At 42.8% G+C, this 144,179-nt stretch overlaps 1 pseudogene; it reads left to right on the top strand.

Annotated features, from left to right (window-relative positions):
• Positions 1-125,955: 125,955 nt before the first annotated feature.
• Positions 125,956-126,074, top strand: LOC133365750 (5S ribosomal RNA; annotated as a pseudogene).
• The last annotated feature ends 18,105 nt before the right edge of the window (positions 126,075-144,179 follow it).

Raw genomic sequence — 144,179 nt, 5'->3', positions numbered from 1 at the left:
AGCCATATGACAATGGAATCAATTACCTAGAAAGGTAGTGGGCTCTCCGACACTGGAGGCATTCAAGAGGCAGCTGGACAGCCATCTGTCGGGAATGCTTTGATTTGGATTCCTGCATTGTGCAGGGGGTTGGACTTGATGGCCTTACAGGCCCCTTACAACTCTATGATTCTATGTATGGATCTCGAGGCCACCAACCGAATATGGAAAATGCAGGTTTACAGTTAGACATGGATGGGCCCATATTTACCATATTTGTAACATAGTATTAATAGGAGCAACACAAAACTATAGAATTAATGAAATTCCTGTGGCCAGCTGTGGACTCTGATCTGTGAAAGCTTTGCCATAATAAATGTGTTGGTCTTTTAGGTGTCAGAAATCTCTTCATTGTTTTTGCTGCAACAGACAACATGGCCAGTCCTCTGGTAATGTTGCAATGATACGTTGCCCCACTAGCCTGAATAACCTGTGCTCCACCACTGTTTGCTGTGGAAAACATGTTTCCTATATAACATACATATTTGCTACATGTATATTATGTGTGCAGATGGAACATTGTGGTGATATTTAATACCCCTAGGGCGGTATCCAGTGAAGTGCTTCTGCTAGCACAAGGACTTTTGGCTGTGCAATGGAACTTCCCCTCCCTCTCCTCTCCTCATGAACCCCCTAAATCTGTTCCAGGGACTCCTCCAACCCTCCAGAGCAGATATGAAGAAGGCACAGGAGACATGTAGGGAGAGGAGGAAGTCCCATTGGGGAAGTGGAAATCCTTGAGCCAGCAGAAGCATTTAGTTAGATACTGCTCCTAAAGTGTGAATGTACAGATAGGATATATAAAAGTAGCCCTTAGCACATTGTGTGGGTTTTTCTCTACAGCATTGGTCCCTGGTTAATTTTCCTCTGTTTAATGTAGCAAACACCCAAAAATCTGACTCTCCAGTTTAAGCATACCTGAAAAAAGGTTACAGAAATAAAAACAATTATCTTACTCAATTGCCTTAACAACTTTAAAACTTCAGTGCAGGCGTATCTACAGCAATTTAAAAACAACCACTCATATGCACTTGCACACATATTTGAAGGGGAAAAAAACCTTCTTCAGTGTCTCAAATGCAGTAACATAGTTGTCTCACAAAAAAGGGCAAATTAAGGAAAAAAGCAAGGAAATGCACTTGTTTTCTAATAGAAAACACTGCTGTTTCTAAGGTCTTTAGAAGCCAGCAAACATCCCCAAATCATCACCTTAGCAGGCAACCTCAGAGAAAAACAGCAAAACTTGAACTATAAAAGAGGAAGAAAATCCAACTCCTCATTCAAACCTTACAGAACCAATATTTTTAATTTAAGAAACTTCTGCAGATATTTTTCTGAGTAGGAACTTCTCAACCTCTTGTTTAATTCTTTCAGCTTCCACAGACTGTGTATTTGATATTTTTCTCAAAATAACAAAAGCCTACTAATGGAGTATACTCATTCCTTTTCTTTAATTATTAAAAATATTACAAAGAGTTCCTTCCCATCTGCCTGAGGTTTCATATGGGGTAAGGGAAGAGGAAAGGCCCAAAGCTAATGCTGTAAGGTTGAGACCATTCCGATCAATAATAATAATAATAATAATAATAATAATAATAATAATAATAATAGGGATGTGGGGCAAATTTCAATTCAGTTCACATTTCAAGTTGAATCAGTCAAACTCACACTTTCCAAAACAATATGAGAACTGAAACACAGCCATCCTTCAAAATTTGCATTTATCTGAGTTTGCATTTCAGTTCTCTGACCAACCAATGTTTACAAAACTGCACATATTAGGGGGAACTGGGCATAAAAATGAATAACTTAGTGAAAACAACATACAAGAATGCATTATATTAGGACAAAGACAATAATGCTGGGAAAAACAGAAGGGAGTAGAAAAAGAGGAAGGCCAAACAAGAGGTGGATTGATTCCATAAAGGAAGCCACAGATCTGAACTTACAAAATCTGAGCAGGGTGGTTAAGGCACATAACAACAACAACAAGTCAAAATTACATGCAAAAATGTGTTTATTAGGAGAAATTTGCATTAAAATGCTGGAGAATTTTCATGAGGCTTTATTATTTTTTTAAAAAATCATAGATTGCTGCAGAAATGTGGAGAACTGAATTTGAGATTGGAAAAATGAGAAACCGAGAGAACCGAAATTGACTAATCTTCCCATCCCGAATAATAGTTCATGGATGGTTCGCATGGAAATCCAGAGCAAAATCCAGGGTCTCCATTGCTGTTAGTAAAAGAGCCCTCCTAAAAATGCTCTAAAAAATCACAGAATCAAGGGGCAGAAGTGGCAGCATTGCTACAGGTTCGGGCATATGTCATGTGTCTCACCAGCATGCAAGAAGCAGCAGCACTGAGTGGGGGGACGCTAATGTAGACTGTGTTCCCCCCAATGCTTTGATACATTTCTACTTATATAAAAAAGCAAAAGCATTAGCACTTTTTAATAACAGCTGGGACAGCGGGGGACACAGCTACTGTTATACTTGGACTTGTATCACCATAGGAAGATAGGACGCCTCCTTACACCAAGTCATCCTATTGGTTCATCTAGGTCAGTACTGTCTACACTGACTGGCCGTGGCACTCCAGGGTTTCAGACAGGGTACATTCCTAGCTCTACCTGCAGATGCCAGGGATTGAAACTGAGGCCTTCTGAATGCAAAGCAGATGCTCTACCACGGAGCTACAGCTCTTCCCTATTCATCAGACAGGAAGCTTCAAGCTGCGCATTACTGTATGCACTACAAAGAGTTGTAGCCAAGTATGACATCCCTATATCAAATTCACCTCCTCTCCCCATAACATTTAGGATCACTAAGCCGATACTAAAATATCATCATGCTCTATTTTTTCTTTATCCTGCTACACAGTGTTAACTGTTGCTACAGAATAACTTGCAGTTATTGGATTTACAAGTTTGTGTACAGAAATGCCACCTTCCAAATGGATACTGCAAACTTCATTTGTGATTTATTTCAGTAATATCAGTTCTTGTATCAGTCCTACCAGGTTTATCATTGAGAACTGTTTGGAATTCGGTACATTTCGATCCTGGCTTTCCTTCAAGTGAGGCAGATCAGGCTCTGAGAAAATGTGGCTGGCTCAGGGGGAGCCCGTCGTTCAACAGGGATTTGAGCTGAGATCCAACATTAGGCTACTGCCAGCACATAAAAATTATGTTTAAAAGTGCTTAAAAGTTTGCACGGGCTGTCCATAAGCTACCAAACAGGTTCAAGGTTCTTGTATAAATTTGCGAGGCCCCTAATAATTTTGGTCCAGGATAACCTGAGAACTGCCTGGTAACTGAGATCTTTGGGCTGTAGAAAGATTCCTGCAATCAACTGCTTTTAGAGGCCAATTGAAAAATTGGCTGTCCTAGCCATTCTAGAAATCCACTGAGCAAAGAATCTGATGGGTCTCCAGGAAATTGGTTCACATACACATTTCCATGCTTTTTAGTGCATTGCTTTCTGGAAAATCAAAGGCAAAATCAAAGAGAGGACACCAACAAGCAATGTTGCAATGTATCTAGAATGCCTTAAGGACAGCCTGACACCTTATGTCCCTGTCTGATCACTGAGGCTTTCAGGGGAGTCACTGTTAGTGGTCCCTCATGGCTTAGATGCACAGCTCGTATCCACCGGGAGCCATGCCGTCAATATAATGGCTCTAATTCTGTGGAACTCTCTGCTGGGTGAGACCAGAGAGGTCCCCTCCCTGTTAAACTTCCAGTGTTTGGTGAAGACTTTAAAAAAAAATCAGCAGGCATTTTGATCATTTTTTCCTCATTTTATGGTTAATTTTAGCTGATTTTATACACTTTGTAGCCCTACTGAAATACCTATTAGAAACTACAAGTCATAAGTGGAACATAAATGGTTGAAAACAATAACAACAACAACAATAATAAAAAATAAGCATTGCATTCACCACTCCAGCTTGTTTTGCTTATCCCAGGCAAATACCCTGTTTTGAGCAGCTGCAAAAATAAATAAATATTCACTTTAGAAATATGGGTGACCAGGGCAAAGGATCTGAGAGAAATGGAATGAGTCAGAGTGTTATTAGATTAACAACTGAATTGTCTGAGGAAAGATGGGACAACTTGCTAAAAATAAATCACGGCCATAACTTTTATAATAACAGTGTATACACACTTACTGTAAGCCATAATTTACAGTGTCTTGACTGTGCTGTATTCCCTTATCTTGTATATCTGCCACCTCATTCTTTAATGCTTCTTCAGATATATGGCCTGTGCAACTGGGGATTCAGGTTGTGATTTCTTTTTGTTTCTTTTAAAAAGGAGGGAACAAACAAACAAAGAAAAATGCCAGTCCAAATGCTCCCATTGACAGAATTGTTTTTAAAATGATAGATTATTCAGTAGGGGATTTTCAGATGAATGCAGTGTGGAATGGAGGGGAAAAAAAGCATGTTGCACAATGACTTTCCCCCAAAACATCTGTACCATTTGCCTTTGGCATAACTCTCAGTTTCCAACCCCAACTTCAACCAAGCTTAAGTATGTGTGACAACATTTCCTTCCCTGTAACTCTTGCTCTTTCCGTTGTCAAAGTTTTTCCTTTGTCAAAGCCAGAGCCAAAAGCAGAGCAGGAACAGGATCCCTGGGTTCTGGGGCTAGGGTATTTCTCAGGCAGAAGATAGTGTTCTGTTGACCGGGCAGAAAATGTAAGGCAAAGCGAGGGCGGTGGAGAACACTGAATTTCTCAGTTCACTTACAATATTCATCCAATGAAGTTGACTGTCAGCGTATTTAGTACAGATAACAGGAAGTACTTCTTAACCCATCACAGAATTAAATTATACATTTCCCGACCACAAGGTGTGGTGGGGATGCCCCCTGGCTTTTAAAAAGAGATTAGACAAATTCAGAGGGGTAATGATAGGTGTGTATGAAAGTGTGCATGATGATGGGGAGAAAGTGGATAGCGGAAAGTTTTTTCTCCCTCTCTCATAAAACTACAACTCATGGACGATCAATGAAACTGACTGTTGGGAGATTCAGGACCAACAAAAGAAAGTACTTCTTCACACAGTGCATAGTTAAACAATGGAATTCGCTCCCAGAAGAGGCAGTGATGGCCACCAATTTGGATGGCTTTATAGAAGAGGATTAGACAAATTTATGGAGGATAAGGCTAGCAATCGTTGCTAGCTATGATAGCTGTTTTCTACCTCATGTCAGAGGCAGTATACCAGCTGCTAAAATTTACAAGTGGGGAGAGTGCTGTTGCACTCTGGTCCTGCCTGAGGACTTCCAATAGACATCTGCTTGGCCACTGTGAGGACTGGATGCTGGATTAGACGGGGCTTTGGCCTGATCTACCATATCTTTTTTGATGGAGGACTAGTCAATCAATGGTTATTAGCTATCATGGCTATCTGGAACTTAGAATCATAGAATGATAGAGTTGGAAGGGGCCTATAAGGCTATCGAGTCCAACCCCATGCTCAATGCAGGAATACAAACTAAAGCATACCCAACAGGTGGCTGTCCAGCTGCCTCTTGAATGCCTCCAGTGTTGGAGAGCCCACCACCTCCCTAGGTAATTGGTTCCATTGTCATACCAATCGACCCGTTTGGAAGTTTTTCCTGATGTTCAGTTGAAATCTGGCTTCCTGTAACTTGAGCCCATTATTCCATGTCCTGCACTCTGGGATGATCAAGAAGAGATCCTGGTCCTCCTCTGTGTGTTTCAAGTACTTGAACAGTGCTATCATATCTCCCCCCCCCCAGTCTTCTCTTCTCAAGACTAAACATGCCCAGTTCTTTCAGTCTCTCCTCACAGGGCTTTGTTTCCAATCCCTTGATCATCCTCGTTGCCCTCCTCTGAACCCGTCCCAGTTTGTCTGCATCCTTCTTTAAGTGTGGTGTCCAGAACTGGACGCAGTACTCAAGATGAGGCCTAGCAAGTGCTGAATAGAGAGGAACCAATCCTTCATGCTATTTGTAAATTATATTTCTGTTAATGCAGCCTAAAATAGTATTTGCCTTTTTTGCAGCCATATCACACTGTTGGCTCATATTCAGCTTGTGATCAACAACAATCCCAAGATCCTTCTCATATGTCGTATTGCTGAGCCAAGTATTCCCCATCTTATAACTGTGCATTTGGTTTCTTTTTCCTAGATGTACAACTTTGCACTTGTCCGTGTTAAATTTCATTCTGTTGTTTTTATCCCAATGTTCCAGCTTATCAAGTTCCCTTTGAATTTTGTTTCTGTCTTCCAAGGTATTAGCTATCCCTGCCAATTTTGTATCATGTGCAAATGTGATAAGTATTCTCTGCACCTCCTCATTCAAGTCATTAATAAAAATGTTGAAGAGCACTGGGCCCAGGACTGAGCTCTGTGGTACCCTGCTTGTTACCTCTCCCCAGTTTGAGAAGGAACCACTGATAAGCACTCATTATGATTGTGTAACCAACTGTCGATCCACCTGATAGTTGTTCCATCCAGCCCACGTTTACCTAGCTTGCAAATCAGAATATCATGGGGCACTTTGTCAAAAGCTTTGCTAAAATCAAGATATATTATGTCCACAGCATCCCCACAGTCTACCAGGGAGGTTACCCGGTCAAAAAATGAGATAAGATTAGTCTGGCAGGATTTATTCTTGATAAATCCATGTTGACTTTTAGTAATCACTACATTGTGTTCAAGGTGCTTACAGACTGACTGCTTTATAATCTGCTCCAAAATTCTCCAAAGGTTCGATGTCAGGCTGACTGGTCTGTGGTTTCCAGGTTCCTCCTTTTTGCCCCTTTTAAAGATAGGGACAACATTAGCCCTCCTCCAGTTATCTGGCACTTTACCCATCCTCCAGGATTTTGCAAAGATAATAGATGGTGGTTCCAAGAGCTCTTTAGCCAGTTCCTTCAACACTCTGGGATGCAGTTCATCAGGCCCTGGAGATCTGAACATGTTCAAAGTGATTAGGTATTCCTTGACCATTTGTGTTTAGGAGCAGTATTCCAGTAAATACCAGTTGTTGTGGAGCAACAGCAGAGATTTTTCATTGCACTTATATATTGACTTCCTTTACACCCAGCCTTTACTGCAAGGAGGTCAACGTGATGTACATGGTTCTTCCCCGCTCTCCCACTTGTCCTTACAACACTCTATGAAGTAGACTAGACTGAGAGACCGTGACTGGTTCAAGGTCACCCCATAACCTTCATGGCTGAGTAGGGATTTGAACCCAGATCTCTCAGGTCATAGTACAACACCCTGGAAGGATATGTGGGAAGCAGGCTGCTGGATAAGGTAGACCTTTGACTGGATCCAGCAGAGCTCTTATATTCATAAGGCTAAGCATCTAGTTGGAAGAGCCAAACCTCAATGGGTAGAGCACATGTTGAAGATTCCAGGTTCAATCCCCAGCATTTCCAGGTAGGGATGGGAAAGTTCACTGTCCGAAACCCGGAAGCTGCTGCCAATCAGTTCAGTGAGTACTGAGCTGAATGGACCAATGGTCTGTATGAGACAGGTTCCTATGGAAGCACAAGCAAATCTTGGGTGATGGCTATTTGTATCAGACCAAGCAGTTGTCAAATGATGTCAAGCTTTCAGCTGCAGATAGGATATGAGACCATTCACTTGCACTTAATGGAGGTGTGCTCTTGGCCAAGGGGTTCCATGGAGAGAACTCCATGTACCACGGGTCTCTGAGTCTATTTCCTCCGCTCGAGCCTACCCCGCCTGCCAGTCTATTGTTTAAAAGAAGATGGTGCTCTTGACAAAATGTTCCAATAATGTTCCGAGATAAAGATAAAACCCACTGACACTGAAAAAGAGTGTAGAGCAAATGAAAGGCTCACTTTAACTCCAGCAATAGAGAAAACTAATCAGCATCTAATGCTGCGTTATGGAAACATCTCATGAAAGGCAAGTGAGGATGACAGCAAGGGGATGGATTCATGAATGGCTAATTGCCATAGATGCTGCAATGCTAAAAATACCACACTGTTAGAAATAATACTCTCTAGAATATTCTGACAGCAGTGGCAAAACAAACGGTAGATTCATGTTCAGTTGTGGGAGGGGGGAGAGATCCTCAAAAAGGGATAAATATTTAATCCATCCCAACACAATGATTTTCAATAAAGTTCTGTCATTTTTCTTCCCCATTTTTTCCTGTAGCCCCTCAACCACCCTCTCAGGGAGCATAGGATTTTCCATTAAAGATATCACAAGGCTGTTGGTTTTAGCAGCAACACACATCCATGGCTGCCCCTTGGATGGGCAGAGCAATCCAGGCCTCCAATCCACCATGCTGGAGGGAGATAGGATATGGCAGAGGATTTCCTCCACCAGATTGAATCAGCTCTGCAGGCAGGGTCTCAGTGGAGGTCCCCAGTACATTGCCTGGAAGCATGGGCAGCTGCAGACTACCACTGGATATCCCTGCCAGTGCTGGCCAGTATAAACACACCAAACAGGGTATTTGGGGGATGGAGTCAGATTTGGTCCAACTAAGGATCCAGTAAATTTGAGACAGTAATGTTACTGGTAATGAGTCCAGTCTGGGTCTTTCTGTTGCTCCAGCCTGGAGCTGGTGTGGTGAAAATCTTTGGTTTCACTCCCCCCTTTCCACCCCTGCCTAATGTGAGCAGCCAGGCTATGGGTGGAATGGTGGCTCTGCTGCTCAGTTCAGCCCTGCTGCTCCCTGCCAGGAGAGAAGATTGCAGTCTCAGTACTTAAGATGCCACAAGACTCCTTCCTGTTTTTTATGGAAACAATATAAAGATGTCCCAAACGTCGAAAGTTGTTGACAGTCTGAGTCGATCATCAGCATTTGCCAAGATGAATGCAAAGGGAAGCAAAGATTTTCTGCTGATCCCTAATCTCCTGATAATATTCTGTTTCACAAATGCCTTCCTTCTGTGAACCTGAAACACAGACTGTCACATTTCCCATTTATTATACAGCCAGCCTGGATTTTTCACATTCCGCAATGTTAAATTGAAAATACCCCCACATGCCATTCTGATGCTTCCCATAAGCTCTTTTCAAAACAAAACCTTACAAAACTTATAGTCCTAAACTCAGAAACGCTTGCTTAACAATCCTCTAAATTTTCATGGTGATACACAAAACAGTCAGAGAGAATAGAGAGTTCAAAGTCTAAAAAGATAGAGAAAAAAACCCAGAGCCGTTGTGGACTTTTTTCTGTCAGAGTTCTCATAATCTGTTGAAATTCATTAAAAATCAGCCATGTTCACAGAGTTACTGACCTTGCCCCATACTCTTGTAAGCCGCTTTGAGGGCCTTTGGCCGAAAGGCGGGGTATAAATAAACTTATAATAATAATAATAATAATAATAATAATACTCAGAACTTCATCTTCTGCAGTTTAAAAGTTAAAAAAATGCCTGGCTGATTTTTAATTAATTTAATAAATTTTGCATTGAACTGAATGACAATGTCAGGCATGCTCAGTAAGAACCAACTGTCAGTATTCTAAAAGCCAGACTCACAGCTGCTTGGCTTCACTAATCAGGGGGCCACACCCACACCAGACTTTGATTTCATGTGAGACAGTTGTGGCTTCCCCCAAAGAATGTAGTGTAGTTTGTGAAGGGTGCTGAGAGGAGACTCCTATTCCACTGACAGAGCTCCACCAGTCAGACTGGTTTAACAGTCAGCAGCTCTGACTGAAGCTCTGTGCAGGGAACAGGGCATCTCCTAGCAACTCACCATACGCTCAGAGGCACATGTTACCAAATGCTTCCAAGCTACACAGGAAGTGTATTGGACTGTGAAAGACCAACCCAAATTGTGTTTGCATTTTGACAAATTTGTAAGGCAGTCCAATATCTTAGAGAGAAGGTCAGGTCTCCTGCTCCCCTGGTGCATTCATTATAGCTACCCAATTTCCCTGCTTTTTAAAGTTTGGTAGAAATATCTGTGGGCTATAGGTACATTCTTAAACCACAAGGTTTTTTGCATATTAGTGAATAGTAGATGACACTAGGGATGGGATCCATTGGTCAGTGCAGATTAGAAAGCATTCCATCATCCTAACAGGCTGGTATCGGTTCAAGTTCATTCCTGGTCCACTAGCCACTGCTTTTACCAATCTGTTTTTGTCCCCTTGCAAAAAATATTGATATTAATATTTATAAGAAAATATAGGTAATTAAAGGGAAATGTGTGTGTTATGTGCCTTCAAGTCAATTTTGACTTATGGCAACCCTATGAATCAGTGACCTAAAATAGCATCTGTTATAAACCACCCTGTTCAGGTAAGTTCAGGTCTGTGGCTTCCTTTATGGAATCAATCCATCTCTTGTTTGGTCTTCCTCTTTTTCTACTCCCATCTGTTCTTCCCAGCATTATTTTCTTTTCTAGTGAATGATTATGTGACCAAAGTATGATAACCTAATTTTCATCATTTTAGCTTCTAGTGGTTTAATTTGTTCTAACACCCAATTATTTGTCTTTTTCACAGTCCATGGTATGCGCAAAGCTCTCCTCCACCACATTTCAAATGAGTTGATTTTTCTCTTTTCCAATTTTTCACGGTCCAACTTTCACATCCATACATAGAGATCAGGAATACCATGGTCTGAATGAGCCTGACTTTGGTATTCAGTAATACATCTTTGCATCTGAGGACCTTTTCTAGTTCTCTCATACTGCCCTCCCCAGTTCTAGCCTTCTTGACTATTGTCTCCATTTTGGTTAATGACTGCACCAAGGTATTGATAATCCTTGACAAATTCGATGCCCTCATTATCAACTTTGAAGTTACATAAATCTTCTGTTGTCATTACTTTAGTCTTCTTGATGTTCAGCTGTAGTCCTGCTTTTGTGCTTTCCTCTTTAACTTTCAACAGCATTCATTTCAAATCATTACTGGTTTCTGCTAATAGTATGGTATCATCTGCATATCTTAAATTATTAATATTTCTCCCTCCAGTTTTCACACCTTCATCTTGATCCAATCCTGCTTTCTGTATGATATGGGGTTGGACTTGATGGCTTTATAGGCCCCTTCCAACTCTACTATTCTATGATTCTGTGTTCTGTGTATAGATTAAACAAATAGGGTGATAAAATACACCCCTGTCTTACACCCTTTCCAATGGGGAACCAATCGGTTTCTCCATATTTTGTCCTTACAGTAGCCTCTTGTCCAGAGTATAGGTTGCGCATCAGGACAATCAGATGCGGTGGCACCCCCATTTCTTTTAAACATTCCATAGTTTTTCATGATCTACACAATCAAATGCTTTGCCTGTTCATCGCCGCTGCCGCCCCCTGCTTGCTTGGGCCTTGCGTTACTGCAGTGTTCGGTCTGTTGCTGGTTATTTGATGTGGAAGAGACTGTGCTGGTTGAGATGGGGTGTGTATAAATGTGTGAATGTGAAAATGGGGTGGTATTTATATTGATTTAGTTTAACTTATTAATCTAATTTAATTAATTTATAGTTTGCTATAGGGTATGGAGGTGGGTCTCCGGACTAATTGTTGTTCTAGGGTGGGTGGCTGTTGACTGACAGATAGGGATAGAGACATGTGCAAGTCAGGGAGTGAGGTGGGGGACCGTTATTGGAAGATTGGGCGGCAGGCGCTGGAAAGGTGCTGTTGGCAGACCACGCCAGAATAGGGGAACAGGGGATAGATGCATTATACCCATCCCCTGTTCCGGGTCGGCCCAAAACCAGACGAAAACTGGGGGAAGCAAGGTTCCTACCGACCTTCGACTGTTGTTATGTAATGCCAGGTCTGTGGCACAAAAAACTTCACACATCCATGATATGATCTTGGATGGGCGGGCAGACCTGGCATGTATTATGGAGACTTGGTTGGACGAGGCCTCTGCTCCCATCCTTGAGGCCATGTGTCCACCAGGTTTCCGTTATGCACAGCAGCCGAGGGTGGGAAGGCGGGGAGGGGGTGTGGCAGTCATCTATCGAGAGTCCTTGGTTTTTGCCAGACTCCCTCTTTATAGGACTCAATATGTTGATTGTGTGTACCGGAGGTTGGGCCCGAAGGGCAGTTTAGGGATCCTGCTAGTGTACCGCCCACCCCGCTGCACAGCAGACTCCCTGGCCGAGGTGCTGGAGGTGGTCTCGGGTGTACGGGCATTGTCCCCAGAATTGTTAGTGCTGGGTGACTTCAACGTGCATGCCGAGACCACTCTCACTGGAGCCCCTTGGGATTTCCTGGAAACCATGGCTTCCTGGGAACTGCACCTTAGTAATAGGGGGCCCACCCATGTAGCCAGTCATGCTCTCGAACTTGTGTTTGTCCTGGAAGAGGAGAGAAGTGGTCTGAAGTTGGGAGTGGTTTATTCCACCCCTGTGTCATGGTCAGATCACTACCTGGTAAACATGAACTTCTCAATGCCGCACCCCCTCCGCAGGGGTGAAGGACCTATTAGAATGGTCCGCCCCAGGCGCCTGATGGATCCGGATGGATTCCTAACTGCACTAGGGGAATTGGAACCTGCTGAAGGTCGCCCGGTCGAAACCCTGGTGAGGGAGTGGAATGATGGGATCACCAGGGCATTAGACCGGGTGGCTCTGAAACGTCCTCTCCCCCTGAATAGAACTCAGTTAGCACCGTGGTATACACCACGGTTGCGCTCTCTGAGACAGGAGGTGAGACGACTAGAACGCCGGTGGCGGAAATCCCGCTCCGAAGATGTCCGGACACAGGTTAGAGCAGCAGTAGCTGCCTACCAAGTGGCAATAAGGGCAGGAAAGAAGGCTTTCTTTGCTGCCTCTATTGCATCTGCGGAGTGCTATCCCAGGAGGCTGTTCCAGGTAGTTCGAAGTCTGGTCGGTCCAGTTACTCAGGAACCCTTGGAACAGTCAAAGGCCTCCTGTGACATATTGGCAAAGCACTTCGCCGATAAAATTGAACACTTACGGAGCTCGATCCCGTGCGCCGTGGATGCAGTAAATGAACCAGAGTTGGCCGGTTGCATGCCGGTAAGTTGGGATCGGTTTCGGCTTCTCCCTTCTGAGGATGTGGACAAGGTCCTTTCGACTGTGAAGACTACCACTTGCCTAACGGATCCTTGTCCATCGTGGCTCCTTATGAGCTGCAGAGAGAAACTGGGCATGGGGATTAAAGCGGTGGTAAATGCATCCTTGCAAGAGGGTGTGATGCCATCAGCCTTCAAGGAGGCAATTGTAAAGCCCATCTTAAAGAAGCCCTCCTTGGATCCCCAAGTCTTCAATAACTTTCGCCCAGTTTCGAACCTACCATTCTTGGGCAAGGTCATTGAGCGAGTGGTGGCCAATCAGTTGTCAGCACACTTGGATGAAACGGATTATTTGAATCCATACCAATCCGGTTTCAGGACTGGTCATGGAACGGAAACAGCCTTGGTCGCTCTGGTAGATGATATGAGGAGGGCATTAGATAGGGGAGAATTCACCTTTCTTGTCCTCCTCGATCTCTCAGCGGCTTTTGATACTGTCGACCACAGTATCCTTTTACATCGTCTGGAGGGACTGGGAATTGGAGGTACTGTATTGCAGTGGTTCCGTTCCTTTCTCTCCGACAGGTACCAACAGGTGACGTTGGGGGAGGAGGTTTCAGATCCTTGGCCTCTCAATTGTGGTGTGCCACAGGGCTCTATCCTCTCTCCCATGCTATTTAATATTTATATGAAGCTGCTGGGGACAATCATTAGGAGATTTGGGGTGCAGTGTCACCAATATGCGGATGACACTCAGCTCTATCTCTCGTTTAAATCACAGAGTTGGCTGTGGAGACTTTGTCCAAGTGCCTGGAATCCGTGAGTGGATGGATGAGAAGGAACAAGCTGAAGTTGAACCCCGACAAGACCGAGGTACTACTCGTGGGGGACAAGAGAAGGTTGGGAGATGTTGACCTGAAGTTCAACGGGGTGAGCCTACCCCTGAAGGACCAGGTCCGCAGCCTTGGGGTGGTACTTGATTCCAGGCTGTCCATGGAGGCTCAGATTTCGGCAGTGAGCCGGGCAGCCTGGTATAAACTACACCTCATACGAAGGCTGCAACCCTACCTTCCTGTTCATCAGCTCCCACTGGTGGTACATGCCCTGGTCACGTCTCGATTGGATTACTGTAATGTGCTCTACGTGGGGTTACCCTTGAAAACGGTCCGGAAATTACAACTTATACAAAACGCGGCGGCTCGGCTACTTACGAATAGTCGCCGCCGGGATCACATCACACCAGTGTTGTTTGATCTACACTGGCTTCCGGTTGTTTTCCGAGCCCAATTCAAGGTGTTGGTATTAACCTTTAAAGCCCTATACGGTTTCGGCCCAGTTTATCTCACGGAGCGCCTTCAACACCACCAATTATGCCGCCCGACAAGATCGGCCACACAGGGCCTTCTCTCAATCCCGCCAACAAAAACAGCTAGATTGGCGGGAACTAGAGAGAGGGCATTTTCAGTGGCAGCCCCCACCTTCTGGAACTCCCTCCCACAAGATCTACGGCACGCCTCTTCCCTAAATGTATTCCGTAAAGCCTTAAAGACCTGGCTCTTTCAACAGGCCTTTGGGACTTCCGGGAAGGGTTAACTGTTATGATTAAAATGCCTCTTACCCTGTATTAGTATTGCTTTTGCTGCTGTATTATTGTATTATTGTGTATTATTATACTGTGTTTCAATTGTTTACATGTACGTCGCCTAGAGTGGCCATTGGCCAGATAGGCAACACATAAATTAAATTTATTATTATTATTATTATTATTATTATTATTATTATTATTATTATTATTATTATTTGCTATAATCTATAAAGCACAGGGTGATTTCCTTCTGAAATTCTTTAGTCCGTTTCATTATCCAATGTACGTTTGCAATATGATCTCTTGTACCTCTTCCCTTTCTAAATCCAGCTTGGACATCTGGCATTTCTCGCTCCATATATGGTAAGAGCCTTTGTTGTAGAATCTTGAGCATTACTTTACTTGCATAGGATATTAAGGCAATGGTTTGATAATTACTGCATTCCCTGGGATCTCCTTTCTTTGGCATTGGGATGTATATTGAATGCTTCCAGTCTGTGGGCTATTGTTTTATTTTCCATATTTCTTGACAAAGTTTTATCAAAATTTGGACAGATTCAGTCTCGGTAACTTGTAGCAACTCTTTTGGTATGCCATCTATTCCTGGTGACTTGTTTCTTCCAAGTATTTTAAGATACTTAAAAGCAGCTTTAAGCAGCTTTCGCCTCACATTCTGAAATTTCTGGTTCTTTATCATACAGTTCCTCTGTGAATTAATCTGTCATCCTGGCATTTCTTTTATAGAGTTTTTCAGTGTATTGCTTCCATCTTCCTTTTATTTTATCTCGGTCAGTCAGTGTGTTCCCCTGTTGATTATTCAACATCCCTACTCCTGGTTTAAATTTCCCTGTAATTTCTCTAATCTTTTGGAATAGGGCTCTTGTTCTACCTTTTTTTATTCTTCTATTTCTATACAATAACTATTGTAATAGTTCTCTTGTCCCTATGTACTAGTCACTGTATAGTTGCATTTAAGGTTCTGACCATGTTTCTATCTCCTTTTGCTTTTGCTTTCCTTCTCTCTTTAACCATTTTAAGAGTTTCATCAATCATCCATTGGGATCTTTCTCTTCTTAATTAAATGTATTGTTTTTTTTTGCATTCTTCATTGATAATGTCTCTGACTTGAATCCATAGTTCTTCTGGGTTCTCTATCAACTACGTTTTAAGCCTCAAATCTGTTCCTTATTTGATCTTTATATTCTTTTGGGATGTTATTTAAATTGTATTTTGGCATTACAATTGCTTTGTTCTTCTTCTTTAGCTTTACTCTGATTTTCGATATTACCATTTCATGATCTGTACCACAGTCTGCTCCTGGTCTTATTTTCACAGAAAGTATGGAACTTCTCCATCTTCTGCTACCAATTATATAATTGATTTGATTCCTATATTGACCATTTGGTGATGTCCACCTGTACAGTCATCTTTTCGGCTGCTAAAAAAATATGTTTGCAAGAAACAAATTACTGGCTTCACAGAATTCAATAAGCCTTTCTCCTGCTTCATTTCTATCTCCGAAGCCCCATTTTCCCACAATTTCTAGTTCTTCTCTGTTCCCTGCTTTTGCATTCCAGTCCTCCATGATTATCAGCACATCTTGTTTTGGTGTGTGATCGATTTCTTCCTGTACTTCTGTGTAAAATCTCTCCAATTCCTCTTTTTCTGTGTTTGATGTTGAAGCATAGACTTGGATGATGGTTATGTTAATAGGAAATATTTATAATTTAAAAGGAAATATTGATATTTTGAAAGGAAATGTTGATGTTTTGAAAGGAAATGTCAACAAATGAAAGGATATATCAATATTTTAGAGGTGGGGTTTTTTTAATTAAAAAAATATATTTTCAAAAAGTGTCATGGAAAATCACTACATAAAAATCTAATCCACAAGTGTATAGAATATGCAAATTAATGGAAAATTTGATACCATATCCAAATTGGGTGCAATGAAACCACATCTCTAGTCAACACCTGGCTTCAGAGTGTTTTAGGTTTCCCATTGAAATCAGTAAGATACAGAAGTACTTGATTTTGATATGATAACGTCCACACAGATTGCTTATGGATTAAAATACTTAGAAATGCTATGCAAGATCTATTAAACCATTTCTTATTTTCTTTTCCTTTTTTTTAAAGAAGCCTATGTACCACATGAACCATAAATACGCTAGACAAGAAAAACCACCAGAATGTAAAGAATGCAACTATAGTTTGGATTAACCTGATGAAAGCCATATGAATGTCATATTATTCCAGGGCAAATGATTTGATGCTTCAAAGTCAATGTATATTTCATTTGAAAAACAACAGCAGAAGTAATGTGTTGAAATTAATTGATTTCTTCAAAATCTCTTAGATGAGAGTTTAACATCTAAATCACATCTCTATCACAACAACCTGCAAAACCTTCAAAAACAGTGGTGAAAATTAGGCCATTGTGCAGCCTGATAACAGTTGGTAGACTGGATTAGCACATCAGATCTACCACTGTAGATGTGTTCTGGTCCAATGCTGGATCCCACAAAGGTGAGGCAAGTCAAAGGCTGCAGGAGTACAGAAAGCTCAGAGTGAGCAACTTGCTCCAACAAAGGTTGGGAGCAGAGTAAGGCTAATTTCCCCCCTCAGTCTCCAGGCAACTTCCTCCAGGCTCCACCCCCTTGAGAAAACTTCAGAACCTTAAAGGGCCAACCCTCTGGCCTGAAGATGGGTTCTGTTCTGGCCTCTGTTCCACAGCTTCTATCCTGATGTGCTCCCTGGCTATCAGACTGGTGATATGCAGTGGGAGGCATCTGATTCTTCAGATTGGGGGAAAGGTGCCCATGAGGGTCCAGGCTCTGGTGGTCTAGGTAGTTCCTTTTGGACTCTTGGGTGCAAAGATCTCCCTATCTTCAGCAGTCAGCTCTGAGCCCTGATGCACCTCCCCATCTGGTGCTCCTCCAGCCTCTGACTCTGTGTGCAGATCACTGCTGGATACAGGGGTCAGCTACTGAGCTCCACAGGTGCCAATGACTTCTGGTGACTGAGCCCATCCAGCCAGGCATGCCCAATTTTACTTTACAATGGGTGTCTACAAGCCACTCACCATTTAAAATTTCCCACAACAGGGTACTGCAAGAAATTTACAGTGGTAGCAGTCTTGAGGCTGCACATTGCAAATTGTGCTGCTGCTGCTGCCCTACTGCCATTGCTATTGCTGCTGCCTGCTGGTAAGCCCATGGGGGGCATGGAACTCAAGAGCTCCACCAGGTGGCACTTTGCCAGGGGATCCTTTGAAAGTAGAACTGGTCCATCTATCATGGTCCAGCTGTAGCATGTACAAATATGAACTGATCCAAACAAACTAGTGAAGATTACAGTGCATTTTGAAGAAGAGGCCAATGGTGGTGTACAATCCATGATGAAGAAGAAGATTGTTTCAATTTATTACCTACCCTTTAACATTAATAAAAACAATATTAAAAGCAGTTTAAAACAAATTACAGTTAGAAGAATAGGATGGGTCCTTAAAATATATGTCTCAGATGTCAAAGGCCAAGACAAAGAGGCGGTTTTAAGCATATGATGGAAACTGCATAATGAACATACCAGATGCACCTCTATGGGGAAGGAATGCCACAAGTTAGAGAGAGAATGCCTTCTCCTGGGGCCCCCATCCCTCAAACTTCTGAGGGTGGTGGAACTACCAAGAAGGCCCCCTCTGCTGATCTTAACACCTGAGAGGGTCTGTAGGGAAGGAGACAGTCTCTCACATATTTGGAGCCTAGGTTAGCACCTGGAAATTGGCCTGAAAACAAATTGGCAACCAATGCAGTTGTTTTGACAAAGGGCCTTCTCTGTTGAAATGTCCAAGTCTATTGTGAGCCTTATTTCAGGTTGAACTTTTTCCCCTTGTTAGCTGGATTTCCATTTCCATCAGGCTTGACTCCCTGTGCTTAATGTCAAGGGCCTTCTATCTATCTCCCGTACGCATATGCTGTTAGAAGGAAAAAGCTAAAATTCACAGAGCTGTCAAGACACCCATTAAAATTGGGAGATGCTACTCCTCCAGCATCAGCATTGCAGAATTAAATCCCTGAGGCATTTGCTCTCTTAATTAGAAGCAAGGGATCAAAACAGTGTGAAGCAGTAGACCAAACTGCTTGGGAATGTGGAATAAAGCAACAATAAAAAGGACTACAGAAAGAGGAACTACAGAGATTCTGTGTTGCCTCCTCTGTTCTGTGACAGGATTAGCTGGTTAGATCAGTTGGTTAGAGCCTGGTGCTAATAATACCAAGGGTATTATAATAATACCACGGGTCAAGTGTATTTGGGGCAGAGCTGTAGCTCAGTGTTAGAGCATCTGATTTGCACGCAGAAGATCCCTGGTTCAATCCCTGGCATCTCCAGTTAGGGCTAGGAAAGATTCCATTTTCAACCTCAGACAGCTGCTGCCAGTCAGTCCGAACAACACTGACTCAGTATAAAGCAGCTCCATAAGATTTAGGAAAGTAAGGAGAAGAAATATGCTCAGCTAACACTCCCTCACTTTCATGTGTGGCACAGGCAAATGTGCTCATCTTCAGAAAACCTAACTTAAGTCCTAAGTTAGTTATGTCCATTAACTTTGGTGGGTCTGCTCTGAGTAGGGATGGGTGAGAAATTTGATCCAGTTCATATTTCAAGCTGAATCTATCAAATTCGCACTCAATGTGAGAGCCAAAACATGGCCATCACCTGAAATTTGCAGTTCTCCAAATTTTGCAATGCAGTTTGCCAACCAAACAATGTTTGCAAAACTGCATATATTAGGGGAAAGTATGCATAAAACGAATATGTGCATGAAAATAACAAAAATAACAAAAAATGAATTATGTTAGGAGAATGTGCTTGCAAAAAGGTATACATTAGTCAAAACTGCCTGCAAAAATGTGTTCATTAGGAGAAATATGCACCAAAACGCTGAAGAATTTTTATGAGGATTTTTTCTTTAAAAAATTGTGAATTGCTGCAGAAATGTGGGGAACTGAATTTGAGATTGGGAAAATGAGAAATTTCCAATTGAATAGAAACTGACAGATCTTTCCATCCCTAGCTCTGAGTAGAACTAGCACTGAATAGTACCCACTATATTTGCTCAGGTTTCAAGAAGACAGAGGGTTGCTGAAGCTCAGTTTTAATAACTTCTCTCTCCACCCTGTTGCTCAAATGATGCCCCACTCTCCACTTTTAGGTGGCTGTTGGACACAAGGCATTCCTCACCAGCAAATCCTCAAGATCAGACTGCTTTCAGTGCCAGCGATATTTAAGGAACATGATAGACAGAACTTAATTAACTATATCCATGAGTCACAGAACAAAGGCAACGGATACATTTTTATTTGATTTTTTTTCTTTTAAAAATGTAGACCTTATCTTTTGCTGCTTTATACCCGGTTCTAATTAAAAGTGGATTTGTGCTTCTTTTTTTAATACACCTGGAAAAACAGACTGGTTTCTGGGTAATTAATTGAAGTGCTAAGGTCAAAGTGTTCCAGCACTAGTGGTTGTATTATTAAGCAGATCTTGATTCTTGCTCTGTGCTATACCTTTATGACACTTCACAGAAATGCAGGCTTGGCAAATATCAAAAAGCTTTCATCAAGCCCATACGGCTTCAATGATTTTAAAAATGGATTGCACAAATTCATAAGCCTTTTGTGGGGGGGGGGCTTCTCTCTCATGTGATTACAACTGCATGTGAGAGGAAGAGTGAGGGTGCACTGGCTGGCTCTTCCCCCTCCATTGCATCAATGCTGATCCTGCCCCGTGCTGTCCGCACATTGAAGGGAGGAAGAGAAGGTCAGAAGCAGGGAGCCTGGTGTAGGCACATAGATTCCCCATGCAATCTAGAATTCTGTGCGATTAGGGTTCTGAATCACACAGATCCTACAAACACACAGCAGCATCCCCACTTCAAACCTTCCAGCCCATTGTGTAGATGTCACAGAGGGAAGGACCAGGCCAGTGAAGCCACGATGGTTGGGATGGAGTTGGGAAGCACAGCCCCACTCTCCCACCTTGTCATATTGTAACTGTGTGGGTGGAGAGGAATGGCGAAAAGGGTTTATAGAGGACCTCTCTTTCAATGGCTGTTATTCATCATGGCTGTATGGAAATCAATCTTTAGGCGACATCCATGCTATACATTTAAAGTGGCATTATATCATTTTAACAGTCACGGCTGCCACAAAGAACCCCAGAGTGGCTGAACAATCAATCCCTCTTCTTAGGGAACTCGGAGGGAATCCATGACTCTTAAAATGGCATCCTAGCGTTTTAAGCGTATGGTGCGTATGTGGCCTGAGATGCAATACACCACTAAATGCAACCTGTGCGGATAATCAATGGAAGAAGGCTACGGCCTTCCTGCTCGGTTTGTGGGCTCCCTGGAACCCTCTGGCTAGCCCACAGCTTGGAAAAGTTACTTTTTTTGAACTACAACTCCCATCAGCCCCAGCCAGCATGGCCACTGGATTGGGCTGATGGGAGTTGTAGTTCACAAAAAGTAACTTTCCCAAGCTCTGGGCTAGCCACAGTGATAAACAGGATCCTTTGGGTCTGATCTAGTAGGGCTTTTTTATTGTTCTGTTCCATTTTGTTGGGGAAAGGCCATAGCTTAATGGTACAGCACCCATTTTGCATGCAACAGTTGTTTCAAGATAGGGTTGGGAAAGACCTTATGCCAGAAACCCTGGAGATCTTATGGAGAGACAACAGTGAGCTAGATGGGCCAATGTCCTGTCTCAGTACAGGACAGCTTCCTATGTTCGTAAGGAGCTTGGCACTGCAAGACCAGATTGTCCACAGAAGCACACCTTGATTAAGCAGAACGCTGAGAAATTGGGAAAGGATGCATGCAGCAGTCATGGGAGATCCTTCATCCCACTGGCATTAGCTATCCCTTCCGTGATAATAAACAGATTTACTGCTACGTCAATCACATGTTTGCTGAGATGCTCAAAGATGATTGTTACAGATGGACTGACTCATTACTAGGTTCTATTTTTTACACCTTCTGAAAAGATGTAAAACTTCCTTTTTATATGAACACAGTTTACCTTAGGAGCACATTTCACATGATGCGCAGTTGTGTTATGTGTAACTTTGCTCCTCTGTGGTTGTCTTAATGAAAACCATCCAATAGGCAGGCTGCAACCTTGAGCAGAAGACCAGCCAATGGGAAGGAGGTGCTTAACCCTCTCTCTTTACCCCATCGTCCCTCTCAAAATCACCTCCAGTTAGGAAAAGCAGAGAAAATGTATTCAGTTTGCATTTAAAGGTGAATGCATGTAGTCTGCACTTTCCAAAACACTATGCGAAAAGGAACACAGCCATCCTTCAAAATTCACACTTCTCTGAATTTTACAATGCAGTTCTGCAGCCAAATAATGCGTACAAAAATGCACTTACAAGTGCAAAGTGTGCATAAAAATGCACATAATAGTGAACATAAAATGCAAAAAGGCATTACATTAGAGAAAGCAAAAATATGTATACTGGGCAAATTTGCATATAAACATTTAATTAATTTATTTATTACATTTATATCCCACCTCTCCTTGCAAGGAGCTCAAGGTGGTATATAAACATGGTCCTTCCCTCCTCCTGATTGTATCCTCACAACAATCATGTGAGGTAGGTTAGGCTGAGTGACAGTGACTGGTCCAAGGTCACCTGGCGAGCTTCGCTGCTGAGTTGATGTTGATGTATTTTCATGAGGACTTTTTTTTTTTAATGCAAACTGGTGTGGAAAACTGAACTGAAGACTGGGAAAATGAAAAACGGAGAGAAACTAAATATGACAAATTGCCCCTTACCTCCCCCCCCCAGCTGTTTTTCTCCCCATGGGAGAAAATATAAAATTGCCAATATATATTTTCTCCCCAATGGAGAGAAAAGCAGCTCTGTGATTTTTTTGGGGGGGAGGGGGAACCTGAGAGGACAGAGTTAAGCCACCACTCTCTGCCCTACCCCAACTAATATGCAGTTATTAGGGCTGTGCATGACCCCCAATCCAATTTGAGGCCCAAACCAGCACTCTGGAACAGACCCGATCCAACCTGGGATGACCTGGGACTGACTCAACCCAGATCCAGGCCCTGAACTTAACTGGAGGTCTTGCACAGTGCTTAATTAGGGCCGGAGTCTGGGGAGAAGGAGACACAGGCGGCCTACCAGTGTCTCCTTCTTCCCTCCCCTCCTGACCACAGGGGAAGAAGGAGACACAGCCACGCACACCCTAACGGCATGTTTAATTAGGGGTTAAAACCAGTGGTGGCAGCTGGCTCCGTGTCAGTGGGACAGAGGAAACTGCTCTGGATTTTTAGTCTGAACTTTCAAGGGGCTGTTCAAGGGGCTGAACCTGGAGAGGATTCCACTGCCCCATTGGCATGCAGCCAGCAAATGCCACTGGTTTTAACCCCTAATTAAACATGCAGTGGGGGGGGAAGAGAAAGACAAATGCAGCCTATCTGTGTCTTCTTCTCCCCCCTTCTCATCCCCCCTTGACTGCCCCACATTGCTCTGGGTAAACCCAACCAAGGGTGAGCAAGGGCTGCCTTAACCTGCTCTGGCTGAATCCTGGTTTAATCTTAATCAGTGTGGTTTGGCCCAGGACAGGGGATTTGGTCGGAGCGGTTGCACAGCCCTAGCTGTTCAGTCAAAACAAACTAAGTCTATTAGAATGATGGAAGGAATACAAACACAAGGTTAAAATTGAATATTGGCATAAATGCCCACATGTGTGAAATGTTTATTTGATCTGTTATAAATGTATTAAGGTGATTGACAAGTTAAGGCTATGTTTTTGGTACAACAGCTATAAGGATTTTTTGTGTATCTGATTTTAAGTTCGTATTGTCATAGTTACAAAAAATAAAAATAAAAAAGGGAAACCTACACACAGTTTTACAATGTGACCCTAACTCCTCCGCACAAACCAATAAGCATTTTCTTTCTTTCTTTCTTTCTTTCTGTCTGTCTGTCTGTCTGTCTGTCTGTCTGTCTTTGTTAGCTGGGATTATGTGTCAACCCTTTCTCAAAGCACGTCATGCAGGTGGAATTCCTGGTACACCCACTTCCTTATCCTCTCTGTGTTTCATCCCAGCCTGCCATCTCACGTATTGTTCTGCTATTGTAGCAAAGAAAGAGTGACACATTTTCAAACTCCACAGACCTTTCCGCTTCTCCAAAGATCAGCTTCTTATTGTAAACAGTGGTGCTGAGTCGCAGACACATATTTTCTCCCAAAAGGAAAAAAAAAAAAAGGGGGAGGGGGAGGACCCAAAATGCTTGAAAAATGTTTATTATAACAAAAGCCCAACGTGTTTCGGCTGCTCAGTAATTTGTCCTTCATCAGGGGATGAACTGGTCTAAAATATTATTTTCTAGCAAATCTGCTCAAAGTGATAAATGACTTCTGATTTCCTCAAGCATTTTGCATGTGCACCATTGTGTAATCTCTACGATAAACACCTGATGTGAAGAACATAAAAAGATCCTGCTGGGTCAGGTCAGTGCCCCATCAAGTCTAGCATCCTGTTCTCACAGTTGCCAACCAGATGCCTATGTGAAGCCTACAAGTGGGACCAGACTACAACAGCATTCTCCCCTCCTGCAGTTTTCAGCAACTGGTTTTCAGAAGCAGGATGCCTCTGATAGCTTTATCCTCCTTGGATTTGTCCAGTCCTCCCTTAAAGCCATCCAAATTGGTGGCCATCACTGCCTCTTGTGGGAGCGAATTCCATAGTTTAACTATGCTCTGCATGAAGAAATAATTTCTTTTGTCTGTCCTGAATCTTCCAACATTCAGCTTCATTGAATGTTCACGAGTTCTAGTGTTATGAGAGAAGGAGAAAAACTTTTCTCCATCCACTTTCTCTATACCATACATAATCTTATATGCTTCCATCATGTTGCCTCTTACTCAATTTTTCTCTAAACTAAAAAGCACCAAATGTGGCAACCTTTCCTCACAGGGGGATTGCTCCATCCCCTTGCCCTTTTCTGAAGCTTTTCTAAACTCTACAATATATTTTTTCAGGTAAGTCAACCAGAATTATGCGCAGCAGTCCAAGTGCAGTCACACCATAGATTTGTATAATGGCATTGTGGTTCCTTTCCTAATCATCCCTAGCATGGAATTCACCGTTGTTACAGCTGTGACACACTGGGTTGACACCTTCATAGATCTATCCACTGTGATCCAAGGTCTCATTCCTGGTCAGTCACCACCAGTTCAGACCCCATGTTAGAATTTCAAAGTCCTGTTGCATTTGAACAAATTCTTTAAAAACAAAATCCACTACAGACGGGTAATTCTGAACAAACACTATGGGGCATATTAACAGGTTGGAAATCAGGGGTGGAATGTGGTGTAATGAACTGTGCATGTTTTAATTTGGATTCTCATATTATCAAATGTTTCTAGTGTGAGGAATCAAAAGGACATATTTTGCAACCATTAACAAAGGGATTGCCAACACATTGCTTGTAGGCACCAACATGCCCACAAGTACCTCCTACGGTGCCCGCAAAAGGTCTCAGAAAATATCTGAACATGCATAGGATTCCATTGTCACTATTCCCAAGATCCTCAGTACTTAAAATTGCCATCTTTTGCTGCAGCCCAAGCTCAAGTCCAAATGTGTCTTGAACAAATGGCCTGGTGGTTTTCATGCTGTCTGTGTACCATCACTTAGCTATAGCCAAAGAAGGATATTCAAGAGACACCAGCCCCACCAGTCAAGGCAGCTTCTGTGCAGAACTAGGTCAAGAGCAGCAACCAGGTCCCAGGGCTGCCTGAACAATTAGGCGACTTGTGTTTGCTGGCTATAAAATGCCCAGCAGGCTGATTGAGAAAACCAGGAGACTCTCTGAAGTAGGCTTCAATTCTGTAGGGCAAGGGTGTGGGAACCTGTGTCCCTACAGATGTTGTTGGACACCCCCAAACTCCCATCAGCCCTAGGCAGAATGGCAATGGTCAGGGAAGATGGGAGTTGCAGTCTGGCAGCATATGGAGGACCACAGGTTCCCCACTCCAGCAGTAAGTAGAGGTGCAGTTGGAATGGAAATTGAAGGGAGTTCCAGTGCAGAAGCACTCAGTGGTATTTTAGCATTATTGATATTATTACATTTCTGTATTGTCTTTCCTCCAAGGAGCTGAGAGCAGCCTACAAGGTCCTTTCCTCCATTTATCCTCATGGCAATCCTGCGTGTTAGACGAGGTTGAGAAATGGTGACTGGTCTAATGACATCCAGTGAGTTTCTGGGTCAAATAGAAATATGAACATGGACTTCCCCAGTCATGCTCTGGCATGTACCCCACTGGCCCTTCCACAATGCAAAATATAGCATTTTCAGAATTTATTCCATTGCAGAATCTGCCCATCTGAAGAACAAACTGTTAGGCCATCTGGAATAAATCTTTCTTTAAAAATGCAAAAGCAAACCGCTAGCCTATCCCAAGACACACACCATTTTGTTACACATACAAACTTTACATATTACTTTGGGGCTTTGTTGTAGATTCACAGCTAGCATTGCTTGTGGTCTGTGAGTGTATTCTTTTCATTCCAGTAGCATTTCTTTCAGCTTTTCATTTTCATAGATAGCGTAAATGGCCCTGGGCAAACTTGCTTTTAAATAAAGTCTGAATCTTTCACTCTACATTGTGGAAAACCTGAAAATACTTGTTGGAATGTGATCTCTCCTACACAACGAAAATAGACTTGGATGTGCAAGTCATTATGCATATGACTTCTAGTTACCACCAAAATCAACCAAAGAGCTGGGTGTTCCCATGACAGGGAGGCAAAATATACAATATGAATCATATAACCAATGTGCTTCATTTACTTAAACCTTGACGATTTTCCCTGACAAGAAAAAGCTGCCATTAAATTTCAAACTCTTACACACCCGGGTTAGCCACCACCCACGAAACTGTTGCTAGGCATGTCTTTTTTTTAAAAAAAAAATAATAATTAACTGTTTGTTACACAGATAGTTTCTACGGAGAATTATTGCTGATGCCCTTTAATCAGTTAAGAATCCACATCATTACAGCCATTAATCAAATTTATGTATCCACTACCTTTCCATGATAAATTTGTGGAATGGCAGTTTACAACAAACAAAATAACAGGAATAATAAAAAAAAAAGCCAGTGCATAACAGATGAAGCATCTGTGTTTTAAACAAATGCAGCAACGGCTCATTTCATAACTACCATTCAATGCAATGAGAATTTATCCGATAAAAACATTTGGCTCGATCCTCAGGGTATAAGCATATATGGGGGGGACCCACAAAGACAGACAGAGGTGGGGTAAAATAAGGCCACAACTTTATTGATTATAGTCATAATTTGGGATGGAACAAATGTGTCAATTTTGGGTTTGCTCCATTTTTCACTTTTCCAGTCTTAAATTCAGTTCTGCACATTTCCACACCACTTTGCAATTAAAAAACAAACTCCTCATGAACATTCATCAGCATATTAGTGGAATTTCTTCTACTATATTCATTTCAATATGTATTTTTGCCTAATATACACATTTTTGCCAAGCAATTTCCCCTAACGTAATGCAGTTTTTTGGGTATGCTATTTTCATGAATATATGCATTTTTGGCACACTCCACCCCAGTGTTTGCATTTCTACATTTATTGCTTGGCTAGAGCAAAATTCACTGCAAAATTTGGAGAAGTGCAGATGTTGAGAGGCGGACGTGTTTCTGCATTGTTTTGGAAAGTGTGAATTGGGTAGGTTCACCTTTATGTGCAAACTAAACTGAATCAAATTTCTCTCCCATCCCCAGTCGTAATGGAGGTTGGTGTAACGTAGGGCTCAGGATCAGTAATGCAGTGGCCAATTCAGGAGTGCAGGGTCGCTTCATGATATTCACAGCCACACACCCTCCCTCTTTTTTTTATTTTGCTGCTGGGTTGAGAATGAGATCCTTGTTGATGCCTTCTTCCACAACAACACATATCCCTAAGAGCCAAACAGTATGAAAGGGGAGAGTGTTAGCTCTTAGGATGCTGGAGACATAGGGACCCTGCTGGGATCCTGCCCCCCCCAAATGGTCTAGGACACCCTGAGACCCCCAAATGACTACCCCCCTGCTCAAGGTCCTATTATCAGGCTGCCTGACAGCTGGCCAATGTCTCACCACCCTAGCTCACCATCTGGGAAGCAGAAGGGGTTGCTGGGCATCAGGGAGAGGCCCACTCTGGTGTGGATCACTCCAGTGTACTTCTGCGCACATCCTGGGTATGTGTTGGCCATCCTCAGCCCCCAACTTGGAGCTGAGGCCTTGGGGTGATCCCACCCAAGACTCCTTACACAGGGTCCCTCATTTAACTGTAGATTCTGCCCAGTGCTCCCTCCGCCACCAACACCTACAGTTATTACAAATCAAAGGAGGATTTGATTTAACAGAAATTATGCATGGCATTAGGAGGAAGGCACAAAGCTCATTGTGATCTGTTGCTGCAGTGAGTAACGTTCCCTCCCAGTCCTGTTAATCAGTGCCTGACGGTGTCCGCGACAGTAATGCTTTACACAAAGGCATGGTGAGTGAGAGAGCAATGAGGCTGAGCAGTGGCTTTGACTAGGGTTTATACGTAGAGCAAGCTGGAGGAGGAGAATTCTGACTCTGGTCCACTCCTGAGTAATGCCCCCTTCTCCTAGCAGGAGCCCATGATTTGCTCCCCTGGCTGGCCAATCTGAGGTCTAGCAGCACCAATCCAGGAGCTCAGGGGCTCCCTCCTACTTGCCACACCAAGTGGACAAGGAATCCTTCCATGAAGGCCGCAAGCAGAGATTTTGGCAACAACGATGGGAGCTGTAATCCAACATGCTGACTTCAGGTCACCGATTGAAACTGACTCGCAGTAGATACAAGATGGACACAGGGAAGTTCTATTTTTCTACCAAACATGTGGAGATATTCATCACTTGCCCAGAAAAGGATGTAACACATTCATGGAGAGTAGACCTTTTGATTGCTAATAGCCATGATACCTGAATAGAACATCCATATATAGAGACAGTCTATAACTAGTGTTTTGAAAACCAGATGGTGATGGTAACATGCAATCTCTCTATATAGAGGTGATATACTGCTGAATGCCAGATGCTGGGAACAAAGGTCATCACATTCATGCTCTGCTTGTAAGCACCCAGAGGCATCCAGTTAGTCATGTGGGGAGGAACATTGGGCCTAATGGAACCTTGGTCTGATGCAGAATGACAAATGGCCATAAGCAGGGGTAGAGCACCTGCTAGGGTGGCCATGTGCCCTACTTTACAGAAGACAGTCCTCTATCTGAAGGGCTGTCAGAGGATTGTCCTCTATTTGAAGACATCCTCTATTTGAGGGACTGTCCACTCCAAGTCTGGTTTAAAGATGAAGAACCATCAGAAGGAAGAACAGGGTCCTGGAAGTTGCTCAGACTGAGCAGAGGCCAGGGTCCCTGCTCACAGTTTTCCCCAGTGTGACATAGTGTATTGCATTTCTGTTTAAATTTAAAATTATAGTAATCATTTCCAAATCTGCATCTATACACAGAAAATAGCATATGCAATTTATGATGCATAAGCAGCCATCCTAACGCATGTTTTGCACACAGGAGGTCCCAGGTTCAGTCCTCAGCATATCCAGGCAGAGGTGGGAAAGATTCCTATTTGAAATCCTGGAGAGTTTCTGCTACTCAACAAAGTCAGTGCCCAGAAAGAAGGACCAGTGACCTGACTTGGTATAATTTATTTATTTATTTATTTATTTATTTATTTATTGGATTTATTAGTCGCCCATCTGGGAGGATATCCAACCACTCTGGGTGACATACAATCAAAAATATAAAATTACAATGAACAATAAAGATAAAGACATTAATACATTGAAATCATGTTCTCCATGGTGTTAACAGAGACCAAAGCTTCAGTATAAGTCTGTCTCCTGTCTGTCTAATCCATATGTGCATTTTGCTTTGGATAAGTGAAGCTGCCTCCTCTGCTGAAGTGAAAAGGAAAGACCTGGTGGCAAGGGGAAATTCATGGGTACCTCAGAGGCCCTGCACCTACAAGGGGTCACTAGTCTGCAGGGTGTCTGTGTGGTGATGGTGTTCTGTGTGATTTGCTTAGCTGTCCCCAGACTTGGCTGCTCATTCTCCTCTTCATGACTCAAATTTTACAGCTGCATGCATGTCTGCTCAGAAGAAGAAGAGTTCAATGGTCTAGTATGGATGGTTGATTTTTTTAGGTGGATACAACTTAGGGCTTTGTAATAGGCATGCTTTCTTAATAGCTGTCTGGTTACTTATTTTTCTAATACTGTCTTCCATTTATAAACTGCTCTTAGATTTCATGCATACATTATTTTTATTCTTATGTATCAGTTATTGCTGAGTTTGAATATTTGCGTAATTTCTGTGCACTAATTTCAATAAATCTGTCCCATGAACTTTATTTTTGGTCTAACTTTGCTCCCTTTCTGATTAGCACCACTAGCTCACTGGCACAAGCTCAATGGAACAAAATTTAAGAACTTATTTCCAAATGGGATAGACTCCCAGATGTGTGGAGGACTGCAGCAGAGGGGAGGACCACTTTCAGCCAGATGGCCAGATGCAAAAGTGGTCCCCCCCTGTCAGTCACCTGATGTCATGTGACATCATGAGCCAAAAGGGAACAATTAGGCACTCAGGGCTTAGAGTCATCATCAGTGGATCCAATCCCTGCCAAAAGCACCCATTTGGGACCAAATGTAAACAGTGCTGAAGACACGCCATGGCTGCAATGGGACAATCTGGACAGCTCTCTAAAGCTCCCAATTTTTCCATTGCAGTTGCAGCTTTACCTGTCTCACACCTGATGTCATCAGGAGTGGCCATCGTAGCAGGGTAGTGCTGCTAAGTTGCCCTTATGACATTAGCTTTGCAGCTACATCCCTGAACAGTATGGGGGCAAGGCAAAGTAGCTGTGAGGTCGGGGCTATGTGGCACATCCGTGCAGCCAATCTTGCGCACACACTGCCACGAGTTTGCCCCCACCACTGTCCTGCCCCCACATGGTCCAGGTAAGTGGCAGCAGTTTGGCTGCAAGGAGGATGGCTCAGTGGCACTGTCCCACCACACCAGCTGCTCCTGGACATCATATCAGCTGAGTGACTGGAAGTGGCAGCTGGTGGCTCAATGTCAGTGAGGCAGGGGAATAAACTCCAGGTATTAGTCTGAACTTTCAAGGATCTGTCCAAGGTGCTGAAACCCATTCCCAATGTAGGTTCAGCACACTGGACAGCTCCTTGAAATGTGGACTAAAACCTGGAGCAGATTTCAACACCCCCACTGACATGGAGTCACCAGCTGCCACTTCCGGTCACTGCCACTGGTGACAGGTTGGTGCAGCCTATTCAGCATGGCTTTGTGAGCCATATTGGGAGGCCTGGTGGTAGCCAAAGTTTCCTCACCACTAAACACCAGTCTAAAGGTTAAGTTTCTGAGTTGAATGGAGATGCATTTTGTTTCTAGTGCGCACACATGTAAATAGACGTAAGGCATCATATAATGTTCTGGTAACCTTGGAACTGCTCACTCCGATGATGAGATATGAGAATAAAGCAAACATGTCTTTCTACAATGTTTTTAACTAGAAAGTCAAAGACTGCTTTTAAATCGGTATACAACTGGGTGTTTGGTTCTCTTAATTTTGTTAGATGACTTATAGCCCACATGTTCTGTCTCAAGGTAGTTGACATAATTCAGTAAAACATTCATTTACCCCAAAGTCCAAAAATAATAAAATAGTAAAACTATCCCCCCCCCCGGCATTAACAAATCAGTAAAATTCCATAGTTTAGCTGTGTGCTGTGTGAAGACGTACTTTCTTATGTCTGTCTTGAATCTTCAACATTCAGTTTTATTGAATGGCCCTGGGTTCTAGTATTATGAGAGAGGGAGAAAAACCTCAATCTGTCCATTTCATGTAATCTTATCCACCTCTGTTATGTCCCTGCTGACTCAGCCTTTTCCTAAACAAACAAACAAACAAATAAGCCCCAAATGCTGTAAGCTTTCCTCATATGGAAGTTGCTGTAACCCCTTGATTTTTCTGGTTGCTCCTTTCTGCACCTTATCAACCTCTACAATGTCTCGTTTTTGTTTTTTGAGGTACAGAGTGTGGCTTTCACTTCCATAGCACAAACTATAATTTAGGCCATGGGTTCTCAAGCCAGTTCTGAGAAATTCAGCAGCAGAGGTTAATGCAGATCTTAATTGGAGAGCTTATTCACTTACACAGGTCAAAGAATTCACTGGGCTGTTTGTGTCTCTTCTCCTGGTTCCATCTGCTTATTGCTTTGCTCAGTGACTGCCAGTGAATTCTCAATGACCTTTTCCAGCTTCCTGAACAACAGTGAAACACCATTTGGAGGCTTTTGCTGGCCTCTGTAGTTAAACTCCAAGGATGGCTTGGTCCAGATGTTAAAATCTGAGTCACAGCATAATAAGCCTCTCACAGCCCTGATGTGAAATCGATAATTTCAGTGTGAAACTAATAACAGGGAGGGGAGGTCTCCTTCCCTTCAAATGCAAACTTCATTAGACTCAAATGATTCTTTTGTGCCTTCGGTATTGCTAATGCGAACAAACATAACTTAGTTGTTTATTTACAAGGTGGACAAAATATTCCGGATCTTTCGTACTTCTTCCTTAGCCAGCCAGAGAAGCCACCAAATAATTGGAACACCTCTAATAAAAAATATTTCCTCTTTCTGTCATGTCATTATGGAAAGAGGGGAGTTTTTTTTCTAGGTTTGACCAAGTCGCTTGGGCCTTTAATAGACAGCACAACCTTATACATATCTACTCAGAATTAAATACCCTTGAGTTCAGTGGTCTAGTTAGGACTGGTAGAAGGTTTGGGAGGATGCAATTTAGTATTATAGTGTTGAGGGCCTTCTGGCCAAAAGGCGGGGTACAAATAAATCTATAATAATAATAATAATAATAATAATAATACATGCTTTCTGTGCAGCTGTTTGGTTAGTTTTATTTGCCAATCACATATTGTTTTCCATTTCTAAATGGCTCCCTTATATTTTATCCACACATTCTTTTTATTCTTGTATATCAAATCAATATCAGTATCAGTCAATCAATCTGTCTATCTATTTACACACACAAACACACACACATCTGTTGTATTGCTATTGTAAGTGAAATCCATGGACAAAATGACGCTGCTGCTTGTAACTACAGAGTTGTTACCATTGCTTCTTGGGATCTGGACACAATATTTCCGTTGAGAGCAACACTAGAATTACATTAGCCTTTTTAGCTGACGTGTCACACTTGACTGATGAATACTGATAGTGCAGGCTGAAATGTGGGGCAACAGCTCAGGCTATTTTTCATTATTAACTGCAGAGCCAGAGTTTCAGGGTAATGGTGCCCAGTGTGTAACAGTAATAATATAAAGCCCTGTTTGGGCCTTAATAATTAAGAATAATATTATGAGCAGTGAAAATGTGTACCATGTGCCCCTTATTGGGTGTGGATGCAAAAACCAAAACACAGCCATCCTTCGAAAATTATGCCCCTGCAAATTTTGCAATGCAGTTCTCCAGCCCAATTATGTGTACAAAAAATGCATAAACTTAGGTAGAGTGTGCACATAAATGCATATATTATTGAAAATAACATACAAATGCTTTATGTTAGGGAAAATTCATAGTTTTGCAAAAATTGTGTATATTTGGCAACATTGCATACAAAAATATGTATATATTAGGAGAAGTTCGCAATAAAATGCTGCTGAATTTTCTTGAGGTCTTTTTAAAAAAAACAAAAAAAATTGCAGACTAGTGTGGAAATGTGGAGAACTGAACTTAAGACAGGAAAAATGAGAAACTAAGAGAAATTGAAACTGATAGTTTCGACCATTCCTAGTCCCAGGATATGGTCAGAAGGCGCTTGAGGCCATCACTTTGCTGAAGCTAAGCAATCTAGGTCTGGTCAGTGCCTTGATCGGTGATCACCTTGGGAATCTTATGCATGCTGCCCTGGGTGCCATGATGGAAAACAAGGTATAAGTGCAAGGAAATAAATAATTTGCAAACTTCCTAAGCATCACTGAATGCAAGCATGCAGCCAAGGAAGGTTTTCTTCCTTGTTCTCACTTATGTCTATAATCCATCATTTCCTCTCTCCCCCTCCCCACCCCACTCCCACCACCAACGTCCTCTAATTCAGTTACTACCGGGCTCAGCATGTCCATGAGGTCATAAAGATTCTCAGGAGAATGCATTCTGAATTTTAAAATTCTTTTCAAAAGAAAATGTATGCAGCAGAGATCAACATACACATTAAATACAAGGTCATGTCTCTAGGCCTCTGCTTCGCATGCACTATAACAATTCTGGCATGCTTTGCATTCCTGTCTACTCAGCTTTTCCATTCAGGGCACACACAAAGAGAGGCAGAATGCTGCCACCCTCCTGTGTTGTTTCTGCAGTGATGAGGGGCATCCATAAATACGCTCTTAACAAATCATGACTGGATGCAATCCCATCCTTTTATAACCAAGGGTTATGGGCCAAAATGGCTTTACTTCTGTCCTTGCCATCATCAGGAACTATTTATTTTATTTATTATTATTATTGATGTATTAGATTTATATCCCACCCTTCCTCCCAGTAGGAGCCCAAACAAATCCCATAGCAGAATGGAGATGAGTTGTTTTTCCCGTGTCTGTGACCATATCATGAAACTTGTTGTTGTATTTGGAATATATGGGGTTCAACTCCAACTTGTGGGTTGAGGCTGCATGGGGCTAAAGGCATAGCTAGAGAGGTGACCTTTTGGTTGCTAGGCTATACCTGTCCTTTGATCTCCTGCTGTCTCTTCCTTCCTGATAGACTGATATGCAAGGGATGTTGATCTCAGTTCCTTCCCTCCTTCCAGTCATTTTTCTTCTTCCTCGAGAGAGGAGCAGACATCTTTTCTTTGTCTCTCCTCTCAACCAGCATGAGGGCTAGCACTGGGACCAGTGCCAGCTGCTCCAACATAGCTAGTTAGCTAGATCTAGAACTCTTTCCTATCAAGCATGTACTTCCAGAATAAAGTAGTTATTTCTTATTTTAAAGCTTAAAGTCTCCGTCTGACTAATTTGCAGGGAAGGTAGAATCTTAGCAAAGATTCAAACACACACACATAAGCTCGCTCAATACTCTCCGTTCCGCTATGCAACTCTGCAGGGTCCTACAGGACATTGGGCCCAACGTCCTATAGTTGTAGCTGTTGTTGTAGACCTACATGAACCTGTCCTGACTCCAGGGTTGGAGGCAATATGTCTCTGAATACCAGTAACTGGAAACAGCAGGAAGGAAGAGTGCTGTTCTGCTCAAGTCCTGCTTGCAGGCTTCCCATAGGCATTTGGTTGGCCACTATGAACAGGGCACTGAAGTAGGTAGGCCTTTGGCCTGCTGCAGCAGGGCTCTTCTTATGTTCCTACCCAGCATTTAAAAAGAAGCTTTCAAATATTCAAAATGTGGCATATTATCTCCATAATCCTTATAGCTACCCTGTAGGGAAAGGACTATAGTTCAGTGGTTGAGAGCAAGCTTTGTATACAAACAGTCCCAGGTTCTATCCTTGGTATCTCCAGTTGAAAGATCAGCTGTTGGGTGGTGTGAAAGACCCTGGAGAGCTCTTTTCAGTCAGAGTAGATGGTATGGCGCTAGGTGGACAAATAGTTTGATGTGGTTCCTATTATACCCATATTACAGATGGGTGGATGCTGAGATGTAGGGTGATATTGCCTTGCCTAAAGACACCAAACATGTTCATGGTGGAGGTGAGATTTGATCCCAGGAGTTCCCACAGCACAGAATACTCTTCAGCTACTAAATTTTAACTATACCAGATCTCAGCAATTAAGTAAAGCAAATGAGATTTCAGCAATTGTCCTGGGGTGGGGGAATGGGCAGGATACTTCTGCCGAGTTAGAGTTACTAGATCTCTGTGATCAGCCCAGAGGTCCACCTTCAGGCCTCTGAACCAGCAACCCAAAGAACTGGGCCTGCTGCCCACCATCCATATCTACCATATCCCACCCTCCCTGCCTTCTTTTCCTTCTCCATTTCACACAGAGGTTGCCATGCTTTATTGGCATCCCCTGATTGACCTGGATGGAGAGGAGGAGACAGAGTCATGCAGCAGCCGCTATACCCTGCTTTGTGATATTGTAAAGGTAACTAATAGACGCCATAAGCGAAAGCTGGATGGGGCACGTGGGCTATGAAAAAGCACATGCGCAGAGACTGACAGTGAGTGGAAAATTACTAGCTACGCAGTTAGAATTGTTTGTGTAAAGGTTTAGCACACACACACTCACCAATGTATCCTTTCCTGTTGCCTGTAACCCTATAAAAGTACCACGCCCTGGTTGTTTGGTGCGCAGTTAGGAGGAGAAGTCCCCCTGTGCCATTGCTAGCAATAAAGCCATCTGTTGAACTGGACTTGGGCCTGTGACTCCATTTCTTTAGCGTAACATTTTGGCGCCCAACGTGGGACTCGAGAACAAGGGTATTTCCCTTTGTTCTACGTGGAGTCTCGACCAGGGATATTTCCCCCTCGACCTCCTTGGTTCCCGTGGTTTCCCGGATCGCTTCGCCATTCCGCCGGGAGCGTGCCTTCAGCAGTTGTTGATGCCTGGTCGGCCTGGGGAGGACGCCGGGGGACGGCGTTGAGCCAACGATAGTCCTTTTGGAAGTCCGGTCCAGATCGTTTTCTGTCCGGTACCGGAGGTTCATCTTGCCAGGCAAGTATGCTGGGTCTGCTCTTTAAACTGTCCTGTTTTTGCCAGCCGATCCCACTGGATCGAAGGGGGGTCTGATCCACCCCTGTTTCTGTTTCTCTGTCGGGAGGATTGGGAGGAGGGTTTCCTGTTGTGTGAGTGGTGAGTGTGCGATTGACCGCTTGATTCCCACGTCTGACCGTTGGATGCACAAGTCCTGGGACGCCCTTGGGTGTCTTGAAAGTCCGGGAGCCGTGGGCTTGCGGTGTATGTGAGATACCCAAACTTCAACAAGTCGACTCCCCCAATCCCTACAGTCGACTTGTGTCCTGTGCCCCCCCTCCCTTTCCTGTGTGTCGTCTGCTATCCACTATTCTGAATTGCCTGAGTTAGATCAGAGTTAGGTCAGGATGGGGGGAGGCTCTTCTACTCCCTTGGCCCTCATGGCTAAACATTTTTCTGAGGTTTTTGATCCAACTACGTGCAATCTAGAGGCCATGAAGACTAAGTGTTCCTGGGACTGGCCGGGACTCGGGCCCTTAGTGGACTGGCCCTCCGAGGGCACCTTCTATGGCCCTGCCATTTCTTGACTCTGGAACGTAGTTATAGTTGAAGGTAACCCTGGATGCCCCGAGGATATTCCGTATGTACAAGGATGGAAGACGGTGGCACATGACCCGCCACCCTGGGTGAAGAAATGGGTGGAAAATGCTGCCCTGATTATGCTGAACCAGGTTAAAAAGACCCCTCAAAAGGGCCCCAAAATGAGTCAGAAGATTAAGGGACAGCCCAATCTTTGTTATGCTGTTTCCAGGAAACAGAAAACAGCCGCAGAAAGCCAGGCCGAGAAATCAGAAGAACCTGTTTTAGTAACTCCAACCGAAGAGTTGCCCCCACTGTATGTGTGCCCCTGTCCCTCCTCGGCACCGTCAGCTCCGTCACCCCGTGTATCTGAGACTCCAGACAAGCCCTTGCACCTTCCATTACCCAGAGCAGAAAGCCAAGGAAGCCCTTTAGAGGAGGGCATCGAGAGCCTCCGAAGGTCTACCCGACTAATAGAAAAGGAGTTGGGAAAGTCCAGCCCCTTCGGACAGAGGAAGGCCAAGAATACAGATGAGGGGAACTCCGAAGGCTCTAAAATCTTGCCTGTTCGTACAGTTCCAGCTATGATTCCCTCTCCAGACACAATCGATCCCGGCAAGTTAGTCTATAAATCGGTCAATACTTATACGTATGTGCCTTTCAGTTCCTCTGATTTGCTTAACTGGAAAAATCATGGACCATCTTATGAGGAGGAACCGGAGAAATTTGTGGATATGGTTGAAGGCATAGTGTCAGCTCAGAACCCCACCTGGTCCGATATACAGCAGTTACAGGGATATTTGATGACTACGGAGCAACGAATGCAGATTCAGACTAACTTGGAGGAGGCTGCAGGCAAGATCGCCAAACGGGAGGGAGCGGGTGACGAAGATCGAGCAACATATATAGCCAGATATGCTCCAACTGTGGACCCTCACTGGGACCTTTCTAGTGGAGCGGACCGTATAGCCATGCGTCAGTATCAACAAGCCTTTATTGAAGCGGTGAAAAAGGGTCGGAAACGAATGATGAATAAGCAGAAAATACATGATGTAGTCCAAGAAAAAGATGAGAGTCCCGGAGCTTTCCTGGAACGCTTAACTAAGGCTTATCGGAGATATACCCCCATTGACCCTGAAGATGAGAAGAACCGGCAGACAGTGGCCCTGGCCTTTGTTTCTCAGTCAACGCCGGATATTAGAAAGAAATTGCAGAAGGCCGAGGGCTTTGAGGGAATGCCCCTCAGTCAGCTGAAAGCCTTAGCAGATAGAGTATTTCTTAATCGGGACATGGAAGAGAAGCGGGACCAGGTGAGACGTATGAAGGAGAAGGCTCATCTCATTGCGACGGCCATGAGACCCCAGGAGCCACAAGGGCAATTCTTTCACCCCCGCCACCCACTGGGCCGAAACCAATGTGCATACTGTAAAAAAGAAGGCCACTGGAAGAACGAGTGTCCGGAGAAGTTCCAGGGTGTGGGACGAGGAAGAGGGCAAGATAATAGACCCCCCAGGGGACAGGGCTGAGGGAGAGGACGTGGAAACCTGAATCCTCAGGCCCCTTCTTTTTGACCTTCACCGCTTCCCTCTGTGCCACCATCCCGTGCCTTGACTATTGAAGACCACTATGAGGAAGAGGACTGAGGAAGCCTACAGGGTATTCCGCCTCCCGACCCCGTACTGGAGATTACTGTGGGAGGCAGAAAAATTAAAGGATTACTGGATTCTGGGGCTCAGCGTTCAGTTCTCAACATTTTGCCAGATGAATTAGCCGTTAAAAGTAGGACCCGTATACCTGTTATAGGAGTGGGAGGGCGAGTCCTCCAGGCGCCTCAGTTCAAAGCAATAGGCACCAAGGTGGGCTCCTGTGAAGTGGAACATGAATTTATTCTAATTCCCTCCTGCCCCATTCCGTTAATTAGCCGGGACTTGCTCTGCAAGATCCAAGCTACCATGTCTTTCCACCCGGATGGCCGAGTCATGGCCACAGCCAAAGGACAACCCTTGTCATTGACTTGTCCCCTTCAAGAAGCCTGGCGACTGGCCCCAGCCATGGGATTATGTGCTCCAATAGTTGTTCAATCTTCTTCAACATCCCTGCGAGTTATCCAAGCTGTGCCCAAGGTATGGGCTGAAGACTATCCTGGGGTCTGGCTCGGTTTGCTGAGCCTCTTCAGATACAATTGAAAGAAAATTATACTGTAGTTAATCAGTCCCAGTATCCAATTCCAGCGGCCACGCGTATATCTATGCATGATTTGGGAAAGCTGGTTCAGCTTAAAATCCTAGTGCCAACTTCATCCGCTTGGAACACTCCTCTACTGCCAGTAGTAAAGCCTAACTCTGGGCCAACCCCCCTTTATCATCCAGTGCAAGACCTCCGGTTAGTCAATCAGCAAACCAAAGATATTGTAGCCGCAGTTGCTAATCCATATTCCCTGATAGGGTTGATACCTGGAGGAAGTCAGTGGTATTCTGTGATTGACCTGAAGGACGCCTTCTTCACTATCCCTCTGCACCCTGATTCTCAGGTTATCTTCGCTTTCACTTGGGAACACCCGTACACAGGCCGAAAGAGACAGTTCACATGGTCCCGGTTGCCACAAGGGTTCAAAAATTCTCCAACCCTCTTTGGCCAACAGTTGGTGAAGGACCTCCAAACCTTCCAAGAAAAGGTCGGCTTAGTCCTTCAATATGTAGATGACCTCCTTCTGCCCCGCCCGACCGAAGAAGAATGCCTTGCTGATACAATCGAATTACTTAGATGGCTCCAGAACTGCGGATATCGTGCTAGTAAGGCGAAGGCTCAAATCTGTAGCCAGGAAGTTAACTATTTGGGGTTTATAATCAAAAATGATACCTGTATTCTGGGAATGGGCAGAACTCAGGCAATTAACTGTTTACCCAGACCTGTCAACAAAAAGGAACTCCGAATTTTCCTGGGAATGGCTGGGTACTGTCGTATTTGGATTCTGGACTATGCTTCTATGGCCAAACCCCTATATGACTTGCTGACGGGTAAACTTCCAGAATCGTACCCCATAGACTGGGGAGGAAAAGAACTGCAGGCCTTAAAGCAATTGAAAAGAGCGTTGACTAGCCCCCCTGCTTTGGGATTACCAGACATCGCCAAACCCTTCCAACTTTTTGTGGATGAGAGAAAAGGAACTGCAGTGGGAGTTCTTACTCAACAAGTCGGAACCTGGAATCGACCAGTTGCATACCTTAGTAAAAACATGGATACCGTTAGTAGAGGATGGCCCGGTTGTCTCCGAAGCATAGCCGCCGCGTCACTGCTCCTGACTGAAGCTGTTAAGTTGACTTACGGCCAGACAATAGGAGTGACAGCATCTCATTCTATTCAATCTTTATTGGAAGTGCAAGGGCCAAAATGGATGACCAACTCCCGCTTAGTGAAGTACCGAGCCCAGCTATGTGAGAACCCTAACATAATTGTAAAAGACCGAACCACTCTGAATCCGGCTACCTTGATGCCCCTGCCGGGACAACTAACCCATTCCTGTGAGGAAATTATGTCTACTGTGCACTCCAGTTGACCGGACTTGAAGGATGTGCCGATTCCCGGAGGGATCGTGCTATTCACCGATGGAAGTAGCTCTGTCATCCAGGGTGTTCGACATGCAGGGTATGCAGTAGTCACAGAAGACCAAATTTTGATAGCTGAGCCGTTACCACCCGGCACGTCAGCCCAAAAGGCTGAGCTAAAAGCCCTAATTGAAGCATTGCGATGGGCTGAAGGGAAAAAGGTCACTATTTATACTGACTCCAAGTATGCCTTCCTAACTGTCCAAGTACACGGGGCTCTCTATCGGGAACAGGGATTCTTGACTGCTGAGGGCAAGGAAGTAGCTCATGCAACCGAAATTCGCCAGTTGCTGGAAGCCATCTGGAGGCCAACCCGGGTGGCTGTGATCCATTGTCGAGCACATACTGGAAAAACCAACCCAGTGGCCAGAGGAAATGCCAGAGCCGACAAAGCTGCCAAGGAGGCAGCTCTAAAATGCTTCCCGGAGGCCGACTATATTATGACAATTTCACTACCTCCGTTGATCCAGAAAAACCCCCCTTACACTCAGGAAGAAATCGAGGAAAGTCAGAAGCAAGATTATACCTGCCAACAAGGGTGGTATATCCTCTCGGATGGAAGAATATGGGTGCCCCAGAGGATTGCTAGAACTGCTGTTTTTCATATGCATAATCAATGTCATTTAGGTAAGGAGGCCCTTCGGCATCTGATTGAGAAAACTATGTATATTGACAGACTGGCCTCCCTGTGCACTGAAGCATCACGGCAATGTGTAATCTGTGCCCGAAGTAATCCACGGAGAGGCCCAGTCCCTGTACCAGGTCAGATCCTCCGAGGAACCCGCCCATTCTCTGTAATCCAGGTGAACTTTACACATATGCTGGCTGCTGGGGGTTACAAACTCCTTTTGGTGGCCGTATGCACCTTTTCCCGATGGGTTGAGGCCTGGCCAGTTAGATCGGAGGGATCTAAAGGAGTAGTAAAACATCTGCTCGAAGATATCATCCCGAGGTATGGGCTTCCCCGACAGATCAACAGTGATAACGGTGCAGCCTTTCAAGCGGAGGTGACTGAAAGACTTAGGAAAGCCTTGGGATTGGATTGGAAACTTCATTGTGCCTGGAGGCCTCAGAGTAGCGGGGCTGTCGAGTGCGCCAATCAAACCCTTAAATTACATCTCAGAAAGATGTGCGCAGAAACAAAGACCACATGGATCCAGATGTTACCTGTAGCCTTGTTACACATGAGATGCACACCTGGTGCTAATGGTCTTACCCCCTTTGAACTGGTTTATGGAAGACCCCCTCCCTTACCTGTGGCAGTAGAGACCTTAGCCCTCAGGGGAGAGATAAGCCTGAACCGCCTTTTAAAGGAATTGAATCAAACTGTTTTGGAAATAAGTCAATACACTGAACAGAGCCCCTTGGGACTCACTACTCCTGTCCACGGGTTCCGTCCCGGCAATTCAGTATGGGTCAAGAGTTATAAGGAAGAGGCTTTGGGAAAAACTTGGGAGGGCCCGTTTGTTGTCCTTCTAACTACTCCTACTGCCTTAAAGGTCAAAGGAAATCCCACGTGGATCCATTGGAGCCGTGCTAAACTAGCCTCTTCCGAAGGATGGACGGTTGTCAACCAGAGAGGGCTGAGGATGACCCTGAAAAGGGAAGCCACCACGCGGGACGCGACGGGAGAAGCCTCCTCGGGACCGGCAACCGAGAGAGCGAAATAACAGAGGGCGCTGCATCCCCTTCCAACCAGGATAGAGAAGTGGGACACCACCCGAAGATTCAGATGTGTCCAGCCTCAGCAAACATGCCCTGTTGTAAATTGTCTTATGTGATTATAATGTTCCAGTTTGGAATTATTCTGACCTTGTTACTGTTCCCTCCGTATTGTGAAGCGAGTACCAACTCTTCCTGTCGGGTCTGTATTAGAACTGTCAGGCACCAGATAAAGTTGAAAATACACTTGTATATCAAAGCAAATTTAGTTGCAAAGGAACACCTGTCAGTTGCCAGTTTCGCAATGTCACCTATTCAGCTTGCACCCAAGGAAATCAGACCACCTGTTATGACCCCAAAGAGTGTCCTGACCAGTGGTGGCTCCAAGTGAGGCAAGCTACTAGTAATGGTCGACTATTGTATTTTTATTTTTATTTTTTAAAAAACAAATCCTCATGAAAATTCTCCAGCGCTTTAGTGTGAATTTAATTTATCCTAACAAAATACATTTTTAACGGCAATTTTGACTAATGTACACATTTTTACAAACAATTTCTCACCATATAATACATTTTGTATGTTATTTTACGCATATATCGATGTTTATGCACACTTTCCTCTAGCATGTGCATTTTTGTAAACATTTTTCAACTGGAGAATTGCACTGCAAAATTCAAAGAAGTGAGAATTTCAAGGAATGGCTGTGTTTCGGTTCTCATGTTGCTTCTGAAAGTGCAGATTTGATTAATTCGGCTTCACATGTGGAGGAGAAGTGGATCTCCAGGTTGTGCTTTGATGAGTCCAGCAAAAGCAGCCCACAATTTGGGCAACAACTGTTGAGAGTGAGGCCATGGCCACACCATACATTTAAACACTATTATACAGCATTAAGCAGTCACAGCTTCCTCTAAAGAATCTTAGGAAATGTAGTTGTTAAGGGTGCTGAGAGTTATTAGGAGACCCCTATTGCCCTCACAGAGCAACAATTCCCAGAGTTCCCAGGAAACAGGGATGGGCTGTTAAATCACTCTGGGGGTTGTAGCTCTGTGAGAGCAATAGGGGTCTCCTATTCAGTATAAGGCAGCTTCCTTTGTTCCTGCACTTCTGATGAGACCCTGCCCTATTTTCCTTTTCCTTGCCTCACTACTCTCCACTGCTTTAAGCCATTTCTCCATAGCTAGGCTCCAATACTGGAAGTAGCTTCTCCACCAGTCTAAAAGCTAGGGATTACATCTTTCTCATGCATCTACAGGAAACACTCTGTCATTTTCATCGAGTATCTTCCAAGTAGTAAAGTTAGGAAGCTCTGCCGATCGTACGCAACACTGATGAGAATGCTTCCATTGGGATTTTAATTTTCTCTCCCCTTCCACACTGTTAAAACAGCTGAATTGCCAGGGAACTTCACTGACTTCTAAGACACTGAACACTTCCAGGCAACCTGTTTATGGAGCACGTATATTTCTGGGCGGGGCAGCAGCGTGGTGGACTACGTGCTGCTATCTCCTTCTCTAATCTCAAATATCACCACCTTTTCAGTTGGTGATAGGTTAGAAAGTGACCATCTCCCCTTAATACTAAATATCTCTGTTATGGGGGCCCGTAATTCTTTCACGAAATGTTTATATGAAAATTTAACACCGGGAAACGTTTATTATAAGAGAGTGCAGTGGTCCGATAGGACCAGGTCCAAGTTTGAGAAATTTTTATTTTCTCCAACGGCCCTAAACTCTAGAGATCAAATAATAAATTCGAACTCTAGTGCAGAGATCTTGTTAGAATATTCTAAGCTATCCTTTGCTTTGGAAAAGCTTCAAAAAAAAGCTAGTCGCCCTCACAGTCCAATAAACCAAAGGAAACCCAGCTGGTATGATAATGAATGTAAGGCCGCTAAATATGTACTAAGAGAAATTTATAATACCTATAGAGCAACAAACGCAAAAATTCTCCCTCCTGAATATTACTCAGTTAAAAGAACTTATAAAAAGCTAATTGCCCCCAAAAAAGACCAGGTACAACAAGAAAGTTGGAAGACTCTAATAAATGCTTCCCTAAACAACGATTCCAAACTTTTTTGGGCAATTGTTACCAATGCTTTAGGTTCTACAAACTTTCAGCAATGTAATATTCCAGCTGATACCTGGGTACATCATTTTTCCCTGCAGTTTGATAAATATAGTGTAAATTCCTATGGACTATCGCCTCAGGTCAGCTCAGATTCTTGTCCTGATTGGCCGCCGGTTGCCCAAGATGAAGTAATATGTCTAATTAAAAATCTAAAAAGCGGAAAAGCCCCTGGAATAGATACAATCTTACCAGAAATGCTCAAAACTAACATCCAATGGTGGGCTCCACTGCTCTCATCCTTTTTTACCCAGATAAATTCGACTGGGAAGATACCCTCATCCTGGCTTGAAGCGGTCATCATTCCCTTATTTAAAAAAGGAGATAAGGAAGATCCTGGAAACTATAGGCCCATCAGTCTTCTATCTGTAGTGGGCAAAGTATATGCATATTTCTTAAATGTCAAACTACAATCCTGGATAGAAGAAAAAAATATTCTGGGTCCTGAGCAAGCAGGTTTTCGACCAAATAGATCCACTATTGAACACTGTTTAATATTATGATTCCTGGCAGAAAAATACATGAGCAACAAAAATAGGGGACTTTTTGTTGCTTTTATGGACCTCAAGACTGCATTTGATTCAGTCCCAAGGAATCTTCTATGGGCCAAACTAAATGCGACCTCTATAGATAAGCGTCTTCTATTTCTAATCAGCCAGTTATACCATAGTACTTCTCTGAGGGTGAGATATGGGATAAATGGTGAATTGACCAGACCTATACCAGCACAAGTAGGAGTGCGGCAAGGTTGTGTTTTGGCCCCCTCCTTATTTAATCTTTTTTAAAATGATTTAAGCACAATTTGCTGCAATGAAAATTTTCATTCCCCAAAATTAGCAGGATTAAATTGTCCCCTTCTATTATATGCTGATGATACGGTTCTGATGTCTTTTTCGGAGATTGGCCTTAAATGCCTTCTCAGGGCCTTTATGTGCTATTGTGAAAATTTTTTTCTTGCTATTAATTTCCAAAAAGTCTAAAATAATGGTTTTCACCAAAAGAAAACTGACACACCATTGGAAAGTAAAAGATAAAACTTTTGAGCAAGTAAAAAAATTTAAATACCTAGGTATTTTATTCTGTTCCTCACTTTCATGGTCCCTTCATATACAGACTGCAATTCAATCAGCGCAAAACGTCTCCAGAGCTTCTATTAGATTTTATTATACTAAAGGAGGCTGTTACATCCCTGCTGCCATAAAAATCTTTAAAATTAAAATACTTTCACATCTTCTCTATGGAGTACCAATTTGGGTTACAGAATTCAATAAAAAAGTAGAAAGGGTTCTTTCGAGCTTTTTACGGGCCATTTTCGGTATGCCAAACTGTGTTTCCCCAGCTGGTCTCAGACTTGAGGCTGGAATAAACTCGATAGAACACACAGCCTGGCTACATGCCTTTAGATTTTGGATCAAGGTAACTTATTCCGGTCCTTCTTTAGGGTACCTCCACTTAATATGGAGAGACCCTTTTACAAGCTCATGGATCAAAACCTACAATAATAAGCTAAAATGTTTAGGCCTGTCCACAGAACTCTTATCATCCTGGGACTCTGAAAAGGCCAATTATATCATCAGCCAGAGAATAAGGGATCTTGATTATCAGTATTTATATTCTAAGGCAACTACATCCTGCTCCCCATTACATTTTGGGCTGAGGTTTTGTTCTTCATCTCAACTGTCATATTTAACAGAACTGACATTTCCCCATTATAGAATTTTGTTTTCTCGTGCGAGGTTTAATTGCTTATCCTCTGCTTATTTAACGGGCCGATACCTAGGAATTCCTATAGAACATCGTTATTGTGTCTGTAATTCAAATTCTCCTGAATCTTTATATCATGTTCTTTTACAATGTGAGCTATATAATGAACCTAGAACCAAATACATCTTGCCGCTTATTTTAAGGCATCAGGAAAGTTCCCCAGAAGGGGTAGTTCGGTTTCTTTTGTCAGATAAAAACAAAAATAATACTAAGTTAGTTGCTAAATTTCTTTATATTGCCCAAGCCTTACGGAAAAAACAGCTCTAATATCGATCAAATGTCCTTAACATCAAAACTGTGCTTTATCTTACATCTATATTGTCATTTTTAAAAATTATTCATAAAAACTGTTTTTATAAAAAGTATATTCCTGTATAAATGTTGTTTATGTATATCTATCAAGGATTTGTATTTTCATGTTTTGTTCGGGTCTATGACCGTAATAAAAGAAAAGAAAGAAAGAAAGAAAGCATTGGTCCTGATTTGTTTACAAAGGGATTAGACACTGCTGGGCATTTTTATGAGCATTCATTCTTTTTGGTTTGGGGGGAGGTTAGATGATGTTGCATGAAAGCAAGTGTTAGCCCACACTTTCCAGTGCATTTCCCCATCACTTTCCTTATTTTAAAAAGACCTCCCAATCAACCATAACTGCGTGACCTGAATTTGCTAATATGTGATTGAATCCCACCCAAAGATAGAGACTGTTTGAAAGTGTCCATTGACACTCTAGAGTTCCACAACTCCTTCATGCTTAACATTCCTTGCATGTACTATAGAAACCCTAAAATGTACGTATAAAAATAATAACTTTTTTGTTTCACTCATTGGGTGTTCTTTATATTGTGATTATGGTTATGATGATTATGATTATTTACTGTTATTTTAAAGATTTTAAAGCACAACTGCAAAGAAAATACTGTGAATGGAGGCAGAGATTTAGTACTTTAACCTTGAAAACAAATAAAGGAGGGAACAAATATTTCTCAAAGGCTCTGTGATGTGCACTATGACTTAATTTTTTAAAGAAAAGGCTCTGGATCCTTAAGAGAACATAGAAACAGTCACATGCATGCATATCATAGATATACATCCATGTTATTTTTTACGTCACATCCACACCACCCATTTAAAGCAGTCATATCATTTTAACAGTCATGGCTTCCCCCAAAGAATCTTGGGAGCTGTAATTTGTTACATGTGCTGAGAGTTGTTAGAAGATACCCCCCAAGCTACAATTCCCATTAAATGTATGGTGTGGATATGACCTTAATTGCCTTCTTAACTTAAGACTCTAAACCAGGAATGGGGAACCTGTAGCCCTCCATATGTTGTTGAAGTCCAGCTCCCATCAGCCCAAACCAGAAAAGAGATGATGGGTGCTATAGTCCAATAACTTCTAGAGGGTGACATCTTCAGATTTCCTCCTCATTCCATTTCACACCATCTTTGGAACATTTGAGTTTGGAACCATCTTTACATTGAGGTTGTTTGTATGCATCCAAAGCCCGAGAGTATTTTCTTAATGGGTGGAGACAGAACAGGCCGGGCGAATATAATACAGCGGAAGGTATTGCTCATGCAGGTAGGAAACTCCTTATCTGTACCTTTTGTATATTTGCTTAGCTCTATGTATTCCTCTTGCATCTCATTTTGGTTTATTTTATTTTCCCACCTCTCCCTTCACACCTGCATCCTTGCCATTTTTATCATTATATAGTAGCTAATGATGATGATGATTAATTTATTATAAGTATGACCAAATATTGACTATAGCTAAGGTGTTATCAAGATTTATTGACTAAGGAGCCAGTATTTGCTGTGGGCGAACCATACATCTTGTTAGTCACCAAGTCAGGGAAAAGGTCAATAGATGCCAGGTTTCTCTCTGTACATGCTGTCAGCTTTGGTCAGCAAAAGTTTTGCTCCGCCACTGACATATCATATGTTCTTGGTCATGTGATCGAGCCAAATGCCCTAAATCATAAAGCAGTGAATATATATATATATATGAATTCATATACATATACTGTATTGTTATGAGGAATCAAATATTTGGAATTTTTAATATTTGATTCATCTCAGTGAACCAGAGTTTGAAAAGGCCTGCAACAGCAAAGATTCCTGGGAGACAGCCCCTCTGTGACCTCTGAGTACATATCTTGCAATGTCTGAAGTTATAGACTTCCTGACTCATGGAAATTTGGGATTTGTCACCCAGTAAGAATAGGCGCTCCTTTCAAACAAAGGAAATGTTTATGATCATCTAGGCCATCAGGAGGAAACAGAATAGCTCCTTTCAAACTAGGAGGTGTTGTGCATTTCTAAGCCTTTGCAGAAGACAGGATAAACTCCTGTCAAACAAAGAAACTGTTTTACACAAGGATTATGATAATCTTAACCTTGAGGAATCATCAGGAATCTACAGCAGGGAGATCACACCTATCATCCGGGAATTTATCAGGAAATGAGTGGGTTCCCACCTTCCTTATCACATTGACTTTTGGTTTACTTTGGGGTCAGTTTAGTTAGGAAAAGGTATAAAACATGAGGAGTGTGAAGGGGAGTGCAGTTCATCTTCTGGGGGGCTGCAACAACCGCTTTTCTTATCAACGCACGCTAGCATCTTTGGGACAATTTCAGAGCTATGGATTTGGGTGAGAACTTTCAAATCTGGCGCTGGTTACAAAGGGTGGAGCTTTTGCTCATTGGGCTAGATACGAAAGTCTCTCTCTCTCAGCTTTAGGCTTGCAGCAACTCTCCAGGAAAGGTATATACAACTATCTGGGCCTTTTTCTTTCCTTTTTTCTGTGGGTGAGCTTAATGTGAAAGTGTTTATAGGGCTAGTCTCTTTGCTTTAGTCTATCCAGTGTTGCTGAATGAATGAATGAATGAATAATAGTTAGAAAACTACTCATTGTTAACTGCAATTGTATACTGCAATATTTTTTTCCTTGTTCCTTCTCTTAATAAAACCACTATTTTACTTTCAGTGTATGTGTTATTGGGTTAAGGGTAAAATTATACATGCTCTGGGGGTGACGTGCGGCTAACTCCAGCAAAAAGATCCTGCTGCTCTCTTTTGGGGACTTGGGTTTCTAGTGAGCTACGCTCATGAGGGAGTTCAAGGTCCTGTCGTAACAGTATGAAAAGCAATGCCATTAACCAGGCATTTCTATGTGCAGAATAAGTTTTCAGTTGCTACTGCCTTTCAAGATTTGTAACCTTAAGATTTGTAACCTTGTTGTTTTGTGAGTTTAGGTGTAATTGATATAGACGTTAAAAGGCATGAAACAGGAGTTTAACCCTAGATAGGAGTGGAAGGATCTGTCAATTTTCATTCTCTAGATTCTCATTTTTCCAATCTTAAATTTGGTTCTCCATATTTCTGCAGCAATTTGGTATTATTATTATTTTTAAATCCTCATGCATTTTAGTGCAAATTTCCCATAATAAGCACATTCTGGTATGCAGTTTTCACTCATGTACACATTTTTGCAAGCAATTTGCCACCACACCAAAGACTCGTGACACCGCAATGGAATAATGTTATATTTATTAAAATATAACAAATATTAAACTTCAACCAATTACATCCAAATATCCAAACTGAACTTACTTCGGGCAGGTGAGGAAAAACCTGACTGAAAGGGAGTATTCCCCCCAGTCCCCTGGGCATGTCAGTCTCAATGGACTGTGACTTCCCAGCCAAGGATGTGGGAAAACATGTCCCTCCTTGCTAGGAGAGCCAAGTATGTGTTTCCAACCTCCGCAGCCTGGCCCCACTGTACGGGTGTTCACCATTCTGTGCAAGCTGGTCCCACAAGGACACACCCAGATCCCCACCAGTCATTCAGCACTGGTAGTTCCCTAGAGAGTGCCTTGTAACAACATGCCTCCTTCTCCTACTTTTTCCACACCTTCCTCACCTGCCCGAATTCCATGCCAGCCATTAGCTAAACATCCACAACCCCCCCCCAAAAGTCAATCGAATCAACCCAGTAGTATGGAGTAGGCAAAAACAAAGGGATTCTGAAATCAAAATCCCTAAAAAAAAAAAATCCTACTCAGCCCCAACTGGCAACTAGTAAAGCCCATACTGACAAGGGAGGGGGGTGGGTGCCGCAAGGCAAAAAGAGGCAACATTTAGAGGGAGGAGTGGGCTTTCAAACCCACTCCTGCCTCGCATCCTATTGTTCAGTAAACCCCAGCTGACCATCTATAGAAACCCCAAAAAAGTTCCCAAGCCTTCTAGAAGTTGGGTGGCAGCAAACATGCCCCCGCTTCAGGCGGGAATGCCATTCTCTTTATATAGTGCATTTCTGTATGTTATTTTCACCAATATATTCATTTTTATGCACCCTTTCCCTTAATATATGCAGTTTTGCAAACATTGCTTCGTTAGAAAACTGCATTGCAAAATTTCGATAAGTACGAAGTTTGAAGGATGGCTGTGTTTCGGTACTCATATTGTTTCAGAGAGTGCACATTTGATAGATTCAACTTTAAATGTGAACTGAATTGGATTTCTCTCCCATTCCTAACTCTAGATTGACCACTTGTGAGGAATGATTTGTAAAAAATGTGGTGAGTTAAGAATGCTTGTAGATCCATTAAGGCATGGGGGTTATGGCCCTCCAAATGTTTTTGGATACAGCTCCTAGCCAGCATGGCTAATGGTGAGGGATGATGGGAGTCATAGTCCAGCAACATCTGGAGAGGAACACAGGTCCCCCACCCTTACTTTTACTGATCACATAAAGTGTTTCTGCTGTTCTGGCTGCCAGTCTCCACTGAGCAACAGCTGGCCGGAGCTCTATGTCTCTGATTTTCTTCTTCCCTTCCAGCTGTTATTGGCGTGTTAGTGTGCTTTGTGGGGTTAGCCTGAAGTAACAGGAGCAATGAGCAAAAGACAGTGGTACCTATCTCCCAAGCCTGCTGCCCCATCAAGCCTCTGAGCAAGCTGATAACTAGCTTTTGCATCTGCCACCTTGATTACTGTAGCCAATGTGGTATAGTGGTTAAAGTGTTGGACTACAACCTGGGAGACTGGGGTTTGAATCCTCACATAGCCATGAAGCTCACTGGGTGACCTTGGGCTAGTCACTGCCTCTCAGCCTCAGAGGAAGGCAATGGTAAGCCCCCTCTGAATTCTGCTTACCATGAAAACCCTATTTGTAGGGTCGCCATAAGTCGGAATCGACTTGAAGGTAGCTCATTCATTCATTCATTCATATAACTGCTATTGTCTTATTCATTTTATTTATTTATTTATTACATTTATATCCTGCCCTTCCTCCCAGAAGAAGCCCAGGGTGGCAAAGAAAAAACACTAAAAGCACTTTAAAACTTTATTTATTTATTTCCTTTTTATCCCGCCCTTCCTCCCAGTAGGAGCCCAGGGTGGCATCCTAAAAATGAAAGACTTTAAAACATATTAAAACAAAACATCTTAAAATAATCTTTAATAGAACAACTTTCAAAACATCTAAAAAAGCAATTCCAGAACCGACTCATACTGGGGTAATGTGTCTACTTAAGAGGTTTGTTGAAAGAGGAAGGTCTTCAGTAGGGGCTGAAAAGATAGCAGAGATGGCACCTGCCTAATATTCAAAGGGAGGGAATTCCACAGGGTAGGAGCTGCCACACTAAAGGTCCGTTTCCTATATTGTGCAGAATGGACCTCCTGATAAGATGGTATCTGCAGGAGGGCCTCATCTGCAAAGCGCAGTGATCGACTGGGTATATAAGGGGTAAGGCAATCTTGCAGGTATCCTGGTCACAAGCTGCATAGGGCTTTGGACACCAAAACTAGAACATTGAACATGGCCCAGTATTTGAATGTTTATCCTTTTATTGAGATTGCACTGTATGATTTAACTCTTTATTAATTGTATCTTAATTTTGTTTATTTTTTATTTTATTCTGGTCTTTTGACTGTAATAAATTGAACGGTTGATTGAAAACATTTCTGATTATTTTTAATGGAGAATAAGGCATTCCAATGTTCACAATCGCTATTTCAAATGTATGTATGTTTTATGCTACTGTCTGGATTGTGCTCCAGGAAGAAGCCCCTCTGTTGCCCCTCACTCCAGACTACTGTCTAAATGACTTGGCCACACACACTCAATAGTAGTAAAAGTTCCATTTTTCCAAAGACAATAATATAAGACAGGCTGCCTCCTTTATTATGCATTTAAATAATATCCCCATGCCAACCCACTCACTGTACTACATGTGGGAACATAGCAAGCTGCCTTATACTGAATCAGATCATTGGTCCATTTGTCCCAATATTGTCTACACTGGCTGGCAGCAGCTCTCCAGGGTCATGGTAAAAAGAACTGGAACCAAAGAAACCTCTTATAACTGCCTTAAATAACTACAATGTACAAACACTTTATGTTGAATCATAAAACAAGTTACAGGCAAACACACACTTGTTACAGAAATATAGAAAACGGAACAGAAACAATGTACATGATTACTTACTCATAAAAACCAAATATATGCATTGTCAAATCTCAACACAGAAAACAATTGCAATTGAAGGAATGTGCGGCTCTCCAGGGTTACGGGCAAGGGACTTTTCCAACTCTACCTAGAGATGCCAGGGATTCAGTCTGGGACCTTCTGCATATAAACCAGATGCTCTACTTCTGAACTTCAGCCTTTAGGCAGTAGTAGCTCAGAACAGTGCAACCTTGTATGTTACAAACTTATTTTGCCCAGCAAGCCAGGAAGCTAATTTTAAATGTATACTGTGTGTTGTTATTTTCCTATACAGATGAGATAGAAAGTGTTAGGTAGGGTACATAACATTTTCCCACTGTCTTCCCAGTCTTTACGGTGCAGATCAGAAGGGCTGTTATCAGAGGCAGTATGCTCAAGGTGGCAGACGACAAGTGATAAACACTAAAAAATGAAATGGACTGCCTTCAAGTTGATTCCGACTTATGGCGACCCTATGAATAGGGTTTTCATGAGGCTGAGAGGCAGTGACTGGCCCAAGGTCACCCAGTGAGCTTCATGGCTGTGTGGGGATTCGAATCCTGGTCTCCCAGGTTGTAGTCCAACACTCAAACCACTACACCACACTGGCTCTCGATAAACACTAAAAACATCTTTAAAACAAAACTTCTTCTTAAAAATCTAAAAAAAACCCCACAATTCCAGTACAGATGCAGACCGGGATGAAGGTCTCTACTTAAAAGGCTTGGTGGAAGAGGAAAGTCTTCAGTAGGCTCTGAAAAGAACATAGAGATTGTGCCTGACTAATAGTTAAGGGGAGTGAATTCAGTAGGATAGATGCCGCCACACCACTGCAATATGTTGTATAGAATGGACCCCTTGATGAAATGGTATCTGCAGGAGGCCCTCACCTGCAGAGTACCATGATCACCTTGGTATATAAAGGGTGAGACGATCTTTCAGATATCCTTATCCCAAGCTGTATAAGGCTGTTGCCACTCAGAATAGATAATTTTGTGCTTGATGAACCTGGTGTGAGGTAGCAAATTTCCAGTGAAGGTGCAAATTCAACTTTTTGCAGATTGTTCTTACAGGCTGAGTTGCTCAAATATGATCTTAGTTTGCACAGTTTTGTGATCAGCCCTGCGGAAGGCTGCCATTTGTTGTGGCCTAACTGGTGCTTTTTTATAGACTCCCTGCACTTGCAATTCCAGGACCAAGAAGACAATCAAGCATCTTGTGGGCTTAGGGATGGAGGAGAAATTCACTTCAGTTCACATTTAAAGTTGAATTTTTCAAATTTGCACTTTCCGAAACAATATGAGAACCAAAACACAGCCTTCCTTCAAAATTTGCACTTTGCTGAATTTTGTGATGCAAACCAACCAAGTAATGTTTACAAAAAAGGCATGTATTAGGGGGAAGTGTGCACAAACTGAATATATTAGTGAAAATAACATGGAAAAATGCATTATATTCAGATATATTGCTTGCAAAGATGTGTACATTAGTCAAAACTGCATATGGAAATAAATTTATTAGGACAAATTTGCACCAAAATGCTGAAGAACTTTCATGAGGCTTTTTTTTTAAAAAAATGGCAAATTGCAGAAGTGTGGAGAACCAAATTTAAGATTAGAAAGATGAGAAAGGAGGGAACCGAAATTGACAGAAACTGAGGGAACCGAAATTGACAGATCGTGCTATCCCTAGGTGGGCTGCACTTGGTTTGTGAGAGGTTCGCAAATTCTTCAGGCCTGGCGTAGGCAGCTCTTCTCTCACACCTGTTAATCTCAGCCCTCTCCTTCTGCTCCTTGTGCACATCAGGCTCCTCCTGGCGAATCTTTCAACAGACGGTTTGCAAGTGCAACAGATGCTTTGGAAGAAGCCTTTCATTGTTAGGCCTGGATTGTTGTTGTTTTAAAAGCATTTTGTAGGCAATTAAGAACTGTACTTCAGCAGGCACTTAAAACTGAGCATTAGAAGATTGACGAGATCAAATAGAGAAGGCAAAGTGCACACTGCAGTCTCTAATTAAAATCAATGCAGAAGTATTGTGAGAGCTCCGTGTGGAGGGTTTTTTGTTACCTTACAATAAAGATGTCAGTTTCTCTCTCTCTAGAAAAAAGATGCTTTAAAAGGGGGCTAATTATTTCCTCATTTCTATAGTACTTTTTTTCAGAGCACTACATTCTCTGTAATTACTGCCTTCACCCTGAAAACAGGGAGAGACAAACAGAGATTGATTTAGCCAAGGTCACTAAGGCTCTAACCCTATACACCAGGTGTGGTAAACCTGTGGCCCTCCAGATGTTGCTGGACTACAACTCCCATTATCCCTGGCCATGGGCCATGGGCCATGCTGGCTAGGGCTGATGGGAAGTGTAGGTCAGCAACATCCGGAGGGCCAAAAGTTCCCCGCACCTGCTATACACCAAGAGTGGGGGACCTGATCACCACCAGGAACAAGGCCTTGAAGGAGAACAGATGGAGAGGCACTGACCTAAAAGACTCAAGGAGGTTGGTGCAGGCTTTGCAGGCCCCTAGGTAAACTCCAGAAAGGAAAATGATGATACATTGCCGAGGGAAGGAGGGCAGCTGCCTATACTGAAACTATGATCATCAGATGCGAGCCTATTGAAGCACTCGAAGGGTAACCAAAGCAAGTCCGACAAAGCGAGGTGTTAGCTGACAGTCCCATCTCCAGAGCTCTACGAAGACCCTGTCGGGCTAGTTGTAATGTGGCTCGTGAAGAGCCGTGGAAGAGCCGTGGAAGCATACGGTCAGAGAAGGCGGACCATGTAGCTTGGTAGATGTGATTTGTTGACGGTCTTGTAGGCACCAGCATGGTATCAGCACACTTCTGTGATAGACCTGTGCATGTTAGCTGTGTCCCCTCTAATGCCAGGATTTGCTATTAATAGGACAAGCCGATTGGCGAATCACGGTCGGCGCGGCCAGGGGGGAACTCTGAGAATTGTAACTTTGTGAGGGGAATGGGTCTCCTAACAACGCTCAGCACCCTTAACAAACTAGAGTTCCCAGAATTCTTTTCGGGAAGCCAGGCCTGTTTAAAGTGGTATATTACTTTAAATGTATAGCACAGACAGGGCCTTGCAGAGGTCACTCCAATCATTTTTATTGACGAGCACAAACATATTTATAAACACAAGAAGAGCAGAGCCTACAGCAGCCTTTTTCCCATCCCTTTCTTTTTATTGTACCATGTAATAAATCATTTAACTCTAATCCTTCTAATAGGCTCCAATCATCCTGCCTCCCTCTCTCCCTCCCTCCCTCCCTGGGAACAGAAATAGCAGGGAGTATTTTCTTAGGATAATTTCCCAGTTGTTTTATTAGTTGAGAAGGAAACTGGAGCAAGACCCAGCCTTTTTATGTTAATGGATTTGATGCATTAAGCAAAGAGGTCTGAGATGAACCCAGTGCCTTTTTTAATGTCCTGACATGGACCTCACAAAGGAGGGGAACATCCCCCCATCCTTCCTCTTTTCAGAACAATAGAATTGTAAGGCATTCTTTCTTAGCCAGTGTGACTTCCACAGTTGACTTTCAGTGGCTGGAACTAACACATGCACCACCATGGGATGAGAATGACTCCTGAGGTCATAGAATGGACTGTACCATGTCAGATTGAAGCTGGGCCGGGAGGGGTAACTTTTTTGAATGCTCCCTGAGGGTTGTGCTAGGGCCCAACTATTTACAGGTTCGAGGTGAACAGATTGTGTAACAGAAATTCTGTTCGAGTTATACCAGCTGCCTGTATGATTCTGAGCCCAATTCAAAAAGCTTGTCTTGACCTGTAAAGCACTTTATGGCTCAGGACTCCAATATCTTCTGGAATGCCTCTCACAATATGAACCTACCTGAGGCTCTTTTCCAGGTCCCTCTTCCGAGAAAGACTCTGAGGGTGACTGACATGGGAGAGGGCCTTTTCAGTTATGGCACCCCATCTGTGGAATGCGATCCCCAGTGAGGTCCTCCTGGTGCCTTCCTTGATCTTTTTGGCACCAGGAAAAGACTTTCCCCAGGCCTTTGATGGATTGAGTTGATTTTGTTTTATTGTTAGTGTGCTGCCAAAGCTTCCTGAAGCTGTTTTTTTAAATGTATCTTAATGAATTGTAGGTTTTATATGATTTTTCCTCTTCCCCAGTCGTATAATGTATGTTTTTAAATGTAAGTTGCCTGGAGGCCTTTTAGTTAACAAGCAGCTAATGTCAATAAATAAATAAATAATATTCTTTCTGATATGCCAGTATTTGTTTATTGCTGAGAGCTCTTTGTGGGAGGAGCAGTCAAGAAGGGTGTCTTCATCTGCAGTCTGAAATGGTATGACTCACTCTGCCATCTTAGGATTCTGTTGCATTGTTCTGTGTCCTGTGTAAGCCAAGCTTGTGTAAATGTGTGGGATGCCCCATGTAGGGATTCAGAATGAGAGCTGGGCTGAAGTTTCTCAGCAGACTTTTTTTTCCCCTGAGAAAACTTCTGAGAGTTTTCTTTGTCTCACTCCCCATGCCACCCCACCTCAAAAAAGGCTACCTTGCAGAATTTTCTCTGACTATTCTTCACTGTTCAATTGTGGTAGCTTCCATGTCACTCACTCACTCACTCACACACACACACACCCCGCCCTGGAACAATTCCCCACCCCTGAGCTAAATGCTGGGAAATTGAAGACAGACAAAAGGTACTTCTTCACACAGTGCAAAGCTGAGCTATGAAATTCACTTCCATAAGATATACAAATGGCCACCAAATTGGATGGCTTTAACAGAGCATCAGACAAATTCATGGAGAATAAGGCTATCAAGGGTTACAAGTGATGATGGTTACATACTACCTTCAGGAACAAAGACACAAAGTCTCCAGATCCCAGTTTCTGGGGATGATGAGTTTCTGGGGATCATGAATGGGACAGGCTATCGTGCTCAAGGTCCTGCTCGCAGGCTTCCCATGGACCACTGTGAGAACAGGTCTGTGGATTAGATGGGCCTTTGGTCTGATCCAGCAAGGTTTTTCTTATCTTCTTGCATTCTCTTCTTGACCTGGTTGCCAGGCCTTCTTCTCGATCCTCCTTCTGGATGTGGTAACACATGTCCAAGTCTATTTCTCCTTCTCACGTTTCCACTCTTCTATCGTACCTCATGGACTGGTGTCACTCCCATTACAGGTCTGAGAGGTACACACATAGTTTCTTGCTACAACACTACTGGACATATTCCCAGTGGAGACTGGTGGCTCTCATGTCAGCGGGGCAGTGAATCCGCTCCAAGTTTTAGTCCAAACTTTCAAAGAGCTATCCAAGGTACACTGGAGTGGATACATTGCCCCGCTGACATGGGAAACACCAGACTTCACTGCTTATTCCTCACTTCTGGGTCAACCGGGGTTGCTAATTTCTTGTCTCTGCAGGGCTTGTGCCCAGGGAAAATGCACACTTCTCTCATTTGCCAATGTTATGTCAAAATGAGTGGGTAGGAGATGCTTTCAGAAGTATTTTACAATATCCATTCATGTGTGTGTTAGTGTTCAAAGTATTTACAGTATGCATTCCTGTGTGTATTATTAGTAATCATTTATTACAGTAACAAAGCCAGAACTGTTAAATATATAATACCCTTTTTTCAGACTCTTAACCATCCATAATAAAGACATTGCTGTGGCTTGTCTCTCTTATTTTGTGGGTTCAGCATGAACAATTTGAGTAAGTGGCAGCCCAGGTTAGTTGCACATATTTATCTAAAGAATTGTTAAGTCAATTTTGTCTAAGACAACACCACAGGTATGTTCTTCATTTCAAAGGTTGGCGTCTTCACATTGTAGCAACCCTTGACAGTGGGAGGCTGAGCATATTCAAGCCAATAATGTCCCAAAAGACGGCTCATGACAAGGACTTCCTGATTCATTCCCAAACATATCAATGTTTGCTAAAGCCATGTGATCTAAGCTAAGGATTTGGGTCACATTTTAACAAAGGTGATTAAGAAAGACAAGCGGATCCTGTGGAGACAGTGGTCTCCCACAGCTTCTGAATTAGTCTCTGAGAAGAAAGGTTTGTCTGGCTGTGGTGACTGACACCAGGGGTTAAGCTTTGAAAAGTTACCATTGGGTGGAAATTCATTTCACAGCATTCAGTTTGAGCGTTCAAAGCACTTCACCTAGTAATCTTTGACGGTCTTTGTAACAGCCCTGATGGAAAGGTCAGTCTTGTTACATATTCTTCAATTCCCGAAACAGTGCAAAGTTCCAATTATAGCACAACTCAGGTTTGTGTTTCCTTTGGAAGAGACAAAGGGAGAGAGAGAGAGCACTTGAGACCCAGGGTGTCATTGTAAGTTAGCTTTATTTGTAAATCTGCTAGTAAGGGGAAGCAAACAGCAGCAGTGGCATAGCTAGACAATTTTAGACTCTGGGCCTACTGGTCTAAGAGACGGGGCCATCTTTAGATGGTAATTTGCATTACTGTACTTCAGTTACTTCTGGTGGTGGCTGGTGGGTTCATGTAAGTGGTGCAGTGGAATCCACTCCAGGTTTTAGTCTGAACTTTCAAGAAATGAAACTTAGAAAGTTCAGGTGAAGACCCAGAGAGGATGCCACTGCCCCACTGACTTGGAGCCACCGGACACCAGTGGTTACTTCAAAATATGGTAAGCCAGCCCTGCTGCACTTGGGGACCCTCTTACTCATTTGGCTCCATGTGGCCCTGGACATCTGCCCCAAAGTCCTGCTCAAATGCCACCACTGAACAGCAGACATTCCTACAGCGTGCTAGACCTACCACATACTGGATTCTCAAAGAGGGGCTCTTAAGCCAACTCACAGACTTTGCTCTGTTTCTGCCAAACTGCAAGGTGCAGTTTCTTGACGTGCACATACAAATGTATCTGCCCTGTTCTTTTAGCGAGGGTGTATGTATGTCTCTTTCTGCAAGCTCCATTCACTTATGGGGCAAACTGTTAATTTGGTGCCTGTGATCTGTGCATGGAAAACTAAGGGGGAAATGGTCCTGGTTGGACTATATGGCTTCTGAGGTCCCTTTCAACTCTATGATTCTGTCAGGCGCATAGTCTTCTCTGTGCCCTTTCACATCTGATCAACTGATGAAATCTGGCTCTTTGATTTAGCTGGGTATGTTGTTGTATTAGAGGCAGAGGAAGAGGCAGTCAACACTAAAAGACCTGTGTGTGGAAACAGACTTTTGCAAGTGAGTTCCTTTCCTGCTGCAATGGCAGACATAGCAAAGAGAATTGTTTGGCGGTGAAGGAAATCCACATCTCACATTACTAATCACCCATTGGAGAGATGAACAGACTGACAAAGAATACTACTTAAGAATTTGTACAGCCCATTTCAAGTACTATATATACATTTTCTAAATAACATTTACAACAACCCTAGGGATGTGTCATTGCTCCAACTTTATTTGCTATTTTCATTGCCATGATTCTACACCTTGTTGAGGGGAAACTTCCCACTGGTGTGGAAATCACATATTGAACAGATGGAAAGCTTTTTAATCTCAATAGGCTGAAAGCAAAAAGTAAGGTAATTACAACCTTTGTTGTAGAACTTCAATATGCCGATGATAATGTAGTCTCCGCACATTCAGAGGAAGATCTTCAAACTATCCTAAATGTCTTTGCAGAAGCATATGAAAAGCTTGGCCTCTCGCTTAACATCAAAAAAACCAAAGTGCTTCATCAGCTGGTGCAAACCAATCCCTCTGTAGCACCATCAATCTAACTTAATGGTGCAATGCTGGAGAATGTCTATCATTTTTCTTATCTTGGCAGCCATCTCTCTGTAAAAGCTGACATCAATGCTGAAATTCAGCATCGTCTGAGCTCTGCAGTTGCCGCATGCTCCCGAATGAAGCTTAGAGTGTTCGAGGATCGGGATATTCACAGGGAGACCAAAATCCTTATTTACAAAGCCATTGTACTACCGATCTTACTGTACGCCTGTCAAACATGGACCATCTATAAACGCCATTCCCAACTTCTTGAAAGATTCCACCAACGCTGCCTCCGGAAAAGTCTGCAAATTGCTTGGGAAGATAGGCAGACTAATGTTAGCGTAATGGAAGAAGCAAAGACTACCAGTGTTGAAACAATGATCCTCCAACATCAACTTTGCTGGACTGGCCATGTTGTTCAAATGCCTGATCACCATCTTCCAAAGCAGCTACTTTACTCCCAACTTAAAGATGGAAAATGGAATATTGGTGGACAGCAAAAGAGGTTTAAAGATGTTCTTAAAGCGAATCTAAAAAAATGTAACATGAGCATTGCGAACTGGGAAGTCTTGGCCCATGAGCATCCCAGTTGTAGGTCGACCATTATCAAAGGTCCTATGGACTTTGAAGAAGCATGGGTACAGGGCGAAAGGGACAAATGAGCTAAGCTCATTTTAAAGTTGTCGTTTTTAATGTTTTTGTTTTGTTGTAATGTATTTTAAGATCTGTTTTTATGATATTTTAAAGTGTTTTTAGCGCTTTGTTTGACGCCCTGGGCTCCTGCTGGGAGGAAGGGCAGGATACAAATTAAATAATAAATAAATAAATAAATAAATAAGGGGAAGGCACGTCAAGCAAATCCCCATCGTGACCATCTTCCATCTGGAAACCTATGTCCTCACTGTGGGAGGCTGTGTGGATCCAGAATTGGCCTCCACAGTCACTTACGGACCCACTGTTAAAGACCTTACCCTGGAAGACAATCTTACTTGGCCACAAGTGATCACCAGTGATGAATGAATGATGCTGAGTGTAGGTCTGGTGGGTGCTTAGTGCCACATGGTGAATTCATGGCAGGGGTGAAATTTGAACTGTGGCTTTCCTGGCTCATAGCTTGGCCTCTTAACCACTAAGCTACCTGACAAAGCCTTTTTCCAGTCCACCTTTTTCACAATTCATTAAGATCCAACCAGAACAAATCAATATTTTTTTAAAAAAGGAAAAGTAAAGATTTCCCCCCTTTTTCTTTAATGTTCTCCCTTTGAGAAGAGGGGGGGAGAGGGAGGAGGAGGGAGGAAAAACACACACAAATAGAACTAAGCTAAATTAATTTACAAACTAAACATTACAACCAGGAGTAAATAAAACCCACCTTTCTGAGCACCCAGCAGGTTAACTGGGCTGTCAGTGTTTTGTGCAGCTAATCATATACTTGGTGGAGAAGATCCATCATTCTCCCAGCCCTGTACTTTGCATGAGGATTCCTGGACCAGAGCCCAGATCTACAGAAAATTCAACCATCCCTTACTGTAGGACTAACCATCTGCTCAGTTATCTAGATGATATTGGCCTGTCTTGAAAACGTGCTGAATTCTTCAACAGTTTCTCTTCTTTGGCATGACCTCCTGATGCTTGTCCTAAAGAACCCTCCTTCCTTTAGCTTAAGGTCACTGGTTCTCCCCCCTTCCTGCTCTCTTTTGGTCATGATGACTAGCAACCTTCCAGCTAATGAAATAGCATCTCAGATGTGGTTGCCGTGTTTCTTTGTGACCTCCTCCCATGTCAGAGATGGGGATGAAGTTGCGTGTAGGCATGGCCAAATCTGTCAATTTCAGTTTCTCTCCCTTTCTCATATTTTCCAACCTAAATTTCAATTCACCCCATTTCAGCATCAACATGTCAGTTTTTCTTTGAAAAGTGCACCGCAGTTTCATGTGCCTTCTCACGCATATTTCTCCTAACATGTTCTGAATGCTATTTCCCATAATATAATGTAGTTTTGTGCATTATTTTTACTCACATATGATGGGTTTTTTTGGTTGGAGAACTGCATCACAAAATTCAAGAAGTACAGATTTCGAAAGAAAGCTGTGTTTTTGTTTGCTTATTGGTTTGGGAACTGTGAATGATGGCTATGCTTTGCCTCCACTGTCTGAATACTAGTTACTGGAAACTGAAGGAGGGGAGGGCACTCTTGTGCTCAGGTCCTGCTTGCTGCACAGATGGAAAGATGCGTCAGTTTCAATTCCCTCGGTTTCTCATTTGTCCAATCTTAAATTCAGTTCTCCACATTTTTGCAGCAATCTGTGCTTTTTTAAAATTCTTCAGCATTTTAACATGAATTTCTCCTAATAAACATAAAATTCTTCAGCATTTTAACATTAATTTCTCCTAATAAACAGATTTTACAGGCAATGTATGCATTTTTGCAAGCTCTTTCTTGTCACATCATGCATTTTTGTATGTTACTTGCACACATATATTTATTTTTATGCACTTTCCCCCGAATTGATGCATTTTTGTAAACATTGCTTGGTTGGCGAACGCCATTGAAAAATTAAAAGTAAGAGCAACTTTCGAAGGATGGCTGTGATTTGGTTCTCATATGGTTTTGGAAAGTGTGAATTTGATAGATTTGGCCTGTAATGCAAACTGAATTTCTCCCCCATCCTTAGCTTGGAGATTCCCATATTGGCCACTGTAAGAACAGGATGCTGGACTAGATGGGCCACTGGCCTGATCCAGCTAGATTTTATGTTCTTATGAATTAGGAAGGTTTGTATTAAAATGTGAAGAGAAAACATCCCCCATCCTTAGTTGTGTATAAGCAGTTTCCTTTCATACATTCCTGTCATGGCATCGAGCTCTGGACCTTTTGGCCTCAACAGACCTCTTTCACCCTTCCAGTTCACTCACCTTTCTTTTTTAAAGCTCTGCATTTATGAAAGCAGTGGTGACTTCTGCAGAGTTCAGTCAGATTTTTGTAGTCTGAGGTTTAAAGCCAGGAACAGTTCTGTAAAAGCACTGTAGGCTCAAACCAGAGAAAGGATCCTTCCCCCTTGCTGCCTTAACACAGCATCACTGAACTACAATTCTCCCTCCCGCTTAGAACTTAAATAATAGGCAGACTTATGCACATACAACCGGTATTCTTCCAAGTGGGCTCTGTACCTGTCTCTTTGATCCTCCACCCTAATAGGTTTGGTGTTGCAATGGTGCCATTGAAGCAGGACTTTGGGGCAGATGTCCAGCCCCACTCAAGCTGGATGTGCAGGAGGGGCCCCAGCCCGGCCATGAATCATCCAGCCCGGCCATGAAGGTGGACCCGCACCAGCTCTTCGACGACATGAGCTCCGGTGCTGGGGCCTCCCCCCATTGGGCAGACCCACCTACACCGAGTGGGCCTCTGCCTTCTTCCTCTCTGAGACCATTGTCTCCACCTTTGCAGTGGCCTACAGGAGCAACCTGGCCAGCCAGGGCAAGGAGATTATGGGCTGGAACATTGATCGCTCCATCCCTGTGACCAAGCTGAAGTACTATTTTGCCGTGGACACCGTCTCTGTTGGCAAAAAGCTGGGATTCCTCCTGTTCTCTTTCCTGGACCAGGACTGGCAGGTGCAGTACCAGCAGGTAATGGCACAACCCCAATGGCACCACACTTTGATGTCAACACATTGATGTGAGAACTAGCAGACATCGTTAAAACATTAGGAAAGTGCTGATTGTTATTGTATTGTTATTGAAAGATGTTGCTGTTGCCTTTTTAACAATGTTAATATTTTTATTTAAAATTTTGTAAACTGTATTGTTCTTTTCTGATGTGTATTTTTTATTTGTATTTATTTTTTGTGAGCCGCCTTGAGGGCCTTTTGGCTAAAAGGTGGCATAGAAATAAACCTTAACGTAACATAACATAACATAACATAACAAGAGGGGTGGGGTGAGAGGGAACACCCCATAAAATTATTAAGTCCATTGTTAAAAATTATCTAACTGCACCAGTGCAGGTACCGAAGAGTGGATGATAAAGGGCATTTGCTCCCTGAGACAACGCTTTATGGAAAAAGAGCCCAAGACTTCAATTTCTATGTCAAAACCTATCAGGGCCAGACTTGGCCTTGGGTGTCTGTAGCCAAATAAGGCCTCCCCTCTGGCAGCTCCTCGCTGAAGAGGGAACTCAATTCCCTTTAGTTAGGTGAGAGGTAAAGATACTACATCTGGAGTATACTGTATAAAGCCCAGGGTCAGGATGCAGTCAGCTTCTTGTCAGGCTCCATGACTGCACTGATGCCTGCCCTGGGGATGCTCCCACCACCACTTAGGTCTAGATCTGCAAACCAGCTGCCATTTCAGTTTCTGGCAGTGTCTCTATGTGGTGTTACTACGGTGCATTGTGGGAAATTAAAATGGCACCTCAAGCTACCTGGTGTTCCTCTCACTACTGCTGCTGTTGCTGCTCACTGCAAAGAAAGACTGGGACCAATCAAAGTGGGAAACGGTGAAGCAGCGGGCCAAGGGCCCTCTCAGACCTGGAGCTGGCCCTGTCACTGCTGTCACTTGTGGTGAGGAAGGTACATGACGGGGTGTGTTTCTCCAAAGCATTTTTTGAAACCTAAAGTGGTATGTTGTGATGCCAAATGAAAAAGAAGACAGGGGTCAGGTGTGGGGTAAAATTGGAATTCTCTCTCTCTCTCTCTCACGCACACACACACACATTTATGTTTTAAAAGCAATATTGCTGAGTCTCTGGAGCAAGGATCCCAAATTGATCATCTGGCACACAGCTCCTGAAAAGTACTGCACATGTCACTACAGCAGTGTGGTACAGAGGTCCGAGAGTCAGACTAGGAGCTGGGAGACCAGGGTTCAAATCCCCACTCGGCTATGAAGCTCACTGGGTGACCTTGGGCCAGTCACAGTCTCTCAACTTAGCCTACCTCACAGGGTTGTTGTGAGGATAAAAATGGGTAGGGGGAGAATCATGTGTGCCACCTTGAGCTCCTTGGAGGAAAAAGCAGGCTATAAATGTAAAAAACAATTAGAGTGGCCACTTAGATTCGTGCGTGTATGTGTGTAGGTGCATAAGAACATAAGGACATAAGAAGAGCCTGCTGGATCAGGCCAGTGGCCCATCTAGTCCAGCATCCTGCTCTCACAGTGGCCAAGCAGATGCCCATGGGACCTGAGTAAAGGGCACTCTCCCCTCTGACAGCTACCAGCAACTGGTTTTCAGAAGCGTACCATATCTGACTATGGTGGCATATTTAGAAATGATCACTGTAGTTTTAAGGAGCAATATCAAACCATTCATACTTTGACCAGGTCACCCTGTGAACCCACTCAGTCTGCAGCCCAGGTGCTGTTAATTGTGGATGGGCAACTTTAGGGACCCTCCTGTTCTCCGTCCTTATGTTTTTAGTCTTTAAGCTGAACTTGGACTGGACAGTCTGTCAGACAGAAAATACCTTCCAATAGAGGACTGCTCTTGGACAGCTCTTCAAATGATGACTGTTCTCTGTAGTACAGGGCCACTATATCTGTACACGTGCGCGCACACACATGGCACTAAAAGGCACTACAGTGGCTGATTGAAAAGCTGGCAACCCTACTGGGAATTCTAAATCTTGCTGCCAAGGGAGGTGGGGGTTCTTCTTGGGTCCAGCTTCCTGTGCGTCTCGTTGGCTTTGAAGCAGCTAGAGCCTGGCTCCCGCTTGTCTGAGTCTGCTCCTGTGCCTTGACTGTGCAAATAAATCTCCCCCAAATTGAGTTCCACATGGAAACTGCCAGCCACAGCAAAAGATTAATAACAATGAGGGAAATAACGCCTCGCCTGATATTGTTCCTCTATGCTCAGTGGCCTGTGCTGTTTGAGGAAGTGACTGCTGGCACCATCCAGCCACAGGTGAGGCTGCTTCTCCATCTGAGATGCAGCTTGCAGAAACCGCAGCGTGCCTGCCTGCCTGTCCATCTAAGTGGACACCCTGCATTGTTTCATGTGCATGGAACTAGAGGTTAACATCTGACCTAGACCAAGGTAAACACGACAATATCCTAAAGGGCCGAAGGCAAAATTGGGAAGATTACTATCATCTTCCCGTGTAACTCCATTAAAAAAAAAAAAAGATTTAATTAAGCCAGTTCCTAAACCATCTTCATTTGCATTTGGGGAAAGCATTCGTCTTCGTAATGGGATGTGCTGGCAGGAATCCTTTGGTATGATATAAGGGCAGAACATAAATACACCTTGAAAACACTTGTTCTACTGAGACAAGTCGAAGGCGTGCAAGCTTTAAAGCGGGGGGACTTTTGAATCCTTTGTAGTAATGCTTTGCCAAAAAGTGGGGGTGGGGGTCAGGAGCCATCTATTCTATTGCCACTAGTGCCTTGGCTTAAAAAATTGCTGACACCTCCTGGGAAAGTTGTTTAAAAAAAAAAAACACTTTGTTTCAGACAGTCTCCTGCATATACTGCTGTCTGCTACAATTTTGGCAAAAGGTAGACCAGCAACAATAATTCAAAATGAAAAGCATCAGAGGGTGGCTGGCTGGCTGTTTTCCTTTCATAGCTTTCCACTGGGAAGACTGATTGGAATCAGGCACCCACAGCAAAAGGAAAGACTTAAACCGATACATTTTACATATGACTTACTTAAACTCATTCTCTGGGCCAGTTTATATGTATTGCTAATTTTAATTGTGGGTAGTTCAAGCAAACCAGGATTAAAGCATGATTTCAGATGCTGGTTTGTTGGCTAAGTTAGAATAAAGCACAGTTTCCTGCGTTTGGATATAACAGGAAACAGTGGTTTATCCAACCCTGAAAGTGGAAGTTCTCAATCTCCTCTCTTTGGGTGCAGAAGAGGAGAGGGGAGAGGCAGGCAAGTGCTGGAACTCCAGGTCCCCAGCTAGGCCTTCTGCAGTTGGTGCTGGGCTGCAGTGTGGAGCTGCTGTTGTGCCAAAGAGATCTTCAAGCCCACTAAACACATGCAGTGGCTGGTACCACCCTGTTAAAGATGCCAGCACCAGCTCCGATGGACACACATTGAGCAGGACCAGCATCATTAACAAGGCAGCACGGGCCAGATCATGCATGCTGAGTAGGCCTGGAGCTCCATTCTCGGCTCTATCTCCCTCAGCAGGACACAGAGAGATGGTCTGATAGTGCCAAACAGATCTCTGGGTCAATGCATGTGCACTGGGTCCCCCCTCCAGGGGGGGTATTTAATTTTCAGAAGAGTTTTGAAAAGACATTTAAAACCAGCAGTAAATTCTGTGAAAATTTGCCGGAGCAATTTGGCCTTGTAAGGTGTTCATTAAGCAACACAGGTCATGAGCCTAGGGTGGCCACCTACATGTTACCCCCCAAAGAGGCCACACATCACTAGAAAGGAGGATAAAAGAGAGCACTGATTTGCGTACACTGCACAGTTGCTCAGTCTGCTGTCCAGGTGCTAACTCTTGATGGGCAAGGTCAAGACCCCTGCGCTGTTCCCCCTTCTTGTGGTTCTCTGTCTTTGGACTGGACAGCCCTTGAAACTGAGGATGCCTTCAAAGACAGGACTGCCCTCTGACAGCCCTTCAAAATAGAGGACTGTCCTCTGCAAAGGACACACAGCCATGGGCTTTGGTTTCTACCATCGCTAGCCCTGCTTGGAATGCGGGGTCTCCAACATGGGAAAGCCAAGAAGGCAAACAAAACAAGTAGGATTGTGTGTGTTTAAAATAACGGGACTTGTTTTGAGAGCATCTGACCGATGTTTGGCCTATATTACTGTGACCAACTAGGTCACTGAGCACATGCTGGACCATGACAAATTGATTTTGAACTATCACTTATCTGCCTCTGTCGCTGTCAAGGAGGATTCATCAGTGCATTTAATAAATTATTTACCAAATAGATAAAAGCATCTCCCTCTGCCCCCACTCCCCCCCGCCTCCTCTTACTCTGAGTGATTCTGGAAAGTGGGTTGATGGTCTTAAGCTATAGCACTAATTGGGCTTGGTGTTCATTTAGAATTTGAAACAAGAGGAACATTTAAGGGGATAATGCTTCTCCTTTCGCTGCAGGATGGAGAGAGAGTGGATGTAAGCATCCAGTGCGGGCATCACACCAAATGATACTTAAAGTATTCCTGATGCACTTCATTTAATGCCAGCACATTATGGCTTGAGATTTTTGCGCATACTTCACTATGATCATGCCAGTATGTACTATGCACGCTGGGTTGGTTCTTCACACACATGCACAAGGCATCTGATTATTTTGGCCTGATTCAGATGGTAAAATCATCTGTGATGCCAAAGGGTCCTTGTGACCCCCCCATTGTCTTTTTTTTAAGGTCACACCTGCTTTTATACGTTGGTCATGCCCACACTGACTGACAAATTGCTCCTGAAGAGTTGATTACGGATTAATGCAGCCTATGGCCAAAAAAAGGTTAGCCACCCCTGAATTATGGTTTCATCCAAAACTGACCTTAATCAGGGATGGAGAACCTGTGGCCCTCCAGATGTGGCTGAACTATAACTCCCATCATCCCTGACCATATGCTGTGCTGGCTGGGGCTGATGGGTGCTTGAGTCCAACAACATCTGGAAGCCCACAGGTTCTCCATCCCTGTCTGATTCAGGCCATGTATGAATTATACTATAATTAGACCAGCAGTGTTGTCTGAGTAGGATAAAAAGATATAAAATATAACAGAACTCCTCTTTGCACGGAAATAAGGAAGGAGAGCTAGTATAATGGATAGATGCCAGGCTGTGGTGTTTTATTTTCTCCCAGAAGAGAAGCCAGTACTGAGTTTCAGGACACTAATGAAATAAAACAGCTTGCAACAATAAAAATGCACCAGGTCCTGACATTTCAAGCTAGTTATTAGCTTTATTCCTGATGAGCAGCCACTTGTTCCACTGGAGAAAAACACTGGATTCTATTTTAATTGTTCATAATTGGATACAGAGAGATGCAACAGATTGATTCATTATTTCCATGCACTACTGTCAGTGTTTAATGCTGTGCTTCCATTTCCGGTAAATTAATATCCTTCTAAATGCTTGTACTAGATGTCATTTTAATCTGGTTCCATGTAGGTTGATGGATTTCTTCCTCCTTTGTCCTAAATAACAACCAATCCTTGAGGGTTTTTCTTTTTTAGAGGATTCAATTCAGTGCTCTGCTGAACATTGCAAAAAAATATTTTTCAACCATTGGGTGGATGGTGGTGAAAAAAAACCCTTCCAAAAAATCATGGTGTGTGTGTGTTGAGAAATTTATCTAAATTTTGGGGGGAGGGATTTTCACTTACTTTACTTAAGCTTATGATGTGGCCAAGGATTTTTCATCCCCCTCCCACTTTTTGAAAATGAAAAAGGTCCTGTGTCACTAACAGCAAGGTTGTCTCCACACATCCTGATATACTGTGGGAGTAATGCCACACAATGTCACAAGATGTCTCTTCCGAGTAATTCTGGGAAGTGCAGCCAATGGGAAGCAGCATGAGGCTCCTCCCACAGCTTTCCATTGACTGCACTTCATAGTAAGAGAACTCCCCAAGAAAGCACCAGAAAATTGACATATTTTTGGGAAACTGGTGGAAGGTTTTAGCCCAGCATTAAGTCATCTGGAAAGACTGGGGGAGATTTGGGGAGGGAAGTGAAGTTGGAGATACAAAAGTTTATCCTCAAGCATTTCTGCTGCAGGAGAGGAATTATTCATATGGATATCCCTGTTGACTCTAAAATGAATGAACAGATGAATACACAGCTCTGCCTTTTGAGCAGAGCTGATCATGTCATATCACCAATCCACAGACAGTGATTTTGCTTTGACAAGTAAAACCTCCAGAAGTTGTCTTTTATTAGATTTTGAAGCAAAATGGTTTCAAATTGGTTTCATTGTCATTCTGACTCTCGCATGCATCCTAGGAAATGCATCTCACTAATTCAATTATGGGTGCTTTAGCACACTTCATCTGAAATAGAGATTTTCCTTTTGGCTTGAGAATGAAAGAGACAAAATTGCAGACATTTCAGATTTAGGATATGGACATTAATTAAAATCATTTGTCCTATTTTTTTTTCTATTTTGAAGAAGTCAGAACTATTGAAACAATCCCATTGTGTATCTTTATTTTCCATGCCCACAAGCAGGAGGGTTACTTAGACAACATGTATCTAAGAAGAATGTGATAGAAAAAGCATCCCAAAATTTATGCAATGAGCACACATCGAATTCCACTCAGTATGTCAGGAACATTGTACATAATAGCCCTTTTCATGCATGCAGTGAATCATGGAGGGGAGAAGAAAGGATCATGCCCTGTCCTGTCATCCACATCTTCATATGAAAAGAGCTGACGTGCCAGTGGAGGCCGTAGGGGTGATCCTAATTCTCCACCAACATCACACACAGAGTGTTATTCATGAATATGCCAACCAGTCCAAAAGCCATATGCCATTTAGGTGGCCATGCATGCTACTTAACAGTACACAGTCCTCTATTTGAAGGCTATTTGAAGCTACACGCACACATTGCTGCCATCAACCAAGATGTCGGCAGAGGCTTTAGCCCCTTAGGGAAACCTCAGCCGCCATCTTGATTGATGGCAAACCTGTGCGTGCTGCAAAAACAACAATGGAAAGGTAGGTGAAGTGTGGGGATAGCGGGGGGATGGCGGGTGGCGCGGAAGCTCCTGTCTTGCGGTCCGTGGATGCTTAAGTTCCACAGATCACGGAGGGGGAGCGGAGGGGCCCAGGGCAGGCTGGTACCCAAGGGCCCCGGCTTGCCTGGGGCCGGCCCTGCTCAGAACTCAGGTCTAGTTCTCAAAAACAGCAGGTGAGATGACAAACCTGTTTCTGAAATTTACCACTTCATGCAGCTGGGAGCTCATATAACTACCTACTCTTTCATACAACAACAACCATCCTCCCTTCACATGGAAAACTAGCATATTTGGGAGACATTCGAGGGCCCCTGGGGCTACAGGGACCCCTGAGGGGCCCTGGCACTCCCATGATTCGCGGCAGGATCGCTGCAGCAGATCGCATGGCGAGAGCTCCAGTGTCCCCACCATTCCCTTGCTTCTTCAACCTACCTTTCTCAGCTGTTGTGCGGTTGAGCGCACAGCACTGCCCTTAACCAAGATGGCTGTCGAGGTTTCCCTAAGGGGCTGAAGCCTCTGCTGCTATCTTGGCTCATGGCAGGGAGTGGGACGTGTGTGTGTAGCCCCTGCCAATTTCTGCAGATCAAATAGCTGTTAAAGGCACAGCTGCAGAAGCTAGCTGAAGAGGTGGCAATTTTATCTTCATTTGGATTGTGGAGAGAGCTCAACATTACATATCATATGCTCTCAGAGATCCACACTATAGGTCTCATATAGCCTAATGCTATGCATGTCCGATTGGTTTTTAATTGGATATAATCCTAGATAAAATCTGCAATTAGTAAAAGAAAATAACAGATAGCACAAATAGGCAAGGGACAAGGGGAAGAGTGTTCTTGGTTGTTCTTGTTCCCCCCCCAGATCCTGTCAGCATTAAAATGTCAACCTTATTTGTTATTTGATTGAATTAGGCTTTTGTCCATTAAAAGCTTGAACTGTAATTAAGAGTTTGTGCCATCTGATTCTCCAGCATTTTTACTCCAACAGTTTCTTTGCTGTTTTTTGTGTTGTTGTCTTCCTGGATCAGACTAAGGTCCATCCAGTTGACCTTCTGTTTTACAACTGCAGCAAGCCAGAATCCTCTAAATAGAGACAAAAGAGTAGAGCAAACTGAGGACTCAAACAGACATGTCATGGAAGATCCATGAATTGCTCTCTACAAAAGACTGTAACACAGAAGTCCCCAACTTTTTGAGGCCTGTGGGTACATTTGGATTTTTGAGTGAGTGCTGTGGGGATCAGAAGAAATTTGATGCAGTTCGCATTTAGAGGTGCACCTATCTAATTCACGCTTTGAGAAACAATGCCCAAACCAAAACATGGCCATTCTTCGAAACCCGCAGTTCTCCACATTTTGAAATGCAGTTCTCTAGCCAAGTAACGTGTGCACAAAATGCACAGACTAGGGTAAAGGGTGCTTAAAATGCATACATTAGTAAAAATAGCATTAAAACATATTATATCAAGAAAAGCTTGTTTGCAAAGATGAGTTTGTTAGGCAACATTACATACACAAATGTGCACATCTGAAGAAGGTCACATTAAAATGCTGATGAATTCTCATGAGGACTTTTTTTTTTTTTTACAAAAAATCACAAACTAATGTGGAAATGTAGAGAACTGGACTTAAGATTGGAAAAAATGAATAACAGAAATTGACACATTCGCCCATCCCTAGTGCCATTTCCTCTGATCTCTCCTCTCCTCCCTCCCATGGATCAACCCCCCCCAAGGAAGAAAGGAAGAAAGCACACACACAAACACACACATCACTTTTCCAATGAATCCAGCTAAAAGAATGAATCTGAGCCTTGAAAAGCTCAAAGAAGTGAAATATGAAGAGAGAAAGATCATCACTCTTTCAACTTCAGTTCTACATCTTTGCACAGAAGAAAAGGTGATCATCCTCATCACCTCATGACCAAGAGGGCAATGAGCGAGAGAGCACTAAGGGACTTTGTGGGCACCAGGGTGTCAGGTCCCAGCCAGGGGAGTCCTTATCAGAGGAAGACCAGGAGGCTCTGGTCTTGAACCCAGCCCCAGCTCATGTTCCATCTGAGAACAGGACACAGGGAAAGACTTCAAAGGCTCCATTGTGCTCACAGGCACCATGTTGGCGACCCCAGACATAAGAAGAACCACCCAATGCTGTCTGAGGCAGGTGCAAATCAGGGCTGCCAGGTTCAGGGCCTGAGACTGATCCTGTATCTTTAGGAGAAGAGAAAGTCAGCCAAGTGCAGGTGTTCTTGCAACCCTGTAATCGGAAAACCACAAGGTGAAATTCTCCCTTTCCCCTCCACAACTTTTAAAGATACAGAAGACCTCTTGGTTGCCAGGCCCAGCCTCGAAGTCTCAGGCCCTGAGCCTGGCAACCCTACATCCCACTGGAACCTCCCATTCCATGCTGAAATTGGGTTTGAAAAAAGTTTCCTACTGGAGCCAATATAAGTCTTTATTCAAGCCTGATTGGCAGGGGGAGGTTAGAAGGAGGTGTGTGTGTGTGTGTGTGTGAGAGAGAGAGAGAGAGAGAGAGAGAGAGAGAGAGAGAGAGAATGAAACCCTGCTCAGCCATGAAGCTTCCTACGTGACCTTAGGCCAGTCACTGTCTCTTAGCCTAACCTACCTCACAGGGTTGTTGTGAGGATTAAATTGGGAGGGGGAGAGCCATGTTTGTATGCCACCTTGAGATCCTTGGAAGAAACATAGGAAAGAAATGTAATAAATGAATGAATGAATGAATGAATGTTCATGTCCACATGCACGTGAGTGTATGCTAGATGTGCATGCAGTGTGTGTTGTAATATGAATCTGAGGTGGGCCTGCCCACTACTAGTGCTGGTCATGCCCACTTTTGACTTGCTGGTGGGTGGTCCCTGGAAGTTTTGCCATGAGGGAGTGCACTCCTCAAGATGAAAAAGGCTCCCCATCTCTGGTTTATAATTTCTAAACAGAGAGTGTACCTTAATTTCCTTCTGGGTGATAATCGTTCCGTTCTGGTGTGAATTTGTGGAGGGGAGCAAGAGTGTTCCTGTTGCTCCTCTGATGCCTTGGTCATCTACACAGGGCTGTAACATTTGGATGGGTCCTATGAACTTAAAATCTAAGGCCAGTTACTGGACTTTATCCAGGACATCTATTGCAGTAAATGGGTCTATGTGAATTAGAGTTTTCATGCATAGAGCATATTTGAATGTTACTGCCTCTGCATGGGCATCCTGGGATATGGAAAGTGGGACAGGCAAGGATACTAGCAGCGCTCCTATTTGTCTCCAAATTCACAGGCTGGGCTGGGGAGTAGCATAATCCAATCCAGCCCTCTCTATGGGCTCCTCCAGATGACCTATCCATTCACCATTCATCCTGATTTGCTTGCACAAAGCTCACGAGGTGCTTAGTTTATGTAAGAACATAAGAAGAGCCTGCTGGATCAGGCCAGTGGCCCAGCCAATCCAACATCCTGTTCTCACAGTGGCCAATCAGATGCCTGTGGAAGCTCACAAGCAGGACCTGAGTGCCATAGCGCTCTCCCCTCCTGCCATCTCCAGCAACAAATATTCAGAAACATAATCTCTCTGACAGTGAAGGCAGAACATAGCCATCATGGTTAGTAGCCACGGACAGCCTTATCCTCCACAAATTTGTCTAATCCTCTTTGAAAGCCATCCAAGCTGGTAGCCATTGCTGCCCTCTGTGGGAGCAAATTCCATAGTTTAACTATGCACTGTGAGGAGAAGTACTTTCTTTCGTCTGCCCTGCTGAACCTTCCAAAATTCAGTTTCAGTGAGAGTCCACAAATTCTAGTGCTATGCGAGAGGAAGAAAAAAATTTCTCTGCCCACTTTCTCCACACCATGCATAATTTCATATGCCTCTATCACAGCCTTTCCCAATCGGTGTGCCTCCAGATGTTGTTGGACCACAACTCCCATCAAACTCAGCCATTGGCAATGCTGGCTGAGGCTGATGGGAGTTGTGGTCCAACAACATCTGGAGGCACACTGGTTGGGAAAGGCTGCTCTATCCTGTGTCCTCTTACTTGCCTTTTCTTTCAGGTAAAAAAGCCCCCAATGCTATAAACTTTCCTCATGGGGGAGTCAAGTCTTTCATGAGAATTCTTCCTCATTTGTTTGCCTGGCGGTCACAGGACAATGAGCATTCATCTTGCACTCACTTTGATTTGCTTGTTGGGTGTTCATACATCTTCCTATTAGTCATTCATTCATCCCACACTTTTCAATGTGTTTCCCCATCATGTTCCAAATTGCAGAGAAAGTACGATTTATTTTAAAAGTGGATTTGTTGTGCTCGGGCGACAGAGCACTTTGATCCACTTTCATTGTGCAAACCAAAAGCTCTGGGATGCCCCTGAATGTCTCCCATGAAATAGTGACAGTTCAGAGGCGCCTTGTCTCTTGGCATATATTTGTGAGACAGACTGACCGATCTCAGGGCTGGCTGAGAGTGAGAGGGAAAAAGAAAGACTGATTAGAAACCAAGGTATAATTTCTTTTAAAAGGCATTTCTTAAGTTGGGAAAATTGCTTCAGAGCATAATCATACAATTTCTCAGTGGTACTTACAAGTGAATTATAGGGTGTTTTCCTTCACGTTCTTAGTAGCAACAGATCTACCCAGTTCAGTTTTGCCAAATGCCAATTGGAATAATCACAGAATAGCCTGCAATTCAATTATAAATAAACCTCTGGGAACTTCAGATGATTCATTTCTAACACGGTGGCACTCCATATCAGGATGAATTTTTTTTATACATATTGTTGCACAACCACCCTCCATTTCTCTTGTCAAGGAAACATACATCTATATCTTAACCTTGTCTTGATGTACATCTGAAAAAAAATACAATGGCATGCACATACACAACATCACTCTGGAATATATTTGCTGCTCAAAACAATTGAAGCAATCAGCAGCAATGTGGAAACAGGAAGATTTGTTCCATCTTTGAAGAAAAAAAATAAAATCCACAAATTATCTAATTCAGCAATTCAAAGCGGAGTTTTTAAGCTGTAACATTGTACAAGCTAGCAACTAATGAAAGTCTTTCTTTCATTCCCACTAAGAGTTGTATTACAAGAAACACGTCAACAGTGATATTGTTCCCCTGCAAACGACAGCCCAGATTAAATACGCAGAGGGACCCCCTGGAGTAGGTCGTGGAGCAAAGCCAAACATGGAGGGCCAGGAAACGATGAAATTGTATCATCATGAACTTTAATTGGCCACTCCTTTATTAGCTAGGAATATTCTGTGAGAAGGCATTGAATCCCCTTTGCATGGAATGTTTCAGACTTGACCAATTAAGGACAAATCAAGAGGAGAAAATTCTGCATCGGACAAAATGACCTAAGAGGACCTTTTCATCCAGCCTGAATTGCTTAGTTCTATAATTGCCCAACTTTCCCTAGGCCTTCCTTCCTAATCGGAACAGTCCCTTTTCATGAGTTGCTCTAAAGACATTGGCACAGTTCTATCACTCATAGCACATTTTGCTCTGTTAATGTTCATGCGTTTTGAAAGTGGCTGTATGGCTACTCTCCAAAAATGTGAACTAAATCATTAGGAATTGCCTTCGAAAGACATTTTAGAATATTGTAATGGTAATGGCTATCTGTTTCTTTCTTTCCTTCCTTCCTGTCTCGAGAAAATCTGAGGAGAATACAGGATTTCTGAGAACAATCTGATGATGCTCTGAGAGACAACCTGTCAGTAGCTAAAACTAAGAACCCCGAATACAAGCTGACCTAAACATGAATTTGGTAGCATGATTCTCCATCATCAAGTGCTTGCTTTATCAACCTGTATCTCTTTTTCCACCAGCTAGAGTAATAACTATGTAATGAAAATGTGCACATATGTGGCAAGAGCTTGCATATGTTACAGCTGCAAAGGGATGGGAAAATACCATTAGAGATTCTGGTTAAAGTCCATGACACCCATAAAACAGGGGCTGGAAAAAGGTAGACTATGGCCCACCAGTAGGGCAATGGCCAGTTTTGGTGGATCTAGCAGTTGTAGGTTGCTAGGATTCTTCCAAAGAATGTTGGGCTAGGTCAACCTTGGTCTGATTCAGCAAGGCATTAATATTCTTTATTAAGAGGGCATGCTCAGGATCTCTAAACACCAGTCAAACTATTCCTTAAGTGTTAAGAGCTCCTGGGGATTCACCACAACTGGGGATTGTACCTGTGACTTTCTGCATGCAAAGTAGTCAGGGATCATGGGAGCTGGTCCACATATCTGTGGACCACAGATATATTTTGAATTCAATCCCTGGCATCACCAGATAAGGCGGAGAAAGTCTCTTGGCTGAAACTCTGGAGAGTTGCTGCTAGCCAGTATAGATAATACTGAGCTAGATGGACCAATGGTTTGACTCAGTATAAGGCAGCTTTCCTGTGTTCCTATATAACACCCTGCAAATTTGGTCAGCCCATCTCTGCCATGAAGAGCTGACCAGCTCATAGTGGCTTGTCCAAGACCATCCCATTGAGTTGCAGACCTGAGGAGATCTTCAAACCTGGATCTCCTTCACCTTCCAAATCCAACATTCTATCGATGCTTTCAAATATTTATATCGATCTATCCAGTGCTCTTTTTTTTGTTTGAGACAATATTCACTAGCACAGAGTACTGTCACATCTTTTTCTTTTCATAACAGCCATTTTGTTCTGGCACCCACAGCACTTTTATCAAGGGATGAGTACCGGCACACTATCTATCTATAGATAAAAATATGACAGAGTATAGTTACATAGATTTTATTTATTATTTCATTTCTATCCCACCTTTCCTCCAGGTGCTCAAGGTGGTGTACAAACATAGTTCTCCCTTTCCCAATTTTATCCTTACAACAACTCTGTGAGGTAGGCTAGGCTGAGAGACTGCAGCTGGCCCAAGGTCACCCAGTGATCTCCCAGATCCCAGCTCAACACTCTCAACACTACACTACACTGGCTGTCTTGGTTTGACAAAGGCTGTGTCTTCATCTCTTCTGGCCAAGTGGATCAACATCCAAAAGTTCAAGAATGAGATATCTGGGAGTGAATGACTTGAAGAAAAGACAGAAATTACAGTCCTCCTAAATTAGGATTAAATTTCCCAGATGATTTGAAAAATCACATTTCTGTTGAATGTGCTCCTGCTTTTGTTCTCGGTTTATCTGAAGCATTCAATAAATTTCACATGACTGTTACAGCAGGCTGTGATGTTGTCCTCTGGAGTAAAGTCAGTTATCAAAGGCAAGTTCCAAGTCGTCTTACAGTTGCTTTTGTAGAGTCAGCATGAAAACACAGACACCCAGTGTAGAAGAGGAGAGTATTTCATCACTGAAGTGTTCTTTGTGTCAAAAAACAATGGATGGTTGTGACTTATGGTATTTTCCTTTCCAGTCATTCTCTCCAAATCAGAAAATCTGGGCTCTGTCCATGGCTGCTACTTACAGATGTTGCACATCTGAGTCACTTTCACATTCAGTTTTTGCACAGCCTCTCATTCCCCCCACCTTATGATACATACCAATTTTTTTTAAAAAAAAATCAATATATTCTACTGACTGAGAGCAAGTTTACGTAGCATTTCATTCTAGATTTGCATCTTGCATTTTCTGCACCTTTCCCCAGTGCTTGCAATCAAATAATTATACCCTGTAATTATGGATCTAGCAGCCACCTGAAATAGTCAGTTGACGTAGCTGACATAGTCACTTGCATTGAACTGGCCAGAGTTTTTTGTTGATTCAATCATCATCTAAAAAGCAACCTCCTTTAGTCAGACTCACTCTTGTAGCCTCATTTCCAGAACTGCATGAAGGTAAACTGAGCAAATGAGCTCTGTTATCACTGCCAAACATGGAGAACTATAAACAACTCAGAAAGAGCAGTGCTGTCTATGCTTTCTCCCCCTGCATGTATTTTCTATGCACAGTGGAGCATAGGAGTGCATCTTGGGCAATTTTAAGCCCTCCTTGTCTGCAGCCTGTATTGTATGGTCAGTGACTCAGGCCTCTATGAAACCACTGGTTTCTTCCAAAGAATCCTGGGAACTGAAGTTTGTTAAGGGTGTTGAGAGTTGTCAAGAGATGCCCTACTCCCCTCACAGAGCTATAGTTCCCAGAATTCCATGGTGTGAGAGACTGACTGTTAAACCTTTCTGGAAATTGTAGCTGAGAGGAAAAAGGGATCTCCTAACAACTTTCAGCAACCTCAACACTCCCCAGGATTCTTTAGGGGAAGCCATGATGGTTTAAAATGGCATAATACTGCTTTAAATGTATAGTGTAAATGGGGCCCTAGTCATACATAACATTGCTTGCATATATTGACCATCCCTTGTTTGTGAAGTCCTACCATTTTCCCACCCAATTATTCACCATGTCAAGAGAGGTACTGCTGAGATTAGGTTCTGCTACTTATACACAGAAGTGGGGACAGAGAACACTGAGTCAGTCATGTATTTTCTTCCCAGGCTTCTGGCTGGATCCTATGGAAAAGTTTGAATTTTCCCCAATGGGTGAATTTGTGGGTGTTTGATATGAATACCACAGCAGACAGATTTGGCCTTAGAGGAAATGTGCAGCTTCCACCATTGTCCATGGCCCACAACCTTGGGAAAAGAATGTTCATGTCCTGGCTCCCAACAAGAAAGCAGACTCAGTACTCAGGAAACTTGATTTTTCTGCATGAAACTTTATTCAAGAACCAGTACAGGAACACAGCATCACACTCTAAGCATAAATCAAGATACAGGAACACACTGGAGTTATCTCAGGATACATACAAGGCATAGTGGAGGCATCAAAGACTGTGTTGCAACAGAGAATCACAAGCATTGCTAAGCTTATATATCAGAAAGAGACAGAGTTTGCTGTATACAGATTAATTCTCAGTCTTTCTAGCCTGTATTGCTAAGTGGAAGCTCTTTTGAGGAGCTGATAGTAGCTTCTTGAGCTGAAGCTGACGTCTGGCCTTTCTCTGTGACCTTGGAGAAATAGGAGCCAGTAACTTTGGCTGGCCACTTTCACTATTCTCCTCAGCTAGATCTGGGCTGGAGGCCATCTTTATCTTCGGACAGCTCTGGCAGAAGGGAGGGGGCTTCTGGGCTGTTCTCAACAATTCCACTAGCAGTCTCAGAGAGCTCTGACAATCCTTCCCCAGAGCCATCCTGATTCCCTTCAGCAGAACTGAGAGTTCCCTCTCCAAGTTCTGTACCCCACTCTTCTTCCTCCCATTCCTGCCAAAGGTTCTCCTTGGGGCCCATGACAGCTCAGGGCACTCACACATCTTCTGCATGAGTAGCATTTCTGCGGAGAGTTTGCATCTGTTTCAAGATTTAGGGTAGTGGTGAGGAACCTCCATCCACACGCTGAGCAGGAGTTCTAATTGAGCTGGCAAGGCTGTATTCCTTAAACCGTGTCCACCAGCCCCACACCTGATGTCATTTGTCACCGCAGGGAAAGAGGTGGCGGCAAAGAAGCAATTGGGAGCTTAAAAATATGAAATCAGACAAACTGTTTGATATAATTGGGTGGTATGACAGAATCTGGTTTATGACCCTTGCCAATAAATTGACACAATGATGCAGAATGGCCAGAGGGATAACTGAGAGGGATTCTTTTCTAGAAGATTGGATGCCTTTTTGTCTTTTATTAATCATAGCCTGGGTGAATCCTGACCTCCTTTGGTGCACCAATCTTTCTGGAAGGACGCTCTAGTTTCCAAGTTTGTTTATGTGGCCCAGCAGAAATGTGTTTCTTTTATTGTAGATAATGTAATTGTTTAGCAAAGCAGAGATCTGCTATATGGTCCTTGAACTTAGACTTAGATTTGTTATAAATTTTTAAGTTGTATTTGTTTGTTTTCGGAAATGGGTCTATGACCGCAATAAAAACTACTACTACTCGAAGGACGCTTTATGGGCATTTTATGTTTGGTTCTATGGTCTGTTGATTGAGGTGGGGTTTTTTTCTAGGTATACACTACTTTTTACCTATACAATTGTATTATGATATTTGGATGAGACATATCCATTTGTATTGTTTTGTTCTTGTTTGCATCTGCTTATTACCTTAATTTTTTTAAAAAAAACTATTAAAAATATGTGCTGATTGTTCCTTATTAAGTGTGGCTTCCTTGTCAGTGGTCAGCTGATAAGCACGAACATCAAGCCCTGCTGGAACTAGCCAATCAGGAACTCTATAGCCAGCCAATCCCTGTCGAAAGCATGGATCATCTTGCTAGTGTTTACAGGGAAGTCCCATAGGAAGACACCTACTTTGTTGGCATGGTTTGATTTCAAACCACATGGTCAAAGGAAGCAGTAGCTGCCAATCAGCTGATTGCCATTAGCTGCAAACTCTGCTTCCTTTGTCTGTGCAGTTTGAAATTAAACCACACAGGCAAAAGTGATTTGATGTCATAGTGATGTCAAATGATTGACAGCTGGACACCACTGTCCATTTGTCAAAGTGGCCCACAAGGTTTGGAAAAGGTCAGGATCTGGCTCAGATCCAGTTACCCACTCCTGGTTCGGACAGAACCAAGGCTGATCAAATGAAACTAACCAGAGGTAAACTGGTGCCACAATGAAAGTTGCAACCCAACAACCAGTCAGAAGGCTGTAAGGATAATTTGGGAGAAAGCTGTGGCTATCATTTATTAAATTTATTATTTATTATACTACGAGAGGAAGGATAGAATTCAAGAAAACAGGATAGGGCTCATAACCAGTAAAACACTATTCTACGAGATAGCAAGTAATAATGGGGCCAGAATCTTATATGGCAGGGATGGGGAAACTATGGACTTTCAGATATTGCTGGACTTTACCTTCCACCAGCCCTATCCAGCATGGGGAATGGTCAGGAATGATGGGAGCTGAAGTCCAAGAACATCCAGAGGGCTACAGGTTCCTCCTCCCTGCTATATGGGGTATACCTGCTCAAATATCACTCCAGAGTAGATGCCTGATCATAGTTGGTTTTGTTTTGCATGCCCCTACTGCTACAGGCTCTCCATTTCCTCACTATTTAGGTAGGAAGGCAGGTAGGGCTTGAATTGGATGCCCCTGTACAGCTTCCCTTGGGTCCAGGACTCTCATAGGTCTCATACTACTATATTTACAGCAGAGATGTTGGGAGGCATGGAAAAAATGTAGTTCCTTGGCTGTCCTGGACATTGCAGTGGCAATATCCAAGGCCTAAAGGCAGCTTTATTGCAGCACCTGGTGCAAGCCCACTCTGCGATCGCAAATCAGTAAGTTAGGGGAAAGAGGAACAGTACAGGGGGCTTTCACCCTGCAGTAGGAACTTAATCCACTCTGGAGCCTGTTCAGAGGTCATTTTATTTACCAGACGTTGGTAGGGCATATCCTGAAAGGGAGAGGCCCCACCCCAAATGAATAATCCATATTTAGTTTTGCAAAGCCAGAAAACTCCAGATTCTGTCCTAAATCTAATCCTGATCCTCCAGAGGATTTGGCTGTGCCCTGAATATGCCCTTGCTCAATTCCTCCAGGCGTCACCCTTATTTTGTTGTGCTCCTCCCAATGACTTTACTCCTATAGCCACTACTCCCTTCTAAATTCCTAAAAAATTGTTAAGTGGGCTGTTGTGATTGTTAAATCCAACAGATTTATCATTCTAATCCTAATACTTTATTAGTAAATTTTTAAAAAGCAAATAAAGATTATTTAGGTATTGGGGAACTGTCAGTTTAAGAGGATAACGAAGGAGTCTCCATTAAAACAATCTAACCATTCTTCTTCTTTCTTTCTTTTTTTTGACCTTCTGATAGATGAGCTAAGCTGAAGCATTGTCACATGGCAATAATCTTTGATTTTCTTCTTGGTTTTATTGGATCGTTTTGATGGGTGATCAATATTTTGCTCCCTATTGCTCCACGGTTGATTGCTGTCAAACCTCACTCATAATTTGAAGCACTGTCTTCTTAGCTGCAGCTTCTTTCCTGCCATGTGGTGACTGAAATCTACAGAATTGTCTCCCCTTTCATCCATACTGGTGCAATCCTTGAATGGATCCAGTTGACAAGAGACAGGAAATTACAGCCTCAGTTTCCCCTGGAAGAAGTCTGCGATCACATACATGGACCAAAATACTGCTATTACTTTTCAACAGTCACAATCAGTACAGCTACAGGGTCAGTTCACACACACGCATGCCCTTTCACTGCTGAAAAACGCAAGAGGAGCCCTGCTGGATCAGGCGACATGCCCATCTGGTCCATTGTCTTGTTCTCACAGTGACCAACCGGATGCCTATGAGAAGCCAACAAGCAGGATATGAGTGTAACAGCACTTTTCCCACTTGTGATTCCCAGCAACTGGTATTCAGAGGCACATTGGAGGTAGAACATCATGGCTAGTATTCATTGCCTTATCCTCCCTGAATATGTCTTCTTAATCATTTGAACATTCAGTACTTGACAGTTGGCAGCTAAATATGTAAAGTTAAATTGTTAACAAACATTGCACGCAAGGCAGCTGTGGCTGATGCCTCTGATATCAGTGTTTTAGCACCATGTACAGCTCCTTGAAAGTTTGGACTAAAACCTGGAATCGATTCCACTGGCCCACTGACGTGGAGTCACCAGTTGCCACTGATTTAAGGTGATATGGAAATCTGGTCTGTGGAGTTCATGGTTCATTCACCTGTGTGCTTTGTCAATGGCTGAATATATTTGTCAGAACCGGCATAATTGAGTATTCATTGTTGCACGGCAACCTCACCCTTCTTCTAGGAATTCAGGAGCATTCATGGGGGGCTCCACACAGTAACTCTCAGAAAAAGATTTTACCGGAATGTAGTGACAAGCCCAGAGTAACTCAATGAGTTTCATGCCAGTGCAGAGATTTGGTTCTAGGTCTCTCTGGCCACAGACATTTGTACAACATGACACCACCACTGTTACTACATATCTGACTACGTAACATTCAGAGGAAACTTATGGTACAGCTAGGAATAGGGGAGTAATTTGGGCAGTTTGCATTTCAAGCCAAATGTATCAAATTTGCACTTTCTGAAACAATATGAAAACCTAAACACAGCCATACTTTGAAATTTGCACTAATCCCAATTTAGAGATGCAGTTCTCCAATCAAGCAATTTTTAATATATATTAAAATGAATATAACAGTGAAAACAATATATACAGATAGGAGACATCCCTTGTAAAATGTGTAAATTAGTAAAAATTGAATACAGAATGTAATTATTAGGAGAAATTTACACTAAAATGCTGGAAAATGCTCATTTTTAAAAAATGGCAAATTGTTGCACAAATGTGGAGAACCCAGTTTAAGATCTGAAAAATGAGAAAATGAGAGAACCAAGATGGACAGATCCTTGCATCCCTGTTCTTACAATACATCCAAAGAATCAAGCTCGTACAAATGCACCCCCACCCTCCTGAGTGGCACACAGATTGCTTGCTAGTACATTTAGCTTAAGCAGCAAATTAAATAAATATTGAGATTAAATCCCATTTTTTTTTATACAGTTACCAAATCCCAAACTGGGAATGTTGAAAATAATTCCGTTTAGAGATTATAGATAAGTTTTTCCAAGCAAATTCAGGAAAAGTGAGGAATTGAGAGAACCAGAACTGACAGATCTTTCCATCCCTAGATACAGCTCTCCGGCCTCTGCCAGTTCAATTCAGAATGATTGAACATTTCTCAGGCTAACAACAAACTCCTTGCACATAGAAAATTAGATCATCAGGTTGAAGACTAATGTATCGTCTTCTTCCTGACTTGCTTTTTTTTTTTGACAAGGCTAGTTATTCAGTTCTCCCATCAGCAGTCTGAAGTGGCGCAGCTCCAAGAGGACTATAGCACTTGTTAAGTGTGTCAATCAATACAGATTTATTTATTTTACTGAACAAAATTTATATACAGCTTGATTGTAACAAAACCTCAAAGTGGTTTACAAACACCCCCACCCCCACCCCCACAATAATCAATAAAAAACCAGTTAAGGTATTTAAAAACATCACCATCATGGTTTATTTGTATGCTGCCTTTCTATAGTACTCTATTCTCAAGGGAGCTCACAACATGAAAAAGATTACAAGACAAAATTCAAATAGTCAAACAATGAGGTAAAGAAACCATCTTAAGAAACATGCAATAAATTGAAACACCATTATAATTCTTAATAAAGTCCAAAAATAAAATACAAAAACATAATCCCAATAACAGCAAAAATAACTGACAAGCAGAATTAAATGTTGGCCCAGTCAGAGGCCCTAAACAATACCTCACTGCCAAGACAGTCTCCGGCAACTTTAGGCAGTAGCAGCTTTTATAGCTGTAGCCAGGGCCCCACCACCGCAGGCCAGGTGGAAAGAGGCAAGCAGAGAGAGAGAGAGTCTTGTAGGACTTGCAGATGAGGTGGTCTCTGGTGTCATCCGGAAATGATACCTTTTATAGCTACAGTCAATCATTTAAAACTAAACATTCAAAACTAATTAAAATCAACAATAAGCTAAAAACAGATTAAAACGTGTCGGGATAGGCTTACCTAAATAAAACTGTTTTAAGCAGATACTGGAAAGAGTAAAGTGAAGGTGCCTTCCTGATGTCAGTAGGCAGGGAGTTCCAAAGTGTAGCTGCTGCCACATTAAAAGCTTGATTTCTTACAACTGCAGAACAAGTATCATGTGGCATCTGTAACAGTACCCAGTTCCACAGAGCGCACTAACTTTAGATGGATGCAGCAATATGACAGACATGATTCCAAATGTATCTTTTTTCAAGAGGGCAGTTAATGAGCTATAGCTCTAGGCTGCAGTTTTTTTTAGCAGTATAGTCAGAACATCCATCAGTCAATCACAATAGAAACTCAGTGCACGAAGCAGTGTGTTAAATGCGGAACCTATGGGACTATGTCACTAAGACTGAGAGCCAGATAATTGGCATAGCTACGGTGAGTGAACAGAATAGCCTCTTTACAACAGAGCCACTCTACTCTAAGAATAATTTGTGGATGCCTGGACTTCTAAGGTCAAAAGGAGAACTGAACCACATGCCACTGCAAAATTTCAATGTAGCTATTTGGATAGCCAGCAATGACAACCAGGTTCCCTGGTATATTTATCAAACAATATGTATTAATGAGAAAATAAATAAGTAACATGGGAAATGAACAGATAATTGTGGATCTGCAATACTTTGCAGGCAGTGTGTTAAAACTTTGCTTCTGGTAATATCAAGAAAAGAAAAATCTATTTCAGTAAATGGAAGTTGACAGAAATCAGTAGGGCATTCTTTAGAGTCCAAGAGAACACATCAAGCAACCATAAACAAATGAAGTATAAAAAAGTTAAGTGGAAAGAAACTGAACAATTAAGGAGAATGAGAATGACTCTTAGAGACAATGGATTGTATCATACCCACTGAAATTGATGGACATGACTAACCTAAATTAGTTAATTTCGTGGGACTACCCTGAGTATGACTTAGTTGGATGCAGCTCTAATATCCCTACCCATGCATTAGATCCCATGCCAGAGGGCAGGATTCATATCACATTCCTGACATGAGAGCAGAGATAAGCTAATAGCTTAATGGGACCGATGGGATTAAGCAGGCCTTTATCAAAACATTGTGGATGAAATCCACTGGGACATTGCCCCACACCCACAAGGAAGATTCATGAAGCATAATGTTGGAATAAGGTTACATTCATTAAAACATAATCTGGAAGATCTGTAGATCAAATAACTCAATTTACCAAATCCAGAAAGCACGGGCAGGTGAGGAACTTCTTTAATTCTGGTAGGGAAATATCCCTCCAGACCTGCCATGGGCCCCAAGGAGACCTTTGGAAAGATTGGGAGGATGAGGAGTGGGGTAAAGTTGTTGGGGAGGGGGTTGCCAATACTGATTAAAGGAATGAAGAAGGTGTGGAGGAAAGGCATCCAGAAGCCTCTGGGCCTGCTAACAGACTTGCTGAGGAAAGCCCAGAAAACCTCCCTTTGCCTGAACAGGCCAGTGAAGAGTCTTCACTGGCACCCAGCCCAGACCAAGCCATTGAACAGATAACATATAATGAACGGTCAGGAAAGCAACTTGTCAGTGCCAGAGATAATCACATCTGCAAGGTCAAGAAGGCTGGAGAAGAGATGCTTGCAATTAGGCCAATTTCATTCTGCTCCTAGAAAAAGCCCCTACCTTCCAGCACTTGCAAGAAAGAGACAGAATTAACCATAGAAGTGCCCACCTTCTCTCTGTTATAAAGGTATAGTGATGCCTGTTTAGATTTGTTGTAACAACTCATTTGTTGTTGCCTTCACATATCTAGTATAAAGGAAGCCACAGACCTGAACTTAACATGATCTGAACCGGGTGGTTTTATAACAGATGCTATTGGAGGTCACTGATTCATAGGATTGCCATAAGTCTTAATCAACCTGAAGGCACATAACAACAAACCTCTCATTCAGTTCAAGAGTGTCCCATGAACTGAGCCCTAATTTAATTGGTTTGTCAATCAAGTGCTTGGGTACAATGTTGTGTTCAGGACATGGAACTGGGGGGAGGGTATGCTTGAATTTCCATTTGACTTAGGCAAATGTGGGTTCAAGATGTACATCATGGTAAAAATAAAAAAGTTACAAAAACATGACTTTTTATTTGATTTATCTTATGTTTTCTCATTCAAATAAAAGATAGCTGCATCTACAACTTCTTTGGTTTCTTTTCATTTTTCACAACTCTGTTATTGAACACCTTGCCTGCGGTGCATTCATTTTTATTCAATTTTTCAGTGTCTACAACTAGTCCTCCTTATGCATTAACATTCTTATTACTTATACTAACAAAAATCCGCAGGGCAGTTTACAACATGAAACAAAGCAAATTAAAAATCAGTAACTATGACACTAAAAACAATAAGATATGATATAATCTAAATCTTCAGAAGTGGAGAATAACCGATTTAACGGGTCTGTGAAAATTTAAAAAAGGTATTTGCCTGATGCTGAACAACAAAGTTGGCAAAAGGTGAGCCCATCTGTGGAAGACATTCCATAACTGGGGTGCCACTACTCAAAAAGCCCTTTCACCACTAGCTGCCTACCACACCTCACCTGGTGTGGGCATGTGGAGAAGGGCATTCATCTATGAGGGGGCCACATTTGCAAGGCCAAATGCAAGGTTATCTGAAGATCTATTATTTTCAGGCCTCATGCTTTCTGAAAGATGAGCTTATGGTACACCCGCTACTCCTCAGATGTCTTTCTGTGACATGACCATCACTATCAACTCCTTTAAATCTCCTAAACACTAGCAAAATTTCATTGTAAATGAAGAGCATATTATGCTGAAATGTCAGCTGAAATGTCCAACCAGCAACTAAATCGAGTTTCCCCCCCCCAACAAAATAATGATAATGCTGCATGTGATTAGACATCACTATAGCAGGGAGGGGTTTTTTTTCTCCAGAGAATCCAGGGACTGTAGGAGAATCCAAGGGGTATAGAAAATTTCCTATTCAGTTATGAAGGTTCCACCTGGTAGTGGGCCACCATTTGTTGTGGTGAAAGAACATCAGAAGCTGCCTTGTCAGCTGAGTCAGATTGTTGGTCCAACTAGCTAGGTATTATCTACACTGACAGACAATGGCTCTCCTGGGTTTCAGATGGGTTTTTTCCAGCCCTTCCCAAGGAATCCAGGAATCAGTCCATTTACATTCCATCACTGTTGCACATGACTGCTCATTCTGCATTAAATTGCATTAAACTGTATAAAAAAAAATCTACATGGAAATTTGCATTGAGAATTGTATTTAAATATGTATTTCTCTCACAATTCAAATTGTTACTATATTTCATCTGTGTTAATACATTGACCCAAATGTATTAACATTGAGCTAAAACGATTTTGAAAATGCATAAGCCAGTAGACATGTAAGTTCTGATCTGCACATTAGTTTGTGGATCAAGTGAGCTCATACTGGAATTCACAAAGATCAAATTCCTTTTTTTTTTTCCAATTAATTTTTATTCCAATTTTCAGAACCAAAACAATACAAAAAGAAAACAACACAAATCAATAACTAGTACAATACAAAAAGAAATATATATATATATATATAAAAGAAAGAATATTGACTTCCGATTTGTCATAGTTCAGCTATAAATCTATAATATAAAACAAACCTATCTCTTAATAGATTATAAAATCACCTTCCTCCAGCGGTTATCTTAGTTGGTTTCAAATCTCATTAACATCATAACATTTTAATCTTCCACAAAAAGTCAAAGAGAAGTTTCCAATCCTTGAGATACATGTCAATCAATTTTTTTTCTAAATAAACATGCCAATTAATCCAGCTCATCAAATCTACTAAGTCCAGTAATTTCAAATCGCTATAATTCAGCTATAAATCTATAATATATAACAAACCTATCTCTTAATAGATTATAAAATCACCTTCCTCCAGCGGTTATCTTAGTTGGTTTCAAATCTCATTAACATCCTATCATTTTAATCTTCCACAACAAGTCAAAGAGAAGTTTCCAATCCTTGAGATATATATCAATCATTTCTTTTACTAAATAAACATATCAATTAATCCAACTCATCAAATCTACTAAGTCCAGTAATTTTAAATCGCTCTTCTGTCATTATCCATATTGGGTCCATCTTCCATCTTCCATCTTTACGCACCCAAAAATCTTGCTGTCATAGTCATATAATAAAAGTCTGATAGGAATTTCCTCCATCACAGATATTTTCTTGCCATCAAATCCAAACGTATCACTGAAGTATTGTTGCAAAGCCGCATCTCTGTTCCTCTTTTCCACATGATACACTAGTACATCTCTTGAAGGTTTTTCCATTGACACAAAACAGGGATTAATTCTGTTAACTTTCTCCATTTCAAGTTCCATCAAATCCTTCCAGTCCAGGAATTTTTTTGAACCGATAATATCTTTATCTCCAATCTCTTCAATTCCTTCAGGGACAGCGCTGAGTTCCAAACTGTAATATTTGTCTCCAGGATCCATCACAGCCAGGAAATCCAAATCTTTTTTCATGTCCATAATTAAGCCAATCTCCATAGTTTGAACCTTGCCTTTAATTTCTCTTTCATCCTTTTTTTGTTTTCCAGATCTATCTTTATTCTCCTTTCTCATAGAATCCTGAGTTTCTTTCAGCTCCTGTCTCATTTCATGAAATTCAATTCTCCACGCTTGTCTATTATTTCTCAATTCTTGTTTTATTGAGTTAATCCCATTCATTATCTTCTGAAACATGTCTAGAGATAAAGTCCCTTCTTGTACATCCATGATCTGCTTAATTGTCATTCTTAAAGCCAAAGGAACAAAACTCCTTCAATTTTCAATGTCCCAAACAAAGAGCAGCTTATTTCTTTAACCAGTTACAAAGGAGTTAATCTTTCCAACCAACTAACGTCACACGCTAGACAGCCCTTATCTCTTATCTGCCCGGAAGTGTAAGAACGGCTTTAGTTCACAGCGTCCAAATAACTAGTAGCAGAGAGAATGAGCAGATTCGTCAAAAAAAAAGTAGATCAGGAAAAATAGTCCCAGCCATATATTACACAAAAGACTTATAAATCAAAAAGATTTCTTATCTCTCCCAATCAGAAATCTCTCGTCCGTTGTAATCTTTAAAATGCTATTTTCCATGTCAGCTTTTTGCAATAAAAAAAAGATAAGCTATTTATATTTTCTTCCCCCTTAGTTCCGTGAATAAAAAAAGGAAAGTCTTACCTCACCTAGGTTATCTCAATTGCTGTTACTTTGACAAATCTCTTTAGCTGTATAGATAAGAAAATGATGAATGTAGACAGGAGGATGTTTGCCTGTTAATCCGTATTAAAAAAACGGGTCACTTATCCAGCTGAGCTAGCATAAAAATCCTCGCTCTGGCTGAGCTGCTGGAAGACAGACAATTCTGACGAATTCCAGACTCCAACAATCAAAGCAAAGCTGTGTGGGAAATCTCACGTTTCTTCCTTATCCGGAAGAAATTATTCCCAGTCAGAAAAGAGCCTTCTGACTGAATTTAAACTGGATAAGTTTCATCCAAGACGGAGCTCGTCTCAGAGGCTGCACAGGCGTAGGGATCCTCCTGGGAAGTCACAAAGATCAAATTCCTGAGGCATCCCTAACGTCAAAGAGAAATTTTAAAAAATGTGATGGACAGACTCCAATGCTTACTACATTTACTGCACCTCCTTATTCAACTTTTTAAAAACTGTCCTAAGAAGAGCTATGTGACCTAAAATATCCACAAGCCCAAATATGTTCCATTAAAGGATGGTTTAGTGAACTGAACGAATAGGTCAGGACCTCACTTTAGATTATGGACTTATGGAGAAGGTCATCTATTTCACTCAGTGAGTTCCAGGGAGAAGAAAGCACAAGGAATGAAGAGGGTCACACTTTCAGGCCAAGGTTTACAGTAGAGAGATGGCTCAAATGAGAGAAACATAGCTTGGTTGTTCCTCCTATATGGAAACCACATAGATAGAGCAAAACTGCATAGCAGGTGCACAGTTATATTAGGAATTTCTAGAACCAGGAGATCTACGGTTAATAATGTAAAACCAGACAATGACACATAGAACTTTTCTGAGTAAACCAATGTAGAAGGGCCCCTGACTGATAAACAGAAACTTTCATTCTGCAAGGAAACAGAAGACCATGGACAGTGCCCCATCTATACCAAATAAAGGCCCAGAGAATGATCTGAAGTAGTGCTGGACTGGAAGAAAGGGAAAAAGTTCCATGAACTTTTTTACTCCCCTGGGAATGTGCTCCCCATATTTGGTGACTTTGGGAGAGGTCAACTCAAAAAGTTGTGAACACATTCATAGGGAATTTTCAGAATTTGTTTTAATGTTGGTGGTTTATGAGCGTCATCACATAGGTTTTTACATCCAGATATTATCTGGGCATCCATGCACAGCAAAGGGGCTGAAAAAGACATGGGGGAGTCACCATTAGAGGTGCTTGAGGAATTTGTCTGCAATTCTATGTAGACCAACCCAGTCTACACCGCTGGAACTAGCATGTGTACTGGAACAGAGCTATTCTCTGGATTTCGCACTTCCCAAATTTTTACTATGGTTTATTTAACTGCTTTCATTTATGAGGTGGGTTGAAGGGTACCTTCATAAATAGCTGCTCCAAGTAGTTAGAAAGTGTGCCATCACATCCTGTCACTCCTGGGGGTATTTGCAACCCCATTTTTAACATATTCATGGTGGCATCTGGGCTTGGGGAGCCACTTGGAATGGCTATTTCACATTTTTAAAGACATGACATCTTTAAAAGCAGTCCTTGAACCACCTCACAACAATGTAAGTAACATACTTAAATATGAATTTTAGTGTGTTTGTTTAGATAAACAAATAAATCATAAATTGAAATGTAAATACCACTGATCAGCTTGTCAACTCTGATTGACAATATGAGTTGTATTCAACTAAGTCCTGCTCAGAGAAGACCCATTGAAATGAATGAAATTAAGTTAGTCATGTTTATTAACTTCAAAGAGTCTACTCTGAGTAGGACTAGCACTGAGTAAGACCAACATGTGTCCTATGTGTCCCTATGTGTCCATTATGCAGCCCCTGATTGGCTGAGATCACATCATGAAAAAGCCCTTTCAGGTACAACCATCATGGTACCAAAGCAGTGGCAGAACGGCAAACAGGGGTGAGAAAATGCACTGAAGAACTGAAGTGGGGTTGTGAGCCTTTATTGCACTCTTCAAAACTCCACGTTTTGTACAGACAACCAAAGGTCACAAAACTGTAGTGCAACACAAGTCTGAAGGCACTTGGCTTTGTTGGCTATGTAAGCTGTTTGGGTGAGAGATTGCCTGGGAACTACATGCAAGTCTGACTTTCTCAGGGGAAGAGTGAGGCATACATGTGATAAATAAATATGATGAAATAGACTTATCTTTGTAGAATTTGGTTGTGTTCCACACTGTTGCCCTAACACTGTAATCTGCTCCACATGTAGGATGCCATGAGTACATGAAATTCCCCATATGGAATGAGAAACTTCTTCAGTGGAAGGAGATAGGTGGATGCCATTCCTTGTGTTTGCTGCAGATTAAATCCATCCATTGAAATGAATGAGGACCATCAAAGGTTAGACCATGGATCTGTAACAATTCTGAATTTACAGCTTTTTCAGTGTTGTGCCTGGTCCCTTTGCCCTTGTGCTGAAAAATAATAATAAAGAGAGAGAAATAGTAAATGTCAACATCTCTACACACCAGTCATGATGAAATTTGCTGTAATCATGTGTTCTCTGATCTGCCTGCTTCCTAAGGAAAAAAAATTGCATCCTTTCAGTCTCTTTTCTTAAGGCTTTATTTCTGTCCTGAATCATTATGGGATGCACTTTTGCATCTCCCCTCAACTTTCTGCATATATACCTATACATACACATACATGTGTGTGTGGTGTGTAGTGTATGTGTACAGGCTGACTGAAGCCTCAGAGAGTACCCAGAGGAGGACAAGCCACTGGTTTACACAAGTGCATTACAACTGTTCCCATATTATTTTCCATCCCATTTCCCCCCCTCTGCATCCAAATATTTGGTTTGCTTTTGTTTAGGGATGCAGCTGCAGAGTCTAAGAAGAGCCTTCATGGTGATGTGATATGACAATCTCAATATCCCCAGACAATTCCTCCTTTTGTATGCCACTTTGCTGATTGTAATGTCAATAGAAAAGCATTTTGAAATAACAACATGATGGCTGGAAAAGCCGAGCTAGCAAACATGATTAGGAAGGTCATTTCCTTGTGCTGGCTTTTGCAAGCTAAATGTTAACTCTCAATTAGAGGGGGGAAAGAATCAAACCAAATTCAGAAAAGTGCAAAGTTGGGTCCCATGGAAGCTCACTATGATATATTTCTAGTCTAACCTGGACAGCAAGCAATACCTAAACAATGCTTCTATATATCCTCATATATCTTCATTGGGTCAAATATAGACTGTGCACGATATTTATTCTAGAATCAATGGAGACTGAGAACTTTTTTTTCTATGTAGTCCACACACAATTTAGATCTATTCCATATTTGTTGCCCCTGAAAAGCGCTGCATGAGAAACTGGTTTCATTCCAAAAACAAAAGCTCACTGCAGATTGATTCTGCATTACCCCATGGTATGTCCAATTGAAAACAGATGTAGGCAGTCCCAGCAATGGGGGATGTATCCACACCTGCCCAATGACATTGTGGGTGGGAGCATACAAAGATCATAACCACCACTTCCTCCTTGATTCACCTGGGGCAAATGCAGGGAGAAAAAGATGTGGATAACATAATCAAGGGGAGGATTTCCAATGTGTATCAAGTAACTACACTCACCCTTGTGAGCAGCAGGATGTAGAATCAATCTAGATTGAAAGCAGCATGTTGAGGATGAGCATGAACAATTCCAGATTGAGAAAAACTACATTGAACTGCTACAAGTGGGTTAGTGTGTACAAGATCATATTCTAAAGGTGTAGTGAGAGATTAGTTGGTTGAGATATGGTAATCACCAGCATTGGACACTCTCTGGACTCTGTCACCACCTCTGTCCCATCCGTCTGCCAGCACTTAGGTAAATATGTGCTGGTGCTAACACTGGTTAATGCTAAACAGTGTTCCTAGGACTTGAGATCAGGGTTTGAAATGGGTTTCTTCCACACCTGTGATACGATTTCTTGGCATGTTTAGAAATAATGTGTGTAATGGGCATTCCGAAGTAATGAGACTAATCTGCAAAACACAGGAGGAACTTGAAGTCTATGTACATACCCAGACCAGCATAGGTTTGACAATGGAATCAGCCGCAAGCATGCCAGGAGTGATATGCAACGGGGTTTATCTTCTGGCTTAAGGACTGCTGTTCTCATTTGTGTAGGCTGTGAGTGAAATATTTGCATCCAGAATGGAAAAGTGTAGGAAAGTATTGTATCCTATTCCAACTTTCCCTCCTCTCAGATCTTCCACTGATGTCAAATTTTCAAAGCACATGAACAGTGATTCCCTTCATTTCTGTGAGGTAAACACATGATATGTGTGCAGGGACAATTATCCCAGCTCCATCCCTTGTCACTATTGTAGTCAACTTCCAACTCATAGAAGGTGGCCATGTGAAACATGGAGCCTCTTCTACTCATGGAGGCTCCCTGTGCATTTTAGCATCCTGGAAAAATCAGGGTTCTAAAATGTGCAGGGAAGCTCTACACAGGGGAGTTCTGTGAGCAAAGGAGCCTCCCCACTTCAGATAGTTGGAGGTGACCAGAATGGTGATGATGCAGAGTGAGTGTGCTTGTCTGCACACACCCGATATGTGTATACTTCACATGAATTAAGAATGCCTGTACAGGGCTTTCATTGACAGGACATGAATTTGCAATATGCTAGTTCTATATAATTAGACTAGGTTTTCACCAAGGTGCACTTGAATAGTTAAAATCTTTGATCACAACATTCAAATGCCTTTAGAGTCACTGCAGCTGCAACCGTTCTCTGCAAAGCTGTATCTGTTGAGAAAACATAGCTGGTCTTATATATTTATGAAATGTAATCTCTCCCCACCCGCTCTGCCTCTGTTCCTCACACACTCTTTGCCTGTCTCAGTCCCTATACTCTATCTTCAGGGGGAAGATAAAGCTGTCCAAAGGGGTAAAAACAGATATACACAATGATCTGAAAATAAATGCCAGGCCTCTATTAAACTTTCCTTTAAGTGCTTTCCAGAAGATACATACCGTTCCTGGAGAAGCAAGAAAAATTAGCAGGGAGAAGCTAGCTTGATGTTTGAAATGAAAATATGTAGTGCTACTGACACAACACTCAAATGCACTGGATATTTTAATTATGTCAGAAGGTAAAAGCAAATTTCCATTTATCATTAGCCCGGTCAGATCTACTGTGCACCAGAATGCTCTGAATTTATTTGCAGACTTTGTCAATTCATTTATCTTCTGGGAAAAGCTTAACCTTATGATAATCCATATTTTCCTCTTGTTCTTTTGCTCTAGGTTAGGAGGCAGTGAGGAGGTTAGGAGGGGAAGATCGTTCATAACAAGTTAACCCTTGCCAAGACTCAGCCTCAGAAAAGTAGCCAAACAGACCCTCTGAGGGTTTTTTGGCTGAGAAGATGAAAGAGATGGGTGATAACAAAACTAAGATGAAGCACTGCACTCTAAATGGAATTCCTCAAAGAAATATATGCTGACACACACAGGTCATACTTGCAATAGGTTCAACACCTCCCTAACCATCTCTAATTAGTTAATTTGTTACTGCTTTAGCTGCCCTGTCCTAACCACTTTAACTCAGAAGTTAAGCCTCACTCACTTCAGTGGGGCTTACTTGCAAATATGTGTGTTTTGGAAGAGGGGGTGGGGAGTTGGCTGTGTTGCTAGTGACAGCTGCAAGATCATTAAACTCATTGTCACACGCAGATGCCCTTCAGCCTATTGCATCCTAATATGATCCAATTATCGGATTTCTGTTTTGAATGAAACAGTGGCCAGCACTTCAGCCCAGAGCAAGCCATGTCACAGATTGGTACAGAATATTGATAAGTGGTTCCCCCCTTCATTTGCACACACACACACAAACCCAACTCAGGCAGCCACAGACATCACTTCCGCTCAAGTAATTCAATTACTCAACACCTGAGCCATTTTTGGTCAATACCCTTGAGTAAGCATGGTAATAGCTGACCCCAGCCCCAGCCCATACATGTTTGTTTCAATGCTTGAAGCCCCCCACTCCACCCCCATGCTCAGATGACTCTCAAGCAAGCATATGAAGGGTTTTCTTTGAAAACTATCCATAGTGAATAAGGCTATCATGAAGGCTATCAGTATAAGGCAACTTCCTATGTTCCTCAAAAGGTAGGCATGCATGTACTGTATGAACCAGCCCTCAGATTGTGTGTGGGGGTGGGGTGACAGGATATGCCCCAGAAACCAGGAACATTATTGGTTGTTACAGAATATAAGTTGTACTATTTACTAGTATTGTCAATCTTACTCGGCCATGAGTGATCACCAATGATAATAAGATTTCACTCCTCCCAAATTTGACAAAGGCTGCCCAGAGACCTTATTCACTATGTACCTAATTATCAATGGTTGCTATTGTAACACCTCCCTGTATAAATATTAACACAGCAAAGCCTTGGTGATGAGGGAGCTGAGGGTCAGTCTGAAAACCACACAAGGCAGGAAATTTACTTTAAGTGTGTATTCAGATTCTCTTTTAGAGCGAATGTGGTTCTTAGATAGGCTTCGTCTGCCATCCATAGAGCAGCCAACTTTTCAACTAGCCACTGCTGCTGGGCCTTTAACAATAACTTCAGCTGCTGCAATTAGCAGGTGATAACACTTATCTTCAGCTGTGGAAAGATATCTCCAGTCAACTGCTCTTACAGTCAAAGCTGGCAACCTTAGCCATTCTAAAAATCCAATGAGCAGAGAAACTGGTGGCTCTGCAGGAAATTTGTTCCCATAAAATATTTCATTCTGTTCAGAGCACTGATGTTAGGAAGATCAAAATACAATCCTTCGTCCCACTCTCAAATGAAGGGACCTCAATAAGCAATATTGCAATGCATCCAAGATACCTTAAAAACAGCCTACCTAATATACCTGTCCAATCATGGAGGTCTTCGGGGTGTGTGTGTCATTGTACTGATCCCTCATGGCTCAGATGTACAGCTTCACCAGGAGCCCTGTGTTCAGTATTTGTGGGTCCAATTCTGTAGAACTCCCTCCTGGCTGAGATCAGATAGGAGCTTTGTTTTTTTAATGTATTTTATTCCATTTATGAATTGCTTCCCATAAAACATCTCAAAGTGATTTCACAGTAAAAACATCAACAAGTAAATGAAAAATTAATCCCGTATGTAAAATGTCCATATGCTGAACCTCCAGCTCTTGCTGAATATTTCTTTAAAAAAATCAGTAAGCATTTTAAGTGTTTTCTAATTTTATGGTTAATTTTAACCGATTTTATGCTGCATCTCTAGTGTATCCATTTTGTGCCTTGATTGTAAACCACTTAGAAACTGTGGCATTAAGCAGTATATAAATTATTAAGATAAATAAATGTATTCCAGATATGATCAAACATACCAGACTATTGTGTTTGTTCAGACTAGAGGCTGAATGAAAATATAAACACATCCTTTTCATATAACAAAAAGAAAAAAGGAACATCAGCACACATTAAGAATAAGGAAAATCCATCAAGCCTTAGACATAGATGATAGATAGATAGATATAAGCAGTCAATATATCTAAATAGATCCAAATGAGATTGTTGTTGTTGCTGTTGTTGTTGTTATTGTTATTATTATTAGGAGCCCAGGAGCAACCAAACTATTTTACATCAACAAAAAAATATTCTAAAAACAGTTAAAAATATTCTAAATCAGTTACAGTTTTAAAAAATTATTTCATCCAGTGATCTCTAGGTTGCCAGGAACAGGGTAGAGATACATTCTCCACCTCTCTTTTCTGAAAACAGGGGCATGCACTCTTCAAACCCCACCCCTTTTAACTCTAAAACCCGGTTATATCAACTCCAGTGCATTTTTTAAAATTTCCACTTCAAACATATTTCACAACTGATCAGCAGATCCACCCATTGCCTCTCCAGTGTGGTCAATGGAACTGCTTTGCCATAGCCAATTAGTGCGCTCACAGCCACCGTCTCCTTCAGTCACTATATGTTCAGTTGTAGAAAAGGCAGTAACGGATGGTGGGTGTTAACTCTGCCAGTCTTGAAGTAGAAGTCTCTTTGCAACCAATAAGGGCTCACAGGATCCACTTTCATTGCCTGATCCATATTAATACGTCTTCCTTGGGCCTTTCATTCTTGTATTTGTTTTACTTCTAGACTTGAAAATGCTTCATCATTTTAAAAAAGAGAGGGGACACACCTACATTTTCCAAGTTGCTAGTATAATGGAAAAATCCAGTAGCACATTTACAACAGAATAAGATGTGTCGACTCATAACATTAGGAAACTTTTGTCTTACAATGATTGACATGATAACTGGTGAATACTCTCCCCCCCCCATCATTTCTCTTCAGCGAATTGCCACAGGGCCTTTTGAGGAGACATTAACCCAAGGTCCCACTAGTCATGAACAGTTCTGCAAATAGACGGAGGTTTCAGGCAACACATTGTAAATAGACTACTAGGTATGATCCCAGCATCCTTCTGACCAAGACTCCCCTCTTGTTCATTCTTTCCTTGACTCTCTTTTTTAAAAAATTGTCTGTCACTGGAACAAGGTCTGCTCCTAGCTCTGTCGCCATGGTGAATCCTTGAATAGCAAACCAGCATGTATCTGCTGAACGAGAGCAACTATTGGGAAAGATGTCCAGGAGGAAGACGGCCAGTCAGATGCAACACTGTCACTGAAAAGCTGTGCTGAAGACTACAGAGGGGACTCCATCCTGGTCATTTCAACAATGACAACAACTGTGCCATGATGGGACCTCAAATGTGTAGAGTTTCATTACTTCTCTAATTGCTGCTATGTTCAAAAAATGAACAGGGTTCTTTTAGTTTACCTAGAAGCCCAAACCAGCGTTATCTAGTCATACATGCACTCTACATGGGGCAACTTTTGGATGGTCCAAAAGTTGCAACTAGAGCAGAATGCAGTCGCTGGGGTGATGTATCCAATTGTACCCATATAACACCAATTTTGCAGGAGCTGCACTGATTGTCTATATGCTACTGGGTCCAATTCAAGGTATTTATGTTAACCTATAAAGCCCTACATAACATGGGACCCAAACACTTGAAGGAGCTCATCTCCCTATACTGGCCTGCCCAGGCCCTAAGATCTGTTAGGGGGGCACTTTATGTTATCCCAGGAATGGGTACAACCTATTGTGTGGTACCACAACATAGAGCTTTCTTTGTAGAGATACCACGCTATGGAAATCCCTCCTCTTGGAGGTACATGCCAGCACTTTTGTTAGTGGCTAACTATCATTTCCTTAAGACTTACATTTTCAGCTGGGCTTTTGGGGAAAAAATTGAGTTGGAGTTGTTTGATGAGACCAGATGAAATTTGCTGCAGAAAAACAGCTGTTTCGTTGTAGTTTTAATATACATATTGTAAAGTGCCTGGAGATCCTGACAGATGAAGGGTGGTCTAAAAATATAGCAAGCAAATAAACACATCTACTATATAGTTTGGAAATATGTTTGTTCACTATGCTTTTGAACATCCCTTAAAATATTGTAATAAAATGTTGCAGCATGGTTCCTGAGATCAAGGAGCCAGTTTTTGTCTCTGCAGTTGGACATAATTTTGAATCAAGATGGTGGACTGAAGCTGTCAGAACTGCCCTCTATTGTTTTTGTTGTTTCTTAGAATTGCTGAGCAATTCCAGGTATGAGGCTGCTAGTTAATAAATAAAACATTGGTGTTAACAGTGGCTGAGAGGTAAATATATCCTTCCATTATTGGAGGTGGAGAACAAAATTAAATAAATCTTCTCATGATGGAGTCAGGAAAAGTCTACAACCACAACAGATTCACTATGCTTTCACTTAAGGGACAATGGCAGCCTTCCTTTGGATCCTCAGATATTCTTAGACTACATTTCCCATTATCACTGACCATTGACCATGCGGGCTGGTATGCTAACCAGCATACTGCTTTGCACAGTGCCTTGCAAAGAACCTGAGTTGTGCTGGACAGTGTTTTGCTTTGACGTGACTAGCTCAGCTGACAACTGTGATTGTCAACCAAGTAGCATAGGAAACTCCAAGAAAAATGAAACAGTCCTGAAACAAAGGCAAGTGTAGGATAATCTAGTATATGTTGGAGGTGGGGGAGAGATAACTTAAACAGTTTTTGTTTTCTTCCACTCAAAACTGGGAAAGGTAATAGATCTGACTGTGGAGCTGCTATATAAGCAATGGAAGTGTAGCCTGAAGTGCTCCATGATCAACACTATTATATAATACAGGCCTGTAAAGCATGCTTCACAGTTTGGACTGAAATCAAAAGTGTGATTAAAAACCTGGGCAGGTATAAATGGTTCATCCTGGTACCCGAGTCTCTAAGAAAGTTGGCAAGTAGAGAAAATGCCAGGCATCTGCAAGGAGTGGTCAGCCATAGGCTACTCCTACTAATATGTCAGGCAGTCTGATGAAAGTTTGAGCTGAGAACTGGGATGGGAAATGCTTGTGTTGGAATCTAAAGCTAACATCATTTACTGATAATTAACCTGGAAGAGCTATATCTCCAACATCAAGAATTTCTTTTTTTTTTTTTTTTCAATAATTTTTATTCAGATTTTCATAAAACATACAAGACAAAATCATAAAACATTCAAAGACAAAAAACAAAATCAAAAATAGTTAAACAAAAAGAAAAAAAGAAAAAAAAAACAAAAATAAAAAATAAAGAGTAAAATATTGACTTCCCATTTGTCAAAGATCAAATCAGTTATAAGTCTATAATATATAACAATCCTGTCTCTTAAGTCATATTATAAAATCACTTTCCTCCAGTAGTTATCTTACTTAATCATCAAATCTCATAAACATTACTTTATTCTTTCCACAAAAAGTCAAAGAGAGGTTTCAATTCTTTAAGAAATATATCTATCAATTTTTTTTTCCAGATAAGCATATCGATTAATCCATCTCATTACTAATTATGATAATCTTATTGTCATAACCATAGTCAAAATAAACATTTCAATTAATCCATCACATCAGAATCTGTTAGGTTCAATAATTTCAGTAGCCATTGTTCTATTATCTCTATTAGTTCCATTTTCCATCTTCCATCTTCAGTAGTCTTGTTAAGTCCAGTAATTTCAATATCCAATCTTCCATTATCAGTATTCCATAATAATCTTGCTGTCAAAGCCATAGTCATATAGTAAGAGTCTGATGGGGATTACCTCTATCCCAAATATTTTCTTGCCATCCATTCTGAATAGGTTGCTGAAATACTGCTGTAAAATCATATCTCTGTTCTTTTTTTCAAAATACACTGGGTCATCTCTTAAAAGTTTTTCCATTGTCACATGGCTGCAGTTAATTCCATAGATTTTCTCTATATTGGGCTCCATCACATCATTCCAGTCCAGAAGATTATCCATGCCATTGATAACTTTATCTCTAGAATCTTCATTCATTTCTTCAGAGATAACATTGAGTTCCAAACAATAGATTTTATTTCTAAAGTCCATAGACTCCAAATCTTGTTCCTGTTCCATGTTGGTTCCAATCTCCGGGATCTCCTCTCTCACAGGGACCCCTATTCCAGTCTCCAGGGTCACCTCTCTCACAGGGACCCCTGTTCCAATCTCCGGGATCTCCTCTCTCACAGGGACCCCTTCCAGGGTCACCTCTCTCACAGGGACCCTTATATCTTTAATCTCCTGCTTCATTTTACTCAATTCAATTTTCATTATCTCAATCTCATCCATTATTTTCTGAAACATAGTTATTTCCAGATTTTCAGCCACTTTCTTAATTGCCATTTTAAAAGAAAAATATAGGAAAACCACTTCTTATTTCAGCAACAATTGGGTTAATACTCCAAACTTGGTGACATCACAGTATAAACAGAGCAGACAGCCTTATCTCTCCAATAGTTAAGTAAACAAAATGCAGTTCCCAGGATCGAAACAATTAATGGCAATCGTCAAGAAACAGATTCGTCAAAATAAAATAGACCAAAAAGAGAGTAGTCTCAAAACAGTATAATATTTTTCAAAATAAAAATCTGGAATAGAAATCCCTCTTCTGTGTATATCTTTAGAATGCAAATCCAGGACAGCTTTTTGCAACAAAAACAGAGATAAGCCATTAATTAGTGCGTAGCAGAGAGAAGTTATGGCTCCCCAGTGAGATGTCAAAAACTGATCAATCTGGCAAATCTCTTTTAAACAGCAACAATTTAAGTCAAGTAAAAGAAAAATATAGAAAGAAGGGTGCTTGCCTGTTAGTGCGTTCTCTCTTAGAAGATAAGGTGAACGTTCGCTTTATCAGATAGAGCTTGCTGTTAAAAATCCGTCCCACCTTCGTCGGCTGGACCTCGTCCCATAAATTAATGAGATCTGGTCGTCCCAACAAAAATAGGCTTTGAGGTTAATCTCTTCGTTTCTCCCTACCCGGGAGAAGTTTAATCAGTCAAAAAAAAAAGAAAAAACTGACTGATATATCTGAATAAGCTTCTTTTGAGGCAGGAGCCCGTCTCAAAAGCAGGCACAGGCTAAGTCACCCTTCCCGGAAGTCCAACATCAAGAATTTCTGAAGCATTGCCTCTTTCCCAAACATGACCCTAAACCCAAGAACAGGCTTCAAGAAACAGAAGAACTTACTGGGAATGGAAGTTGTTCACTATGCTGTTCATACTAGGCATGGACAGATCAGTCTATTTTCAGTCTATGCCAATTTCACGTCTCCATAAGTTCATTCTGTTCCATTTCTGCCATATATCTGATTTTTTTAAGAAAAGCATGAAAATTAGTATTTAAATATTATTTTAATTGCATATTTATCACAAAAGACATCTTTAAATATGTAGTTTCATCTCAATGTACATGTTTATAAAGATGTTTTATCCTAAAATACAGATTTGAACATACAGTTTGGTATACTTTTTGAGCTGAGACCTGTATTGCAAATTTAAGAGAAGTGTAAAATTTGAAGGGTAGCTGTGCTCGATTAGTCCAGCAGGTCCAGTTCAGATCCATTCACAAAGCAATTCACAGAAACTGAATTCCTCAAGTGTCCCTAGTTATTTTATAACTAAAACAGTGATTTTAATTGCATTACTTGCTTTTTAAAAAAAGCTGTTATATTTTATCCTTGCAATATAGAAATGCTTTAAGTCAGTTGTTCCGAAACTATTTTCTCCCACAGACCACCTGCAAATTGGTCAGAGTCTTGGTGGGCCACTCAGTTATTCTTCTGCCCATTGTAGCAACTGTAATGTACTGAGCTAGATGGTATATGATTTCTAACGGTCTTTTTGTTGCTTCTTTTATTTTGTACATTGTAGTTTTTTGTATTACAATTTGCATTCTATAGGATATGTGTATTTAATGTGGGCATGCCAGAGGCCACCTGAATAAAGCTCATGGGCCACTGGTGGTCCACAGACCACATTTTGGAAACCCTTGCTTTAAGCCAGGAGCCCTGAAGATCAAACAATGCTGCTTTTCTCCTTGCATCACTGAAGCTGCTGGCTGCTTGAGGGAACTGCTTGCACCTCAATCTGGATCACATGCACAAGGACCCAGGTTACTCCTGGGTAAAGGGCTCCTTGGGAGGAAGTGCCCTTTAAAGGGGTCCTGGAAAACATCCTTAAGCATCTGCAGCTGACCTCAGCTTCACCTGGGTATTGCTTTTGGTTTCTCGTAATTACAGTAGGGCCCCGCTCAAACGGCAGGTTCTGTTCCAGACCACCACCTTAAAGCGAAATCCGCCGTAAAGCAGAATGCATTGACTAACATTGTCTAAAATGGCACCCGACACCCGAAAAACGGCATAAAAGTGGAAAAAGCACCATAGGAGTGGGGCCTTTCTGCGATTGACAACTGCTGTACCGGTGGAATGCTGCAAAGCGGAGCACCGCAAAGTGGGACCCTACTGTACTACTTGGTTACTCTGAGTCTGCAGTGAACCTCAGTTGTGCCACCTTGTCCCAGATAAACTCAGAGACTAACTGAGCCAGAGCAGAGCAGCTGCCCCCCTCCCACACAAAAAAACCCAGGCCCTGCTGACCTAGGACTATAAAGCCTGGCCTCAGGGCTGGCTCATCAGTCTGAACAAGTTACTACAAGTAGCAGCAGAGAATGACTCCTGATACCTCACCTCACCTTCTCTGGAATTAGATCCTTGACTGTGCCTGTTTGCATTGCACCCCTGCTTCTAGTCCCCTGGACCCCGTTCTGCGTGGTGCAGCCTCAGACTTGTCTGTTTGGAGCATGCCCTTGTCTTGGTACCTGAAAATCACAAACAGACCCCTGCTGAGGACTGACAATTGCCAGACAACATCCACTCTCTGTCTCTACCGGTACACAATTCAGTTGTGTTTCTCAACCTGCATAGAAGGGGATTACGATTGCATCCTGTCACGCTCATTGGCCTTAGTCCCTATGCATGCTCACTATAATGTCAGAAAGAACCTATGTGCATATGAGCTCTCCATTGGCAGATCCTATCCACACAATCTTAAATAGGGCAGGGGTCCCTGATTTCATGGCAGAGCCTCCACATGGACATTTTGAATGTACCTAGGCTCTTTCATACATACATACATACACTTCCTGCCCTTCCTTCCAGTAGGAAGGCAGACATGACGCCAACTGTGCATGGAGGAAAGGTGCAATCTTTCTCCTCCGTCTCCATGGGTTCAGATAAAAGCGGAACAGTGCTTAGCTTTTCGGCCAACTTTCTGAATGCCTACAATTTACCTAAATCCTGTCTGTCCTCCCAGGCTTGAGCACCTGAAACTCACTTCCCAAAGTCCATGGGTCCTATGCTCTATAATGCTCCACCTTGATACTGCTAGAATGTAGCAAAGGGATACCCAGTCCCCAATATTCTATCCTTTTGTACGTAGAAGATATGAGAAATCATGCAAAATACTGTATGTGGTGGTGCTTCTCCTAGGTGCAGTTTGTTCTTATGAGAGCCCAGGTTTTTCGAGTATCCTTGCATGAGCCAAATGGATAACAGAGGACACAGCAAGTCCCATGAGCTGCTTTTGAAAGGTCAAAAGCCATTGAAGAAAATGGATCTTAGGCGAGCAAAAGGTTAACATGTTTTGCTCTTCATAGAGAATAAGAAGCAAGGACAGTTTGGTAGAGGTAACATTTCCATTTCCTTCTGCTCCAAGTAGTGCCACTGGGGCAAGCAAAGGGGCAGCAGATTCAGTTAGCATCACCATGGCAAAGACAGGGTGTGGGGAGGGAGAACCCGGAGTATATTATAAGGGCAGTGTGCAAGGCCGATATCACAGGCATTCCACTGAGATGCAAGCCAACAGAAGAATCCCAAGCACACTGTTTTGTAGATGAGGTTTCTCGCATTGCATTTTTGAAAAAGAGAGGAGGAAACTGTAGCAGCGATGCACCTGAAGGTTCAGGAAAGCAGCATCTGCAAAATCAGAGGGGGGCTGCTTTAACTTCCATAGGAAGTGTAGAGTGACTGCCAAAAGCAGTTGTGCATCCAACAGGGCAATTTCCTTTTGTTATGCCAGGAATGTTGCAGCTGCCAGTATCTGGTCGTGTCCTCATGGAAGTGAGTCGTCTGGCCAATGCACAGTGGATACTACAGCCACCATGCTTTCAGGAAACCAGATGTGTGGGATATGGTTAAAATATGATGGCATTAGGGTTGCCAGGTTCAGGGCCCGAGACTGATCCTGTATCTTTAGGAGAAGAGAAAGTCAGCCAAGTGTGGGTGTTCTTGCAATCCTGTAATGGGAAAAACCACAAGGTGGAATTCTCCCTTCCACCTGAACAGCTTTTAAAGATACAGAAGACCTCTCAGTTGCCAGGCCTGTCCTCCAAGAGGTCTTCTGTATCTTTAAAAGTTGTGCAGGGGGAAGGGAGAATTCCACCTTGTGGTTTTTCCCGTTACAGGGTTGCAAGAACACCTGCACTTGGCTGACTTTCTCTTCTCCTAAAGATACAGGATCAGGGATTGAACCTGGCAACCCTAGATTGCGTGGCAATAAAGTCCATTGGAGCTTTCAGGCAATCCATTTCTACATTTATTTATTAACTCGATTTATATCCCGCCCTTTCTCCTAGTAGGAGCCCAGGGATGCACATACATGAGTATGTGTATGTGATTACTACATGGGTGAGCCCTCTAAAACATGGAGAGCCTTTTTCAGACAGAGGGCTGCAATGCCGGGGGCCACATGCCAGTGGTGGGCAGGGCCAGGGGCAAAAATAGGCAAAGCAACAAATGTACAATAGGTTACTTTCTCCACCCCCACCCCCTGCCATCTATTGTCCATCCGGGCAACCAAGAGGCATTATCAGAGTTCCAGGTCACATCCCAGCGAAACAAAAACTCTCAAGGAGAGTATGAAGCAGGGCTGGTGAAAGGAGTGTCCCAAGGGCCAAATAGAGAGGGCCTGGAGGGCCGTATTTGGCCTCTGGGCCTGAGGTCCCCTCCTCCTAATCTAAAACATAATGATATACTTGGCTTCAAGGTTTATGTAGTTCTTCAATAGTACGACACCTAAAAAAATCACTTTTACAGTTGCATTTGGGTTTTTAGCTGTGTGCTAAGTTTTATTTTATTATATCTGATCCTATAATTATGATGACTAGTAGGAACAGTAATTGTGGTAATTGGGGGTATGACGACATCTAGCAGTAGTCACGATGGCAGTAGCCATCATCACAGTTGTAGAAGTATAAGACACAAATTATATCACTAGGGGACAGTGCATGCTATTCTGAGCGTAAAGGGGGATAGCTATGAATGGAGGTAGTGGTAATAGCAGTAGCAGATCATCTTGATACTGGGTCAGGATAGTGCATATGTGTGTGTGTGTGTATACATGAGTATGTGTCATGCATATGCATTTTTGTATGTATATGTGTGTCCTGTTCAGAGCGGGATTCACGAGGCTGAGATGCAGGTGCAATCAAATCTTGTTTTATTAAAGTAATGGATACATCAAAAGCAGTGCGCTTCACAGAAATCTCTAAGCTAGCTCACTAGAAGTCCCTAACTGCACTCTAGACATGCTCTGCAACGCGTGTAGAAAGTTGACTCAGCAACATAACCCAGAGAGCTGCAGTCTTAAGTAGGGAAAGTTTTAGATCGTAATCTCTGACTCCTTCGCAAGTCCTGCCTCTGTCCTGTCCGTTTCTCGCGGCGTCAAGAGCGCGGTGAGTGCTTCCAACGGCTCGTCCGGAAGAACTGTCTCCTTAGCAACCGGCTCGAGGTCAGGGGGCGGTGATGTGCTCAGGGCATCTCAAGAACAGCTTGGTAAAGGGGGAGTCAACGCCCCCTCTGTGACATCTTCCAACGGCTCCTCCAACCTGTGGGGGGGTGGCGCGCTCTCAGCTTCTGAGACCACGCCATCCGCGGGAATTGGCCCAGAGTCAAACTCACTCCCCCTCTCAAGGTATTGCTCAGACTCAACGATTCCTTGGTCTTCCGCACCCTCTGACAGCTGGGAAACCTGGAACTCATGTCACCCGCCTCCCTGGCCCTCATGGGGCAGCGGAGGCTCAACAATGTGTGTATATCCAACTTAATCCAATTTAAATTTATTAATTTCAATGGTTCCACTCTTAGTACTGCTTAGTTGTACATACACACACATGCATACATGCACGCACATATACAAGCATGCACACACACTAATCCTGACCCAGAGTTATAGAAATAATATTAGACTTCTCTTTATATTTCCTTTTAAAACAATATACACATAGCAATCTTGGGATTCTCTAACGTGCCAAACATCTGCTAAGAAATCTTTGAGGAGAAAGACAGATAAACATAGTACATTTGATGCCTTGTCAAGAAGCATTTCCAAAAACATTTGGGCTTCCAAGCTGTAAACAGCGCAGGTGAGACGAGCAGAGAGACAGAAGAGTAATGACAGGCTTCCTTCCAGATTAGCAGAGGTTTTATGAATCATCCAATCAATCACCATAAAGGCAGACAATAGTACAATAAAGCTGTTCTGAGCAGCCTCAGCCAGCATCCACACAATGGAAGCCAAGCAACACAAATCCAAAATCAGCACAGATGTAGATTAAGGAATAAAAAGACACGGTGGGGGTGCTGATGAATGCCCCAGGGAAATTGCAAGGAGAGAATGTCACATATTACCCCAATATGGTTTGCAGCTGGAAATATGTAGAATATGCTGCTCCACTGTGTCTCCTCTCTAACGGCAAGCCCTGAATGCAGGTTTCTGCACTCTCAGTTTGTAGCTTGGATTCTAACCTAGAAGTGAGACAAGCACAAAAGTGGGCTTGAAAAACTGGGTCTTGTTTATTTTGGGGGCTCATCATGTGAAGTCTGCATAGCGTGTGCTGCTGTTGCACAACTTCAGCCACCATCTGTGGTGTGAAACAATGCAGGGAACATGGAAGGGGGGGGAGTTCTGGAGTGACATTTCAGCAGATTTCCCTAGGGAAAAGGTCAACCAACCCGAATTTGCACTTCTCTTCCTTCAGTCTTGTGGTAAAATATTTAATTGTATACTGTAGTTAAATCAAGGTCCTGCATGTTTTTGTACATGTTGATTTGTGTATGCAAGTGCAATGCATCATGGATTTTGTAGCCTTCAAGGTACATTAATGTACTGTATGGGAATGCATTAAGTATTCTCACTTGTGATTGCATTGTCTCATGGGTTTTCTAGTCTTATAGTTGCACCAACACAGTTGTTTTCATGCATGTCTTTTTCATTCTACGTTGAACCTGATATCACAAGATTTGGTGAGATTTCAGAGATGTCTCAACAGCGAAGGGCTACAGTTTCAGATGAGAATGCACAATACTCATTGATGATAAAATAACAAATTCTTAAACAACAGAAAAAACCTCTGGGTCATGTGGATGGCATGCAGATTTTGGTGCAGATGCAGGAATCTGGGAAACTGGCCTCTGAATTTCCAGAGCCACGATATTTCATCCACATTTGTTTATGGAAACATTTGGTGGTAATTCTAAAATGCTGCCACAACAGTCACAGTAGCGATCACACTCACCTACATATTGATGAGCATGTTGAGTATCTGATATGCAAGGCATCCATAACACAAGAGACTGCAACAACTGACGCCTAACCCATAGATCTGGACAAGTACAAACATAGGAAGCTGCCTTATACTGAGCCAGACTATCGGTCTGTCTAGCTCAGTATTGTCTACACAGACTAGCAGCAGCTCTACAGCATTTCAGACAGGAGTCTTTCCTCAGCCTTACCTGGATTTACCAGGGATTGACCCTGGGACATTCTGCATGCAAGGCAGATGCTCTGCCACTGAGCTATGTTTCTACGAAACCTAAATAGTCTCAATCCAGACTTGCTAAAGTGAAAAGTGGTGAGTAAAATGGTGCATTATATTTGATGCCACATTGTGGATATTCACTGCAGTTGACCCTCTCCCCACGTGACTGCGATAACCGTAGCACAAGGTTATAGGCAGCTACCATGTACCACTGCATTATTCAAACCCCAGACTATAGATTTTGCTTAACATAATAGTCAGTGCAGACCTACACTGAGCAAGAGACAAGGAGGTGCTCTATTGGCACAGTCTTTGTCAACATTTCTCCTGAAGCTGTAAAATAAAATGCAGAGGAATCTCAAGCAAAATTTTCTCTAGGCTGGCAAGACATATATCATGGTAGCACGGTAGGCGTGGTCATCATCAAGAGAAGAAGTCCCAGGGTCTTTGTTGGCCTGTCATGCTTGTCCCCAGGTAACATGGGAGGACTTTAGGCATTATATATCTCCTCTCTATTGAGTGACGTATGTGTAATGGGCGTTCCATGGCCAACCCTTTATCTGGGCTACCATAGACGGATGGGAAATTCCTCTTAAGAACATAAGAACATAAGAAGAGACTGCTGGATCAGGCCAGTGGCCCATCTAGTCCAGCATCCTGTTCTCACAGTGGCCAACCAGGTGCCTGGGGGAAGTCCGTAAGCAGGACCTGTGTGCAAGAATATTCTCCCCTCCTGAGGCTTCCGGCAACTGGTTTTCAGAAGCATGCTGCCTCTGACTAGGGTGGCAGAGCACAGCCATCACGGCTAGTAGCCATTGATAGCCCTGTCCTCCATGAATTTGTCTAATCTTCTTTTAAAGCCATCCAAGCTGGTGGCCATTTCTGCATCTTGTGGGAGCAAATTCCATAGTTTAACTATGAGCTGAGTAAAGAAGTACTTCCTTTTGTCTGTCCTGAATCTTCCAACATTCAGCTTCTTTGAATGTCCACGAGTTCTAGTATTATGAGAGAGGGAGAAGAACTTTTCTCTATCCACTTTCTCAATGTCATGCATAATTTTATACACTTCTATCATGTCTCCTCTGACCCGCCTTTTCTTTAAACTAAAAAGCCCCAAATGCTGCAACCTTTCCTCATAAGGGAGTCGCTCCATCCCCTTGATCTTTCTGGTTGCCCTCTTCTGAACCTTTTCCAACTCTATAATATCCTTTTTGATCTATCAGCCACTGCGAGCTAGTAAACAAGGAGGGGGGGATCCTCAGGACCAGGGGCCAATTGTGGCCCTCCAGACCTCTCTATTTGGCCCCTGGAACTCTCCCCAGGATACACTCTGCCCAGGCCACAGTAGTCACTGGCCCTGCTTCACATCCCAAGCAAGCTCCTTGCTTGCCTGGATGGATGGTAGGGTTGTGTGAGGGTGTGTAGAAAGCAGCCTACTGTACAAAGGTGACATTTACCTTTGTTGCTCAGCCTACTTTTGCCTCCGGCCCTGCCCATCACTGGCATGCAGCTCTTGGAAGGTTGCCCAGAAGGGAATGCAGCTCTCAGGCTGAAAAGAAAAGGTTCCCCACCCCTGCAGGAAAGCATCCGTCCTGATACCTTGCACTTTGCAGTTGCGATTTTATTGTTGCAGGGTGTACATTTATTGTTTCATGCCAAACTTGACTGTGTTGCCTAGCTGGCTTTTGATTCTCAAAGTACAATGGTATTAACACAATATTCTGCATTTAATGGCCAAAACGATTTCTTATTATGTAATAAGCCAAAACTAGTATATTTTGCTGTCCAAGTTGTCTCTTATCAGAACTAGAGGTGTTGACCAATCATTTGCTTGGAGATGAAAACAAAAAAACAAGGAGACACTGGACTACTTTGGAGGCTTTTTGCAGAATTGCATAATGCCTTCCTTGCTACAAAAACAGTCTGTTTAAATACAGACTGATTACAAAGCCAGCCTTTCCTGTTGAAAGGAATTGTTTGTTTGTTTGTGCATGTGTATGCAGCAAATTCTCCTGTACCGAATTTGCTTACAAAAACTTGGAGCTACAATCTCTTACACTGAATTATTTTCAGCATTCCCAGTTATGGATTTAGGAGCTGTATGAAAAAAGATAGGGTCTAATCTGAATATTTTGGGTTTTTTTTTAGCTAAATGTCCTCATTGGCAATGTATGTGTGACTTAGAGGAGGGTTGCATTTGTGCCACCTTGATTGTTTGGATATATCCTAAGAACAACTGGTGGACCCAGTTCTAGGCTGAAGCCTACAGGTGTGTACAAGCCAAGCATGGGAAGTATGTAGGACAGGCTGCAAGTGGTCAGGACCATGGACAGTTCACTGCCAGGTTACAAGGTTAAGCTGGATGCAAGGTGAGCTGAGACCTTAAAGCAAGGGTAGGGGAACTGCAGCCCTCCACATGTTGTTGGACTTCAAGTCCCGTCATCCCCAACAAGCATAGCCAACACTGAGGGATTATGGCAGTTGCAGGCCAGCAACATCTGGAGGACATATATTCCCCATCCCTGGTTTACAGGAATACTCCAGTGAACATCTGGAGCTTAAATAGTCTTGAAACAAAGTGGGTGTTTTAAGCTTCCCCTCCTCAGAGAACACTCCTGTCCCCATTTTGTTTGATTGATTGTTTGTTTAGGAAAATGAATAAACCTCTTAAGAAAAACATCTCTGTATCTGGTATACATAAAAGAATATGAAATAATGATCAAATCAGCTAAATTTTAAAATTAGTAACATGCTTTTTAGTCAAAGTACTAGAGCCTGGGGACATCCGAGGAAGCTGAACACTGGAAAATTCAGCACAGACAAAAGAAAGGTCTTCCTCACGTGGCACATTTGTTCCCACAAGAAGTAGTAATGGCCACCAACTTGGACGGCTTAAGAAGAGGATCAGACAAATTCATGGAGGATGAGGCTATCCATGTTCTATGTTCTACCTCCACTGTCAGATGCACCAGTTACTGAGAATCACAGGTGGGGAGAGTGCTGTTGCGCTCTGGTCTTGCTTGAGGGCTTCCCACAGGCATCTGGTTGGCCATGTGAAAATGGGAAACTGGACTAGATGGGTCTTTGGCCTGATCCAGCAGGGCTCTTATGTTCTTATGCTTAAGTATACATAACTAAATTATATGTCTGGGTAGGCTTGCTGAAATAAAAAACTTTTTAGCAGGCATCTAAAACAGTACAGAAATTGTACCTACCTAATCCTAATAGTCAGGGAGTTCCAAAACATAGGTGCTGCCATGCTGAATGATTGACTCCTCACAGTTGTGGAACGGACATTATATGGACTTATAGAAGTGCAGGTTCTGCAGATTAGAGCAGTCAGGTAGGCACATATGGGACAATGTGATCTTTGAGTAAACTAGTACAAAGCTCTTCTATAAGATCCAGGGCGGGAAAGCTTCCTGTTGCCATAGGGCATAGTGTGGTGGTGTAATCTCCCCTGGAGCAGTAGCTGCCAGGGGGGCAGCACAGGTGGGACTCTGTTGTTCTCCCGGCTTCCCAACAGTGCCGAGCTTCATTCAGACAGCAGTTTGTTCTGTTTTTCCAGTGTTTCCTTATCTGACAATCCTTGCATTTTATCTTTCCCACAACATTCTGGAAATCTAGTGGAATATACTGGAAGGCTAGTGCTCATTTCTGCACTAGTTGCTTGCAGAAAAAAATCCACTTGCAACCCCATTAACCCAGAAAATTTGAGGAGTAAAGTGAAAAAAAATTGGGGTGGTATACCAGCACATAATTCTTTCCTGTAGTTTTCATAGGGGAATCATGCGGGACAGAATTGTGCATGTGCGGAAAGGGTGGGGGAGTAGCGACATGTCCAATGATGTTCATTGTTGTGCCACACTACGCCCACTGGTGGGAATGAAATTTAGCATCACATGATGGTATATTGGTCAAAAAGCCACAGTTCCATAAGGCAACAAGTACTGCTGTGTGAAAGGAATGTTAGAAATTGGGACAGAAGCACGAGCTATTAGTAAAACTAACACAGTGAACCCCATGTCTGAATACAGCCTGGGTTGCTGCTGCTGACAGAGAGGGGCGAGGTGTGGTGAGCTTAGTGTGGTGTGTGGTGGCAGGAGGTTTGGATTGGCTGTATGGCATCACATCTTGGATATGCCTCCCACTTGGTCTGTGGCAGCAACTCATGGTGTTGGAAAGCTGGGACACCAACAGAGCCCCACGTGTACTGCCTCACCAGACATGACTGCGCTGGAGCCTTGCTCAGTTAACAGTTCTCTGTTGAGCTTCTTAATGTTCAGCTTACTTGCTGAACTCCAGAACTCCTTGGCTCTATTCCCACTCTAGGTCTAGCTCCCCAGTAGGTGTTTGCTATGAACCACATCATCAGACCACTCCTCTGATGGTTGGGAATCTTTGGACCTTGATAATCCTAAACCAAGTCATTGATCAGGGCTCCACTTCTGAGTTTGTTGCACAGAAGGTTTCTCCTTAACATCATCCTTTCAATTTATTTACACATTCCCGGGTGAATTTGAAGCAAGACTGGAAACTTGTGATTCATCTCTAGGTCTCTCTGGGATAAGGTTATCTGAAGGGCCACTTTGTCTAACATTAATCTGCCCATTTGTTGAGATCATCTGCAGAGGATCTGCACTAGGTGCCTCTACCTTCAGAAGTAAAATGGATAACTACCAGAGGCAGGGCCTTTTCTGCTGCAGCACCATGAGAGCAGAATGTCCTCTTCAAATATACTTACCTAGCACCACCTCTCAGGTATTGGTTGACTTCTGTGCTATTTATAATGACATGATGGACTTTAGTTATTTTATTATTATTTCTGGACCTTTTGTTTGTTTTAATGGTGCTGTAATTCTGGACTGTATTTTTTTTAAAAAATGTATGTTTTTGATATGGATTCCTAAATCTGTATATTAAGGCACTTCGGACATCAATGCAAAAAAGACATTTCTCCCTGTTTTTATGCTTAATTGCTTTATTCTGCTCTTGGTTTTAATGTATGAAATTGATTTTAATAACTTGAACTTCTTTATTTTAACTTGAACAGTGTCACTCTGTTTTATATATTTTGTTTTTTATAAGCCATGCTGAGTTTATTCTTATATAACAAAGGGTATGATTTTTTAATCTAAATAATAGTTCTTGTAGTGGCTGGTGGGCAAAGACTCAGCATTTTCACCAGCAGAATAGCTGCCTATAGGCATGGGGGCTTGTATCCCCCCCCAGCCTTAGTTCTCTTTAGAGTTTAGCATTCAGCATCTAAGCAAGCAGGGAGATGGGTCAAGGACGGCCAACGTGAGCTCAGAGCCACCTGGGGCCTAATCTGGGGTTGCTAACTAGCATTCTAGTCTGATGCTCTGCCAAGGATGCTGTTGATGCTGGGAAAGTACCTTGTTAGTCTAAGATCAATCGAATAGTGTGCTGATTTAATCCTTTGCAGCAATTAATCACTTATGTAACTTCATCACTGTTCTAGTAAACATGTATGCTATAAAAGTGCTTCTTGTGCCCAGTGGGGGTTGTTCAGATTGACAGCCGTCCATGCAAGACCATGCAGCCTGTTCCACCTTATTGGGTGCACCTGAGCGTCGTAAGTTACCCAATAAACCTCTCCTGTTAAGCAAACCTGCTGAGTCTGCCTTATTCGTCTCTCTGGTATCTCCGAAACCTGAGTGCCCAGACCGGGGCAATACATTTCTATATGTACGCAAGCAAACAGCATCATCGACAAATACTGGAGCTGCTTGTTCGCAGCTTACTGTTCTGCAGAGCAAGGGTGGGCAATCTGGACCTCCAAGACCTCACAAATTTTTGTGATGGTAGAAAAAATAGAGAAGGTGCTGGGGTGGGCGGAATTGTTTGTAACTCTCCACCCAGCCAAGCCCCCTGATGGTGATGCTAACTGCTCACTTCCCACTCCTCAGAACATACCTGATAACTGGGGGAGGGGGCAATAACCCCCTCCCCCAGCTGATCTGCACATATGAGTTGAGGAGGGGAGACTGTGTGCCCTGTCTGTGCATGCACAGGCTGAGGAGGGGGCCATATGGCCCCCACAGGGTTAAATGAATGAAGCCCTTGCCTCCCAAAAGCCATAGAGAAACAGAGTGGACTATGAATGGCCCAAAACAATCAGCAATGTAATGCAGCTGAAACACACTTCAGTTCCCTGTTTTTGACAATAATGACTCTGAAACAGCCATCTCCGATTGTTGACGGTTGGCTGTATCCAGTGTTAGTCAATCTCAGAGTAGACCCACTGAAATTAAAGGACATGCCTAACTTAGAGTAATTGATTTCAGTGGGTCTACTCTGAGGAGGACTAGAATTAGATACAAGCCTGTGTTAAATGTGGTCCAAGTCTGCAGATATATGACAAATCACAATTCTCCCTACTGTGAGTTTTGTGTTGTTCTAATGCTAATTATATTAAAATCTATTAAAATCTTGCTGTTCTGCCAACTCCCATCCCTCTTTGGTGAGCTGTTATGCCTTAAGCTGTAGTTTACTTTTCCTTGTATTCCACCTGGGGTTCCACACCAAACATTTACTTTCCTTTTTGGTCAGTAGATGAAACTCTTGTCTGGAGAGACATTTGGGAGCTGTGATGACTGAGCCTGTGAACATCAAGGAAGACAGAGCACAATTCAATACAGCCATTCCCAAATCTGATTTCATAAAGATGAATTTGACAGCAGCTTTTCTGTTAATTAAATTTAGAAATGTGTTCTTGAGGATGAAAATAAAGTGAGGGCAAGTGGGATATTCTCCTGCAGTTTTTTTTCAGAGGGTGGGGAGAATTCTAAAATGCTATCAGATCAGTTTCTTAAGAGAAGTTTGGCAACACTGAAGCAACACCTATACCCACAAATAATCTAACACAACTATAAACTACTGTGCCTGCTAAGTGCTCTAAGACCTTGATACTGGGCAGCACCCAAAAGAATGAGGTCACTTTTGAGACAGAAGGCGGCAGCTTAACTAGCTGGTGTTTCATTCAATCTTTCCCCACATTGCAGTTTGTGTAACTGCTACATATCTAAGGCAGTTCAGAGAGAAACTCAAAGAACAAAAATAAACCCAAGGGCAGAAAAGAAGAGAATGGTTTTTATACAAGGGAAAGGGCACTGTGCTGAATTTCATTGGAAGCTAAAAATGTGATGAACTGAGTATATACTCACTTTCATGCTGATCTATTGGTAACTTTATCATCAAAAGGGTTGGATATATTTTCGTAAGCCTTCAGTTTTACTCAGCAGAGAAATAACACAGGAAATGGTAAAAATAAATAAATAAATGGATTACAACTATTTTGTCCAACAAATTATCTCATTAACTGTGGATTCATAATATGTATTTTCAACAGGACTTTAATTAGAGCTGCTTGCTGGAAAGAGGAAGGTGTGATCCAGAGCTATCTGTGCAAATCCCTTGGTTCTCTCAGCACTGATCCATCACTTGCTGAATGCAATATTGGGGATGGGCATCAACAGAAGCATCCATCAAGTCTGGCAGGTCTCAGATGAACCTTGTATATATCCCGTTTTGAAGCCCAAAAGTCTCCTATACATGGATCTCCATTGTTAGACTGGGGAAAATCTAAAACACATTTATTGTATTTTAGTACTATAGGCTGGATTCAGATAGGGAATAGGTGAATTTGTCAATTTCAGTTTATCTCAGTTTCTCATTTTTCCAATGTTAAATTCACTCCTCCACATTTCTGCATCAAATTCATCAGTATTTTAGTGCAAATTTCTTCTAATATAGACATCCCTGCATGAGACACATTTTTGCAAAGCAATTTTCCCTAGCATCATGCATTTTTGTATGTTATTTTCATGAATATGTGCATTTGTGTATGTACTTTATATACCCTATTATATGCAGTTTTGTATGCAATGCTTGGCTGGAGAACTACTTTTGGTTCATTATTGTTTCAAGTGCAAATTTGGTAAGTCCACCTTTAAATAAGAACTCAGTTGAATTTCTCCTCCATCCTTAGATCCAGACAAAGTTGGATGAGCTTAGTCCCCACTGAAATCAATAAGACTTTGTTAAATCTCTGTTTGGGCATTCTACTTGTGCATGAAACCTACATGCAAGTACAAACAAATGTGTTAAGTTCTCCCCCCCCACCCGTGTCACCCTCCAACTCACAGAGAATGAAGTTCTGCAGTTCTGAACCTCTTCAACTTATAGAGGCTCCTTGCATCAGCCATGTTCACAGAGTACCTGTAATCCTATTACTGACCTTGCCCCATACTCTGACCTTCATCTTCTGCGGTTTTAATAAAAATGCCTGGCTGTTTTTTAATTAATTTAAGAAATTTAGCATTAAACTCAATTATAATGTTGGGCATGCTCAGTAAGAATCAACTGTCAGTGTTCTAAAAGCCAGACTTCCTGCTGCTGGGATTGGCTAATCAGGGGGACACACCCACACCAGACCTTTATTTCACTTGATACAATCATGGCTTCCCCCAAAGGATCGTGAAGAGTACTGAGAAGAGACTCCTATTCCCCTGACAGAGCTCTAGTGGCCAGAGCTGATCTGACTGAAGCTCTGTGAGGGGATCAGGGCATCTCCTAGCAACTCTCAGTACCCTTCACTAACTACACTTCCCAGGATTCTTTGGGAGAAGCAATGAGTGTCTAAAGTGAAATAAAGGTCTGGTGTGGATGTGGCTAGTAACAGCTTTGGTTTAAATTTGGGTGGGAGGCTACAGTTTGGGTGGGATATCAGTTTCACCTATCCTAAGCATTATGCACAGCAGTAAATCCCACTGAACTCAAAAAGCATGCAAATGATCAAACCTGCCCTCCCCTCCTCCTATCCCCTCCCTCATGTCCCTTCCCTCCCCTTCCTTCACCCCTCCCTTCCCCTCTCCCATCCCATTCCAATCCCCTCCTTCCCTCCCCTCCCCTCCTCCTTCCCCTCCCCTCTGCCCTCTGCTCCCCCTCTCCCATGGTCAGTTTTATCTATCCTAAGCATGATTGCATGGGAGTAAATCCCACTGAACTCAATAAGCATGCAAATGATCAAACCTTCCCTCCCCTCCTTCTCCCTCCCATCACCCCCCTTTTGCCTCTTCCCTCCACCTTCCTTCACCATGTGCTCAGAGGCACATACTACTAAATTCTTCCAAGCCACACAGCAAGTGGATTGGACTGTGAAAGACCAACACAAATTGTGTTTGCATTTTGACAAATTTGTAGGGCAGTACAATATCTCAGAGAGGAGGTCAGGTCTCCTGTCCCCCTGGTGCATTCAATACAGCGGCCCAATTTCTCCGCTTTTCAAAATTTGATAGAAATATCTGTTGGCTATAGCTACGTTCTTAAACTGCAAGGGTTTTTGCTTATTAGTGAATTTATATCCTAACACAGTAAACAATAAAGCAACAACATTAAGGACCATGATCAAAGACAGTAGATTTAAAAATTACAAGGCAGGCTCAGGGATTATATATATTAAAATGCTAGGATTATGGGGAGTGGTTGTAAATATGTCAACCAGTGCCCAAAAGACTGTAAAGTGGGTGCTAGCCACCCCTCTTGAGGAAGACCAATCCAAAGCTGTGGTGCCACAACAGGGAAAGCCCTGCCCTTTGTAACTGCATAGCCCACTTCTAATAAGGAATACACTTGGAGCAGGGTCTCAGTCTGATATGGGGAGAGGAGCTCATTCAGATATTTGGGTCTCAAGCTATTTGGGTGTCAAGCAGGCGTAGTGAAGCATTTTCAGCCCAATGGCTGCAGTCCTTAAAAGTCAACCTTCCAAGTCCCATGTCCCTGTGGTGGGTGGAGCACCAGATATGACTACAGTAGACTACAGACCAGCCACACAAAAGTCAGAGGTTTCTAGACTTACACTTAGATCTTTCCATTCATGCAAGCCAGAGGCATGATTACAGTCCAAGGACACTCTCTTGCTAAGCAAAAACAAAACCAAAGAAATCTGGAGCAGGGAATTGAGCAGGGCCAGTGATGGGTGTGGCTCTGGGAGACAAGTGTGGCCTGGAGAGGAGGCATGGCCCAAGGACAGTCTTGAGGGCCAGTTAGAGAGACGTGGAGGGCCACACGTGGCCCCCAAGCATGAGATTTCCCATTAGGGATTTAAAGGTAATTCTTCCTTTAAAACTGGAGCACCATGAACAAACTTGGCATTAACTGAAGCCTCCAAGCCATCTTCAAAAGAAGCCCCACGTGTAACGCATTACAGTAATCCAACCTGCATATCATTGATTGATTGATTGATTGATTAAACTTATATCCCATCCTTCCTCCCAGAATATTAGCAGAGCTTCGACCACCATGACCAAAATATACACACACAAAAATTTGAGGAGCTTCTCTTCGGTCTCTTGATATAAAGAATACTATACTCTTTGACTTTGGTAGGACCGTGATTAGTTATTGTTCCAGATCTGAACGTTTTTTTTTTTAAAAGTGGGACTTCGGTTGAGTGGATTATTACAAAGAAAGTCGTGCAATCCAATTATTTGCCGAGCCTCAGGCAGAGTAGGAAACTGCTGATAAATATAGACAGCCCATATGGGCACAGGAAATGATCTCCTTTCAACAAGAGTGACCACAAGTTCGCAGTCAGCACTGAGTCAGAAAAGTTAACCCCACTGTACAGATTGCATTCTTTTGGTATATGTCACCCTGCCCGGAAAGTCTAATCAGGGAGAATGGGGCAGAAGGCACATTTCTTGATAGAATAAAGTAAGAGTCCAACCTCACACAGAGAAATGTGAAAAAGAAGAAAAATAGATGCTCTTTCCCCATCCTTTGTTTTGATTCTTTTGCTATCTTAGATCAGTATTGCCGATCTTGAGCTGTTGCACTTTCTAAATTTAAAATGGAGGGCCAGGGATGTAACCTTATAGCAAGTTCTCTGTTTAGTGACATCCCTAGAGAGAAAGCGGGGGGGAGGGGAACCAAATGAGAAATATTTTATTGTTTTGACTATTACATTCTATTGCTTGGCAGAACACTAGCTTAGAACGGTGCATTTTGAAGAAAGACTATTAAGCAACCAATCAGATGTAAAATGTGAGTGCAATTATAAAATATTAATCACTGGGCTAATGCAGTTCTGCAAATACAACACGCTGGTATCGTAAAACATTGGGCAGCTAGGGAAGTAAAATACAAGCGATGGCTTCATTAACCTGTTTTCCCATTTCTTCAGAAATGGTACGGAATAACAAAAGAGTATTGTCATATTGTTTATTAGGACAAACTGTAAATCATCGAGTGGTGAGCTCGCTGTTGAAATTCACAGAACCCTGCCTCTTGCATTAATGTTAACAGAAAAAAGAGAGAAAAAACAGGTTTGCCGGTTTTGCAGTGTATAACTATCTTCAGCAGTAGTGTAGGGGCAAATTCAGAAGTGCAGGTTCTCTTCATGACAGTCATGCCATGCCCCCTCACAGCCACGCCCCTCACTCACTTTCTTGCTGTCCATCATCATCACCACACTCTTCAGTCCTTCCTGTGCATTCCTTCTCCCACAACAATAGATGCCCTAGGAGCCAATCAGCGTGAAAAGGGAGTGTGTTAGTTGCTGAGAAGAGTCTTCTCTGTGGCTGACTCACCTCTTTTAATAATAATAATAATAATAATTTAATTTATGTGTCGCCTATCTGGCCAATGGCCACTCTAGGTGACGTACATCTCTGTTACAATAAAATACATCATCATAATACAATACAACGATAAAACTATAAAACTATAAACAATGACAGTTCAGAGTAATAGGCAATTTGTCATAGATATTAACCCTCCCCGGAAGTCCCAAAGGCCTGTCTGAAAAGCCAGGTCTTCAAGGCCTGGCGGAATACATTCAGGGAAGGGGCATGCCGAAGATCATACGGGAGGGAGTTCCAGAGAGTGGGGGCCGCCACTGAGAATGCCCTCTCTCTCGTCCCCACCAACCTAGCTGTTTTAGTTGGCGGGACTGAGAGAAGGCCCTGTGTGGCTGATCTTGTGGGGCAGCATAATTGGTGGCATTGGAGGCACTCCATCAGATAAACTGGGCCGAGACCGTGTAGGGATTTTAAGGTTAATACCAACACCTTGAATTGGGCCCGGAAAACAACTGGAAGCCAGTGCAGATCGAACAGCACTGGAGTGATATGCTCCTGGCGGCGACAGTTTGTAAGTAGTCGAGCCGCCGCATTTTGTATAAGTTGTAATTTCCGGACCGTTTTCAAGGGTAGCCCCACGTAGAGCGCATTACAGTAATCCAAACGAGAGGTGACCAGGGCATGTACCACCAATGGGAGCTGATGAACAGGAAGGTATGGTTGCAGTCTACATATGAGGTGTAATTGATACCAAGCTGCCCGACTCACTGCCAAGATCTGAGCCTCCATGGGCAGCTTGGAATCAAGAACAACCCCAAGGCTGCGGACCTGGTCCTTTAGGGGCAATCTCACCCCATCGAACATCAAGTCAATATCTCCCAACATTCCTCTGTCTCTGATGAGTAGCACCTCGGTCTTATCGGGATTCAGCTTCAACCTGTTCCTCCCCATCCATCCACTCACGGATTCCAGGCACTTGGACATGGTCTCCACAGCCAACTCTGGTGAAGATTTAAACGAGAGATAGAGCTGAGTGTCATCCGCATATTGGTGACACTGCAGCCCAAATCTCCTAATGATTGTCCCCAGCGGCTTCATATAGGTATTAAATAGCATGGGAGAGAGGATAGAGCCCTGTGGCACACCACAATTGAGAGGCCAAGGGTCTGAAACCTCTTCCCCCAATGCTACCTGCTGATGCCTATCGGAGAGGAAGGAACGGAACCACTGCAGTACAGTGCCTCCTATTCCCAACCCCTCCAGGCGATGTAAAAGGATACTGTGGTCAACAGTATCAAAAGCCGCTGAGAGATCGAGGAGGACAAGAAAGGTGAATTCTCCCCTATCTAGTGCCCTCCTCATATCATCCACCAGAGCGACCAAGGCTGTTTCAGTACCATGTCCAGTCCTGAAACCCGATTGGTATGGATCCAAATAATCCGTTTCATCCAAGTGTGTCAACAGCTGATTAGCCACCACTCGCTCAATGACTGATTGGCTCCAGTCAGCAGGAAAGGACAAAGAAACATGTTAGAAGACTCTACTCAGTGGCTAACACATTTTCATGCTGTTTGATTTGTAGGACCCTGGAGCCATAGGGACCCTGCTCCCAAGAAAGTAAGAGGTCTAAGACCCCCTGAGACCCTGGACAACTACACCCCAGATCTTGAGAAAGTGATTCAGGAAGCTCTTTGCAAACTAACAGCACAATCCTAACCATGTCTACTCAGAATTCAATAGGACTCACTTCTGAATAGAAAACATTCCTAACTCCACTTACCTGGGAGTAAGCCCCTTTGAATTCAATAGGACTGTTTCAGTTTTGGCTCCCCATTTGTGGAAAATTCTCCCCAGCGTGGTCTAACTGGTACTTTCATTGACATCTTTTTGGCCCCAGAGAAAGACTTAATTCCCCCCCCCGGCACTTGATAGGCTGAGATGGTGTTGTTGTTATTAGTGTGTTGCCAAGGTTTCTGTGGCTGTGCGAGGGGTTTTTTCATTTTATGTATTTATAATTATGTTTTTAATAACATGTTGTAAGTCACTTGGAGACTTCCAAGTAACAAGTGACTAACAAGTAGTAGCAGTTGTAGTAGTAATGATGATGATGATGATTCAAAGTTTACTTGGTTAGAATTGTACTGTAATTCAGTTAATTTGTGCCTAGATTGAACCAAAGTATACACGGGAAAAGATGGCATAGCCACTCTCCCTTTGAAATGATAAACACCAGCAGTTATTTGTATCCGCCTCTAGTTATGTTAGGAACATGAATAAGGACTCATGCGCTAGTCCTTACTTTAGTGAAGCAGCAGATTACATGTTGCTCAGACAGTCCAAAAAGGCCTCCTGCATTTTTGTCTACTTTTCAGGGCAGGAAAAGGTGGTGATTCCAGATTCAGCACACCAATAAGACCTACACAAGCATGCCATCTTTATGTTCTAGAGTTGCTCAGAACACCAGATTTGCTCAGAGACCAGATTCTCATGTTACTTTTTGACTTTCTGAAGTAAGCCCATTCCATGTGTCCATCTCTTTGGAATGGAGAAGGAGAGCAGGACTGAGCCCATTCCATTGGCCCTTCTGCTGTGTTCATAGAACATGCACCCAGCAGAGGGCAGGGCCAAGGACATGATTTAACTCCATCCCTCCACACATTCGTAAGGTAGCCTTATGTCCCACTTTACAGAGGACTGACTTCTATTTGAAGGGCTGTCTGATCCAAATCCTATTTAATGGGGGGGGCATGAGAATGGAGGACAAGGACTTTGATGTTGCCCATTACTAGTGACTACCTGGACAACATACAAGTCACCTGGTAACATTCTTCCCCTACTATATATTTCTGTTTAAATTACAATAATAATTTTAAATGTGCATATACATTTGTGTATCTATATATTTTAAATGTGTATCTATACGTATAAATTAGCATATGCACATTTATGCTGATCCGTGCCCTCTTTTGTCCTCTCTCTTGGTGATGTGTAAGGGGCCACTCTACGTTATTCCTGCATGGAGGAACATGCAAACAGTCCTTGAAACTCTTCCATTTGTTTTTTTCTCCATGAGTATTCCTTCACCCTTAACGTGAGTGAAACTTGGAAGTCCCCATCTACAATTTTAGAACAACTTTGGACATTGCATAGAAATAGTCACAGAGAAGACGAAAAATGATTTGCATTTCTTCATTTCATGCTTCCTGTGTGCAATGTCCGATGTGGGGTCCTGTGCTTCTTCCCTGTGATGAGATCCACACACTCAGCATGCATCTAGACATCATGGCAAGCAGAGCTATCTGAATTATATTACTGTGTGGGGACAATTATGCAAGACAGGTCCATATTAGTCAGTCATTCTTCTCCTGTTGCTGCTTTGGGGTAATGTCTGAGGCTTTCTTCACATTTGGATTTTTTATCCAGGATGCACTTTCAGTTCACAGCCTGTAGCTACTGAGGAAGTCCTGCCTCTATGCCCTAAACTCATTTCCCTTTTAGAATTGTTGTAACAAAAAGGGGACAGCATGTTGTGATGGAGAAGACATAAAGAAAGAACTTGTCATATGCCAGGTTTCAAAAAGGGTATTTTGTCTTAGTTTTTAAGCACATAGCAAGAAATCATGAAAGGGATATCTTAAGAACAAGGTGACGGGAAAAAAACCTTCACAATATTTACCTTTGCATCCGTGTCACTGATAGCAAAAAGGTTTCCCACCAGTGAATTATGTTGCACTGATTAATTCCTGGTTCACACATACCACTGACATTACATCACCTGATTCCTCGATACTTGATTAGCTGAGTCTACTGAAAAATGTGGTGTTGGAGATGAAACCAGAATTCTGTCTGTGGTCTTTGTCTGATCCATTATGGCTCTTTGATGTATACAACTTGTCACCGCTTGATGCTGCAGCAATCAAGTGATGAACATGCATATGTGATCCAACACACAGCCAGTTCATGTCTGATGCAAAATGTAAGTTCCTGCTCTATAGTGAGTCTTAGAAATGGCCCATCCAGGCTAGTACCATGTAATCAGTGTAGCTTCCAATATGCTTTATAGATGCGGGGAATGCAAAAACTGATGTAAGCATAGATGCATGAAAACATGGAGGGGGTCCATGAGTGAAAGGAGCAGCTGCAACTTGCATAAATTGCTGGTGTTGTTAATGAGAGGTAGAACGTGAGGCTGTCAATGTGAATTCAAAGGTACTTTCCTGTCAATTTAGCTTTTTAATGTGATTTATAGATATGGGAGCCCATGGCCGTACTACCCTGAACGTGCCCGATCTCATCTGATCTTGGAAGCTAAGCAAGCTCAGGCCTGGATAGTACTTGGATGGGAGACTGTCTGGGAATACTGGGTGCCGTAGGCTTAGAGTAAGGCAATGGTAAACCATCTCTGAATACTCTTACCATGAAAACCCTATGAATATATCCAAAAAAGGTTCAAAGGGTCGCCATAAGTCATAATTGACTTGAAGGCATATAACAACAGCAACAACATAGATATGGGAAATACAAAAACTGACATTAGTAGAGACATCTGAAAAGTCTTAGGCTGCAATCCTAGACACACTTATTTGGAAGGAAATTTCATTGAGCTGAATTACTTCAGAGCAGAAGTTCATAGGAGTGTGCTGTTAAGAGGTCAGGAAGCTTGCACAGTAAAGACAGCGAAGGGCTGTAGTTCATTGGTAGAACATCTGCTTTGCATGCAGAAGGTCCTAAGTTCAATCCCCAACGTCTCCAAGTAGGGCTGGGAGAGGCCCGTCTGAAACCCTGGAGAGCTGCTGCCATTCAGTGTAGACAATTATGAACTAGATAGGCCAGTGGCCTGATTCAGTATAAAGGACCTTCTTGTGTTCCTGTATTTCAAACCACACAGTACCCTGGCACTGTCAAACGGAGTACCAGACAGAGGTCCTACCCTTGCTGCCTGAGAGCTTTATCTGAGATGCCAGGGGCTGAATCTAGGATTTTATAAATGCAAAGCATGTGTTAAGTCATTGAGCAACAACCCCTTCTTATGCATTAGTCTGCATTACTGCAGAAATGTAGATTGATCGCACATGAAATGCATGCTGATGTATATCTGCATTGCACTGTAGACCAGTATAATTGTGAATGCTGGTAGATACGTATTGACAGGGGTGGTGTTAGCAGCAATTTGACCTGGAACTTGCAGTTCTCTGTCAGCAAATACATTCCATTTCAGATTAATCTTGATTATCACAGCACAGATACAGTCAAAACTGTTCAAATAGCTCTGAAGAAGAATTTTGAGATTTTTTTCCTCATAAGTGAGACAGCTTTTAATATGGAACACATCACTTGTCAATGCAATTAATGGGAGACAGAACGTGAACAAACGCCTATTTGAAATCAAAGGTACATTCCAGTCAATGTAGCTGTACAAGGTGATTTATAGATATGGGAAATATACAAACTGTCATAAAAATGGACATGTGAAAACAGGCTCAGGATGCAATCCTATGCATACCTGGGAGTAGTTTTCATTGAGCTGAATGTGACTTCTGAGTAGACATGTATAGGATCACACTCTTAAGAATTCAGAAAGCTTGCACAGCAAAGGCTGTGAAACTGCTTAAGCCACACAGACAGATCAACTTAATAGTAATATTAGCAAAATTAGGGAAAGACTTTTTATAAATGGCATTTATATACAAATATTGGTTTCATTGTACTGCAAATTTTCAAACTGATTTTTTATGGCATATGAATGTGGTATAAAAAATACTGCTGCCTTGGTTACATTTAACTTCGGCTTAGTCTTGTGGATGACACCCTGTTATAAGTAGCTGAGCACTAACAGCACCTGGGGTTGAGAACAACTGTTAAAAAGTAGGCTATCAATCTGCAAAATAAATAATTATGATGCTGGCTTATCAGCCTTCCCCAACCTGGTGCAGGCAGGTTATACAACACTGACCATTCATCCCGATTTGCTTGCAGAGTTTTCATATGTCTTCCCATTAATCATTTGTTCATCCCACACTTTTAGGAGTATTTCCGTGTCACTTTCCTAACTGCAAAAAGTCATTTTGGGTTTGTTTGTTTTTTATTTGTTGCACTCAGGCAACTGATCACTTTAATCCACTTTAATTGTACAAACCTACATTTCTGGTATATGCTTGAATCCCCCTGCAAAATAGTGACAGTCTGGAGGCACCTTTCCTCACTGGTAAATGAACAGCAAAAGGACAATCTGTTGCTACATAGATGTGTGATAAATACTGCTTCAGGTGTTTGCTGGATCCCCCAAAGCAGGTTTCACAGACAGCTCTTTCCCACAGCCTCAGCTGAATCATTGCATATGTTAAACTGAGCCTACTCTCAGGTACACAAAATGTAATCCATACACAATCAACCAGGAATGAAGCACGCTGAGTCACCAAACCCACTAATCAGACCTTGTCCACAGTCTTGCCTATAGTCAACAACACCCTTGAAGACAACAAAGTCATTGTGATGAACTAAGGCACCTGGCCTTTCCACTCAGTTTCCATTTGGCACTCTGCTCTTTTTCTTCTTCTTTAGATCATTTGTGTTCCTTCCTGTGATTTCACAGCTGGAAGCCAGAGCAGTTCCTATGCAACAATGTGATGATGGTAAACAAATGCAGCCTGAGGTTTTCAGTGCATCAGACCAATCTATCCATCTAGAGCAGAAGGCATTTAGGACACTGCCAGTTGGCTATCAGCAGAAATTGGACAACTAATTGCCTTATCGTACTTCTAAAGTGGCAGGCAAAAATCCACACTTATTCACGGAAGTAAGGCACACTTTCAGGAAAGAGAAAGCCAGAGAAAAACAAATCACAGGACATTGGGTGGCTGCCTGTCAGTAGCTTAGAGGTGAAGACAGATGTAACATTACAGTCGTCAATGCAGATGCTATTGCAAACGTATCTTTAAGAGAGAGATTGGTGAAGTACATTGGTAAAAAATCACAATTCATGTTGGACTGATTTTGGTGGAAATTTGGATTTCCAAATTCCTAATGCACCTGTATCTTCTTCCCCACAAGGCCTTCCTAAGCAAAACGGGACTTCCCAGGTCATTTCTTCTTTTTTTCCTTTTACTTATTTCCTTTTACTTACATTTATACTAGGGAGTCAGCCAATCTATGGGATAAATCTCCTGTTGCAATTGAGTGACAGGTCTGATTATTCTGTATCATGATTCTGTATAATATTGCCTACATTGGGGGAGGGGGTGCTAAACTTCATTCCTCCAGATGTTCTTGCAATCCAACTCCCATCCGCCCTAGTCAGCTTGGCCAATGGATGGTGGAAGTTGTAGTCCACCAACATCTGAAGGGCCACGGGTTGCCCTTCCCTGCCCAACAAAATGAATACAAGTAGACATCTACTATTGCTTGGAAGTGGTCTAGTCTACTTTTTCTAGGAGGCTAAAAAGAGCTTGGTCTTCCCAAGTTCATTTGCCATCTGTGTATTTGCTATGGTACTGACTGCCATTGGGACACTTCACGTGATTCATTTCTATACAGCTTACCAGAATCTTGTTGGTAACTTCCATTCCTGGAAGGAGTCAGTTTCACACAGCATGTTTATCATGGGCATGTCCCTAAGTAAAGAATTTTACCACAATCAAAGATTATTGAAAAGGAGTCTCCATTAACTTTTGTGAATTTCTTTTAATCAGTCAGGAAGAAATAATGTTTGAGGTGTACTTACTAACTTGAGAATTTAACACATTGATGAAAAGAAATTGTGACAGGGTGAACTTTGAAAGCTGGCTGTTCCTGCTGTTAATCCCTGATAATTTGCCACCTTGCAAGTGCTGAGACATCACTCTTAAAAGGAACTCCTCAGCATCAGATGCAAAACAGTTGGATCCACAGGCAGGCAACATCTGTATTTCCTTTGCAGGTTTGACTGTGTTCAGCAACTTGGGCTTGGGAGTCTTTGAAGGCCAAAGATGCATATTTATGATATGACAGATTGAAAGAAAAGGCCTGTTCTTGGGAATCCATTCAATGGCCAGCTAATAGGAAGATCTGTTTCAATGGTGAAGACGGATCAATGTTCTCCTCCTCCACCACCACCCCAGAATTTCAATGGGATGTAACATCCTTATCCTGGAAGAGTACAACTTGACTGAACCTTCAAAACAAACACCTGCAACATTGGTAGGGTACATTACCTGCAGCCCTCCAGAGACTGCAGGCCAATTCTAGCTCTCTTGACCACCCCTCTAGCACATCTCTTCTGTATTTTGTGTGTGTGTGTGTGTGTGACTGTGTGTGTGTGTGTGACTGTGTGTGTGAGTGTGTGTGTGTGTGTGTGTGTGTGTGTGTGTGTGTGTGTGTGTGTGAGAGAGAGAGAGAGAGAGAGAGAGAGAGAGAGAGAGATGCTACCTGGTGAACCCAGAGGGGGAAAGTTTCTGTGAATTTTGGGGTATGATGAGGAGGATGGGTGTGTGTGTGTGTGTGTGTGTGAGAGAGAATTTATTTATTTATTTATTATTTATACAGTAGGGCCCCACTCATACGGTGGGTTACATTCCAGACCCCTGCCTACAAGCGAAACCTGCCGAAAAGCGGAATTCCTTCAATAAAATGGCATCCGATGCCCGAAAAATGCCGTAAAAGCGGAACAAGCGCTATATGAGTGGGGCCTTACTCTAATTTTAGCCACTGTATTAGCAGAATACCAAAAAGTGGGCTGCCGAAAAGCAGGGACCTACTGTATATTAAATGTATATCCCACCCTACCTCCCAGTAGGAGCCTAGAGCAGCAATGCTATGCAATTCTGCAGACTCCATCTACTTTTGCTCGGCATGGAAAAAAGAGTAAGACCAAAATCTATTTATTATTTGCTTTTATTAAAATAAATTATAGAACACATCCCATAGAAGGATCCTTAAGTGGTTTATAGAATCCCACTGCCTCCATGCCCAAAGCAACATTGGCTGTGGATTGGTGCTGGTGTGTGTGTGTGTGCGTGTGCGCGTGCTATTTAAGCCTGCCCACCTTCCCCTCAGTCCTCTGCGGGTTTTTGCAGCAGCCATCCTCCTGCCCTTTATTCAAGATAGGCATTGGCTGGTTGCCTTTTGGGCCGAGTAGGAATTTCAGCTGGCTGGTGTTTGTTTGTTTTTTTGCCTACTCTGTACTGTGTTTTGTGGTAGGTGTCTTTAGTAGGTGGTTGCTTTTAAATAGGTTAATTGGTCACATTGGCAGGTGGGTACAAGAAGTAATCAGGTCATCAAGGTTTGGTGAGCATCTTAGGTTCCTTTAAGAGTGAAGTCCTGAGAGGTGCCTTCAGGGCAGGGTCAGGAGCACTTTTGAGGCCAACCTGCAACAACCACTTGGAGTTGGGGGCCCCCCGGAGGGGGTGAAGCAGTAAGGCCCCACTTCTCACCTGAAAGGGTGGGGTTTAAGCAGGGATGGAAGGATCTGTCACTTTCAGTTCTCTCAGATTCTCATTTTTCCAATCTTAAATTCAGTTCTCATCATTTCTGCAGCAATTTGTGGTTTCTTTTTTTAAAAAAAAAATTAGTGGAAATTTCTCCAAAGAAAACATTTTTATATGCAGTTTTGGCTAATGTACAGATTTTTGTGAGCAATTTCTCCTAATTCATTTTTGTATGTTGCTTTCACTAGTGTATTCATTTTTATGCACACTTACCCCCAGTATATGCCATTTTGTAAACAATACTTGGTTAGATAACTGCATTGCAAAATTCAGATGAGTGCAAATTGCAAAGGATGGCTGTGTTTTGGTTCTCATATTGTTTTGGAATGTGTGGATTTCATAGATTTTACTTTAAATGTGAACTGAATCAAATTTCTCCCCCATCACTAGGCTTAAGGAAGGGGTAGATGAAACACTGCCTCTTACCCTTGGCAGGGTTGGCTCACCCAGATGGTTATGTGTAGGGAGGATCCCCACCTTGGTTCCCTTCTGCAGATCTCTCATGTCAAATTCATCAATGTGGCCCAGTTCACCCAACCTTTGCATCTTGCCTCCTTATTTCCATATGTGGCTGCGATCAAATTCTAAATTTACACTAAAATGTAACAAATCAAATCAAATCAAATCAAATCAAATAAGCTTAAAATATTCATGATATCTAAATAAATAGGCCAGGGGTCAACCAAGTAGCACCTTGAGGTTTACATGCGCTCACAGAGGCCTTTCCTGGCACCCCTGGGGTCCTCTTGCACCACCCCGCATCATGATCAAATTAACTTTGAAAGAAGCATTCTATGGCTTCCACAGCTAGGTTGCAGTGCGTGCTTGGTTTCCAGGTGTGTGTGCAGCCCACATCAGCTTCTTTGGCTTGCAAATGTGCCCATAGGCCCCCTAAAGGCTGGCAAACCTTACAATAGGCCATGTCAGGGATGGACACAAATAGACCAACAACCTAGTTGAGGAAAACTTGTGCAAAGAAATCAGGTCAGGAAAATCTTAGGAAAGCCTTCTGTATTTCTCTCCTGCACAGGGGGAGCTTAAGAGCTGGCCCGGGCAGAGTTGATTTGGAAGGTTCTTCCCTCACAAGCTGTTGTGGCCCTACTTGCCATATGAGGCACATGGGATGAGCAGTTCCCAATAGGCCCCCAACAGATCGCCTCCCAATGGTTCCCCATCCCTGACCTACACAATGAACAGAACTGAGCATCCACCGTTGTTTGGAATTGCCATGCACCAACGCTGCACACTTTACAGATGGGGCTGGATGGATGTGATGTGGGACTGCCATTTTTGCCAGTAGCCCTGTGCTTCTTATAACAGATACTTTCACCCTTACCACCAAGTTGCACACCCAGTTTTATTTGAACAAATAAGTAAATATTTGGCTGGAGCAAACCAAAGAACCATCTAGTCCAGTGCTCACCCTCCAGCAGCATAAGCAGCTATCCCATGGAAGCTCACAAGCGGGGACTGACAGTGGTAGCCACACCCTGTTCCACCCACAGTGCCAGAGGCATACTGTCTCTGAATAGGGATCTTCCATTTTCGATTTTCATGGCTAACGGTTAATGGCAGGTCTCTGCTCCATTAATTTGTCTAATCCTTTTACAAAAAAACCCTTCTATTCCTATGCCTGCCATCATCTCATATTATGAAAAGGAATCTCATGAGTTGATTAGCCATTGCATGAATCTATGTTTCCTTTTGGTCTCAATCTGCTGTCAGTCAGTGTTTTTCTGTTTAATCACCTCCTTTTCAGGAAACACAACTTTAGAAAACTCCATCATGCCCTGTATTAGTCACCTTTTAAAACAAAAAATGGAAAAGCCCCAAACCTTCCAGCCTTTCTACTGTGTTGGTTACAAGGTGAAACAAGGATGACTTGTCTTTTTTTCAGTGGAGTTACCAATTCTATGAACTCTCTGGACTGAAGAGGTTGTGATTCAGTACCTCATGATTCAATCTACTTTTCGAAAGTTTCCCAGGACACTAGCTGAAATCTTTACATGTTAGAGCAATTGCAATATTACAAATTATGACAGCTCCATATACAAATTGGTGATGTTGTCCTGAGCATGTAATCACAGATCATAAGGTTGGCCTTCAGTGTACTCATCAGTGACGTTTATTTTAATTTTATTTATTTATTTTAAAATATTTCTAGCCCGCTCTATTTTAACCAGAAACTCAGAGCGGCGGACAGCAGCAATAGAATAAAAACTATACAATACACCCAATACATACAGTCAACAAGTTAAAAAAACATACAAAAAATTTATGCTACTATCGTAATTTGTTAAAATTCCTATTCTGCGTTTAGTTTAAACGCCGTCCGGAAAAAGAGTGTCTTAATCTGGCGGCGGAATGCCAAAAGCGAAGGGGCCAACCGTACCTCTACTGGTAAAGCATTCCAGAGTCTGGGAGCGATGACAGAGAACACCCTATCTCTAGTTCTTGATAAATGAGCTTGTGAGGGTGAAGGAATCACAAGAAGCATATCCTCAGAGGACCTCAATGCACGGGAGGCTTCATAACAAGACAACCGATGTAAAGCCGTGTAGGGCTTTAAAGGTTAACACCAGCACTTTGAATTGAGTCCGGAAACACAGCGGCAGCCAGTGGAGTTGCTGTAACAGGGGGGTAGTATGTGTTCGAAGGCCGGCCCCGGTCAGCATTCTCACTGCTGCTCGCTGAACCAGTTTAAGTTTCCGAACTGTCTTCGATGGCAGCCCCACGTAGAGTGTGTTGCAGTAATCAAGCCGGGATGTAACTAGGGCATGCGTTACCCTCGTCAGATCGGACGTCTCTAGCTTTCCTAGCTTGATCTTGTGGCCTGTGTTGTGTGTGTGTGTTTTAAAAATGGGTACCTACCCCAAACATAATTGCCGTTTAATCTCTTGAATTCAGATTTTATGAAACTAGCTTCTTGTCTGGCAAGCAACAAGCCAGTTTTCTTGTGTTTGGGTATCTCAAAGATAACACATGAATGCTTTCTTAAAAGGTGTGTCCTGTCATCCCTATGAATCAACAATAATAAATATGTACCTTAATAAGTGATAGAGTTGGACATGGTCTTAAGTGAAGGACTATTTTCTGCTATACAAATTGGCCATTGCACAGAAGACCACTTTGGAGGACTTGCTCTGTGTCCCCCTTTCCTCTGGGGAAGGCATTAAGACAGGAATGTGGAATTGGATCCAGCCAGGATGGCAGTTCCATATTCCCCACCCCCACCCCCGGTGAGCAGTGTTTGACAGCCAGGTGCAGGCACCCATCTGATAGTCACCTGATGTCACACTGACGTCAAGTGACCCATTGTCACCCACACAGTTTGAAATGAAACCATGCAGATGCAAGCACTTGGAAACCCCAATGATCAGCTGATGATCTCAGAAGCCTTGAGATCCTGCTGGACTGTTCCAAGAAGGTCATCTTGGCCCATAAATATGCTTCCTTCCATGAAAAATATAGATTATATCTCCCTCTTTTATATATTATTTTAGATCAACCCCCCCCCCCTCATTTTCCTAACCAATATGATTTCTATAGCTGGATGGGTTGCCACTGTAGCCCTACAGCAAATAGCTACAGTAGTGGAACAATATCAGTCCACTGGGAACTGATTTTGCTATGCAACAGCAAAGACACGGTGAGCTGCATTTCCACAAGGAAGGCTAGCAAGTCAATAATAAACAATGCTGGCCTCATACTCTTATCTTTCCCACCTTGTACCTAACCTTTTCCATATGTGTAGTGGATTTCACAGGGAATGGATGAATACTGCGGAAGTCTTGACCCAGATTCCATACACAGCTTTTTGATGTGGCACACACATCATACGGTTGTTTTAGCACTGGGCATGCAATAACTCAGAGTCACTCATCCTCCAATGATTTTCAGTTGGCTGACAATGTGGTGAATTATGATTTGGAGGCCTGTGGGTTATCTTAAAAAAAATAAAAACTTTTAAAATGTAAGTATATAACAATATAACAAATTGGTGAGTGATGTAAAATAAAAGAAATATCCAAAAAACAAAAGACATCACCAAATTGATTAAATACATGGCACATTCCGATCACAACTGAGAATACAATTACAAAGTACTCAGAATGAACCCCGGACTCATTTAGAAGAATAAAGGGCAATTAATCAGTCATTAGTATTAATATCAGTCAGTTGATCATTCACTTTGCTCCAGTCCACCAATAGTTGCCATTCAACAAGACTATGTATATACTTTCTTTGATCATGATGGGAACAAAAAATAATTTGAAGAAGTCCCATTGATACTCAGTTTTCCTCTGCTGAAAAATAAGTTTAAAATCTCAAAGTTGTTTGGTTTTTACTTTAAAACAAAGTTTCAGGAGCAAGATCTGAGAAGCCCAGAATGAGCCTGTGTAGCAATTACATTAGTGTTTGCCAAAAAGCTTGTATATATAATCTCTTGAGAAACATAGACCTTAAACCAATTAAATGACCAAGTCTGCATAGTGAATCAGTTCAGACCAAACTCTTCACATAAAGAAAGAACAGAAAATGTTTGTAAACTGGCCCTCCCTTTTAGAACATAAATATATATTGATAATTTATTTATAAGATTTCTCACCCACCCTTCACCATAAGGTCCCATGGGAGGTTACAACAATCAGGCATGACTAGTCCTTTGGGCACCAGGATGGCCTGGGCCTGCAGCGCCGTAGTCCAACACCCCCTCCATACAGGCAGCATGGGGATAATAAGCCCACCCACATGTCCCACTTACCTCTCACATCATGTGAATAACATTCATGCATAGTATGCATGCCTGCCATCAACAAAGATGGTGGCAAGGGTGTTAGCCCCTTAGGGAAGCCTCCACCACCATCATGACTGATGGCAGAGGTGCCCCCGCCACCATCTTGGTTAATGGCAGGCATGCGTGCACAGCGCACACATCATTCACAGGGATGGGAGAGGTAGGTGGGGCATTCATGTGGGCTTATTGAAGCCCGCTCTGACTGTATGGGAGGGGGTGCCTGGGAGCTCCCTCTCCACAATTTGTGGCAGGGTCGGGTTGCAGGACCCAACGCTGCTGCAGATTGCAGAATGGGAGCGCTACCCTCTCACACTAAGGAGGGGCCCCTCGGACCCTCTGGGCTGCAGGGCCCCTCGGCCAGGGCCCAACCTGGCCACTCCCTGGCACCAGCCCTGACAACAATATTCAGTTGTCAAAACAGATAAATCCATTACAATGATAAAACAAGTAAAACCATTCCAAATGGAAGATAATAGTTCAAATTTAATAAAAAGAGGTGGATCCCACAAAACAAAATACCTGAACTATCAAAGGCCAGGGTAAAGAAGTGTGTCTTCAGCATATGGTGAATGCTGTACAATGAAGATGCCAGATGCACCTCTGCAGGGTGGAAGCTCCACAATTTAGGGGCTGCCACGGAGAAAGCTCTCTTCCGGACTGCCATTCCCCACACTCCTGAGGGCAGTGCAACTACCAAGAGAGACCCCTCTGCAGATCTCAACCCTTGATTAGGATGGTAGGGATGGAGACGGTCTTTCAGATATTTGGGGTCTAAGTCATTTAGGACTTTAAACACTCATGTGATCACCTTGCATTGGGGCCAGAAACAAACCGGTAATCGGTGCAATGGACCTATGGGAGTTCTACATGAAACCTCAGCCACTAATCTAGCTGCTACATTTTGGACTAGTTGAAGTTTCCAAACCATCTTCAAGGGCAGTCCCACATAGACCACATTGGAATAGTCCAGTCTGGTGGCTTCCAGAGCATGGAGAATAGTGGCTAAGGCATCACTGTCCAAGAGATGGCACTTAACAAACCAGTCCTCAATTTTCCAAGGAGTGATAATCGGCCACATTCAACTCTTCATCTCAGAGAACTGCCTCACGCCTTGTAACCTCTGTATGGGCTTGTTAAACACTACGTTTGAGGAAACTGGTTAAGCTAAAAGCTTTCCCTCGCGTTTCATGTCAGAAGGAGTTGTCTGAGAAAGTCGCTTGCTTGAATCATCCAGCCTTCACATCATTGTTGGTTTGATTGATGAGTACTTCCTTCTGTACCCAGGCTGTGTGAATTCATTCACTATGGATGGGCTTGGTGACTTCCCCTCCCTCACCAGTTTCAAAGTCACCCACTTTGCTTTTGAAATTTCCATTCCCAGAACATTTGGACATGCAATATGGATGGCACTGACAATCCCACGTCCATCACGGGTATGGTTCATACCCTAGGGAGGAGCTCAGATGTCATCAGTGATGAACAGCTGTGTAAGAGAAACATCATGTTATAGGAGTGTCAGCAGGAAGAAAATGGATGGTTTGTTGCCTAGTGTAGCATGCAGGGTTCTGTAAGGTATTCTGTATTTATTTATAGAATTTCTTCCTCTAATAGCAAACTCAGGTGGCAAGTGCCGACAGAAATGGAGCCAGAACAGGGCAGCTGAGAAACAAGAGGGAGATATCAACATGCTTGGAGGTTTGCAGAAAAAAATAGCTTGGAGAATTGCAGAAACACTGCTCTCCCTCCAATAAAAACACTAGTCATGGAATGTTGAGTGTCAAATGCATACAAAAAATAGAAAATTGTGGGGGCGGTGACAGGAAGTGGAATGGCCTGCTTGAGCTCCTTGCCACTCATAGCAAGGGAGGCCAAAGTGGTGTCCTACAGATGCTGGACTCCAAGTCCCATCAGCCCTAGTAAGTATGGTCAATGGTCAGGGATGATGGGAGGTGTACTCCTACAACTGTCTGGAGGTACCACATTGGCTACCTCTGGTATAAGATATCCTGGAGATGGGGATGGCAAAAAGAACCCTGAAAAGAAGGTGAGGATACACGGCAACATTTTGTTGCAGGTCCCATTTTATTCTAAATCTGAAAACTGGGCTGTTCTGGTCCTCCTGCTGGGTTGTCAGACAGCACTATAGCTTTGTTCAGGACTGTGAATGCCGTTCTTCATTTCCCTGGCATACCATTATGGATGGATCTGAACAGGCTCTCTATACAACAGGGTGGATCTCTACACAACAGCGTGCTCAGATAATTACTGTTCAGTCGGGGTCCTAGTCTGTGGCATACTTGGCACAGTAATTATTCCAGCTCTGCGTATGCCAAACCCAAACACATAGCCTTTCAACAGCAAAAATTACCACACTAGGGTTTAACTGCAATGGCCATTTGCAGTCTCATCCCCAGGCCAAATGGGCTGCATGATCCCGTAATTATTTCCCAAACTGGGCAGGCTCAAATCACATTTGTGACATGATCCTTTTGGCCCTGAATCATTCTAATAATCCTTAATTTTCCAGTTCATCTTCCCGTCATACTTACTTACTTCTTAGGAGATTAAGAAGAAGAGGAAATGCTAGGTGGAAGAGCAAGGAAAAGAAGAGAGGAGAAAGAGTAAAAGGTCAATTTGTAGCAATGTTTCTGCACTCTCTCGACTGTGAAATAGATAATGGAGCTTTCAAAGCTTAAGTAGGAAAGTGTTCCAAGCTGTACCCTTGGAGCTGGCTGGGTTTTGCAAGTTGTCTTGGTTTTGGGCAGCCTGATTCCTATTGCACATTTATTCAAAAGCAGTGTGAGGTCCAAGTTTTCCTTTTTGTGTCTGTGTGTGTGTGTGGGGGGGGTAGAGGCTTGGGCAAGATGCCTTCAGTGGGCCCATTCACCTGCCCTCTCCCTTTGGGCTCAGTCGACCCAGCTGCCCAGAGGGAGGAAGCAAGGGATACAGAGGCCATCTCACCTTAGGATGCTGCTTTACACTGACACAGACCATTGGTCCATCTAGCTCACGACGGTCAACTCTGACTGGTAGTGGCTTTCCGGAGTTTCAGGCAAGGAGACTCTCCCAGTCCTACCTGGAGATGTCGGGGACTGAACCTGGGACCTTCTGCATGCAAGGCAGCTGCTCTCTCACTGAGCTACTGTCCTTCTGCTTTCTCCTTGCTCCTGTGACTGCAAGGACAGGCAAAGTGGAGAACGGTGGTGACTGGGGCCCAATGGGACTGGTAGGGTGGAAGGCGGGGAGATCGACCAGAGGCAGAGGCAGAGCTAGCGACAGATGGACTCCTCACATGCTAGGTTTGCCCCATCCTCCTCCTTGCTGAGTTCTGTGATGGTAACACTGAAACGGAGGAGGAGGAAGGTGACTGGAAGCGCCGACCCCTGGACCGGTTGCAAGTAAGACGGCAGGCGGATGGGGGTAGCTGAGGGAAGACTGAGGTTGAGGGAGGGCAGTGCCCATTCAGCCTAATGGACCAGCCACCGATGAGAAGCAGCAAGGCCAGTGCACTCGAGGAGTTGGCTGCAGACTCCCTGCCAGGGTGCGGCTTTGACAGGTGCTCAGCAATGCTGGGAAGGAAGTGCTGCTCAACTCAATGAGACTAAATCTAGACATTGTCTTGGCAAATCCTCCAGAGAACATGAATGTGGGAGTGGAGGAGCGCCAGCAGGGGTGGATCAATGGGAAGTGGGCGGGATTCATAACCTCTTCCATACCTGAAGGTTCTTGCCTGCAAATCTCACCCCACCCCTCAGCCAGACATAATTCTGGTTTTAGAGCCTGGCTATTGGGACTTCCCCCCCCCTTTTCTAAGAATTACACTTGCAGGGAATAAATTGTAAGGCATGGACAGGCCTAAGAACCCCTTCCTTGTGCTTTGAAAGCTTCCTGCAACCCAGGCTGCAGTCGTAGCTGCTCCCCATTGGGAATCATGGGCCAGAAGGCAGGGAGGCTGACAGTAGGTGGAGCCAGAGCCAATGAGAGATAGAGCTAACTAATTCTAGCTCTGTCCTCATCCTGTTCCTTGCTGAGGTCTACTAGGGCAACACTAAGACTAAGTAAGAGGCAAGGGTGTCTATGGGAGGGCAAGGGGGTGCTTTCCCCCTCCCATTCTATTTATTTATTTTATTTATTTTATTTTATTTTATTTATAGACCGCCCATAGCGAATAGCTCTCTGGGCGGTGAACAGCAGAGTTAAAATACAAAGTTACAATAAAACATACAAGGTCACAACAAGGTAGAGTAAAAAACATTGAATATAAAACATGAACGTTAAAATGCCTGGGAGTATAACCAGGTCTTAACCTGGCGCCTAAAAGAAAGTACCGTAGGCGCCAGGCGTATCTCCTCAGGTAAGCTGTTCCATAGTTCGGGGGCCACCACAGAAAAGGCCCTGGATCTAATAACAATCCTCTGGGCATCCTGATGGGTTGGTACCCGGAGGAGGGCCTTAGATACTGAACGAAGTGAACGGGTAGGTTCATAGCGGGAGAGGCGTTCCATCAGATATTGTGGTCCCACACCGTGTAAGGCTTTATAGGTCAAAACCAGCACTTTGAATCTGGCTCGGAAACGAATAGGTAGCCAGTGCAAACGGGCCAGGACAGGTGTTATATGCGCGGACCAATGGGTCCCCGTCAACAACCTGGCTGCCGCGTTTTGCACTAGCTGAAGTTTCCGTAATGTAATGGTGGTTGGAGTGGATTGCCAAAGTAATAATTAATAGACCTTGCCCCCCCCCAGCAATATTTTGGGAACACTCTTGGGAGGAGTAGCCTGACCAGCGTTGCCATCCTCTGGATTAGTTTAAGTAAGGAGTGAAGGCTGGCTGAGAGCAGGCTGGGGTTAGTGGGGCAGTGCCCCAGAAGCCCTAATGGACCATTCTCCACTGCAGGGGCGGGGAACATTTTTTCAACCAGTAGGCTGCATGCCCTTCTGGGCAACCTTCCAGGGACCACTTGCCAGTGAGGAGTGGGACAAGAGGCAAAAGTGGATGGAGTAACGGATGTAAATTTTACCTTTGTAAATCTGTATGGCAGGCTAGTCTCTACACACCCTCTATTCTCCATCTGGGGAAGCAAGGACACATCAGAATTCAAGGACGCATTCGAGCTGTGCAAAAATAGTCAAGGTGGGTGCAAAACAGGACCAGTAAGGGGCGTGGCTGGGGAGGGGAAGGGGGAGGCTCCCAAGGGCCTGATAGAGAGGTTTGAAGGGATGCATTTGGCCCCCAGGGCCTGAGATTCCTGTCCCCTGTTGTAATCCCAGGTTGGAGTGCAGAAGGTTGAAGCCGCATAGTCATGTGGAAGAAATCCACAACTGATCCACTGTGACTGCACAGGACAGGTGCCACTTCCCATTTGCAAGTGATATGAATTTAGCAGGTTAAAATACCCAAGGCTGTTATACTCAGCTAGGGGTAGAAAGATCTGTCAATTTCAGCTTTTCCTGGTTTTCATTTTTCTGATGTTAAATTAAGTTCTCCACATTTCTGCAGGAATTCATGAATCCTCATGAAAATTCCTCATGCAAATTTCTCATAATAAACACATTTTGTATGCCGTTTTGACCAATGTACATATTTCTGCAAGCAATTTCCCCTAGCACATTATTTTTGCATATTACTTTCACTAATATATTCATTTTTATGCACACTTCCCCTGAATGAACGCATTGTTGTAATCATGATTTGGTTGGCAAACGGCTTGCAAAATACGAATAAGTGCAAATTTCGAAGGATGGCTGTGTTTCTGTTCTAATATTGTTTTAGACACTGCAAATTTCATAGATTGGGCTTTCAATCTGAACTGAATTGAGGACATTATTCCCGGATGGTAGCCATTAATCCCCTTATTGCCTCATTTTTTTCTTTCAGAATTTTTCTTCCTTTCAGGAATACGTTAGGCCTCCTGCTAGGAGAAAGGGCAGGATATAAATCAAATAATAAATAAATAAATAAAATTGTGATTCTTCTACATGCCCCTTGGCCTTTGAGTTCAACCTAACGGGTTGTTACTATAAGACCCATGATCCAAAAGTTTTCAAATCATAGGCAAGGGGTGAATATATTGAAATTCACAAGTTGCTGCAGCAGCATCCATGAATAATTATCCAAAGTTTCTGAGGAAGTATGGAACAAGGCACAGTCCCAGAGACCTTGTCAATAATGATCTGTATCATTTGGAGAACATTGTTTTTTATACAGTGCCCACAGCTTGGATAACTTGTATTTTATCATTTTGAATTTGTCTATATGGATAATTGTTTATGTCCAATAATCACTTTCACTGCATTGCCACTTGGGTTCCTGTGGTCCTGCTAGATCAGATGTTGCTTCCACAGCATGGCAGATCCGCAGAGACACTCCATGTGGTGGTTTTTTAAGCATCCAAACTGGGACCAGATTGCTTAAAGTGGTATTTAAGTTTCAAAAGCAGCATCACAAGATAAAGTGCTGATGTAGAAGAAAAGTATAGTCCTATGCATGCTTACTTGGAAGTAAGTGAATGCATAGGGTCATGCTCCCAAGAAAGTATGCATAAGATTGCACCCTTAAGAGTTATTATGTACTCCAGAAAAGCAAGTTTTCTCTTTGAATAGCATTTGATGCCCAAGATTAAGTGTGTAGGCATGTGTTACAAGAAATGTTATCTTGTTACATTTCATTAACTGATTTTGTGCACCTAGAGCCTCCAGGATAGAGTATGGTAGCAGCTGAAAGAAAGAACTATGGGCCAAAGGGGAACAAGGGACAGGCCATAACTCAGTGGCAAAGCATCTGCTTTGTGTGCAGAAAGTCCCAGGTTCAATCCCCAGCGTTCCCAAGTAGGGCTAGGAATCTCCTCTGTCTGTAACCCTGGAGATCAGCTACTGGTCAGTGTAGACAATACCTAGACGGATCCAACATCTGACTTGACATAAGGCAGCTTCCTGTGAATGTGTTGTCCCCAAATAGCTCACCATAGGTCATCCCAGTCATCCTTGAGCCAGTGTTGCTCTTCTGTGCGTTCAGGATTGCCTCAGGCAACACAGTGCGATGGAGTAACTCCTACCTTGAGAAAAGGGGGAAGAACAGGCTTTGGCAGACAGGAGAACATTTAGCAAATCTTCAGCACATCATGTACCTCCCCAATCTGCAACATGCAAATAAAAATGCAGAAGTATCTTCATGGTGATGACATGCGTCCGTTGGAACAGCATTAGAGGAGTGGGTGGGGCTGGTTGCTGTCAGCACAGAATGTAGCAAAGCCTCCTTCCTGTCCCAAATGAAGGGACGGTTGTTTGACTCAGGATGAGACACACTTGCTGCTGTTCACTTGCCCATGGCAGCAAAGGGAAGGTGAAGAATCACAGAATCCTAGAGTTGGACGGAGGGGAAGAGAGGTCTTGTGACCCATCTTCTTAGTGAGGGGTTGTGCCCATTGGGATTGGTAGGATGGAAAGCAGGGTGGCCGACAGTCAGTGGAGCCAAAGCCAATGGCAAGCACAGCCAGAGCTGGTAATAAGTGGAGCCAACTTATTCTGCTTTCGTCCCCATCCTTCTTCCTGCTGGATTCTACAAAGGCAACACTGAGCCTTTGGAGGAGGAAGCTGATAGCCAAGGCCACCCCCTGGACTGGTTGTAGAGACTGGCTGAGGGCAGACTGTGCTTGGTGGGGCAGAGCCCCATTCACCATAACGGACCAGCCTCCACAGCATCCACCTCCATCTTGATGAAGGAAATCCAGATCTAGGGAATCTCCAACAGATCACAATCTAGTCTCTATCTGAAGACTCCACTGAGGGAGAGCCCACCAACCTTCTCGGTAATTGGCGACATTGTCAAACAGCTTGTACCATCAAGAAGTACCCCACCCCACACAATGTTCAACTAAAGAATAATCCCATCTAACTTGAAACTGGTTACATCATATCCACACCAGAAATTTAAAGCACATGGGTTCCCTCCCTCTCCCCCCCCAAAAAAAGAACCTGGGGAACTGCAATTTGTAGATGACCCCGGAATTGTAGCTCTGTGAGGGATAAACTACAGTTCTCAGGATTCTTTGGGGAAAGCCATGTGCTTTAAATGTGCTTTAAATGGATAGTGTGGATGCGACTTTAGTCTTGCTCTTCAGGGCAGCTGGCAAAAAAATCCATTAAAATTACCTGAAAGAAATGGCACCCAAAGAGCCACCTCAGAGGCATTGTTCAATTTATTTACCCTGCTTTTCCACCAGG

Source organism: Rhineura floridana, chromosome 10 (assembly GCF_030035675.1).
Source record: "Rhineura floridana isolate rRhiFlo1 chromosome 10, rRhiFlo1.hap2, whole genome shotgun sequence".
Taxonomy (NCBI): Eukaryota; Metazoa; Chordata; class Lepidosauria; order Squamata; family Rhineuridae; genus Rhineura; species Rhineura floridana.
The sequence above is the reverse complement of the archived record's forward strand: the minus strand, read 5'-3'. Positions and strand labels throughout refer to the sequence as shown.